Source organism: Engystomops pustulosus, chromosome 5 (assembly GCF_040894005.1).
Source record: "Engystomops pustulosus chromosome 5, aEngPut4.maternal, whole genome shotgun sequence".
NCBI lineage: Eukaryota > Metazoa > Chordata > Amphibia > Anura > Leptodactylidae > Engystomops > Engystomops pustulosus.
Window position 1 is genome coordinate 25,531,689 of NC_092415.1, and position 121,896 is coordinate 25,653,584.

The 121,896-nt window shown below is 44.0% G+C and overlaps 4 protein-coding genes and 1 long non-coding RNA gene across 6 annotated transcripts; 2 read left to right on the top strand and 3 right to left on the bottom strand.

Moving 5' to 3' along the window:
• Positions 1–6,472: 6,472 nt before the first annotated feature.
• DCAF13 (DDB1 and CUL4 associated factor 13) lies at positions 6,473–18,177 on the bottom strand. The gene is made up of 11 exons (XM_072151400.1): positions 18,003–18,177; positions 17,379–17,578; positions 16,382–16,489; positions 15,786–15,875; positions 14,930–15,085; positions 14,739–14,816; positions 13,925–14,007; positions 12,855–13,019; positions 12,400–12,535; positions 8,016–8,179; positions 6,473–6,886 (listed from the first exon to the last, which is right to left on the bottom strand). The coding sequence occupies exons 1-11, from the start codon at positions 18,070–18,072 to the stop codon at positions 6,799–6,801; spliced, it is 1,338 nt and encodes a 445-aa protein (XP_072007501.1). The 5' UTR covers positions 18,073–18,177; the 3' UTR covers positions 6,473–6,798.
• Positions 18,178–18,224: 47 nt separating this feature from the next.
• SLC25A32 (solute carrier family 25 member 32) lies at positions 18,225–26,564 on the top strand. Its single transcript, XM_072151401.1, has 7 exons — positions 18,225–18,529; positions 19,661–19,811; positions 20,434–20,519; positions 22,983–23,143; positions 23,227–23,340; positions 23,941–24,086; positions 26,130–26,564. The coding sequence occupies exons 1-7, from the start codon at positions 18,352–18,354 to the stop codon at positions 26,263–26,265; spliced, it is 972 nt and encodes a 323-aa protein (XP_072007502.1). The 5' UTR covers positions 18,225–18,351; the 3' UTR covers positions 26,266–26,564.
• Positions 26,565–31,394: 4,830 nt separating this feature from the next.
• CTHRC1 (collagen triple helix repeat containing 1) lies at positions 31,395–58,557 on the bottom strand. The gene is made up of 4 exons (XM_072154629.1): positions 58,323–58,557; positions 39,461–39,682; positions 32,635–32,851; positions 31,395–31,795 (listed from the first exon to the last, which is right to left on the bottom strand). Exons 1-4 carry the CDS (start codon positions 58,449–58,451, stop codon positions 31,653–31,655), a joined length of 711 nt encoding a protein of 236 aa, XP_072010730.1. The 5' UTR covers positions 58,452–58,557; the 3' UTR covers positions 31,395–31,652.
• Positions 58,558–77,793: 19,236 nt separating this feature from the next.
• Positions 77,794–99,699, top strand: LOC140132513 (uncharacterized). Its single transcript, XR_011855667.1, has 4 exons — positions 77,794–77,880; positions 78,611–78,727; positions 80,697–80,814; positions 99,556–99,699. It is a non-coding gene; the product is annotated as an uncharacterized lncRNA (long non-coding RNA).
• On the bottom strand, positions 86,046–118,887 carry FZD6 (frizzled class receptor 6). Of its 2 annotated transcripts, none has more exons than XM_072151402.1 (7): positions 118,723–118,887; positions 112,763–113,129; positions 95,497–95,693; positions 93,826–94,828; positions 92,515–92,663; positions 87,166–87,591; positions 86,046–86,715 (listed from the first exon to the last, which is right to left on the bottom strand). In XM_072151402.1, the coding sequence occupies exons 2-7, from the start codon at positions 112,976–112,978 to the stop codon at positions 86,577–86,579; spliced, it is 2,130 nt and encodes a 709-aa protein (XP_072007503.1). In that variant the 5' UTR covers positions 112,979–113,129; positions 118,723–118,887; the 3' UTR covers positions 86,046–86,576. The 2 variants fall into 2 exon arrangements, with proteins under 2 accessions (XP_072007503.1, XP_072007504.1); XM_072151403.1 differs by lacking the exon at positions 118,723–118,887 and adding an exon at positions 115,936–116,058.
• Between the last annotated feature and the right edge of the window lie 3,009 nt (positions 118,888–121,896).

Sequence of the window (121,896 nt, forward strand, 5' to 3'; positions counted from 1 at the left end):
CTATATCTATGGGGGGGGAAAGTATAAATATAAATATATCTCCCCAGGAGTGCCACAGTGCCGCCCCAGAGACAGCTAAAAAAATCTAGAGTGCAGCACAAAATACCTCTATTAAAGCAGCACCTGTGCAGCACAAAATAACACAAGACAGCAGCTTAATATATACCGTATTAATAGTGCAGCATATAATACTGCCCCAGCAGAAGCTAAAATAAATCTAAACTGCAGCACAAAATACCTCCATTAGAACCCCAAATAGGTCTGTGCAGCACAAAATAACACCAGACAGCAGCTTAATATATATTAATAGTGCAGCACATAATACCGCCCCAGCAGAAGCTAAGATAAATCTAAAGTGCACAAAATACCTGCATTAGAGCCCCAAATAGGTCTGTGCAGCACAAAATTTCTCCCCCAAAAGTGCCCCATACTAGGGCTTAATATATCTCCCCAGGAGTGCCATAGTGCTGCAGCTAAAATAAAATCTACAGTGCAGGATAAAATACCCCACATATCACATAGCAGCGGCAAATATTAATCAGCCTAACTCCAAAACTTCCCAGACTGGGAAGCAATTTCAAAAAATATTGGGAACAAATACGTAATATGATCACATTAAAGAAACATTCATCTTCCACATTGGGCCTAGGCCCGTAACTCGAGATAGGTACATGCTATTGATACGAACTGGCTCCCTAGTGCAGTCTAGTGCTAAGGCCCCATTCAGACTGCAGTATTTATGTCAGTGTTTTCTATCAGTAATAATGAGCGAAAATCAGGAGTGGAGCATAAACATTGAAAGGCTGAAAATATTTGTGTACATTTTTTTCTTCGTTTGGGGTCCACTCAAGGATTTGGCTTACAAATAATAAAGGGGAATACTGAATGATGCCGGTCCTTATTTTCTTCAGGACCACCCATAGAGGGCCCTACCTGTACTCAGTGACCCCAATCTGTTATCAGGACATAGGCGCAGACATTTACCACACAATTTTACACAGAAATTTGTGGTCTGAGTCAATCCAGGAATTTCGATCATATGAATCGGTAAGATTTTTTTCAGTTTTTCATGATCAAGAAAACTTCCAAAATAATCTAAAGCTGATATTGTCATTTCTGACAGGAATTCAGAGTTGAGTTTTATTCATCAGTCCTGGGTTGGTCCCTACAATCATTTCTAGTCATTAATTTTTCATAGCTCAGCCACTGCCCACTAATTATTTTTATTCCAAAAAATTGATAACCCTTAAAAATACAGGGTTTTTTCGCTCATTTCTTGCTCTCCACCTTCAAAAATCCAGACCTTTTTTTATATTTCCGTGTACAGAGCTGTGTGGGGGCTTGTTTTTTGTGGTACAAATTTTACTTCTCGGTGACGTTATTTATTATTCTATGGCGTGAAGCTGAAAATAAATTCCAAAGGGGAAGCCTTTTTTTTTAACTATTTTTCCAGACCCTCTAGATACTTTTACCCTAGGTGGTCTGATCTTTCCTACCTTATACTCCAGTACTACTGTATCGTAGTATATGTATGGCCTTTTTTACACAGACCCAAGGCAGTCATGGCAACCGATTGTCTTTTAAATGCCACTGGTGACATCATAAAGGTTAATACTCACGATTGGTGCCAGGACCAATAGCAGGTATTAGCGGTGGGTGTTTGCTGCAATATGCAGCAAACCCCACCTCTGTATGAAGAGGGCTCAGCACGTGAGTCCACTTCATCTAGGCTCCAAGTCTCTGCGCTGTACATGTACGGCACAGAGCGTGAAGGAGTTAAAGAACCTTCTCAGAAGTTTTTTTTTTTTTTTAAATGTTAAAATAAATTAATAAATAAAATTAATAAAAGCTAAATATGGGTCGCCATCAGAGATGAGCAGAACCAAGTTCGGGTATGGGGTGCGTCCCGCTGGCAGCAATGCTAGCAGGTGGCACATTGACGCCCCTACCTACTAGTCAAGGCTGTGATAGGCCAAAGGGGACCAGTGGTTGGATGGAGATCTAGGGTGCTGATAAATATGAATTATGTCCCTCAATTTTGGTTGTGTGGCATTGTCCAACTGGAAGAAGTCTCCTCTTTTAGGGAAGGTTTCCTAGGAGAACACCATCCTATCATATAACTATTGCCATGCTTGGTGCTACAGTGGCCCGATGGCCTTAGACACCAGTCCTTGGTCACTAGGTGTCTCTTCCTTGGACCACTTTTGGGTGGGACTTACTACTACACACTAGGAACACCCTACAAAACTTGGTATTTTGGAGGGTTTCGTAACAGGAGATCAAACCACCACAGTCTGCCGGTCACACAGATCTCCCTTTCCCCTTGGACAGGGGTCACATGTCTGTTTTTGGCTCATGAGGTCTGGAGGGAGAGGATGACTGTGCAGTTACTGAACACCAGGAACCAGCAGACAGTGTGACATGGATACTCACAGGTTAGGATTGCTGTGTCATTAACCCTCTACGTAGATGTTTAGGTTAGAGGATGTACATCAGATCATGGGTGTCATTACCAGAGGGGTGGGTGCTGTCAGGCCCAAAAGCAACAGGTACTGATGGCAGTGGAAGGTGCAAAATGAAACTTCACTCATTAATATTCCTGTACTGTGACATCACTGTATATTATTCCTGTACTGTGACATCACTGTGTGTATTATCCCTGTACTGTGACATCACTGTAAATTATCCCTGTACTGTGACATCACTGTGTGTATTATCTCTGTACTGTGACATCACTGTGTGTATTATCCCTGTACTGTGACATCACTGTGTGTATTATCCCTTTACTGTGATATCACTGTGTGTATTATCCCTGTACTGTGACATCACTGTCTGCATTATCTCTGTACTGTGACAACACTGTGTGTATTATCTCTGTCCAGTGATATAACATTGTGTATTATCCCTGTACTGTGACATCACTGTGTGTATTACCACTGTACTGTGACATCACTGTGTGTATTATCACTGTACTGTGACATCACTGTGTGTATTATCTCTGTACTGTGACATCACTGTGTGTATTATCCCTGTACTGTGACATCACTGTGTGTATTATCCCTGTACTGTGACATCACTGTGTGTATTATCACTGTACTGTGACATTACTGTGTGTATTATCTCTGTACTGTGACATCACTGTGTGTATTATCTCTGTCCGGTGATATAACATTGTGTATTATCCCTGTACTGTGACATCACTGTGTGTATTATCACTGTACTGTGACATCACTGTGTGTATTATCCCTGTACTGTGACATCACTGTGTGTATTATCACTGTACTGTGACATCACTGTGTGTATTATCTCTGTACTGTGACATCACTGTGTGTATTATCCCTGTACTGTGGCATCACTGTGTGTATTATCACTGTACTGTGGCATCACTGTGTGTATTATCACTGTACTGTGGCATCACTGTGTGTATTATCCTGTACTGTGACATCACTGTGTGTATTATCACTGTACTGTGACATCACTGTGTGTATTATCACTGTACTGTGACATCACTGTGTGTATTATCCCTGTACTGTGACATCACTGTGTGTATTATCTCTGTACTGTGACATCACTGTGTGTATTATCCCTGTACTGTGACATCACTGTGTGTATTATCTCTGTCCGGTGATATAACATTGTGTATTACCCTTGTACTGTTATATAACGGTGTGAAAGTTTCATAATTTTTGTGTTAATTTTCAGGTTCAGTGACAATTTTATTTTATTGTACAGGTTGTTACCCACTGGGGGTCATTTACTAAGGGCCCATTTGCGTTTTTGCGAGGTGTTACCCGAATATTTCCGATTTGCGCCGATTTTCCCTGTATTGCCCCGGGATTTTGGCGCACGCGATCGGATTTTGGCGCATCGGCTCCGGCATGCACGCGACGGAAATCGAGGGGGGGGGGGCGTGGCCGTAAAAAAAAAACCTGACGGATTCGGAAAAACTAGCACATTAAAAAAAAAAAAAATGTCGCTGGACTCTCGCTTACCTTCACCCACGATAGGATGGTGAACTCCAGTGCGTTCCTACTGTGGGGTCCCTATCAGACCTCAGGGTTGGCATAGCACCGATCGGCACTTCCACAGGGTGTTGATCGTCGTGGCGTCTATAGGGTTAAACAGGCATGATCCCACCAGTGTCTCTTCATGTTGTAATAACTTTTCAACACACAGTATCATTTGCTGATTTGTTGTTTGGGTTTTTTGGGGGGGGTAAAAATTCAACAATTTACAAAAAATTTTTAAAAATTTCAATTTTCAAATATTCTATTTTTCTAGACAAAAAGTCATACAATTTTTTTTTTTTTTTTTGTAGGAAACCTTTTGCCATTAGTCTTTTCCAGAATTTGTTTTGAGTTTTTTTTAAATGAAGTTAGAAGGTTTATATTTTAACCCCTTCCCGCTGATGCCCTTTTTCGTTTTTTGCGTTTTCATTTTTCACTTTTTTATTTTTCCATGTACAGAGCTGTGTTATGGCTTATTTTCCGCTTAACAAATTACACTTCAAAATGGTGGTATTTAATATTCCATGCCGTGTACTGGGAAGCGGGAAAAAAATTCCAAATGCAGTGAAATTGGTAAGAAAAAACACATTTGTGCCATTTTCTTGTGGGCTTGGATTTTACGGAATTCACTGTACGCCCCAAATGACCTGTCTACTCTATTCTTTGGGTCATTGTGATTATGGGGATACCAAATTTGCATAGGTTTTATAATGTTTTTATACATTTACAAAAATTAAAACCTCCTGTACAAAATTTTTTGGGGGGATTTTGCCATCTTCTGGCGCTAATAATTATTTTTTTTACTTTGGTGTACGGAGCTTTGGGAGGTGTTGTTTTTTGCGGCTTTTGATGCCTTTTACAATGTTATCATTTTTAGAACTGTACGGTCTTTTGATCACTTTTTATAGAATTATTTTTATTTATTTATTTTTAAATATGACTTTGGGTGCTATTTTCCGTTACGGGGTTAAACGCAGTGAAAAAACGTTATTATATTTTGATAGATCGGGCATTTTCGGAATGCGGTGATACCTAATGGGGGTCATTTACTTATCCGGTCCTGTCGCAATCCAGCGGCGCGTTCTCCGATGAGGATTCGTGTCTTCCAGTGATTCACTAAGGTCGTGCGCACGATGTCCACCAGGTGTCGCTGCTGCGCCGAGGTCCGCCGGAATTCACCAACCTTTTCCCGGTGCATGTGAGCGATTGATTTTGCGACACAATTCGTTTTTTAAATTCTGCATTTTTTCAGAATCTGTTGGGTTTTCCGACGGCCACGCCCCCGATTTCTGTCACATGACAGCCGGCACAATTGCACCAAAACCCGGGCGGAATTCGTCGCAAAACGGAAAAACGCGATTCGGACCCTTAATAAATGTGTCCCAATGTGTTTATGATTTTTACGGTTCATTTATATTTATATCAATTCTAGGGAAAGGGAGGGTGATTATAGTGTTTTTGGGCACAGTATCGACACAACTGCTCACAAGTATTCCGCTCTCCAACACCACCAAATGCGGAATGGGTTTGAGAGCTGTGGGGGATACTTAGATCAGTCATGACTAGATCACGGTCACTGGTCATTCAAATCGGACCTTTGATGTCATTGGGGTGGGGGGTGGGGGAGAACTACATTCATAGCTTGTTTCTGGATAATATCAGTGTATAGCTTCCAACATACACACTGCGCATATTCATAGACATGTACTGGAAGACAGAGGCATCCTGTATACACCAAATACAACCTGCTAAGCGACATATATAGATGCTCAGCGAAGGTCATAATAGCCTGTGGGGGACAGATCTTTTGATATATTGGCAGACAGAAGCATCCTGTATATGCCAGATCCTGCTTCTTCCTACTGGGTGACATATACACTCAGTGGAGGCCATAATAGCCTATAGGGACGGATGCAACTGTATGGCATCCATCACCAGCCTCTGCTAAGTCTATCCATAAACATAATGGCAGACATAGGCATCCTGTATACACAAAAACCTGCAAACACATTCTGCTTCTTCCTGCTGAGTGGCATATACACTCAGTGGAGGTTATAATAGCTTATGGGGGACAGATCGACCCCCATCCTCTGCTGAGCGTATCCATAGACATATACGGGAAGACAGAGGCATCCTGTATGCGTCAGATCCTGCAGTAAACACATCCTGCTTCTTCTTGCTGAGCGACTCATACACTCAGTAGAGGTCATAATAGCCTAAGGAGGACGGATGCAACTGTGGCATCCTTCCCCATCCTCTGCTGAGCGTAGGCTCAGGGAGGGCCCCAGTGATGTCACTTTCTAAATAAACACAGTGACATCACAGGGGGCTACACCCTGAACATTGGAAGCCCTTGCTGATGTGGGGGTGCAGGTTAAGGGATTGTTTTGCATTTTTTCTAAAATGCTTGTGTTCAAAATTATCAAAAAAAAAAACAAAAACAAAACCCTTTTAGGGACAGGATATAAAGACTGTATATGCTTTTATTTTAAGATGTTGCTACTAAAAAAAGCTTAAACAGGTTGAAAGCTTAAATAAAAAAAGGTTATTAGCCATTAAAAGACCTTGACTTCTCCCGACCCCCTATGTTGGCGTTTGCTTTGCTCTGTGCAGCTCGCTACCTGCTGACGGTTTCCCGGTCCACGCTTTACAGACATTTAGTTTTGCTCTTTTGTTTAACAAATCTTTATTAGATATGAGATATTGCAGACCTTCCCTAATCCCAATGATATTCCAGGTAATACACAGTATGATGTAAGAGGAGTCCTGTATGACATCACCAGGGCACAGGTTATTCCACCACAGCCACCACTGCCGCCTTCTTCTTGGAGATTTTTGGCACGGTGCCCGGCTTGCTGTGTTTGCGCCGATTCTCCTCCCTGGAAGCAAAAAAAAAAAAAAAGAAAAAGAATAATATGCAAATATGGTTTTGTATAATATAATCTAAATGTGGAAATGTATGAACGGTGGAGACTACGGTCCCACGCTAAAATAATGATTATAGCACAGGACAGTGGACAGAGGCAGTTACTGATCGACAAATGGAGCCATTAGTACAGGTTTGCTGTAATTGACTGAGCTGTCTGCTGAGAGATAGGATTGGAGCAGCAGGACTGAGCTACGCCACACTGAGCTGTCTATTGTGAGATAGGAGTGGAGCAGCAGGACTGAGTTGTCTGCTGAGAGATGGATAGGAGCAGCAGGACGGAGTTATCTCGCAGCAGACAGCTCAGTCCTGCTGCTCCACTCCTATCTCACAATAGACAGCTCAGTGTGACGTAGCTCAGTGCTGCTGCTCCTATCCTATCTCGCAGCAGACAGCTCAGTCCTGCTGCTCGATGGGCAGCAGGACTCAGCTCAGTCTTGCTGCTCCGCTACTATCTCGCAACAGACAGCTCATTCTGATGTAGCTGAGTCCTGCTGCCCATCGAGCAGCAGGACTGAGCTGTCTGCTGCGAGATAGGATAGGAGCAGCAGCACTGAGCTACGTCACACTGAGCTGTCTATTGTGAGATAGGAGTGGAGCAGCAGGACTGAGCTATCTGCTGTGAGATAGGAGGAAAGCAGAAGAAATTAGCTAGCATCAGATTGAGCCATTTGCTGAGAGATCCGTGGGTGAGATGGGAGAGGAGCAGCAGGACTGAGCCGTCTGCTGTGAGATGGGATTAGAGCAGCACGGACCTGCTTGAGCTTATAAATGAGGCTTGTGCATGAACGTAGTTGACCATCTGAAATGTGCTCTGATGAATTTAGCAAACAATAAGCAGTAGAGCTCTTCTCCATATATCCATACATATGCGCAGGAGATTACTAATACATTTGATACAACTATCTATCTCTCTTAAATGAAATGCTATTTGGTCAGAAAAACTATCCATGTATCAGCTAAATGTTCTGGCCTAATCCCAGTACAGTTTAATAATAACTGCTACAAAAGGAGGGGTCCCCACATATCCGGCCCCCACAGATCTCACACAGTATGCGGCGCTATATATGTGCAGTACTTACTTCTTCAAACGTGCGGCGAGCATGGTGCGATGCTCCTTCATCTGCATGTATGTGGACCTGGGGAGGTGTCTGTTTCGGGCGATTCTCTTGACCTGTGCATGATGCTGGAATTTCTCCATTAGCTTCTTGTTGTAGTCCTTGGCGTTTCTCTCTCGAGGGGATAACTAAAAGAGAAGAACACGTGTTACACTAAAAGTCCACCAAACCTACTAATGATATCAGGGGATCCATCCTCTAAAGGAATAGAATAGGTCTCTACCCGTCCCTCATTTAGGAGTCACGCATGTTTGGCAAAAAAATTGAGGATTTTCACAATTAAAAAAAAAAAAAAAAACCTGTGCCATAAAAAAAAAAAAATAATCACCCCTCTGCATAATCAACTTTCATGATTATGCTAATGAACTAAGGGGACTCTGGGATGTGCTACCAGTGTCCCACCCCCTTCCCCATGCTGTAGCTTCACAGGCTATTACACTGTGCAGAAGCACAGTGTGCTGAAACCTCCCCTGCTGTCTTGAGACGGTCACGGTGGATCTAGGAGTAAAGCTCATCCCTGGTTTATCATGATGATAGATTTCTTTTAAGTTGTATCTTCCATAGGTATCTGCTTCCCCCTATTTCTTTGGCTATGGAATGGTCCATCCAGCTAAGAACCCTATGACCAGGTTATTACGGATGGAGGGAGGGGGGGGGTGCTATCAATTCCCTGGCTAATACCGTGCCGGTTATTTTTTCCACCCATAGTGCAGCAAGTTGTCAGCAGTCTCTAAGCGAGGCTTTTATTCTAATTCTAAGCGAGGCTTTTATTCTAATTAAAAGCAATGATTTTCTTTAATTTAATTGAGGAACAGTAAAGCGATGTTGCTGATTTGGTACAAACTAAACCGTTTAGTAGTCCAAAAACCTACGAGCTCGCACTACATTACCGCGAGGCGCAGGAAGGCTGCAGATTTAACCGTTTCAGCACAGCAGACAAGGAGGCTCATGCTCCAGCCAGATATTTCCCCTGCAATGTATTCATGTAACACATAGTCCCAGGACCCCTGGCCCTCCGCTGTAGGAGGTCTATCCTTCCAGAGAATGACTGAAGGGGTCCCGGTCCTCATCTCACAGAAAAAGGAGCTTTCCTCCCTCGTCCCGCTAGATTTCCTTTAAATCTCCCCCGTTGACTTAAGGAGATTTTTTTTTAAAATAGTAATATGAAATTTTTTTTTTGTTCTGCTGGCTTAGTTTTAAAATTTATTAAACCACAATAAAACCGATAACCCCCGACATTGTACAAAGCCAAAGAATAAAGGAGACGTCTCATTTGGAAGGTGCAAGACGTGAAAACCAAGTCCGTGAGAAAATGGAAACGCAAAAATGGAAAAGAGCATCGTTGGAAAGGCGTTTAACCTCCCGTGTTTACCGATAAAAAAAAAAATTCAAAAATGAAAAAAAAATACATCAAATTCATATGAAAATGAGCAAAAGAGTCTTATTTGGCCTGAAAGGAGTCAAGTTTAGTGTCACTTCACGCACCCCTATGCTATGCTCTATAGCACCTAGGTCCTATGCTCATCCTTCGACTCAATCAGGCTTGTGGTTCTGTGATCTGGATCTTTACTTACAGCTCACAATTCCAGCTATGCATTTGCCTGTCTGTATCTCTGGTTCTGTAGAACCACAAGTCTGGTGTCATCTAAAAGATGAGATTCTTATCTTTAATATGACAGCAGCATATGTCCTACAGAACCTAAGATAGAGGACTCTCAAGTAACGCTCCCTCTACAGCTTCTAAATATGACTCTTCTCAGCTCATCACATGACTTTGGAGAAGATTTTTTAAAACTGGCGAGGAAGAACATTTCATCCCTGAACTGAGGGTGACTGGTTGTCTACTTCATATGTTAAATGTAACCAGATTCCTTCAAGTAGAAGTTTCCCTTTAAGACCGGTTTTTAATAGAGTTCAACACCCCGAGCAACGCGACGTTCTGAAAATGTAAAGAGGTCACCGTTGCCGTTACAGCGAAGTTCTCATCTGATTCGTAAGTGCAGAGAATAAGCCTCCGCCTGGACCCCTGCCGATGCCCTCACTCACTAAATGGCTACAGCGTAAGACTCTCCGGGCGATTTGCATTGGACGCATGCCAGGAGGGAAACAAATTAGGATTCAATTAATTGTGTCTTATTGTTAAAAGTGTTGAGCAATGACCCGAACCGTGAAAAATAAACAAGAAATGGAGTCCTAAAGTCACCTGCAGCGCAGCAGGGTTGGACGGCGCCACCGAGTGGCCCAACGCTGGCAATGCTGCTGGTGGGAGGAATGTGCATTACACAAAAACATCTCCTAAATTATTCATCCCTGTGATTATTACTCGCTTTTGCGGTTTATTGAACCAGGAACAGACGTTTGTAAAGTGATTTGCAGCACAATTTCTGGCGCTGTAATGGAGGAGGTAAAAGCAGATATTCAGAATAGCTCCTAAATACTGGTGGGGTATGCAGATAACCAGAAAATGTAACAGGAACTAGACAGCGCCGTTCTCTGTGTAGTGGCTCAGTCTAGTCACTGCAACGAAACTCCCTTCCAAATGAATTAGAACTTAGCTGTAGTAACTAGGTCTAACCACTACATGGAGAACGGCGCTGTCCGCTTCCTATTCCATTCTCCATTTATCGACCGGTTGTCCCTGGATACGACGTAATTCTTCTGAATATGGTTGGGTTCTTCTCATGAATAGCTTCTCCTGTCTGCACACTACAGTGCTCTCTGCCTCCTGCCCATTCCTGCATTACAAGACGAGCTCAGACACAGGCACTTCCTGCTGGCAAGCAGCAGTGTGTTTACTCTATAAGCTACAGACAGATAAAGGCTTTATAGCAGAGCTAACTCTCAGAGCTGAGAGTGTCATTGTGTGTTATATGCTTCTCATTATCTCTTACCTCTGATCAGTCTCATCTCTCTTTCTACGTGTCAGATATTTGTGAATGTTCAGAAGCAAAATAAAAGTGTATATAACCCTGTACCCTGATAATCTAAGCACATTGTCAGCACACAGCATCTCATAGCACAGAGGGATCATGAAGTGTCTGCTTAGAGAGGCCTCGCTCACACTCCAGAATCTTACAATGACCATCACTGAGTGACAGCAATACACTGAGTAAAACTGTAAAGAAAGGGGTTAAAATTATCTTTATTGTGTAAACATCACTAAGGGATTAAAATTTGAGAACTTTCGTTCATGGGCAAACCCCTTTAAGATAAATGTTCTGTTCAGGTCCTTACTCTGCAACTACATCTTTTGACATCTCTCCAGTTTCTGCAATGATTGCAAGAAGCCGGATCGGTCAAAGACAGAGACCCCAGAGAGAAGGTAGGAGTTTATTACCCCTTGCATATTCACCTTTCCTCACTTCATAGCACTAAAGGAGCACCATGTGGTGAAGTGAGGATACAGCATTGACCATAGACCTGGCAGTCATGTGATCAACAGGTCTGAAAGGTTTAAAGGGTTACGCTCTTTAAGCTTTTTTATGCTTTTATTTTTTACGGAATAAAAGGCTTAAAAAAATATGCAAATGAGCCTGAGCTGGTGTGTGCCCCCTTAAGCAGGATCTGCTCTTCTCATAACTTCTTATGCCCAAAATTTTTAAGAAAATATGCTTAAAAATTATGCAAATGAGCCTGAGGGGCTGCAGAATATATTAATTCTATAAAGAGTGGAGCCCCTCAGGCTCATTTGCATAGTTTTAAAGCATATTTTCTTATAAATTTTTGGGCATAAGAAGTTAAAAGAAAAGCAGATCCTGCTAAAGGGGGCACACACCAGCATGTAATTGCACTTATTGTAATTGTATATATTCCATGATCCCGATGGTAGATTTCCTTTAGGCAGAGTTGCTGGGTACAGCTCTGATACATTGATCCGCCCTACAAGTGCATGTTTCCCCCGTGTAACTAGAGCTCGTATAGGTGCCCCAATTGCAATGGAAAAAATCAAAGTTTTAAAAAATTGTAACAAAAAAAAAAAAAAATTGCCCTCTCAGGAGCGACATAAAAGTATAAACCACAAAAATAATAAATATATAGAAATACATATTGAAATTTCCCAATAAAATAGTAAAAAATGGCCAGTTACGCTATACACATGATATATTAAAACCAACATCACCCGCTGGGGAATTCATTTATAAACGTTCATTTTGAGTTTCTGCATCTACTCGAGTACCAGACGACTTTTTCAGTGCATTTTGATTCTGAAAAAGTTCCCCCTCTGCTTAAACCTGGATTACACGGCTCGGTGCGTGATACGAGTCACCTTCCGAACGCTGCGGCATCACCTGCTTAACATTTGCCTATAGGTGCCCCCCCAGATCATGGGCAGCGCCGGCACACTTACCAGGCCAAGTTTCTCTGAGGCGTTTGCTTTCCAAACTCGGATGTTCATCTCGTCAGAGCCGGACAGAATGTACCTGTTGTCAGAAGACCACCGGACGCAGGTGACGTGCTGCATCCTCTTGGTGTGATACACTTCCCTGTGATCAGAGCGCAGGGTTAGGTTACTGAAGGTCATTGACATGTTTCCCAGCTCTAGGATTAAAAACCTAAACTATATCAGATCATTGGGGGTCCAAAACTTGTACTTGCACTTACTTGGACCTGACCACTTTACAGAGCGATTCTAATTTATTTTTAGTCTGGTAACCTGCACCCTATGGAGACATGCGAGGTTATAAGCCAAATCAGGGGCTCAGACAGAGAACAGCTCCGAAATACAAGTCTACAGCTCCCCCAAGACTGAAGTGGGGGACCAGCTATATCCGTCACTAGTGTCTGTTCTCGGAAGTAACTCACCTGCTTTGTCCACTATCGGCAGGGAAGATGCGGATTGTTTTATCGAAGCTGGCCGAGACAAATTCCTTCCCGGTTGGGGAGTAGTCGACATCCAGGACAGCGGAGAGATGACCCGTGTGCAGGCGGAGAGGTTCATTCAACCTTCGCATGTCGTACGTGTACAGCCTGCAGGATGACAACGCAGAGTAAGAAACAGTCCACAAAATCTGATTCGTTTTTTTTTTTTAAAGTTATCCTTTACTGACAACATTGGATTGAGTGGGGTCTCAACAGAATGGGGGATTTTAACTCCGATCTCATAGACAGTGAATGGAGCCAGGTGCACGTGCTTGACCTGCTGCCCCTTTATGCTGGGACGGTAGAGGATCCCTGTAGCTCCCACATTATTATTAGGCAGCCATGTTCTACCCAAACTATACACATAGCCTGAGGGTGGCTGGGTCACACAATGATCTGTAAAGGAACCGAAAACACAGCCAAAGAAAAAGCATCAAAACAACGCAACGTGTGAATGCAGCCTGAGGACCCAGGGGGTTTGTCCTGCACCCCGCAGCAATTACCATCCCATATCCAATACAGACCTGCTCCTCCTCCCTCCTATAACCCGTTCCCAAAGCTCTCCTATTACTCAAATTCCCTGGATATTTAGCATCCTTTTCTGTGGACGTTCACAGCACTTGCTTCCTCAACCTCCCTTCTACTAATGGACCTTAGCAATTGCGCCGAACGCTAATACTTCAGTGCATGCGCAGTCAGTCACAGCTACGAGTTGGCTGTGTTTATTGAATATGCTTGCGCCAAATTATGAGCATTCACGAGCTGGGGTCTGTTTGGGGCATGGGAGCCAGAGGGACCGCTTAGGTCAGTAGCATAGAGCCTTCAAAGTTCTTTACTTGTTTAAGGCTGCATTCAGACGGCCATTGGGGTACGTATATACTTCTGATGCTAAATGCCGTTCATACGGCTGCCATACATGCGTGTGTGTGTGACAGCGGCATATGGGGTAGGAAAAAAAAAAAAAAAGGGTTCTCAAAACATGACACAAGCAAAACAAGATGAAGTCTACTTACTCATAGTTCTCATTGGCTGCAGTAAATATAAAGGCCTCCATAGGGTTCCAGCAGATGACATTTGTCCGCATACTTAGAATAAACTACACCAGAAAGAAAAAATTATGAAATGCTTTCCATGTAATAAAGCATCTATTCCAATACCTCTACAGTTCTACCTCTAATACATGGATCATACAAGTGTTTCAGTTCCCTTCTGCAGACAGAAGGGCTCTGGGGGTGTTATCAGAGCCCCTCTGTGCTGTAGCTTCACAGGATATTAACCTGTGCAGGAGCACTTCCCCCTCTCATTGTGTGCTGAAACTTTCTGTGCTGCAGGGAGATTATATCAGCAGAGGTAGGTAGAAAGTTCTGATGGAGCCAATAACTGCCTGCCACCATTTTATTTGACTTTGATAGAAATTATGGCATTTCTTAGTAAATCTATTTGGTGAACTTAACAGGAAGCTTCAGTCATGTATAGTCACACAGGTGCCAGGGACGTAACGAGCTGTGCACCCGTGTGACATCACATGACCAGGGGCGTAACAAGCCGTGCACCAGCGTGACATCACATGACCAGGGACCAGTGTTTATCCACAAGAAATAAACATGAAAGCTTCCTATAGAATGACAGCAAGCAGAGATCTAGAAAACCGAGGAACTAATAGAGAAAGTATATTGGTAAATTACATAACTGTGCATTACACAAATATTATCAATTATTTGCTGAAAGGGGCCAATCCCTGTAAAGTATAGTAGGTGGGACCATCTGGATGGAAGGGCTGCGGCCAAACACCAGAATCTGGCCTCACACGAGTATCGAGGTACCTACCTTTTTCAGTGGTGTGGGCATCCGCACGTCATACAGAACAATACTTCTGTCAGAAGCGCAACTTGCCAAAATGTTTACCTGGAAAACAAGAGGCACATAATACTTCTAGACAAGGCAACGCTTCCCCTAAGACAATAATGGAATTTCCATATTTATTGGTAGGTTATATAAATGGAGCAGAACTCAGTTACCTCTACGGGGTTAAATCTGACACTAGAGACGCTGTCCACCCCCCAGGAGTAGGATTGCATTGGGCTGTTTCTTTGTTCATCCCAGATATCCACTTGCTGTCCACATGTGGCAAATAATGCATCCGTCCAGTGGTGATCCACACCTGTATATACCGACTGCAGAGAGGGAGACAACATCAGGATGTGAGCAAAGTCAATGGGTGGGTTTCTTTTTTTTTGAAAATATTTAAAAATTCCACAAGGGGAAGTCTTATAAACCAGAGCTATAGCTCATCCTGCATAATTCAGAGCTGAAATCCCCCAGCATGCCTTGCCAGCTTAAATAAGTGACACTCTGTCTTCAGAGCACAGCGCTGTACACTGTATAGTGGTTGTGCTCGGCATTGCACCACGGCCCTACTCACTACAAACATGTCAAATGTCACATCTGGTGATCGGAAGCTTTTCTCAATCGAGTGATCCGGCTGCTTCACACTGCCTGATCCGTGAGGGTTCCAGACCCTAAACTTTCCAATGTTATCACAAGTCCAGAAATTCTCAGCTAAAGAAACAGTCCAGACAAAGCTAATTCATTGAATAATCCATAGTGCGGGGCCGGAAGGGAGAAGCAGGACTCATTGTCATTGTATTCCTAGAGCCTGGAGTCCTGCACAAGGTGTAATTCATCGGCTGTGACTGGAGGGTTCCTTTAAACCTTAATATTCACACTGTCCGAATTCTTTATATGTAATAATAATCTTTATATAAAGATATTATGTATCACTTTACAAATCATAGACTGTGACTCAGGGACCCTGGCAGACCTACTCCATACTGTGCTTGAGGAGCTGATCCCATCAACTACTGAATCCATTACCTTTCCCAGGACTGTATGTAAGGGCTCCTCCTGCTCACCATACGCCGGACCTTCCATCTTCCACTGCTTCACCGTCTTATCATCGCTGACCTAACACACAAAGAAAAATGCACAATTTGTTTAAAAATATATATATATATCTTCACGACTGCTCCACGTAAATACAAGTCTAAGTTTACGGTGACAGATTGCAGAAAGGACGTTTATAAATGTCATGACAGTAGCCAGCTTCAAACGGCTAAATCTCCTGAACCCTGGCACCTAGAAACACAATTCTGGTGTCACATTAATCAGGAGAACCCCAGATGAAGAGTGAGCAAAACACACGTTGGGGTGTCCATTTGCCGCATCGTCTAGCACCATGGGTAAGACACTGGTCTATTTTTGTAGGACCTGAACATTGGATTTATTCAGTAAAATTTGTTATGATATATAAAGCTTTTCCAGAAATTTAAAGAAGCGCATAGCAGGATGTCAAAAATTAACCTCGACATCCAGGCAGCAATGACCATCGGCCATGAAGGGGTTAAACCTATAAATGAACAGCAGAATGTATATTTCACATCAGATTCACTGGATTCCATTGCATTCCTTACTGTAAAGAAAGAATTCCCGCAGAATCGGACGCACATTCCTCGGACAAAGCCTTCGTGCGCTTGTACTGTTCGGGTGCATTTCCGGGTGCTCAGATTCCAAATCTTCACCTTCACAAAGAAATAACGTTATTGTAATTGTAAAAACTGGGGCGATACGAACAACGTCCCCTCGATTAGGAGCCCCCTATGTAACAGACTAAAGAGTCTCATGCCAGAAACTAGGAAATCTACACAAAAACAGGTGACCACAGCTTTTCCACACAACCAATTTTTTTGGGTTGCCCTAATGCACTGTGATCTAATTTGCAGGCAGCATATTACAGTGCAGGAGGGAGCTGATTGTACATAGTGTCCTATCTGCAGGAAGCACGTTAAAGAGCAAGAGGAGCTGAGCAGATTGTACATATCGGTAGTGTCCTTTCTGCAGGCAGCATGTTATAGAGCATGAGGAGCTGAGCAGATTGTACATAGTGTCCTATCTGCAGGTAGCACGTTATAGAGCAGGAGGAGCTGAGCAGATTGTACATAGTGTCCTATCTGCAGGCAGCACGTTGTAGAGCAGGAGATGAGATGATTTTACATAGTGTCCTATCTGCAGGCAGCACGTTGCAGAGCAGGAGGAGATGAGATGATTTTACATGGTGTCCTATCTGCAGGGTGTATGTTTTAAAGCAGAAGGAGATGAGCAGATTGTACATTTTGTTATATTTGTCATATATTATACTTGTAGAGTAAAACCTAAGAATTTTCTGTGAGTGTGGACCGCCCACTTGACTCTTACAGTCTCATTCAGATTGTTGGAAAGCATAATTTAAGCTACTGGATTGGCTCAGCTGTACACATGTAATCACTTTCCATCTGATGGGATCCGAAGCAACAGAGACCAATCCACTTCACTTCCAGGTGGTGAATGTTATTATTTTTGGTAAAACTTTGTTTCCCCTTTAAACCAATCCTCCAAAAGTATTTCCACCCAAGAAGTCTATGAGACACTTACCTCTCCATCACAAGCCCCGGACAGCACTGTGGACAAGCTCTTGGGATGTTTGGAAATGCAGTTGATTCCGTCTCTGTGACCCTCCAGCGCCGCCACGAAAGGCTTAGCGAATACTCGGTCCAGCTTCGTGGCATTTAAGGCTCGTGTATATTCACGTGGTATCTCAAACGGGTGGAGAGAGGGGTCGTAGTTACGTGGGACTGTAAGAGAAGTCAATTAAAACGGCATCAGTACCTTCCCCGACTCTGGTCTATTGGACAGTGCCGTCTTGCCATATGCAGAGACCCAGTCTTATTTGGGTTATTCCATAAACGGTGCCAGTCCTGACCCCGTTTGATTTATTCCCCCTTGGCGCCAGTTTTTGACTTTGCCGTCTGTCCATATCATGTTTTGCACGATGACCCCTCAGCGCCTGTCCTGGCCCCGTTTTGCACATTGCCGCCTGTCCTGACCCTGTTCTGGACTATGCCCCCTCGGCGCCTGTCCTGACCCTGTTTTGGACTATGCCCCCTCAGCGCCTGTGCTGACCCTGTTTTGGACTATGCCCCCTTGCTGCCTGTTCTGAACCCATTTTGGACCCTGCCTGGACTGTGTTTGGACTCTCCCCTCGCTCCCTCTCCTTACCTTTGGGCAGATCCTTCTTGGTCTCCCGCACATAGTTATCGGGGTTCCTGCACAGAACCTTCACTTTCATGGTGAGATCTCCTGAGGCCTGTGATCTGCCTGACGCCACATGGGCCGGAAGTGAAAGAACCTCCGATCAACACGCTACGTCACACATCCTCCGCCGCCATCTTTACTCTGGTCTTCCAGTACTGTGCTTACGTTAGGTTCAGGTGGATATCCGCGCCGCCATCTTTGTTTTGGGCACGTGGCAGCAGACACCGCTGAGGGGGAGGAGGAGTGGGGCGGAGCCAGGACTAGAGGTCACCGGTGATCCTGAGCCTGATGTAACCAGTGTCAGTGACTGCACATGGCAGCTCCGCCAGGACCGGCTGCTGACCCGGCACTGCCCGCTCCCTCCCCGGTCACCATAGTCCGGCAGCTCCTGGGACACGTCCAGTATGAGAACCTGGTGGCCGGGCTGAGCGGCGGCGTCATCTCCACCCTGGTGCTGCATCCCCTGGACCTGGTCAAGATCCGCTTTGCAGGTAGAGACATGTAATAAGCCATGGAGTGCATGCTGGGGGTTGTGGTCATCACTCATTAGTTATGCCATGTACTGTAGTAGATCCCTGCTTGCTGTCAGTGAATAGAAAGATGTATTTTATGTGTTACTTATGCAGAAGTAGCGTCATAATCATGCGATCAGTAAGAACAGCACCAGATGCGGGGGTCCATGGTAGTGAGGAAGACAGATAAGTATATTGCATCATCAATCAGGCCCCCCAGGGTTCTATCAATATACAGGTTTGATTATTACCTGCGGCAAATGTCCTAACGGAAAAAACGACCAGATGTCTACATTGTAGCTTTCTCCTCACCCATAAGAATTGAAAGAAAAAAAAATGATGTAAAGATTGTACAGTCCCCAAAATAATTGTCCCTCAAGAAAATGACACCTTACACTGGTCTGTACAACGAAGTGAGAAAAAGTTATTGGCATCAGAATATGGCAAAATTAAATAATAATTTTTTGCATTTTTTTCTTACCATGTTGCAGATTCACAGGCTGTTACAATGGGCAGCACACATCTCACCCTCCCTCTGCCTTTGTTCTCTAGCAGCAGGAGGAAGTGTTGTGGGAGGGGGAGATCTGCTCTGCTCATTGTAACAGCCTGTGAAGCTACAGGACTGATGGGCTCTGGTAACGACTCACAGAGCCCTTCAAACTCATTAGCATGATTAGCAAAAGTTGATTTTAGAAGGAATGAGGCCATAGATGGAAACCACCTATAAGAAGATTACAGCAGTCTCAATACCTGGATCTATGAGTAAGTGCCCCTGGTTTATCCATACTTGATTTTGTTGGTAGATTTTCTTAGGGGGTTAAAACTATTTTTGCTTCCTCTTTAAGACAGCTGTACAATAGGTCATCCTGTGAATGCAAATAGGAAGGTTTTTAATCATTGACAGCAAGTAGAGATCTTGAAATGGAGAATGGAAACATTAAATATGTTAAAAAGTTGTAGAACGTGTCTCTTTAAAAGGATTATACGGATTAGGATGCATCAGGTCAGTGTGGCGTCTGACATTTCGGGGCCCCCAACCTTGATCTTCAGAGAATGTCCCTCCCCCTATTACTGAGCTTTTATATTATTTCTGTATCATTGTTTTTACAGTGAGTGACGGCCTGGACCTCCGACCCAAGTACAATGGCATCTTACATTGTATGTCAACTGTGTGGAGGCGTGAAGGACTACGTGGCCTCTATCAGGGGGTTACCCCAAATATGTGGGGCGCAGGCGCCTCCTGGGGTCTTTACTTCTTCTTGTGAGTTACATTTTAAGTTTTTATATCATTTGCATTTAATACGTTATATATCATATTATAAACATTTGTACTGGGGTAAGGTGTGTGCCCCTGACCACTATGCTGCCCCTAACATCTAGAGCCCACATTCACATGGGAGCCTCGCCTGAATGTAACACTGCGGCGCCTATACTGATGTGTATGTACCTTGTATGGCACCTTACCCCAAGATGGCCCCAATATCATTAAAGACCAACTACAATCTCCCTTTAAAGGAAACCTACCATAAGGAATCAGAAATAGATGTGATGGTGGATTCCTCCTGCTGCCTCTGCCCTAATCTGTAATTTAATAATCCTGGAACATAATTAGTTACAAACTTTATTTTAGTTATATGTAAATTAACTGCAGTAGCCTCTGCAGCCTCTGTAATATAATTTACATATTACTGAAATTAAGTTTTTAACAAATTAGCTTCCAGGATTATTAAATTACAGATTAGGGCAGAGGCAGCAGGAGGAATCTACCATCACATCTACTTCTCATGGTAGTTTTCCTTTAAGTAGTTTTTGATTCCAGGTATTGGGAGACATTGGGGTCTTTGTACCTACTGACTGTACCTACCCCTTCTTCTGCCCTCCAGTTATAACGCAATAAAGGCCTATAAAAAGGAAGGGAGAGCAGAAAACCTGACCGCAACAGAGCACCTCCTGTCCGCTGCCGGAGCTGGTGAGTGATGTCCTAATGTGGGAGGAAAGATGCATCAGTCTATAGAAATCAAAAGGATTGCGTGGACCTCACATTTCATGCCATCCCCACCACTACAAACATAGAATATGTCAGTGGATGTATCTAAGCTGCTGTTATACTGGCATCCACCTTACATAGAGCTTAGATCTAAGCTCTCATTATGTAGGCATGTGTACATAGAGCTGAGTGGCAGTTTCTAGGCTTGCATTGTGTAGGCAACCACCTTACATAGAGCTCAGCGGCTGTATCTAAGCTGACATGTTATAGGGAACTGCCATCTATGGAGCTGAGCTGCTGTATCTAAGCTGCCATTATATAGGGATCTGCCATCGATGGAGCTCAGCGGCTGTATCTAAGCTGCCATTATATAGGGATCTGCCACCAATGGATCCGAGCTGCTGCACCTAAGCTGCCATTATATAAGGAACTGCCATCAATGGAGCTGAGCTGCTGTATCTAAGCTGCCATTATGTAGGCATGTGTACTTAGAGCTCAGCGGCTGTATCTAAGATGACATTATATAGGGAACTACTATTTATGGAGCTGAGCTGCTGTATCTAAGCTGATATATAGGGATCTGCCATTGATGGAGCTCAGCAGCGGTATCTAAGCTGCCATTATGTAGGGATCCCCCACCGATGGGGCTTAGCGGCTGTATCTGAGCTGCCATTATATAGGGATCTGCAATTGATGGAGCTGAGCTGCTGTATCTAAGCTCCCATTGATGGAGCTGAGCTGCTGTATCTAAGCTGCCGTTCTATTGGGATCTGCCATCAATGGAGCTGAGCTGCTGTATCTAAGCTGCCGTCGATGGAGCTCAGCAGCTGTATCTAAGCTGCCATTGTATAGGGATCTGCCCTCGATGGAGCTGAGCAGCTGTATCTAAGCTGCCATTCTATATGGGTTTGCCATCGATGGAGCTGAGCTGCTGTATCTAAGCTGATATTATATAAGGTTCTGCCATCGATATATCAGGACTTTAACCCCTTAAGGACGCAGGGTTTTTCGGCTGATTTCTCGCTCTCCAACTTCAAAAATCCATAACTTTTTCATTTTTACGTGTACAGACCTGTGTGAGGGCTTATTTTGTGCGTAACAAATTTTACTTTCCCGTAATGTTATTTATTTTAACATGCCGTGTACTGCGAAGCTGAAAAAAATTCCAAATGTGGAAAAATTGAAAAAAAACTGCACGTGCGTCACGTTCTTGTGGGCTCAGTTTTTACGACTTTCACTCTTCGCACCAAATAACACGCCTACTTTATTCTTTGGTTCGGTGCGATCGCGGTGATACCATATATAGGTTTTATTGTGTTTTAATACATTTTCAAAAATTAAACGAATGTGTACAAAAAAGAAAAAAAATTTTTTGCCATCTTCTGACGCTAATAACTTTTTCATACTTTGGCGCACGGAGATGTGTGAGGTGTCATTTTTTGCGAAATGAGGCGATGTTTTCATTGCTACCATTTTGAGGTCTGTGCGACATTTTGATCATTTTTTATTTCATTTTTTATGTTATGTAAAAAGGTGTAAAAGTCGCATTTCGGACATTTGGGCGCCATTTCCCGCCTCGGAGGTCACCGCTGGCCGTAACCGTTTTTATATTTTGATAGATCGGGCATTTTGGGATGCGGCGATACCTAATATGTCTGTGATTTTTACTGTTTGTTATGTTTTATATCCGTTCTAGGGAAAGAGGGGTGATTTGAACTTTTAATATTTTATTAATTTTTTTTTTATTTTTTAAACTTTTTTTTTTCTTTTTTTTTTCACTATTTTTTAGACCATCTAGGGTACATTAACCCTAGATGGTCAGATCGCTCCTGCCATATACTGCAATACTACAGTATTGCAATATATGGCATTTTTGCAGGTCATACATTACAATGAGCCACTGGCTCATTGTAACGAACCTGCATAAACCATGTAGCCTCGTGTCAAAAGAAGACCCGAGGCTACCATGGTAACTGATCGCTGCCCCCCGATGACGTTCGGGGGCGTGACGATCGAAAAAAAGATGGCGGCGCCCGCGCGCCGCCGTCTTTTAAACGCCGCCGGCGACTTTGCCGGCGGCGTTTAGAGCACCGACCGCTAAGCACCGACCGCGGTTATTAGCGGTGGGGGTTTTGTGCAAAATGCAAAAACCCCCACCTCTGTATGAAGAGGACTCAGCCCGTGAGCCCTCTTCATACATCCCTTATACCTCTGCGCCGTAGAGCTACGGCGCAGAGCGTTAAGGGGTTAAAACACAAGACAACAACAACATGGAGCCAATAGCAACCAATCAGCTTAAAGCTTTCATTTCTCAGGGGCCTTTTTTCAAATGAAAGCAGCAACCTGATTCGTTACTTGGAGTAGCAGCTCCAGTAAGTCAAAAGGGTGAATTCATGAGGCGCCATATTTAGACTCCTAATTTCTGCTCCATTCTCTTCATTGTAGGTGCCTTAACCCTGTGTTTCACCAACCCAATATGGGTTACCAAGACTCGTCTTGTTCTTCAGTACGACGCTGGGGTTGACCCTTCGAGGCGGCAGTATAAAGGCATGTTCCACGCTCTGGCTAAGATATATAGACAGGAAGGAATTCCCGGGCTGTACAAGGTAACCCAGATCTGTATGATCCCCTTTAGTCACTATAGACGCCGGGCCTGTCCATCAGTCACCATCTTGTCTGCTCTCTGCAGGGCTTTGTACCCGGCCTCCTGGGAACGTCACACGGTGCCCTCCAGTTTATGGCGTACGAGGAACTGAAGATGGAATATAATAAGCATCTAAATCGACCGATCGACACAAAACTGGTAATAACCTGCAACTTTGTACTTAAAGATCTTAAAGGGGTTGGACCAAGATTAATTGTTCTATCAAGATCCACCAGATTCCTCGCAATCGAACCCCTACGAAAAATGGGGGATCCTCTTCTCACTATTTGATGGTGCAGCAGGTGGATACTATGGCATCATCAGAAGTTGCTGATCAAAGCGTTCAGATATCTCCAGCACTTCCATTCACTATCTATGAGGGTGCTTGGGGAAACCTGAGCGCTATGCTTGTCATTTTCTGACATCCCCATAGAATTGAATGGAGCGGCAGTATGTATGCTCAACCTGCTGCTCCATCAGTTAGTGAGAACTGGACTCCCGTTCCTGTGATTGGGGATCTAAAATCTACAATCTAACTTTGTACAACTCTTCATGGACATGAAAGATCAGTGTCCCATAATATACTGGGTGTTGGATGTGGTTCTATAGACCATCAGGCAGAGTGCACAGATACATTAATATTCCCTTGTATGACTCTAGGGGGGGTTGTTTTAAAGGGATACTCCAGGATTGATGAGACCCCTATCTAGACACACTGTGCTTTATTGTCATCCAATATTGGTTCTCATGTCTTACCAGAACACCTTGGAATATATCATAATGGCTGCTTTATCAAAGATCTTTGCTGTGATGGCTACTTACCCCTATCAAGTGGTGCGCGCTCGATTACAGGATCAACATAATCAGTACTCGGGGGTCATAGATGTGATCAGGAGGACGTGGAGGTATGTCTATTTGTGTTGTATTGTATGGGTTGGTACCACACTGAAGAGCCGATCGTCCCAAGTTTCGATCATTAAAATAGGGCTTACGTTGTGGAGCTGCGGAGCACGCCTGCAACCTGGTGGAGGGCCTGTGGAGCTTCTCGTGAGAAGAGCAGAAAGCTCTTCAGGGTGAATGACCCTCCCAGAGTATTTAAAGCGATATTGTTGTCTGGGCATCACATTCAATTTAATTAATCTGCTATATGTAAACATTTCTTCAATTAGATGTTATAAAAAAATGTACCTGTGTGAAGATAATTTCTCATAAATGTAGTGATGTGGTGCCTTAGAAACAAGACTGTGTGTTCTTGGATACGACCACCTCTGCTGGAGTGATGGCACAATGAAACAAAAGGTTTTCTTATATAAAATGTCCGGGAGTTACTGCATGTCCCACAGCCGTCCTGTGGTAATGATCGCTGAATCCAGATGTCAGATATGGGTCAATAGCGCATGTCTGGCCACCGCTGCCAAAATGTGAGGTGGTCGTATCTGAGGAAGCTATCTCGTTTCAACATGGCTACATTTATAAGAAATTATCTTCACACAGGAATATCCAATTGAAGACATGTTTACATATGGCAAATGAATTAAATGTGAATACCCCTTTAAGGAGCTGTAGACCTGGAACATACTTCTCACAGTCCTGCTGCTACACACAAAAGATATGGTTGCACAGAACTCAAGGTTGCAGCTTTGCATGGTAGAAAATGCCCTTTAAATCTACGGCAAGTCAATTATTGCTGAGGAATATGGAAGAATTTATTGCAAAAAATTTGATATGGTTATTTATATCTTGGTGCTACCCCTTAAAGGAAATCTACCATCACAATCCATAATGATAAACCAGGGACATTACTCATAGATCCATTCTCCGAGACTGTGGTATCTTCTTATATTTGTTATCCATGGCCTCCTTCCTTCTAAAGTCAACTTTTATAATTATGCCATAAGTTTGGGGGGCTTAACGCGCACCTCAATGCTGTAGCCTCGCAGGCTGTTACACTGAGCAGAGAATGTCTCCCCCTGCACTTTCTAGATTACACAGGCAGAGGGAGAGAGCAGGGGGTTGGGCAAGACATGTTCTGCTCATTGTAACAGCCTGTGAATCTGCAGCACTGAGGGGCTCTGCTAGCCCCCCCCATGGAATAAGGCCATTGATAACAAAAAAAAGAAGGTTACCACAGTCACCGTGGAAATTGTCCCTGGCTTGATTGTCTACAGTAAGTGTCCCTAGCTTGATTTTGATGGTATACAGGCGGTCCCCTACTTAAGAACACTCGACTTACAGACGACCCCTAGTTACAAACGGACCTCTGGATGTTTGTAATTTATTGTCCTTTAGTCCTAGGCTACAATAATCAGATGTAACAGTTATCACAGGCGTCTGTAATGAAGATTTATTGTTACTCCTGGTTCTTATGACAACCCAACATTTTTTAAATCCAATTGTCACAGAGACCAAAAAAGTTCTGGCTGGGATTACAATGATAAAATATACAGTTCCGACTTGCATACAAATTCAACTTAAGAACAAACCTACAGACCCTATCTTGTATGTAACCCAGGGACTGCCTGTATTTTCTTTATAGTAATATAATGGTGATCTATTTTGCTTGCATTGCCTACATAAAAATAATTCTGCTACATTCCTCTGTTAGTTTTAAATGTAGTCATGCAAGGAAGAATGTGTCTTACAATTCCTCTTGAGGCATACACAGAAGTAGTAGGGTGTAGTAGATTTCTATAGGTTCCGCATTATGTAAAGAGTTACATAATGTACACACAATAACTCTGGGACACTGTTGATTTAGCAGAAGATTTAACACAATGTAAGGACTCCATTTACAACATTGTACTTTGCTGTGTAGTCTGGGGCATCCTCTATCACTTTGCTATTAAAGATGGGGGGGGGGGGGGCGGGCCAGACTACGCAGTCAGACGCAGGTGAAGCAACCAACAAAAAGTCTATATTGAATTTTTTCAATCTCTTCTGTCTTAAAGGAAAGAAGGAGTCCATGGCTTCTACAAGGGAATTATCCCCAACGTAATCAGAGTGACCCCCGCCTGCTGCATCACCTTTGTAGTTTTTGAGAATGTCTCACACTTTTTACTAGGATTCCGGAAACCCAAGGCTTAAATGGATGAATTCCTAATGGCTAAATAGGGTGTCCCCGGGCAATGGACACTGGACTAACAGAACATATGCTGCCTGTACCCTCCGGGGCTTTGTATCAGTATATGTACAAGAGCGGGTTTATATTTTATTTATTTTATTTTATATGAAATTTTGCTTTATCTCCTCCATAAGGGAGGTTTTTCATCTGTTACAACCTGGGACATGACTGTTGTATTTTTATATGATCCAATTCTATTCTTTCATTTCCTTGGGAATGAATACCGTCCACAGGTAATAAAATGAATGTTCATCTTATTTTATATGGTTTATTATTCTATTGTTTTACATATGACAGTAATAATCCTGTAATCTGGCATCTGTTAATCTGGAAGTGCCTGACTGAAATTTCAGTAGATAAAAGCATCAATTGAGCTGAACTATAATGATAGGGAGTCTTATCAGCTCTTGTGCTGGGCTTTTTATAAGTTTTCCAGATATAAATCTCCTGTTTCTCAGCCATCTGCCGTTTCAGTGAAAATTCAGTCTTTACGCAAAGTGCATTGGGGGAGGGGCCATGTTTCCTGGTGCACTGGGGGTGGGGCATATCATTTGTTCTCTTCATTATAGGCTGCCTGTTACTATTCAGCATCACCACTTTACACAATTATTGACGTCTCCCTGCAGGTGTTCACATCAATTGGAAATGACTCCCCCACTATAGGTGCCTAGATATGAAAAGGCAATATTTTCAAATAAATAAAAACAATTTATGGCAATAATAATTCTTTATATAGCGCACACAGATTCCACAGCGCTGCACAGAGCATGTCACATCGGTCTCTGTCCCCATGGGGCTCACAATCTAATCAACCTACCAGTATATTATTGGAGTGTGGGAGGAAACCGGAGGAAACCCACACAAACATGGAGAGAACATACTAACTCTTTGTAAATGTTGACCCAGGACCCCAAGGCTGTAATGCCATAGTGTATTAAGACTGGCGCATTGTGGGTTTCAAAATTATCCTCCAGGCGTAGATTTCAGCAATAACCTGCAGAAGTTTGTTAGCACTGGTTATAGTAAACCTGACTGACCAGGGCGCCTTGTGCCCTTCTATGCCCACTTTTTATTTAAAAAAAAAAAAAAAAAAGTGGCCCAAATGGGGCTAAAAGTTGCAAATTCTGTGGCTTGTCTTCAGAATTGCTGCTTTTTCATTCCTTGTACATCATAAAACTGGTGCACAGGGCCTGATATATTGGGGCCACAATCTTAATTATATATATGTATATGTGTACACACACACACAGACTTTTTTGGAGTGCGATGACTTCATGTGGACACAGTTTGATGTATATAGACATAGACCTCTGGAGTATATTTGCTACGGTTCCTGAGATTTTCTACGGGGAATTGGTGTATTCGGGGTATACGTTATTCTGTTATATGTATACAATCCCGGAAACACTCGTAAAAAAGCGTTACCAGTGTTAGGATAACGAATATATAGGGGGGGATTTATCACAAAATGGGCGTAAAAGTCATGATTAAGTCGCAATTCCTGGCGCAGGGTGAGAAGGGGGCGTTGATGGGCCGTGTAGTGAGTCAGCGCGACATAGCTTGTGCTGTTCAGGCATAGGGCGCAATTCTACAGGTCAGACTTGACCCGGATTTCCTCTGTGCACTTATGATAAATGTGCCCAAACTGTAATCTCTTTTTGGTAGGCGACTCCCTTTTACTAGCATGCATGTGCTATCTTTTCCACATGTGGCACCGTACCAGTGCCATAGCCCTCTATGGGGACGCACACCTGCGGCCGGATATACGTCCACACAACGGTAGCCTGAAGGGGGCCTAACTGACCCCAGTAAGGCCTCATGTACATGAATGTGTAATGGGGCCTGGTGCTAGCCTTTTTTTTTTTTTTTTTTTTAATTACAGGTGGTCCCCTTCTTAAGGAAACCCGACTTTCAGACGACCCCAAGTTACAGACGGACTTCTCTGCCCACTGTGACCTCTGGTGAAGCTCTCTGGATGTTACTATAGTCCCAGGCTGCAATGTCCAGCCATAAGGTGTCTAATGAAGCTTTATTGATAATCCTTGGTCCCATTACAGAAAACAATGGGGCTCATTTACTTACCCGGTCCTGTCATTCTCCGATGAGGATTCGAGTCTTCCGGTGATTCAGCAAGCTCGTGCGTCCGACTTCCAGCAGGTGTCACTGCAGCGCCGAGGTCCACCGGAGTTCACCATCTTCTCCCCGGTGAATGTAAGTGCTTGTTTTTGCATTACACTTGGTTTTTTAAATTCTGTGGTTTTTCCGAATCCGTCGGGTTTTCCGAAGGCCACGCCCCCCAATTTCTGTCGTGTGAAAACCGATCGTTTGCCAAAATCCGGCGCAAAACGGAAAAAGTCGGACCGCGGAGCCCTTTATAAATGAGCCCCAATGTTGAAATTCTAATGGTCACTGGGGTAAAAAAAAAAAAAAAAAATTTCTGGATCGACTTGCAAATTCAACTAAAGAACAAACCTATGGAAACTATCTTGCATGTAACCCGGGGACTGCCTGTACTTTCTATGTGCTCTTGCCCGCACTGCAAATTATGGGACAGGTCTTTGCGGCCTATATTGATTGTGCGCCCTCACGGACAGGCTCTGTGCGTTTGTCCTTGTTGTAATCTAATATCTGTGAATCCCTTACTGATTGTAGAGCACCATAGGATTCATGGTTCTCTATAAATACATAATAATTGTCTGATGTGAAACATTCCCCTGTTTGTGCCCCGCACGTATTCGTGTGGCTGTAGAAAAGTAAAATGTAACTAAAAACAATCATTAATAAGATAAAGTTCCGAGAGGTCTCTTTTGAGGGACAGAAAATAAAAAAAAAAAAAAAAAACAGAAAAAAACCACCAAATAAATATAAAGTTAAAAAAATCTAAAATAATGGTTAAAATCCTAAAGAGGACCCTGTTAACCCTTCACCTCTAGCGTCTCCAAAGTGTCTATCTTGTCCGCTCCCTGTGTCTTTGACCTCTGCCTGTGCTCCCTGACTCTGGACCTGTTCTTCCTGTACTATTCTTTGACTAATTCACAGTTTGACCCGTTGACGTTTGCTTTCACCTATGGTTTACTGTGAAGCATGAACTTTGACCTGGCCAAAGATAAAGTGTTACATACATAATTCACCCATAAGGGGTCACAAGGAAAAAGACCGCTGGTCACCGCATTGTCCTGTATGTATATGGCCCTGAGTCATGTATAAGTCTTAAGGAACATATAGGGGCTCATTTACTAAGGGTCCGAATCGCGCATTTTCGTCGGGTTTCCTGAATATTTCCAACTTGCGCCGAATTGACCCGGGATTTTGGCGCACGCGATCGTATTGTGGTGCATCGGCGGCGGCTTTCACGCGACAGAAATCGGGGGGCGTGGCCGTCGGAAAACCCGACGCATTCGGAAAAATTTGTGTCGCAAGAAAAGCACTCACACAGGGGCGAAGAAGGTTAACTCCGGCGGACTTCAGCGCAGCAGCGACACCTAGTGGATATCCGGCGCACGACCTTAGTGAATCCCGGCAGAACCCAAATCAATGTCGGACAATGCGCCACGGGATCACGAATGGACCGGGTAAGTAAATGTGCCACATGGTCATTGATCATTATGTATGTGATCATACAACGCATTTCACGTTTGCTGATCTGTGACTTTCCTCTAGGTGGCAGTGTCACTCCTCCAACTACTGTCAAATATTTTGCTGCTTTGTTTCACAAGACAAGATGTAACCTGAAAAATGAAACTAAAAGATTTGTCATTTTCTTACAGATTTCGTTATTATTCAGTTTGTGGTTAAAATGTTAATTTGCTCTGTGGGTCGGCGTGATCTTGAGGTTACAAAATCCACGTAGTTTTGTTAAAAATTTCAATACCGCTAGAAGAAAATAATTCTTTGCAGCAAACACCATGAATTGTTGGTAACGTAGATGTGGTTTACAGTAAGAGATATTCACTTTGAAGGTCTCCCAAAATTATAGATTATCTATAACTTGGAGGGAATTTTGGCCTATAAGCATGGCGGCTTAGTGGTTAGCATTACAGCCTTGCAGCGCTGGGGTCCTGGGTTCAAGTCCCAGGGTCAGCATCTGCAAAGAGTTTGTATGTTCCCTCCGTGTTTGCGTGGGTTTCCTCCAGGTCCTCCAGTTTCCTCCTACACTCCAAAACATACTGGTAGGTTGATTGTGAGCCTCATTGGGGACAGGGACCGATTTGGACTGCAGAATCTGTGTGTGCTATAAAAAAAAAATAAAGGAAAGGAATTGTGTAACACATTTTCCTGCAGCGCCAACTTATGTATTACATTATGGAGCAGATGGACTGTTTGTGTGATCTGTCAAAGAACTAGGTCCTTAACCCCTTAACGACTTGGTCATTTTTTGTTTTTATGCATTTACATTATTTACTTTTTTATTTTTCAGTGTATGGACGCTTGTTTTCTGCATAACAAATTGTACTTTCTAGTGACTGTATTTATTATTCCAAATCATGTACAGGCTTTCCCTGTGAGCTCCACATCTCCTTTATTCCATGGGTCGGTACAATCAAGGGGATAACAAGAGGCAGCCCCCTTTCGGCCACCATTCAGTTTTTTTATGCTCTCGGACAACCCATTTGTCTGATTGCTGCTACTATATACTGCAATGCTACTGTATTGCAGTATAAGAAGATTTTGCTTTAGATCTATAACAGTGTGCCATTGGCACGCTGTTACAGATCTTCTGCAATGAGTCTCATAAAGACTCCATGCGATCATGGAAAATGATCATCGCTCCACGATAACATCAGGAGGAGCGATGATCACGCTGGAGAAGGCGCAGCCCATTAGTCCTCTCTATACTCTCTTAACAAGGGAACCTGTCAGGAGGACATAGCAGCACAACTTGCTATGGAGGACAATGTCAGAATCCCATTTATGTCTTCTATACTCATGTTCATGTGTTGTCCAATGAGGCTCTCAATCAGCCTAGTCTTTACCTCTGTAAGGGTCTCGGACCTGATCCTGCTGAAGAGTTACTGCTTACATGATCCCCCCAGTATGTGTGCCAAGCAGCTCCTTATACCATCCACTTTTCTTTACATTTCTATTTTTATTTAAAAAAGAAAAACTCGGATGAGAAAACACGGAGTATAACAGATACAGATGCAAGGAGATGAATAGGAGCTGATGATGTGAAATTGTCCTGCAATTTACTAGAAGGCAGCTCAGACGTCGGCTTTATTACACTATATAAGGGAGAAGTATTTATACAGTACATGCACACTCAGCCAGACCCCTCCCCAACAGAGGGACTTACAGCAGATTATGTGCAATTTCAATATTCTAACAGGAAAGAGGATTTTTTTAATCATTTTTATTTAGGCAGCTCCTCGATGATGATTCGTGACACTGAGTTCCATCCTGTTGAGGCGTCTCCTTTGGGGTACTCCGAACAGGTGCCCACCCAAACGGCCACATCCACCAGTCCTGAGCTGATCCCTTCACACAGTCCTTCCACTGCAAAGGAGGTAAAATACAAAAAAAATTCACACGTCTGATTGAGATTTTACTCTAGCTCTCCAGAATACCTACATACATATATTTAACTGGGGTCCCTAACCCTTATGTCTGAGGGTATGCTGCCAAAATTCCAGGGGGTAAACATTGAAGCTAAACCCCAGCTACATGAAGGGGTTACCAGAGCTCCTCCGTGCTGTAGCTTCACAGCCTGTTACACGGTCTACTCCTTGCTCACTTCCCCCTCCCTTTGCCTGCTGTAATCCCACACAGTAAGACGGTAAAGTGCCTCTCCACTTTCTTGATATGTAAAGTGCAGCCTCCTGATGTTACCTCATCGGACAGAGATTACTGTCCATAAACTGTCCGCAGATGGAGGGTCATGTGATCTTTAATGGTCCATGAACCATCCATGAATATGCATGAATATAAGATCAAGGTCCTGGCAGGGTGATTGCTCATGGACAGTTAGCGATCACATGACCCTCCATCTGCGGCCATTTTATGGTCAGGAATGTCTGGCTGATGAGGTAAAAGACAGGAGGCTTCACTTTACATATCAGGAAACAGGTGCAGAACTATTACTAGATGTATATTGGTAAATTACCTCATATCCTGCCCCCCACACTTACACACAAAACACATGAGGTAAAGTGGCCAACCCCTTTAAGGTCCTTGTGCACCAAAAAGTGTCAGTAATAAATTCTCAAATATTAATCAGTGACTGAATCCAGAAATATCCACTCCCTTTAACTCTCTAGCTCGGCGGCTCTGTGTAAAATAGACCTCATTTGTTTTCCTCCCAGAGAAATACTGTAATATTTTACACGTCATTATACCTGTGGAGGTGCGGTGGATATTTATTGTAGAGTTGAACTCAGCGCTGCCTTGATCCAGATAGATGATGGCCTCGATGGGCAGGGGACCGGCACACTCAGCTCCATTAAAGGTGAAGTACCAGCGCTGACAGCAGGCGGTCTTACACTTCAGACGTAAAGATCCGCTGAACACGACCCTCAAAGCGCTGTAAGAGCGCATCTTAGTGAACGTACATTCCTAGGAGACAAGGCACAGAATATAGAAAAATTCCTTTAGTTTGGCATCTTACAGTCCAAAAGTTCTGATGGTGGAATTGAGGGAGCAGCAGGTTGATCATGCATCTGAGGGTGATGGGACACGTGGCGTTTTGAACGCATTTTTGGCCCATTTTTAAGCAGTCCGTCAAAAACGCATCCGTTTTTGACCCATTTTAATTAAGATAATTGGTCAAACCTGTCAAAAACGGATGTGTTTTTTGACGGACTGCTTAAAAACGGGCCAAAAACGCCTTCAAAACGCCACGTGACATCACCCTGATACAGAAATTGTTGTGAATAGAGGATAACAATCAAATTTGGTACAACCCTTAAAATACTCCCTTTTTATTGATTTTATAACTGAAATAAATTACATACAAAAACGTAGCATTGTAGTCGGTCATATGTACAATATAAGGAGACATGTACAAAATCAGCCAGGCATAGTCTGCAGTATCCCCCAATCTTGAAGTCTCATCCAAATCATGGATCATTAAGGAAAACCAAATACAGTAACATAGACAAAACAAAAAGAATACCCCCCCCCCAGAGTATAACATTATTTTTACATAAGATGAGTCAAGTTTAGTGGTCGCGGGGCTAGTGTCAGTTGAGAAGCGTCTATCTTTGGTTCTATAGCACCTCAAAACAGGATTTGTGTGTCATATTAAAGATAAGAATCTTCTGTGAGCTACAGAACTGGACATAAGAGAGTTAAAAAATAGGCAGGTACTGAACCTCGGCTCAAAACGTTATCTGCAACTTGCATTTCCAACTATGTTTTAGCTGACTGCGCAACTTGTTCTGTAGCTCACAAAGCCGTAGGCCTGATGGGATCTGAAAGATGAGATGCTTATCTTTAATATGACCCCAGCAGTATGTTTCGAGGTTCAATAGGACAGAAGATAGGGGCTTCAAAAGTGAAACTACCCCGGCAATCACTAAACTTGACTTATCTTGGGAAAATGGCGTGAGAAGAGTCATATTTGCCTGACGTTGGGGGATATTTTTTTAATAGGTAAATGGTTGAGGTTTCACATAAAAGAGGCAATTCTACAAAAGGACATGTAATACTCTACCGAAAGGGGCTGCTAGTAATGGGGTAAAAACTGGGGACAGGTTCTCTTTAAGTTTATTGTTATCCTCCTCAACACTTGTTGACCTTACCAGTAGGGGGCAGCATAATGTCCTCTATAAGACTCTCAACACTAAGGCCTCTTGCACACTAGCGTTGCGTTTCACGTGCGGGTGCAATGCGTGAAAAACTGACGTTTTTGCTGCGTTTTTGTTTCATTTTTGTTCGCGTTTTTTTGCGTTTTCGTTGCGTTTTTCACGCGCGTTTTTTTAAGTCAATGGGACTTTTTCAAAGGGACCAAGGTTCGGGAATAAAATGTTTTATTTAATTGAAAAATAATGTCTTCTGATAAGTTGCAAACATCTGCGATCTATTCTTCACTGTTCCGCGCGTATATTATCTCCCGACAAGTTAGCAGATGTGAAGAACAGTGAAGAATAGAATAAAAACAGTGAACACAGTGAACACAGGATCATTTAAGATAAAAACACAGTGCAGAACACAGTGCAGAATAGATTACAGATGTTCGGCACATCTGCTTACTTGTCGGGAGATACGCGCGGAGCGGTGCGAACAAAATAGCATGTGAAGAACAATATATATGTGTGTAAAGAACACATTGCAGATGTTTCCATACATCTGCAATGTCTTCTTCACACATATATATTGTTCTTCACATGCTATTTTGTTCGCACCGCTCCGCGCGTATCTCCCGACAAGTAAGCAGATGTGCCGAACATCTGTAATCTATTCTGCACTGTGTTCTGCACTGTGTTTTTATCTTAAATGATCCTGTGTTCACTGTGTTCACTGTTTTTATTCTATTCTTCACTGTTCTTCATTGTGTTTTTTTAATTAAATGATCGTTCGCGAGCAGGGGAAATACTGTTATACTGGTCACCTAGCAACCCTTACGTTTAAAACGCATTGCACTCGCATTGCACTTGCAATGTTTGCGAGTGCAATGCGTTTTTGATACGTCCCCATAGACTTGAATGGGGCGTGAAAAATGCGCGTGAATCGCAAAAATAGAGCATGCTGCGATTTTGACGCGCGTGCAAACGAACGCAAGCACGCGCGTTGAAAACCACGCAAATGGAGAAAGACCCATTGAATACAATGGGACAGAGTGCAATGCGAGTTCTGAGCGTCAAATGCACGCGCAGAACTCGCGCGTGAAAAACGCCAGTGGAGAAGGGGCCTAACTGTAGTAATTATGGTGCGTGTTAGGAACACATCTCAGGTTCTCTTGTAAAATTCTAGGAATTAGGCCCCTTCTACACTAGCGAGTGTGATGCGATGAACTCGCATCACACTCGCAACGCAAGCTGCCGGGAACGCACGGCCCGAACGCTGCACCGCGGGAGTGAACTCAGCATGTCAGTTCACTCCCGCGGTGCAGCGTTCGGGCCGTGCGTTCCCGGCAGCTTGCGTTGCGAGTGTGATGCGAGTTCATCGCATCACACTCGCTAGTGTAGAAGGGGCCTAAGGATGTAAAACATTGTTCCCAGATCCGTTTATAGTACCTCCCAGCTAAACTATGTGATTTATAAGCAAACATAACTTTTACAGTTTTTAGGACAATACTATGATGCAGGTTGGGGACCACAAGTCTGTCTAGGACTGGGACCTAGAATATACAATTTCAACCCTAGCTGGCGGCCATATGACGGGTGATCAATTATGTGACACTGGTGTAACATGATATTAAAGCCGATGTCTTAGCCTGTGGCAGCAAGAGATCCGCAATTATGAGTCACGGACAGTAATTACTACGTAGAGGATCCACAGGGCCAGAAAGGAGATTTTACATCTAAAATATTTTATATATGTATTACTGGAGTTACCAACTCAAATTGCGTAAACTAAAAATAAATACCAGAACCAGCAGCTACCTCCACCTAATACATTACTCCACCAGAACTATCCATCACAATTCATGGCTCCAAACTCTCCTCAGTCCCTAAAGTTCGCTGCCTTGGAGTCGTCTTTGACTCGCCTTATACTTTAAGCCTCACATCTGGGCCCTTACTACAACCTGCCGCCTCCATCTCAAGAACATCTCTCGCTTCCCACCCTTCCTCAATCCAGAGTCTACAAAATTACTAGTTCCTGCCCTCATCATCTCCCACTTGGACTACTGCAACATTCTTCTCTATGGTCTCTCAACTAACTCTCTGACACCCTCTCCACTGGTTTCCCATTACACACCGAATTCAATTTAACATACCGTATATACTCAAGTATAAGCCGACCTGAATATAAGCCGAGGCCCCTAATTTTACCACCAAAGACTGGGAAAACCTATTGACTCAAGTTTAAGTTGAAGGTGGGAAAATCATTGGTCACAGTCCCCCGGTATATAACTAGCCAGCTCCCAGTAGTATATAGACAGCCCCCTGTAGTATATAGCCAGCCCCTGTAGTAGCCAGCCTGCCAGCCCCCTGTAGTGTATAGCCAGCCCCCTGTAGTATATAGCCTACCGGCCCCTGTAGTATATAGCCTGCCAGCTCCCAGTAGTATATACCCTGCTAGCTTCCTGTAATATATAGCAAACCCCCTTTAGTACATAGCCAGTCCAGTGTAGTATATAGCCAGCCCTCTGTAGTATATAGCCAGCCCCCTTTAGTACATAGCCAGCCCAGTGTAGTATACAGCCAGCCTCTTTAGTAGCATCGGGGACAGGAGCATCGTGGAGCCACGCTGAGCATCAGGGACTGCCAGAAGGTGAGTATGTAAGTTTTTTTTTTATTGACTCGTGTGTAAACCGCTGTGGGGTTTTTCAGCACTTATTTTGTGCCGAAAAAACTGGTCTTATACGCAGGTATATACAGTACTAACCATGACTTACAAAGTCATTCACACTCTGTCCCCTCCATAATCTCCACTCCCTACACGACCTCCAGCTTCACTCTATTACCATCCTCCCTTATCACACCCACATCCAGCACTTCTCCTGTGCATCTCCCATACTCTGGAACTCTCTACCAAAATGTGTCACACTGTCCCCCACCTTCCAAACCTCCAAATGTAAACTGAAAACCCTCCTGTGTAGGATCACCTACAATACACAATAACTGCACTGCTCTGCTCCCGCACCTCGTGTCTCCGTCTTCCATCCCATAGAGATTGTGAGCCCTCAAGGGCGGGGTCCTCCTTCCACTTGTCTCCTGATGAGTTTTGTATTTGTTCTTGTCTTGATATAAAGTATGTGAACCCCTTACTGATTGTACAGAACCATGGAAGTAATAGTGCTCTATACATAAATACTAATAATAAAGCGTATAGAGGCGCCATGGTTTTGGCACTTCCATAGACATGTCATACTCTCCATACTATCTGTCATAGCCCCATTGTGGATATGTCATAAATACACAAAATAAGAAAATCCCTTTAATTACACAGGTCCTGGGTGTACTCATCAGTCCCGCTCCTGCTCGGGCAGTGATGTTACCTACAGTTGTAGTACTTGTCATCACCAGTCCTAGTATCCAATGACCAGTCATTACTAGAGAATGCGATACACCTGTGTTTCTATGATCTGTTGCTTCCTCATTATCTTTTGTCTCTATATTAGACTCTTTGTTACCCAAAATCTAAATTTGTTTTATATGTTTGTTGTCGATACTGAGTCACTTGTGATTGGGCAGAACTAGTTTGTATCAATCAGCTCATTGGCAAAAACAGAAAATGATTCAGAATGTTCTTTACGCAATTTCTAACACTATATTACTGACAATGTCACACAAATATTTAGTGACCTTAAAAGAAACCTTCACCATGTAACTGCAGTGTAATGTTATAGAGCAGGAGTTGAGATGAGCAGACTGTACATGTTGTTCTCTATATGTGGGCAGCATGCTATAGAGCAGGAGGATCTTAGCAGATTGTACATAGTGTCATGTGTGCAGGTAGCATGTTATAGAGCAGGAGGAGTAGATGAAGTGACTATAGATAGTGTCCCATCTGAAGGCGGCATGTTATACAACAGGATTATCTGAGTATTTTGTACAAAGTGTCCTATCTGCAGGCATCATGTTATAGAGCAGAAGGAGCTGAGCAGATTGTACATAGTGTCATGTGTGCAGGCAGCATGTTATAGAGCATGAGGAGCTGAGATGATTATACACAGTATCCTATCAGCAGGTAGTTTGCTAAAGACCAGGAGGATCTGAGCAGATTGTACATTGTGTCCTAATTGCAGGTAGTATGTTATAGAGCAGTAGGATTTGAGCAGATTGTACATAGTGTCCTATTTGCAGGCAGCATGTTATAGAGCAGGAGGAGCTGAGATGATTATACACAGTGTCCTATAAGTAGCTAGTTTGTTAAAGACCAGGAGGAGCTGAGCAGATTGTACATAGTGTCCGAATTGCATGTAGTGTGTTATAGAGCAGGAGGAGCTGAGCAGATTGTACATAGTGGGTCAGATTTACTTACCCGGTCCATTCGCAATCCAGCGGTGCGTTCTCTGCGGTGGATTCGGGTCTACCGGCGATTCACTAAGGCAGTTCCTCCGACGTCCACCAGGTGTCGTTGCTGCGCTGAAGTCCGCCGAGGCCCGCCTGAGTTCACGTTCCTATACTTGGTGAAGGTAAGAGTGTGTTTTTTTTTTTTTAAATGCGGCGGTTTTTCCGAATCCATCGGGTTTTCGTTCGGCCACGCCCCCCGATTTCCGTCGTGTGCATGCCAGCGCCGATGCACCACAATCCGATCGCTTGCGCCAAAATCCCGGGGCAATACAGGGAAAATCGCCGCAAAATGGAAAAATTTGCGTAACCTGCCGGTAAAACACGATTCGGGCCCTTAGTAAATGACCCCCAGTGTTCTAATTGCATGTAGGATGTTATAGAGCAGGAGGAGTTGAACATATTGTACATAGTGTCATGTGTGCAGGCAGCATGTTATATATATATTGGTTTGGCATGTTATAGAGCAGAAAGAGCTTAGAACTTTTGGAGACTTTTTCTGGCGTTTGTTTTAAAAAAACTGACTAATTCACTAAAGCCACAAACGCCTCATGTAACAATAAGTAAATACCGCTAAGATATATCTGACCAGCAGAAAAGCCAAGAAAAGTCCCAAAAAAACCAGATGGACAAAGCTGGACTTATGATACATGTGTCCTATCAGAAAGCAGGATGTTATAGAGCAGGGGGAGCTCTGCAGATCAAACAAGGGGTCTTATACTGTGCACAATGGAGGGCATGAAAACTTCTGAGCTTTCTGATAAAGAAGATCTTGGTTGAGTGAATTTTCATACTATGGGGAATATGGATACATATTACATTCTTCCCTAGAAGAAATACATAATAGCGTAGCAATGTAGTCCGAAGGAAAATGGCACAATTTTTTTAATCCGCTGGAATCCTGTGAGCCTGACCTTTATGCAAGTGGGAGCTGATGTGTAAGCCTCCAGTGCTGTCCATTGTAGTGTACATTATTATACAATGTGCTTTATAGACCTGGAACATAATAGTAACCAGTCGTGTTACATTGTTACTTATCACATACTGCAATTTTGCCCAGATCGATGCCATAGTTGAGCGCACTCCAGGCGCACTGCTTGAAGTTTGGCGTCCAGGCCTCTTCTACACTCTCTCTCATACATTCTCCCTTTTCTCCTTTGGCTCCATCACGTCCTGGAATTCCTGGTGTTCCTGGGATGCCATTCACTCCTGGAGTTCCGTCTCGGCCCGGAGGACCCATGCTGCCCTGCATACATAACCCATTGTACTGCAAGAGAAGGAGAAGATCAGACAGACAAAATAAGAATAATACTGTTCAGGAAGCAACAAGATGACTGTAGGAGTATGGTCCTTACATCTGGGCAAGCGAAGGATCAAACGCTAGAGATTACGCTGCATTGCTGACTATGTATATTATATCTCATAGACACTGACTGAAGCCATTGAATGTCTTATGTGTATAATTTACTACAGGTTTTTAAACCAGTGGTTGAATGCACCCAGGTCATGCCCTTAATCACTTCCATCCTCTTCCATTTTGGACCAAGACAGAGGTTAGTGGTCCAGGCAGGAACAGCAGTCCTCCGGGTGCTGAGGACACACCTGGGTACACCAACTGCCTAATTAGCATAGGGATTAAAATATGTTTAGTGTTTTTGTGTTTTTGGGTTTAGTGTACTTTTCTACAACATGCTGCCAATAGATTATAAATGCATTTATTCTGAGCTGAAATTTTTTTCTTAAAGAGAAACTGTCTTCAGGAAGATCATTTTTACATGACGGGTTCCAATGGCCGCTGCCATGTTGATCTCAAAAATGCCTTTGTTGTGCATCTGAATAATTTGATGCTTTATGGTGAGTCCCAGGGGGTGGGGGGTGGTTTGTATGTTTCATCTTTGCCTCAATTTTTTTCCTCCCTCTTTTTCCTCAGCCTCTCCCCTGCTCCCTCCCCATCTTCACTGCCACATGCGATTCTCATTTGAACTGCCCCTCCCCCATGACTCACCATGATACTACATGCTAATTAACCCCATTGATTGGGAATAATCTATGTATTAGTCCATAGCATATTACACTGCAAACCATCAGCTTTACATTTCTGCCACATATTCCACATCTTATCTTTACACAACCACACACAAAAAACTCCCCCTATGACTGAGCAGGTTTTGTTCGTAGTCTGTTACTATGGAAATACATAGACCTCTGCCTGGGAGCTGCATACACAACAATGTACAAGGTTTTTAATCTTTCTAGCTGCATTGGAGAATGAAATATTATTACAAATGTAACTTAGTACAGGCAGTCCCCGGATTACGTACATGATAGGGTCCATAGGTTTGTTCTTAAGTTGAATTTGTATGTAAGTCGAAACTGTATATTTTATAATTGTAGTTCTAGACAATTTTTTTTTTTGCCACTTTTTTGCCAATTTGAGTTTCAAATTTTTTTGCTGTAATGGGACCAAGGATTATCAATAAATCTTCATTACAGACACCTTACAGCTGATCATTGCAGCCTGGGACTATAGTAACATCCAGAGAGCTTCACCAGAGGTCACAGGGGTCTGTCTGTAACTAGGGGTTGTCTGTAAGTCGAGTGTCCTTAAGTAGGGGACCGCCTGTATTTATGTTTTGTCCATAGCTAATGTTGATATGACTTGATGTGAAGCTTTTAAAAGCTGAAATCTTATCCCCAATTCATAGATTCGCCTACAGGACGCTTTGGTCTCTTTAGATGGATTTCCAACATAAACTTAAGCCCTGAACAGTGGAATCCTTATGGCCGTCTCACCCCGGCAGAAGGAAATACCACGGGTTGTGGATTTTCAGTCCCCGAGCTGAAAAATGTGAGTCAATTAAATGAGAAATAATGAAGAACACAGTAAATCTGCCAGAAGACAGAACGAGAAGTGAAGACTCTCTCTGGCCAAAAATCACTTCTGATGCAGCGAGCCAAGATATGTGAGCACTTGTAAAGAGTCCCAGGTGGCAGACGTCTCATTGACTGTGAGCATTGTGTAGTCCTACAAGTATGTCTACCCCCAGCGCCTGCAGACGTCCTGCGCTGCCAAAACCTCGCTCTGCCGACAATCAATTAAGAAATTTGAGGTAATCTGAGGTGAAACTATACAGAAGTATAAAGTATTAAATGTGTAGGTGTTCCTTCTAGCATCGTAACTGTATCTTATTGCTTGCCCCATTCACACTGGCAGGGCCGGCGCTATGGGTAGGCAAAGGGGGCAAATTCCCAGGGCCCCCTGAAAGGAGGGGAATCTCTTCTTTCAAATGAATCTTGAATTTTGTTTCTAGGTGCTATGGATCCAGAGATATTCAGGTTTAAAGTGAGAATATCAGGTGCCATTTTATATATAAAAATCACTCCCGACGGCAGTTTAACAGTTAATATCTGCGTTTTTCTAACGCTTAGAAACACAGAATTCTTAGCCATCAGGCTGCGGGAGCATTTGCTGCACACAGGAGCTGCTGCACCTCACAGATAATGGAAATATTCACTTTATATGTTACTACATTCTGATAAGGAATAATATCAACTAATATTCATGTTTTTAACCCTTCTCTATGCAGAACTATCTAAGAACACACTTTCTCTCTTATTGCCTTTTAGTTTGTGATTAGTTTTTTTTTGTTGGGAAAATTGACTGATACGATGAACATTCGATCCTCTACGCCTAATGTCGCTATTATATATGAACATCGCAACCCAGAACATGTCCATAAAGTTAAATGTAACACCAAAAACACACAGATGTCCTGGAATAAAGTTTTTATTTCACACCATCCTCCATTATTTACACCTATGTTATGCCGTTCTCACTCTCATTCTTATGAAGCGCGGAGGGTTCTGTTATTGTGCGGATAATACAATGGCGACATCTAACAGTGACTTTTACTATCTCATTAGAGAGGTTTATGGATATAGTTATTCATTTGGGTTACCATTGTCTAAGCGAACAATGATACATCTGTGTGACGCTCAGTGCAATTTTCTGCAGCTCCCTTGGCTGCATATTTTGGTGAATATACACATGTGGGGTCTGTATGATCTCCTCACATCTTACTGTTTTAGGAAAGTAGATTTTCTTTATATAAGTATCTGGATTTGTACATATTTTAGAGGAAATTTTAAAGGAAATTTTGAATGTTAATTGCCAAATGCATCGCCTGGTTGTCTGCTTTCAAAATTATAAAGGTTTTATGGCGCCTTTACTGTTTTATTGCTATATTTTGCAGGTTGTGACTGTCTTAAATTTTGTAGCTGAAAAGCAGATATCTAGTTATTACAGTGTTAGTGATATTATGTGGATTTATTTATGTGAACATATCAATATGGGACATTTGTGAACTCTACACATGTCCATCTATTACATTTAGGAGATGTGAAGGTAAACATTTTCTGTTTGGAACAAATTTTTTGCCATCAAAGTCAAATTTTAAGTATGTTTAATAAAATGTTTCAGTTTGAAGGAAAAATTGCATGAATGCTCCAATGTCTTTAAACTCTTTAATGCAATTTTGAAAATGGGGCAAGTGTCTGCTTTCAGAAAATATCGGTCCCTGTCCCCAATGGGCCTCACAGTCTAATCAACCTACCAGTATTTTTTTGGAGTGTGGGAGGAAACCGGAGGACCCAGGGGAAACCCACGCAGACACAGAGAACATACAAACTCTTTGCAGATGTTGACCAGTGCTGCAAGGCTGTAGTACTAACAACTGAGCCACCATGCTGCCCATAAATCTCCCTATGATCTATCTCCTATAAAATTCTCCAAAATTTGTTTGTTTTACTATACTAAAGGGAGCCTCTTCCTTACTGTGCTCATAAAATAGTTTTATTTTGGGGCCCCACTTTTAGTTTTGCCCAGGGCCCCACTTTGTCTAGAACCGGCCCTGCACACTGGCGCAATTGTGGCCATGACCTGGCCGGACAAATTGGGTCCAGGTCATGGCCAAGGTTATGACGCCCAGTGTGATGAACACCCACTGTCTCACTGCACCAGACGGCCAAGTCCAAGCCCCTCATGTTTCTGGCGGTTGACTACGTTGGCCTCCTTCCTTCTGAAAATCAACTTTTAAAATCATGCTAATAAATCCAAAGGGCTCCTGCGGGCGTTTCCAGGGCCCCTATGTGCTTTAGCTTCACAGGCTGTTACACTGTCTCACCCTCGCCTCTGCTCCATCAACACTTCTTCCTCCCTCGGCCTGCTATAATCTCACACAGTGGGAGAGGGGAAGTGTTTCCATACAGACCCCTTGACGAAGGCAGCGTGCCGAAAAGCGCGTTGGGGTGTCAGTCCTCTGGGAGGACGTGGGAAACTCTGACTCTGAATAAGAAACATTGCTGAGCTTTATAATAATTTAACAATGGTGTAAATCTCCTCATAGACTGTAAGCTCTTGTGTCACACCTCATCCTCATAGACTGTAAGCTCTTGTTTCACCCCTCATCCTCATAGACTGTAAGCTCTTGTGTCACACCTCATCCTCATAGACTGTAAGCTCTTGTTTCACCCCTCATCCTCATAGACTGTAAGCTCTTGTGTCACCCCCTCATCCTCATAGACTGTATGCTCTTGTGTCACCCCCTCATCCTCATAGACTGTAAGCTCTTGTGTCACCCCCTCATCCTCATAGACTGTAAGCTCTTGTGTCACCCCCTCATCCTCATAGACTGTAAGCTCTTGTGTCACCCCTCATCCTCATAGACTGTAAGCTCTTATGTCACTCCCTCATCCTCATAAACTGTAAGCTCTTGTGTCACCCCCTCATCCTCATAGACTGTAAGCTCTTGTGTCACCCCTCATCCTCATAGACTGTAAGCTCTTGTGTCACCCCCTCATCCTCATAGACTGTAAGCTCTTGTGTCACCCCCTCATCCTCATAGACTGTAAGCTCTTGTGTCACCCCCTCATCCTCATAGACTGTAAGCTCTTGTGTCACCCCCTCATCCTCATAGACTGTAAGCTCTTGTGTCACCCCTCATCCTCATAGACTGTAAGCTCTTGTGTCACCCCCTCATCCTCATAGACTGTAAGCTCTTGTGTCACCCCCTCATCCTCATAGACTGTAAGCTCTTGTGTCACCCCCTCATCCTCATAGACTGTAAGCTCTTGTGTCACCCCCTCATCCTCATAGACTGTAAGCTCTTGTGTCACCCCCTCATCCTCATAGACTGTAAGCTCTTGTGTCATCTCCTCATCCTCATAGACTCTAAGCTCTTGTGTCACCCCCTCATCCTCATAGACTGTAAGCTCTTGTGTCACCCCCTCATCCTCATAGACTGTAAGCTCTTGTGTCATCTCCTCATCCTCATAGACTGTAAGCTCTTGTGTCACCCCCTCATCCTCATAGACTGTAAGCTCTTGTGTCACCCCCTCATCCTCATAGACTGTAAGCTCTTGTGTCACCCCCTCATCCTCATAGACTGTAAGCTCTTGTGTCACCCCCTCATCCTCATAGACTGTAAGCTCTTGTGTCATCTCCTCATCCTCATAGACTGTAAGCTCTTGTGTCACCCCCTCATCCTCATAGACTGTAAGCTCTTGTGTCACCCCTTATCCCCATAGACTGTAAGCTCTTGTGTCACCCCCTCATTCTCATAGACTGTAAGCTCTTGTGTCACCCCCTCATCCTCATAGACTGTAAGCTCTTGTGTCACCCCCTCATCCTCATAGACTGTAAGCTCTTGTGTCACCCCCTCATCCTCATAGACTGTAAGCTCTTGTGCACCCCCTCATCCTCATAGACTCTAAGCTCTTGTGTCACCCCCTCTTCCTCATAGACTGTAAGCTCTTGTGTCACCCCCTCATCCTCATAGACTGTAAGCTCTTGTGTCATCTCCTCATCCTCATAGACTCTAAGCTCTTGTGTCACCCCCTCATCCTCATAGACTGTAAGCTCTTGTGTCACCCCCTCATCCTCATAGACTGTAAGCTCTTGTGTCATCTCCTCATCCTCATAGACTGTAAGCTCTTGTGTCACCCCCTCATCCTCATAGACTGTAAGCTCTTGTGTCACCCCCTCATCCTCATAGACTGTAAGCTCTTGTGTCACCCCCTCATCCTCATAGACTGTAAGCTCTTGTGTCACCCCCTCATCCTCATAGACTGTAAGCTCTTGTGTCATCTCCTCATCCTCATAGACTGTAAGCTCTTGTGTCACCCCCTCATCCTCATAGACTGTAAGCTCTTGTGTCACCCCTTATCCCCATAGACTGTAAGCTCTTGTGTCACCCCCTCATTCTCATAGACTGTAAGCTCTTGTGTCACCCCCTCATCCTCATAGACTGTAAGCTCTTGTGTCACCCCCTCATCCTCATAGACTGTAAGCTCTTGTGTCACCCCCTCATCCTCATAGACTGTAAGCTCTTGTGCACCCCCTCATCCTCATAGACTCTAAGCTCTTGTGTCACCCCCTCTTCCTCATAGACTGTAAGCTCTTGTGTCACCCCCTCTTCCTCATAGACTGTAAGCTCTTGTGTCATCTCCTCATCCTCATAGACTGTACGCTCTTGTGTCACCCCCTCATTCTCATAGACTGTAAGCTCTTGTGTCACCCCCTCATAGACTGTAAGCTCTTGTATCACCCCCTCATCCACATAGACTGTAAGCTCTTGTGTCACCCCTCATCCTCATAGACTGTAAGCTCTTGTGTCACCCCTCATCCTCATAGACTGTAAGCTCTTGTGTCACCCCTCATCCTCATAGACTGTAAGCTCCTGTGTCACCCCTCATCCTCATAGACTGTAAGCTCTTGTGTCAACCCTCATCCTCATAAGCTGTAAGCTCTTGTGTCACCCCCTCATCCTCATAGACTGTAAGCTCTTGTGTCACCCCTCATCCTCATAGACTGTATGCTCTTGTGTCATCTCCTCATCCTCATAGACTGTAGGCTCTTGTGTCACCCCTTATCCCCATAGACTGTAAGCTCTTGTGTCACCCCCTCATTCTCATAGACTGTAAGCTCTTGTGTCACCCCCTCATCCTCATAGACTGTAAGCTCTTGTGTCACCCCCTCATCCTCATAGACTGTAAGCTCTTGTGTCACCCCCTCATCCTCATAGACTGTAAGCTCTTGTGTCACCCCTTATCCCCATAGACTGTAAGCTCTTGTGTCACCCCCTCATTCTCATAGACTGTAAGCTCTTGTGTCACCCCCTCATCCTCATAGACTGTAAGCTCTTGTGTCACCCCCTCATCCTCATAGACTGTAAGCTCTTGTGTCACCCCCTCATCCTCATAGACTGTAAGCTCTTGTGTCACCCCCTCATTCTCATAGACTGTAAGCTCTTGTGTCACCCCCTCATCCTCATAGACTGTAAGCTCTTGTGTCACCCCCTCATCCTCATAGACTGTAAGCTCTTGTGTCACCCCCTCATCCTCATAGACTGTAAGCTCTTGTGTCACCCCTCATCCTCATAGACTGTAAGCTCTTGTGTCATCTCCTCATCCTCATAGACTGTAAGCTCTTGTGTCACCCCCTCATCCTCATAGACTGTAAGCTCTTGTGTCACCCCTTATCCCCATAGACTGTAAGCTCTTGTGTCACCCCCTCATTCTCATAGACTGTAAGCTCTTGTGTCACCCCCTCATCCTCATAGACTGTAAGCTCTTGTGCACCCCCTCATCCTCATAGACTCTAAGCTCTTGTGTCACCCCCTCTTCCTCATAGACTGTAAGCTCTTGTGTCACCCCCTCATCCTCATAGACTGTAAGCTCTTGTGTCATCTCCTCATCCTCATAGACTGTACGCTCTTGTGTCACCCCCTCATCCTCATAGTCTGTAAGCTCTTGTGTCACCCCCTCATAGACTGTAAGCTCTTGTATCACCCCCTCATCCTCATAGACTGTAAGCTCTTGTGTCACCCCGCATCCTCATAGACTGTAAGCTCTTGTGTCACCCCTCATCCTCATAGACTGTAAGCTCCTGTGTCACCCCTCATCCTCATAGACTGTAAGCTTTTGTGTCACCCCTCATCCTCATAGACTGTAAGCTCTTGTGTCACTCCCTCATCCTCATAGACTGTAAGCTCTTGTGTCAACCCTCATCCTCATAAGCTGTAAGCTCTTGTGTCACCCCCTCATCCTCATAGACTGTAAGCTCTTGTGTCACCCCTCATCCTCATAGACTGTAAGCTCTTGTGTCATCTCCTCATCCTCATAGTCTGTAAGCTCTTGTGATCAGGGCCCTCACTCCTATTGTTCCATATGACTGTTTGCTCTTTGTAATGCAATATTATATGTGTATTTGTCCCCTATGATGTGTAAAGCGCTACAGAATATGAAGGCGATATATAACTAAAGATTATTATTATTATAACAGTTGAGCTGAGTGGCCCCGTGTCTTCTCCCAACCTATGGATGTAACATGTCCCCTGGTCTCAGGTCTGTGCAATGTACCATGGAGTGAGAGGTAAGTTATATGTACATTATGGGGCAGATTTACTTACCCTGTCCATTCATGATCCAGCAGCGCGTTCTCTGAGGTGGATTCGGGTCTTCCGGCGATTCACTAAGGCATTTCCTCCGCCGTCCACCAGATGTCGCTGCTGCGCTGAAGTCAGCCGAGGCCCTCTGGAATGCCCTGAAATTCACCGGCCTATACCTGGTGAAGGTAAGTGCAAGTTTCGCAACACATTTTTTTTTTTAAATGCGGCAGTTTTTCCGAATCCGTCGGGTTTTCGTTCGTCCACGCCCCCCGATTTCCGTCGCGTGCATGCCAGCGCCGATGCGCCAAAATCCGATCGCATGCCCCAAAATCCCGGGGCAATACACGGAAAATCGGCGCAAATCAGAAATATTCGGGTATTGTGACGGGAAAACGCAAATCGGGCCCTTAGTAAATGACCCCCTATGTGTATATGTCAGAATAGCTTTGGTTTAAGGATTAGTCTCAGCACCACAAGTTACAGTGAGTGACAGCGGCACATAATACATAGAGAGACATTATGTGGTGTCATTTAATTAAAGGAATTATCTGGCATGTCATCACTGGCTGAATCACTGGAATGTGCGGAGGGGGGAGGACGAGGAACAGGCACTCCAAATGTGTTTTCCCAACTAAGAAGGCGAATATTTGGTGCTGAGTGAGACCCTCACATTGTACTTATGGAGCCACTTCACATTCCTTTAATGCAGACACAGACAAGTGGCTCCCGTTACTTTTTCTGCTGACCATAGATGTAAAATCCTGATGTCTGGAAGGTGTTATCAGATTTTGGATATGGGCCCCTTGGATTTCTCTTTGTTTATAGGAAATCTCCAATGAAAACCCATCATGACAAACCAGGGACTTACTCATACATTCAGACATGCGGTACGTTTTGCAAAACGCAGACATTTGGCTGGTTATAATCCGTTTTTCTTCATTTGTGCAAGTGTAAGCAGCTGTGATAACATTTTCCCAGCTGCTTACACTCCAGAAATGAAGAAAATCAGATTCAAACCAGCCAAACGCATGGTGACATGCAAAAAACTTTTTTTTTAAACATTGGGGCACATTTACTTACCCGGTCCTGACGCGATCCCCGATCCGGACTGTCCGATGAGGATGAAGTCCGGCACGATTCACCAAGATCGTGCGCCCGATATCCTGCATGTGTCTCTTCCCCGCTCAGTTCCCCGGAGTTCACCTTCTTCTTCCTGGTGCATGTAAGTGCATGTCTTGCAACACAATTTAAATTTTAAATCCCGCGCTCAGTCGGGTTGTCGCATGAAAGTCGCCGCGATTGCGCCAAAATCCGATCGCGTGCACCAAAAACCCCAGTTAAATGCGGCGCATACCAGAAATGCGGTCCGCGGACCCTTAGTAAATGTGCCCCATAGATTTTAATGACATATTTATTTTGTGTGGGTTAATTTGCATGGTAGGTTCTCTTTATGGGTTTACAACATTGATGGGATATCCTTAGGTTGGAGGAATCCCAATTCTTGGCATATCCACAGATCATCTGTGTTCTAAGCTTTTGATAATATTCATACAGCTCTTTACAACTGTAATAGCACAAAGCTACAATACCAGGCACAGACAATTTTATTTAGATTTATTAAAGCTGCAAAGCCCTTTAAAGAGGTGATTTCTTTAGAAAAGTCTTTGGACCACAACCTATTATATAAAGCTATTCAGTGTTCGCCATAATGGAGAGCATTATATAGTGCAACTTTGGCTCTGGAGGACTCTAAGGTGTAATGCTGTATTTCACCAGTGGAGGTGCTGTAGAAAAATGTATACGATTGCTAACGAGATGTCCCACAGATTATAGCTGATCAGTGGGATCATGGACTATTATAAGCTTTCTTTTGGGAAATACAGAAGTCATTTTTTTCTTAAAAACACAGATATTTACTTTGAAGTGAAGATGTTACCAGATTTTACCTCATTAAACTACTAGTACCATCAGGTAGGGGGTAGAGATTTTGTTGGGTCCAGGGTTCAGATGTGTTCCGTGCGGGCTGGAAATAATGTCGCATTAGAGACCAGAAAGCCAATCGGGCAAATTGACTCCTCTACCTAATAGCCATGGCTGTAAATGACCAGGCTACACACAGGGGACACACACACGGACCTAAAGTTTTGGGTCCACTCATCTCTAGTAGGGATGATGGTCACTTTAGACTCTCCTTCTATAACACCTAGAAACATGGTGTCATATTAAAGATGAGAATCCCATCTTTTAGATTGCATATGGATTGTGGTTCTGTGATCTACAGAAACAGACAAAGGCAGTGAAAGACTGGTGTCAGAGAAAAATCCTATTCTCACCCTTTTTGACTGTATTTGGGTGCTTATCTTTAAGATGACATCAAAAGCATTTTTATAGGTGCTACATGACTGAAGATAGCCTCTAAACTTGACTCATCTCAGGGCAAATATGATGCATCTCTGCTCATTTTCATATGACTTTGGAGAGCACTTTTTTTTGTAGGTAAAGGGGTGAGATTTCACATAAAAGAGAGAATTCTAGAAAGAGGATTTTATTCGCTACCTGAGGGGATTCTAGTTTAATCTGGCGGTTCCCTTTAAGGATCTTAGTACTCATTATAGTACAACTATAATTTACTTTGCCCTCTTGTAACAAAGAGGACTGGTTATAGACACCACCGCTGCAGCTTTCTATGTTTTCCCTGTAAAAGATTCCAGCAAAGATATAATTTAAGGATATTATTCTCTAGCATGGTGCCAGAAGTTAGTAAAAATAGGATCGGACGCTGCAGGATGTTGCCTTGGCATCTCCTTCACATCCCTGAGCCAAAATCTTATTACTTCCACACAAAGAAAATAAAAAATATTTTAAAGAAATTGAATGATATTGTTACACTACTGACCGCGGCATCTTAGGGGTTGAGAGTTGAGGTAAGGACACTGCATGTGCCATGTTTAGATGAGGAGATGCCCATCACGGTGCAAGTCGTTACAATCATCCATCTTCTTCATTGCTTGTCTTCTTCACACATGACTGCACTGCACCTCCTCTCCGCCTCTACTAAGGTCATAGAAGCCTTCAGGTAATAGGTGAGACCCCACTTGGTCACACTGTGAGATCACAAGCTACTACTTGACCACCACTGCTCTTAAAGGAAAACTCCAGTCACAGCCGATTCAGTGAATTGTACCTTGTGCAGGGCCCGGAGCGAGGAGCAGGACTCCAGGTTCTAGGAATACAATGAAAATGAGTCCTGCTCCTCCCTCCAGGCCCCTGCACCATGGATTATTCAATGAATTAGCTTTGACTAGAGTATTCCTTTAAAGGAAATCTTCCACCAGGATGAAGAATTGTAAACCAAGCACACTGACCTACTGGTGTGTGCCCCCTCTGGCAGAAGCTGCTCTTCTTGTAGCTTCGTATACCTATGTTTTTAAGAAAAAGAGGTTTTAAAAATCATGCAGATGAGCCTTCGGGGCTCCAAGCTCCATTGACATCTATAGGGTCTGGAGCCCCTGAGGTTTATTTGCATAATTTGTGAAACCATTTTATTGTAAAAACAAGGTCCTAAGAAGCTAAAAGAAAAGCAGAACCTGCCAGAGGGGGCACACACCAGTATGTCAGTGTGCTTGGTTTACAATTCTTCATCCTGGTGGTAGATTTCCTTTAATGAAAGGGAATCATCCTGACCAGTCTAACATCTGGGGTTTGTATGTTCTTACTCTGTTTGTTCAGATTTTCTGTGGCCGTTCCGCTATCCTCCTACTATGCAAAAACATACAGATCGGTTAAAGGGAGTCTGTCAGCAGTTTTGGCCATGCAGAAGTGCTGACAGTGCTAGGCTGGAACCATAGGAAGTGGTTGAAACATTCTTTTGTATATGTAGTTACTTGTAGCAGGACTGTAAAAACTAAATTATATTCCAGAATTGTAGCTTTGCCAATTGCACTGGGGTTATATCTTCACACATCTGTGTTCTTAGCCCTCAGTGTTGAGTTGTCACATCTTCCTCCTCTATATAGATAACACACCACTAACCCATCATTACATCACTGCTGACAATAGATGATGTCACAGCTTATCTCCTCCCCCTCCCTGTACAATGTCCTCTATATAGATAACACTGACCCATCATTACATCACTACTGACAATAGATGATGTCACAGCTTATCTCCTCCCCTCCCTGTACAATGATCTCTATATAGATAACATTGACCCATCATTACATCACTACTGACAATAGATGATGTCACAGCTTATCTCCTCCCCCTCCCTATACAATGACCTCTATATAGATAACACTGACCCATCATTACATCACTACTGACAATAGATGATGTCACAGCTTATCTCCTCCCCCTCCCTGTACAATGTCCTCTATAAAGATAGCACTGACCCATCATTACATCACTACTGACAATAGATGATGTCACAGCTTATCTCCTCCTCCTCCCGGTACAATGACCTCTATATAGATAACACTGACCCATCATTACATCACTACTGACAATAGATGATGTCACAGCTTATCTCCTCCCCCTCCCTGTACAATGTCCTCTACATAGATAACACTGACCCATCATTACATAACTACTGACAATAGATGATGTCACAGATTATCTCCTCCTCATCCCTGTACAATGTCCTCTACATAGATAACACTGACCCATTACTGCATCACTACTGACAATAGATGATGTCACAGCTTATCCCCCCCCCCTCTCCTGTACAATGACCTCTATATAGATAACACTGACCCATCATTACATCACTACTGACAATAGATGATGTCACAGCTTATCTCCTCCCCCTCCCTGTACAATGACCTCTATATAGATAACACTGACACATCATTACCTCACTACTGACAATAGATGATGTCACAGCTTATCTCCTCCCCCTCCCTGTACAATGACCTCTATATATATAACACTGACCCATCATTACATCACTACTGACAATAGATGATGTCACAGCTTATCTCCTCCCCCTCCCTGTACAATGTCCTCTACATAGATAACACTGACCCATCATTACATAACTACTGACAATAGATGATGTCACAGCTTATCTCCTCCCCCTCCTGTACAATTACCTCTATATATATAACACTGACCCATCATTACATCACTACTGACAATAGATGATGTCACAGCTTATCTCCTTCTCCTCCCTGTACAATGTCCTCTACATAGATAACACTGACCCATTACTACATCACTACTGACAATAGATGATGTCACAGCTTATCCCCTCCCCCTCCTGTACAATTACCTCTATATAGATAACACTGACCCATCATTACATCACTACTGACAATAGATGATGTCACAGCTTATCTCCTCCCCCGTCTGTACAATGACCTCTATATAGATAACACTGACCCATCATTACATCACTACTGACAATAGATGATGTCACAGCTTATCCCCTCCCCCTCCTGTACAATGACCTCTATATAGATAACACTGACCCATCATTACATCACTACTGACAATAGATGATGTCACAGCTTATCTCCTCCCCCTCCCTGTACAATGACCTCTATATAGATAACACTGACCCATCATTACATCACTACTGCCAATAGATGATATCACAGCTTATCTCCTCCCCCTCCCTGTACAATGACCTCTAAATAGGTAACACTGACCCATCATTACATCACTACTGACAATAGATGATGTCACAGCTTATCTCCTCCTCCTCCTGTAGAGTGACCTCTATATAGATAACACTGACCCATCATTACATCACTACTAACAATAGATGATGTCACAGCTTATCTCCTCCCCCTCCCTGTACAATGACCACTATATAGATAACACTGACCCATCATTACATCACTACTGACAATAGATGATGTCACAGCTTATCTCCTCCCCCTCCCTGTACAATGACCTCTATATAGATAACACTGACCCATCATTACATCACTACTGACAATAGATGATGTCACAGCTTATCTCCTCCCCCTCCCTATACAATGACCTCTATATAGATAACACTGACCCATCATTACATCACTACTGACAATAGATGATGTCACAGCTTATCTCCTCCTCCCTGTACAATGGCCTCTATATAGATAACACTGATCCATCATTACATCACTACTGACAATAGATGATGTCACTGCATATCTCCTCCCCCTCCCTGTACAATGACCACTATATAGATAACACTGACCCATCATTACATCACTACTGCCAATAGATGATATCACAGCTTATCTCCTCCCCCTCCTGTACAATGACCTCTATATAGATAACACTGACCCATCAATACATCACTCCTGACAATAAATGATGTCACAGCTTATCCCCTCCCCCACCCTGTACAATGACTTCTATATAGATAACACTGACCCATCATTACATCACTACTGACAATAGATGATGTCACAGCTTATCTCCTCCCCCCTCCCTGTACAATGACCTCTATATAGATAACACTGACCCATCATTACATCACTACTGACAATAGATGATGTCACAGCTTATCTCCTCCCCCTCCCTGTACAATGACCTCTATATAGATAACACTGACCCATCATTACATCACTACAGACAATAGATGATGCCACAGCTTATCTCCTCCTCCCTGTACAATGACCTCTATATAGATAACACTGACCCATCATTACATCACTACTGACAATAGATGATGTCACAGCTTATCTCCTCCCCCTCCCTGTACAATGACCTCTATATAGATAACACTGACCCATCATTACATCACTACTGACAATAGATGATGTCACAGCTTATCTCTTCCCCCACCCTGTACAATGACTTCTATATAGATAACACTGACCCATCATTACATCACTACTGACAATAGATGATGTCACAGCTTATCTCCTCCCCCCTCCCTGTACAATGACCTCTATATAGATAACACTGACCCATCATTACATCACTACTGACAATAGATGATGTCACAGCTTATCTCCTCCCCCTCCCTGTACAATGACCTCTACATAGATAACACTAACCCATCATTACATCACTACAGACAATAGATGATGCCACAGCTTATCTCCTCCTCCCTGTACAATGACCTCTATATAGATAACACTGACCCATCATTACATCACTACTGACAATAGATGATGTCACAGCTTATCTCCTCCCCCTCCCTGTACAATGTCCTCTATATAGATAACACTGACCCATCATTACATCACTACTGACAATAGATGATGTCACAGCTTATCTCCTCCTCCCTGTACAATGGCCTCTATATAGATAACACTGATCCATCATTACATCACTACTGACAATAGATGATGTCACAGCTTATCTCCTCCCCCTCCCTGTACAATGACCTCTTTATAGATAACACTGACCCATCATACAATCACTACTGACAATAGATGATGTCACAGCTTATCTCCTCCCCCTCCCTGTACAATGACCTCTATATAGATAACACTGACCCATCATACAATCACTACTGACAATAGATGATGTCACAGCTTATCTCCTCTCCCTCCCTGTACAATGACCTCTATATAGATAACACTGACCCATCATTACATCACTACTGACAATAGATGATGTCACAGCTTATCTCCTCCCCCTCCCTGTACAATGACCTCTATATAGATAACACTGGCCCATCATTACATCACTACTGACAATAGATGATGTCACAGCTTATCTCCTCCCCCTCCTGTACAATGACCTCTATATAGATAACACTGACCCATCATTACATCACTACTGCCAATAGATGATATCACAGCTTATCTCCTCCCCCTCCTGTACAATGACCTCTATATAGATAACTGACCCATCATTACATCACTCCTGCCAATAGATGATGTCACAGCTTATCTCCTCCCCCTCCTGTACAATGACCTCTATATAGATAACACTGACCCATCATTACATCACTACTGACAGTAGATGATGTCACAGCTTATCTCCTCCCCCTCCCTATACAATGACCTCTATATAGATAACACTGACCCATCATTACATCACTTTTGACAATAGATGATGTCACAGCTTATCTCCTCCCCCTCCCTGTACAATGACCTCTATATAGATAACACTGACCCATCATTACATCACTACTGACAATAGATGATGTCACAGCTTATCTCCTCCCCCTCCCTGTACAATGACCTCTACATAGATAACACTGACCCATCATTACATCACTACTGACAATAGATGATATCACAGCTTATCTCCCCCCCCCCCTCCCTGTACAATGACCTCTACATAGATAACACTGACCTATCATTACATCACTACTGACAATAGATGATGTCACAGCTTATCTCCTCCCCCTCCCTATACAATGACCTCTATATAGATAACACTGACCCATCATTACATCACTACTGACAATAGATGATGTCACAGCTTATCTCCTCCCCCTCCCTATACAATGACCTCTATATAGATAACACTGACCTATCATTACATCACTACTGAAAAAGGGTCTGAGAGCAAAACTGTTCTAGTTGCCCATAGCAACCAATCAGAGCTCAGCTTTTATTTTCCCACAGCTGTTTATAAAATGAAAGCTGAGCTCTGATTGGTTTCCATGGGCAACTAGAACAGTTTTACCTCAGAAACTTCTTATAAATCTCCCCCAGTGATTTTTTAGCCACAGTAATTTTGTATGACTTTTATTAGTATGTGACAAAGTAAAAGAAAACTAGTATAAGTTGTAGATATGTATGAGATAAAAGATATATACAGGCAGTCCCCTACTTAAGGATACCCAACTTACAGACAACCGCTAGTTACAGACGAACCCCTCTGCCCCCTGTGACCTCTGGGGAAGCTCTCTGGATGTTACTTTAGTCCCCGACCGCAATGATCAGCTGTAAGGTGTCTGTAATGAAGCTTTATTGATAATCCTTGGTCCCATGACAGCAAAAAATGTTGAAACTCAAAAGAATATGTAAAAAAAAATGTTGTCTTGAACTACAATTATAAATATACAGTTTTAAGTTACATACAAATTCAACTTAAGAATAAAAACCTATGGATCCTATCTTGCATGTAACCCGGTGACTGCCTGTATACAATCCCTATACATTCAGTATATAGTGCTGCCTAAATAATAACTCTATACAGAATGCAACTATAAATACCATATTTCAGGGTTAGCACTGTCATAGATTTTCCATGCAAAATTGGTCTACAAAGCTTAAATTGTACAGAAGTAAATGACACAAGATCTGGTGGTCCCGGGCTGAGGGGAAACTTAAAACTTCTTTGGCAGCAATACAAAATCTAAGAGTCCTGGCCAATCAGGTGGCATTAACATATGCTTAACCTCTTCATCTACTTGGTCTAAGGCGGTCGTTCCAGAAGGTCCAGTCCTCGGACCTTGAACTTCGGTCCCTAAAAAATGATCCAGTCTATGAATTACAAAAACTGTCTGAATCTTGTACTCACTGGGGCACATTTACTAAGGGCGCATTTTCGCCGGGTTTCGTGATTTTTTTCCGTTTTGCCCTGAAATGCCCCGGGTTTTTGGCGTACACGATTGGATTGTGACGCATCGGTGCCGGCTTGCATGCGACACAAATCAGGGGGCGTGGACGTCGGACAACCCGATGGATTCAGACAAACTGGGGAATTTAAAAAGCAAATTGTGTCGCAAGATCAGCACTCACATGCATCGGGAAGAAGAAGGTGAACTCCGGCGGACCTCAGCGGGTGAAGCGACACATGCAGGAAATTGGACGCACGATCTTAGTGAATCGCGGCAGACCTGAATCCTCGTCGGACAACGCACGGCAGGGATCACGACGGGACGGGTAAGTAAATGTGCCCCACTATGTCAGTTCCTGTCCTCAAACAGTATTGCACTCTCCATCTCAAATACAGAAGGGTCAGAATTACAGGAAACCCCTGAAAACTCTTTGAGATGTCCACCAAAAGTTGTATAATCTGACCTTTGGTGGAATAGTCTTCTCAAAACACATGTCCAGTGTGGCATGATCAATGGAGGAACTGAAAATCTATCGCAGGAAACCTGACCTGGATAAGAAGGTGGTCTCCACAAAGAGGTGATCTCTTGGAGAGGTTTTTGTAGATGTACTACGGCTACTTTGCATCCATAAATATATAAAATTAGATATTTTAGACTAAGTATGCATCATCCCAGTTGTAGACCCAATCCAAGATGAGGTGGTCAATGAAGGAGATGAAGCAATGAGTAGAATCTTACTAAGCAGGCTCAAACATGTGATAGAAAACATCTGCATCTAGTTAAGACACATCCTCCATCCACGTATCACACACCATACATATACAATGTGTCTCCACCATGCAAGGACACAATTATACTGGAGTTTTTACAATGAAGATGCAATATATTATCTACCTGGTGTTTGGTCAGCAAAGTCCATCAAAAAGTAAGCTTCTCTATGGAACTGACCCAACAAGTAAAAGCCTGTAATATATTCTGAGGATATGGAAAAGTGAACTCACTCTGTCAATGATGTCCAGGTCCTTCTGTCGCAATGCTCTCTGCTTGACCTTTTGGTTGTCAGGCTCCGATTGAGTAGATAGAAGGAGACTTGATGTGATCAGGAGAAGAGCAACCCAAAGTGATAGCATCTTAGAAGGAGTTGGAGAGAAGTAGAACTTGTGTGCTGCAGTGGATGGAGGTAGCGAGGTCTGGAGCTGAATCAGACTGTGTCTGTTTCTACTGAAGGACTGTGTTATTACATCTATGACTGGCCAACCCCAGGGGGATAGAGGAATTCTCAACTCCTGAATCTTAACTCCTCACCACAGAGAACACGTGCAAACGCTGAGGACCAACAAACCTTGCATTGTCACCTAAAAAGCATTGCGTCCTGCCCCAAATCCAAAAGTTTGTTTTCTTTTTTACTGAAGGTTCCATTCAAAGTGAACTCATTCGCAAAGAGGTGATTGAAGTATCATCTACATTATACTAATATAATAGTTAAGATGCTGTCTGAACCCACCATCAGTTACTGGAGCATTGGTGTTTAGAAATTGGTAATCAATTTGTATCATATTTGGAAAAAGTTGAATCTACCCATAAACAGATACATCTGCTACAAAGAACAATATACATGACCATACCCTAATCACATGTTAGATCAGAAATTATGTTGTGCAACACGTCTGATGTACAGGCAGTCCCCGGGTTACGTACAGGAAAGGTTCTGTAGGTTTGGTCTTAAGTTGTATTTGTATGTAAGTCGGAACTTTATATTTTATAATTGTAGCTCCAGACTAAATTTTTTTGGTCTCTGTGACAATTGGATTTTAAAAATGTTGGATTGTTATAAGAACCTGGAGTAACAATAAATCTTCATTACTTCATTACGCCTGTGATAACTGTTACAGCTGATCATTGTAGCCTAAGGATAAAGTACAGTAAATTACCAAAATCCAGATGTCCGTTTGTTATCTGTAAGTCGAGGACCGCCTGTATTCTTGTTAGAGTTGATACATTTCCTTTTTCTAGTCTATCTGGCCCAGACCGCCATGACAGCTTCTGATCATGACTTGTCTCGGTAGATGAGTTTGTAGCTTCCATTGGATAACAGTGGCTCCTTAGTGCTTTACGTAATAGTAGCACCAGGGTCGGCGCTAGCACCAGGCATAACCGGGCAACTGCTGGGGCCCAAGGCTGCTTCGGGGGGGACTCACACGGCTTAATCTCAGTATATAATATAACCATGTGGGGCTGTATATAATTAAACTATGAGGGGGTTGTATATAAAATTACCATGATGGGGCTTTTGGGATGATAAACTTGGGAATATTTAAGGGAACAGGGGACTGTTTCAGTTTCTGTATTCTTAGTGCAGCCACATGAGTTCACTGCGAAGGGGCCCACTGAGGTGCCTACTAATACCTGGAACCAGCCCTGAGTATCACCCACCTTTGTGCCCCATGCCTTAAAGAAAATGTACAATCAAAATCAAGCATGATGTGGCATGGTATTTGATGTGTCTTTATTGACTTGAATGGGGCATGAAAAACATGTGTTAAACCGCATTAAAGCCCATTAAAAAAAAACCAATAGGACGGAGTGCAACTCAGGTTGCACGACAAAAACACATGCAGAACTCACACGTAAAAAAGTGGCCTTAGATCCAGACACTGTGACTGTGGTAATCTTTTTATATTTGTTATCCATGGCCTCCTTCCTTATAAAGTTAACTTTTAAAATGATGCTTATGAGCCAGAAGGGCTCCGGGGTTCTTACCAGAGTCCCACCATGCTCTGGCTTCACTGGCTATTACACAGGTCTCACTCTGCTCTCTTGCACTTCACCTTTACTTTGCTTGATTTAATTTCACAGCAGCAGCATACAGTGAGAGAGGAGAAGTGCTCCTGCACATTGTAGCAGCCTGTGAAGCTACAGCATGGAGGAGCTTTGGTTATGCCCCCCATAGCACTTCTTCAGCATAATTTGGAAAGTTTATTATTATTATTTTAGATGGAAGGAGGCCATGGATAAGGAACATAAGAAGATTATCACAGTCATGGTGCTTGGATCTATGAGTAAGTGCCCCTGGTTTATCATGATGGGTTTGGCTGGTAGATTTTCCTGTTAGTTGAAACCACCCTACAGTTGAAATAATTCCCAAATTATTGGGAAGCCAGTGATTGGTTCAGATGTCACATGCACAGTTCAGTATACGTGACTTCATCACTTGTAACCCCCGCAGTAGGATACAATGTAAAACTGTTGTTAATTAGGGATCTGTTGTAGAACATACAAAATGATTTGATGCCGTTTTTAAATTTATTTTTTTTTTAAATCTATACATTTTTTTGTTGTCTCTTTGAATAACATAAGTTTCTCAGTATCAGTTTTTAGTATCCTGCCTCTGCCGTGTGACAGCTGTTGTCAGTGTGTGCTGTGCGGAGATGTCTAATGATCATCTGCCTTTCATCAGCATCTCCCATCTGTACTATTATCCATAAATCTTCTGTTCCTAAACCCAAGAATACATGTATGGAACATGTCCTAGAACTGTTATCTAGTCTTTAAAGGGGAGGTGGAGATCTGGTTTATATTCGCATTTCCACCTCTTGGATCTGCACCTATTTTGAGGATATATTCTGTAACATATCGAGGGGGAGGGAGAGGGGGGGGTCCCTAAATGAAAACAAAAATTCACAATTGAAGAACAGTAACTGCAATTGTCAACATAGATAACATAAAGGGAATTGAGAAGATTTAAGATGTGTGGAACAACCTCCCTGCCGAATCCTAAATCTGAATGTAAATGTCTCTAGAAGAACTGATGCTGTGGTCACACCAAATATTGATTTCCTTTACATTTTTCGTTGGATCGTTCATTTTGTATTGTGTTATTTGATAAAAATAAACTTCTGTTTTTGAAAGTTTTTTGCAGCAAATCATAGCAACATGAGACAATGGGGGTCATTTACTAAGGGCCTGATTCGCGTTTTCCTGACGTGTTACCCGAATATTTCCGATTTCCGCCGATTTCCCTGTATTGCCCCGGGATTTTGGTGCACGCGATCGAATTGTGGCGCATCGGCGCCGACATGCACATGACGGAAATCGGGGGGCGTGGCCGAGCGAAAACCCGACGGATTCGAAAAACCGCCGCATTTTAAAAAAGAAATGTGTCGCTTGGGACGCGCTTACCTTCACTCAGTCCGGCCCAGTGAACTCGAGTGCGTTCAGATGCTTTTCAGCGCAGCAGCGTCACCTGGTGGACGGCGGAGGAACTACCTTGATGAATCCCGGCCGGACCCGAATCCAGCGCAGAGAACGCGCCGCTGGATCGCGAACGGACCGGGTAAGTAAATCTGCCCCAATGTTTTGTGACTTTATCCCATTGAAGCCCATGAGAAGACGGCTTGTAAACTGAGCGTCTTGTGGCAGGCACATGTGGCTACTATTACAAGACACAGATATTTGTTTGTTACACACAAACCAATGAGAAATATACTGTAAGCCCAGCACCAAGGCAGAAATAGAAAGTTCCATACAACAGTACAAAATATTGTGGAAAATTGTAATTCACCCGAATGCAGATGAGATGAACAGTGTTATGTATTTATTACCCTTATATAGCATCATCATAAATATCTATCTATCTATCTCTCTATCTCTCTATCTCATATCTATCTCATATCTATCTATCTATCTATCTATCTATCTATCTATCTCATATCTATCTATCTATCTATCTATCTATCTATCTATCTATCTATCTATCTCATATCTATCTATCATCTATCTATCATCTATCTATCTATCTCCTATCTACCTATCTATCTCATATCTATCTATCTATCTATCTATCTATCTATCTATCTATCTATCTCATATCTATCTATTAGAGATGAGCGAGCACTAAAATGCTCGGGTACTCGTTATTCGAGACGAACTTTTCCCGATGTTCGAGTGCTCGTCTCGAATAACGAGCCCCATTGAAGTCAATGGGAGACTCGAGCATTTTTCAAGGGGACCAAGGCTCTGCACAGGGAAGCTTGGCCAAACATCTGGGAACCTCAGAAAAGGATGGAAACACCACGGAAATGGACAGGAAACAGCAGGGGCAGCATGCATGGATGCCTCTGAGGCTGCTTAAATGCACCATTATGCCAAAATTATGGGCAACAGCATGGCCATGACAGAGTGACAGAATGAAGCTAGATAGCATCTAAAACATCCAATAATTGACCCTGACACTATAGGGGACGGCATGCAGAGGCAGCGGCAGCAGCGGCAGGCTAGAGAGTGGCATGGCGACATACCCTAAATGGACTCAGGCTTCAAACCAATGGGTGGCAGAGAGGAACCAAAGGAGGTGAGCAAGAAGCGCTCAAATAATATCGGTACATGATAAAAGTTTGCCAGTATATTTTGTGGATTACACAGCAGGGTGGCGACAAAGTTAACATGGAAGCCATGAAAACAACCCAAAATTCTGCCTGACACAGCTCGTTTGATAAGGGGACCATGTATGGAGGCAGTGAACTAGTAGTAGATTAAAGGTGCTGCAGTTAAAACTATGTTAGTTGGATCTTGGCATGGAGCTGGCGCTCCGCTGCCAGGCGAGCTTTCGCCAATCCAAGCCCCTGTCTCTAGGCTACTCCCCAAACAGCACTTCTAAGAACCTTTTGTATAAGATCAAGTGTAGTAGCGTTCTTATAAGTTTGGGATATGGCGGGTGAGGGGAATGTAAACAGATGCGCAAGAAGCGCTGAAATAATATCGGTAAATGATAAAAGTTTGCCAGTATATTTTGTGGATTACACAGCAGGGTGGCGACAAAGTTAACAAGTTTGATGTGGAATGCCCTGTAATAGCTCTTGGGCGGTGTGCCTTTTATCGCCTAGGCTCAGCAGTTTGAGCACCGCCTGCTGTCGCTTAGCGACGGCACTGCTGCTGTGCCTAGAGCTACCGACTGATGGCGCCATGGCCACGGATGGTAATTCGGAGGAGGAGGAGGTGGAGGAGGGGTGGGAGGAGGAGGAGGTATACTAGGCCTTTGAGACCTGGACCGAGGTAGGCCCCGCAATCCTCTGCGTCGGCAGTATATGACCAGCCCCAGGGTCAGACTCGGTCCCAGCCTGCACCAAGTTAAGTGTAGTAGCGTTCTTATAAGTTTGGGATATGGCGGGTGAGGGGAATGTAAACAGATGCGCAAGAAGCGCATGATGCGCATGGAGCTGGCGCTCCGCTGCCAGGCGAGCTTTCGCCAATCCAAGCCCCTGTCTCTAGGCTACTCCCCAAACAGCACTTCTAAGAACCTTTTGTATAAGATCAAGTGTAGTAGCGTTCTTATAAGTTTAGGATATGGCGGGTGAGGGGAATGTAAACAGATGCGCAAGAAGCGCTGAAATAATATTGGTAAATGATAAAAGTTTGCCAGTATATTTTGTGGATAACACAGCAGGGTGGCGACAAAGTTAACAACTTTGATGTGGAATCCATGAAAACAACCCAAATTTCTGCCTGACACACCTCGTTTGATAAAGGGACGATGTATGGAGGCAGCTATATGGACGACTTTTGGAGGTAGCAATGGAGACAACGTGTGGAGGCTGCTATGGAGACAATTTAATTTGGATAGTGCCTGTATGTGGCAGTCCAAAAAAGTTTTCAAACCAGAGGAGCAGGTAGGTGGCCCTCCAGAAAAATGAAATAGATTGAGTGCCTGTATGTGGCAGTCCAAAAAAGTTTTCAAACCAGAGGAGCAGGTAGGTGGCCCTCCAGAAAAATGAAATAGATTGAGTGCCTGTATGTGGCAGTCCAAAAAAGTTTTCAAACCAGAGGAGCAGGTAGGTGGCCCTCCAGAAAAATTAAATAGATTGAGTGCCTGTATGTGGCAGTCCAAAAAAGTTTTCAAACCAGAGGAGCAGGTAGGTGGCCCTCCAGAAAAATGAAATAGATTGAGTGCCTGTATGTGGCAGTCCAAAAAAGTTTTCAAACCAGAGGAGCAGGTAGGTGGCCCTCCAGAAAAATGAAATAGATTGAGTGCCTGTATGTGGCACTCCCAAAAATTGTTTAAAACAGAGGACCGGGTAGGTGGCCCTCCAGAAAAATTAAATGCATAAAGTACTATAGCTAGAGCCAGTGGGCCCTGTCAAAAAATAGCCAGTTTCCTCTGCTTTAGTGTACAAAGAGGAGGAGAAGGAGGAAAATGAGGAGGAGGAGGAGTGCATAAATTATTCAGGTTGAGCTTCCTTCACCTGGTGGAGATTGGAAATTATGAGAAATCCAGGCTTTATTCATCTTAATAAGCGTCAGCCTGTCAGCGCTGTCAGTCGACAGGCGTGTACGCTTATCGGTGATGATGCCACCAGCTGCACTGAAAACCCGCTCGGACAAGACGCTAGCGGCAGGGCAGGCAAGAACCTCCAAGGCGTACAGCGCCAGTTCGTGCCACATGTCCAGCTTTGAAACCCAGTAGTTGTAAGGAGCTGTGTGATCATTTAGGACGATGGTATGGTCAGCTACGTACTCCCTCACCATCTTTCTGTAAAGATCAGCCCTACTCTGCCGAGACTGGGGACAGGTGACAGTGTCTTGCTGGGGTGACATAAAGCTGGCAAAAGCCTTGTAAAGCGTACCCTTGCCAGTGCTGGACAAGCTGCCTGCTCGCCTACTCTCCCTTGCTACTTGTCCCGCAGAACTACGCACTCTGCCGCTAGCGCTGTCAGAAGGGAAATACTGTTTCAGCTTGTGCACCAGGGCCTGCTGGTATTCATGCATTCTCACACTCCTTTCCTCTCCAGGGATGAGAGTGGAAAGATTTTGCTTGTACCGTGGGTCCAGGAGAGTGAATACCCAGTAATCGGTGCTGGAATAAATTCTTTGAACGCGAGGGTCACGGGATAGGCAGCCTAGCATGAAATCTGCCATATGCGCCAGAGTACCAACACGTAAGAATTCACTCCCCTCACTGGCCTGACTGTCCATTTCCTCCTCCTCCAACTCCTCCAACTCCTCTTCTTCTGCCCATACACGCTGAACAGTGAAGGACTCAACAATGGTCCCCTCTTGTGTCTCACCAACATTCTCCTCCTCTTCCTCCTCATCCTCCTCCACCTTCACCTCCTCCGATATGCGCTGAGAAACAGACCTAAGGGTGCTTTGGCTATCAACAAGGGAATCTTCTTCCCCCGTCTCTTGTGACGAGCGCAAAGCTTCCGACTTCATGCTGATCAGAGAGTTTTTCAACAGGCCAAGCAGCGGGATGGTGAGGCTGATGATGGCGGCATCGCCACTGACCATCTGTGTTGACTCCTCAAAGTTACTCAGCACCTGACAGATATCAGACATCCACGTCCACTCCTCATTGTAGACTTGAGGAAGCTGACTGACCTGACTACCAGTTCTGGTGGAAGTTGACATCTGGCAGTCTACAATCGCTCTGCGCTGCTGGTAAACTCTGGATAACATGGTTAATGTTGAATTCCACCTCGTGGGCACGTCGCACAACAGTCGGTGAGCGGGCAGTTGGAGGCGGCGCTGCGCTGCCCTGAGAGTGGCAGCATCTGTGCTGGACTTCCTGAAATGCGCACAGATGCGGCGCACCTTCGTGAGCAAATCAGACAGATTGGGGTATGTCTTGAGGAAACGCTGAACTATCAGATTTAACACATGGGCTTCAGGCTTCAGGTTCAGCGGTGCCAGCCACAGATCAGTCTGCGCCGTGATGCCCTGTAATAGCTCTTGGGTGGTGTGCCTTTTATCGCCTAGGCTCAGCAGTTTGAGCACCGCCTGCTGTCGCTTAGCGACGGCACTGCTGCTGTGCCTAGAGCTACCGACTGATGGCGGCATGCCCACGGATGGTAGTTCGGAGGAGGAGGTGGAGGAGGGTTGGGAGGAGGAGGAGGCATAGTAGGCCTGAAAGACCTGGACCGAGGTAGGCCCCGCAATCCTCGGCGTCGGCAGTATATGACCAGCCGCAGGGTCAGACTCGGTCCCAGCCTCCACCAAGTTAACACAATGTGCGATATATAGTGGCCCTGCCCGGCAGCACTCGTCCACGTGTCTGTGGTCAGGTGGACCCTGTCAGAAACGGCGTTGGTCAGGGCACGGATGATGTTGTCTGACACGTGCTGGTGCAGGGCTGGGACGGCACATCGGGAAAAGTAGTGGCGGCTGGGGACCGAATACCGAGGGGCGGCCATGAGGTTGCGAAAGGCCTCGGTCTCTACTAGCCTATAGGGCAGCATCTCCAGGCTAAGCAATCTGGAGATGTGGTCATTAAGGGCTTGGGCGTGCGGGTGGGTTGCACTATATTTCCGTTTCCGCTCCAGCGTCTGGGGTATGGAGAGCTGAACGCTGGTGGATGCTGTGGAGGATCGTGGAGGCGACGATGGGGTTTTTGTGCCAGGGTCCTGGGCAGGGGGCTGACTATCAGCTGAAACAGGGGAAGGAGCAGTGGTGGGCAGGAGGTGAACGGGCTTGGTGCCACTGAGTGGGGTGTTTAGCATTCATATGCCTGCGCATACTGGTGGTAGTTAAGCTAGTAGTGGTGGAACCCCTGCTGATCCTGGTTTGGCAAAGGTTGCACACCACAGTCCGTCGGTCATCCGGTGTTTCCTTAAAGAACCTCCAGACTTCTGAAAATCTAGCCCTCGCCGCGGGAGCCCTCGCCACGGGAGCTTCACTACGTGACACATTTGGCGCTGATGCACCTGCTCTGGCCCTGCCTCTCCGTCTGGCCCCACCACTGCCTCTTCCAACCTGTTCTGGTCGAGGACTCTCCTCCGTCTCAGAAGCACTGTGTTCACCCGGCCTCTCAACCCAGCTTGGGTCTGTCACCTCATCATCCTCCGATCCCTCAGTCTGCTCCCCCCTCGGACTTCCTGCCCTGACAACAACTTCACCACTGTCTGACAACCGTGTCTCCTCATCGTCGGACACCTCTTTACACACTTCTTCCACTACGTCAAGAAGGTCATCATCACCCACAGACTGCGACTGGTGGAAAACCTGGGCATCGGAAAATTGCTCAGCAGCAACCGGACAAGTGGTTTGTGACTGTGGGAAGGGTCCAGAAAACAGTTCCTCAGAGTATGCCAGTTCAAATGCCAAATTTTCCTGGGAGGGGGCAGACTGGGGGGGAGGAGGCTGAGGTGCAGGAGCTGGAGGAGTGCCGATTTCGGTGACATGGGTGGACTGCGTGGAAGACTGACTGGTGGACAAATTGCTCGAAGCATTGTCGGCAATCCACGACATCACCTGTTCGCACTGTTCTGGCCTCAACAGTGCTCTACCACGAGTCCCAGTAACTTGAGACATGAACCTAGGGAGTGTAGCTCTGCGGCGTTCCCCTGCTCCCTCATCAGCAGGTGGTGTCTCACCCCGCCCAGGACCATGGCCTCTGACCCCTGCAGTAGTTGGACGCCCACGTCCCCGCCCTCGTCCTCTACCCCTAGCCCTCGGGTTAAACATTTTGAAAATGAAAGTTATAACTTTAATTTTTTTTTAACTTTTTTTTGTGTTTTTTAGTTTTTTTTTGTGTTTTTTAGTTTTTAAAGCCAAACAATGCTATCCTATTGCTATGGCTATTTTCTAGCCAAGTATGAAAGCACACTGCTATGCCAGATGAGATGACGCTGAGTTATGAAAAAATAAACGTAAAATAAAAAGGAAATGGCAGACTGTGCCTAATTGAAATCAAACCCCTAATAAATTTTCCCACTTTGGTCTTTGCGATGGATATGTGCGTCACTAAGCGCTAAACACAGCGGTCGCAAGTCTCACTACAAATTCCTGACAATTGGCTAGTATATGCACTGCAGCAAGTACAGCCACCAGCAGATCAACCAGAAATCAAATATATATAACGCTACTGTAGGCGTAAGTAAGCCGTTTGGATTCTCCTTTGGCTATTTTCTAGCCAAGTATGAAAGCACACTACTATGCCAGATGAGATGACGCTGAGTTATGAAAAAATAAACGTAAAATAAAAAGAAACTGCCAGACTGTGCCTAATTGAAATCAAACCCCTAATAAATTTTCCCACTTTGGTGTTTGAGGTGGATATGTGTGTCACTAAGAGCTAAACACAACGGTAGCAAGTCCCCCTGCAAATTCCTCACAATATGGTACTAGCTGCAAATAAAAAAAAAAAAGTATAACGTTATTGTAGCCCTAAGAAGGGCTGTTGGGTTGTTGTAGAATCACTCCTGCCTAACACTATTCTAATAGAACACCCTAACGCTTTCCCTGACCAGCAGCAGCTCTCTCCCAAGCGGCATCCAGACAGAGAATGATCCGAGCAGCGCGGGCAGCGGCTAGTCTATCCCAGGGTCACCTGATCTGGCCAGCCAACCACTGCTATCGACGTGTAAGGGTACCACGTCATGCTGGGTGGAGTGCAGAGTCTCCTGGCTTGTGATTGGCTCTGTTTCTGGCCGCCAAAAAGCAAAACGGCGGGAGCTGCCATTTTCTCGAGCGGGCGAAGTATTCGTCCGAGCAATGAGCAGTTTCGAGTACGCTAATGCTCGAACGAGCATCAAGCTCGGACGAGTATGTTCGCTCATCTCTACTATCTATCTATCTATCTATCTATCTTTCTATCTATCTATCTATCTATCTATCTATCTATCTATCTATCTACTATCTATCTCATATCTATCTATATCTATCTATCTCATATCTATTGTTCTATATACATCTACATACAGCAAGTTGCCCAACCGACTGCAAACCTTGTGTAGGACAGAAATGTATTATATTGTATTATATCAAAATATGATGCAAGGACTTCTCGTCTGCAGCTCTGGCACTGTAATAGTTAATACTGTACCAGCGGCGCATGAGCATGTGCTCCCACTTAAAATTGTTAATATTTTTAAATATATCAATATAATTTCTGGAGCAGTTGATTGACACACACATATCCCGCGCTGTCGTTCTATACATCCATCTATTTATATATCTGTCCATTGTTCTATCCATCTATGTGCCCTTTCTATTTATCTCTATATAGGCCCTATTGCCTGAGCCCTGGGTGCTTGCACACACCCATTCATTTCAGGAAGCCCTGAAATAGTCACAATTCCTGGCGCATGGCCAGGAATTGCCACTATTTACTTGCTTTACCCAGCTCTATACCAATTGTGAGTGGAGGGGCATGAAGAACTGCACACACACCGACCGCGGGATACATCAGGAGGCCGGAGCCTCTAGATCTAGGACGGAGTTTACATCAGGCCCTTGGACTTATTTACACAGTGCTGCTATGGACATTTCTAATTATCTCAGATTATCTATCTATCCATCTATCTATCGATCTATCTATCTATCTATCTATCTATCTATCTATCTATCTATCTATCCAATGTAATTGTCTTTTTCATTAAATATCCATTGTTCTACCTATCTCTATACTGCTATATCTATCCCTGTCATTCTATCCATTGTTCTATCTTTCTATCCATTGTTCTATCTTTCTATCCATCTATCTATCTATCTATCTATCTCATATCTATCTATCTATCTATCTATCTATCTATCTATCTATCTATCCCATTTCTATCTATCTATCTATCTATCCACCTCATTTCCATCATTCTGTCTCGCTGTCTTTCTATCTGTCTTATATCTACTAAGTAGTAAATTGTATAAGAGTTATGAGCGCAGACAGACTTGTTATTATCATGCAGCAGTAAGTGCCGGGTTACGGTGGAATCCTGTCTGATGATTTCCGTAGCGATGCTGTAAAAGAAGAGACACGTCAGGCAATTCTTCAGGGATTGAATAGATGGGTGGGGATCTGGAGACAGTAATGACAGGTCTTACATCCACGCTGTCTGTAATCCACAGTCATTCTTTAGAACAGTAGTATTATAAAAACTAAAGCATAAACCACATCACTATCACATAACATACAATAACATTACACATTTGGTCACCTACTAGAGAACAGGCCTGAAAGTGTATGACGGGGATGGAACAGAGCAATGATGGGGATGCTGAGCTAATCTTGCTGTCAAATATAACAGAACTGTCAACAGTGCCCCAATCCAATGGCGTTACTATAGGGAGCGCAGTATTGTCTGGGCCCTGTAAGTCCATGCAGTCTCACATCCATGCTGACATCGGGTGCAAAGAGACACTATTTTTAGGTGATAGTTCCTGCTTTTTAGCAGGTGACTGTATCCTTGATGCTGCCCCCCAGTTGGTGTCTGAGGCAAGATGCTCAACTCGCCTCATGGATGGTGCAACCAACAGCCACGTGCAGGATGGAAGGACTTGTCTCCAGCAGTCCTATAGAAATCAATTGGTTTCTACAGGACCTTCTGGAAGGCTTAGGCTACATCATGGACATGTCCATTTTGGTCATGTGGAGATGGGAAGGGTGGTTACTGCTCTACCCCTCCCCTCTCCATAGAAAAGAAATGCCGTGACACAAATTGGAGCAGGAATAGGAGGTATAATGTGCATTTCAGCTGCCCGGCTTAGTAAGGGTTCGATGAGATAAGGGTCCGCGGCCGCACTTTCGTTGGATTTCTTAACGTTTTTGGGATTTGCGCCACTTTGACAGGTATTTAACTGGGGATTGTGTCACATGCATTTGGATTGTGGCACGACTGCGCTGGCATTCATGCGACAGAAATGGGGGGGGGGAGGGCCATTGGACGATCTGAGTGATTTGGACTGAGCGCGCCATTTAACTTTCAAATTGTGTGCGTGTAGCCTTACAGGATGAGCTGATCCCAGAAGTTCCAGGATGTATATGCGGGACTTGCAGAAGATAGGTCATCTAATATATAAAGCTGAGTGTATGTGTGTGTGTGTTTATTTATCCGCTAAAGGAACCTACAACATCACATTTACATTGTGCAACACCCCTGCCAATGTGCAAGGCAGAGGAGTGTTTGCGAATAAGCCCCTTGTACCATACAGTGCATACAGAGGTAATAGGCAGCGCTAAATTCTGCCTGGATAGGCAAGGGTTAATACTGTTTGATGTTTTTCATCCAATAATGTTCCATCTTTGTAACTGGAGTGTGATTGGAGAGTGAGACCACCTGACCAGAGGATTACAAAACCCTTGGACAGGAAGTGCCAGTCTTTTTAGGCCCAGCTCCTGACAGAGGAGCATCACCTCTTAGAGCACAAGCTCTTGCTACAGGCCTCCTAGGCTTCAGCTCACCTGATACAACACCGAGTGACCAGAGACAGCGTGTACCTCACACATCTAGTGAGCTCACACAGAACAACCACGATAAAGCCGCAGCTTCCAGCATTGGACACAGCTACATCCCAGCCTGCATCTGCAACCAGACTGGTGACCAAACTCCTGAGGTTCCCTCTCCAAGATCACTCCCAGTAATCTGCCTTTGTACAGAATGGTTTGGCCCGTTGCTGCTGTTGGTTTGAATAAAGAACTGCAAGTTATTTTTTGCACAACGTTGCCTCCGTCTGGACCCTGCTATGGCTGTATCACCATCAAGGGCTACAGACACTAAGGGTTGCCCCAGGGAGGACCAGTACATCAGCCTCTCCCTCCATTATTTCTTGCACACACCACCCTGCTGGAGACCTGCCAGGCTGTAGGACAGCCCTCCGGTCCCCATACCAAGCACCGTGACACTAGCGTGCCTAGGCCACAACCGCCAGCCACTCCGGTATGCTGGGCCCCGGGCTTCCTCCAGGCCACAAGAAAAAGGCTAGGCCCCAGTGGGAGATGTTGCAATTGCTTATCACCAAATCTTGCACAGCCGCTACCTGTGACTAGGTTTTGAGTCGAAATTTTCACCATGCACTTTCAAGAATACACTTTTAACCACAGAAGCCATTGTCTGCTGCTGCTGTGGCAGTTAGAAGTTGAGCCGTGATTGGTTGCTATTTTGCCACATGTCATTAATATGTGCTCTGAGCTATAAATGGTTACCATAGGCAATAGAGGAGATTTATCAGAAGTGTCTGAGGTAAAACTGTTACAGTTGCCAGTGGTAACCAATCAAAGCTCAGCTTTCATTTTCCCACAGCTGATTATAAAATGAAAGCTGAGCTCTGGTTGGATTCCATGGGCAAAACTTTTACCTCTGATATTTATTATAAATCTCCCCCATAAGGAGTATAAGGCAGCTTATGTGTGAGGCAATGTGGATAGAGAGAGACAGATATACAGAGACAGAGAGAGACGGAGACAGACAGACAAAGACAGAGAGAGACATGGACGTGTTGGGTCCTCCAGAGCTAGAGACCCTCTTTGTAGCCGATCTTCGTGTTTTCAGGTCTTATCTATGACCACCTGTGCAGGTAGGTTATTGGATGTATATTACATGTGCAACATCCCCCACCGGGGCCTAGCCCTTGAGGTGAGGCCTGGAGACAGCCGGGGCCCGCGGTACCGGAGTGGCTGGCGGTTGCGGCCTAAACACGCTATTGTCACGGTGCTTGGTACGGGGGAACCGGAGGGCTGTCCTACAGCCTGGCAGGTCTCCGGCAGGGTGGTGTTGGCAAGAAAAGATGAGGGAGAGGCTGCTATAGCGGATCTCCCTGGGGCAACCCTTAATGTCCCGAGTGTGAGTCTCTGGGTGATGGACACGGTGCCGGTGATGAAGGCAGCCGTATTAGCAGGGACCAGACGGAGACAGAAGTTGAAGAAAACAACTTACAGTTCTTTATTTGAACCGGCAGGAACCGCAGCAACGTGCCTTTAACAGGTAGATGGAGTGCTGAGATGTAAGTTGGAGGGAGCCTCAGGAGATGGTTCACCAGCCTGGATGTAGAGGGCAGGCTGGGAAGGCAGCTGTGTCCTGGTAGGAAGCTTCAGCTTGTCCTGTAGGGCTTCAGGTATCACCTTCAAAGGTAAGATGATACCCCTTTTCCTCACTATACTAACTCTAGTCTTAGACTCCACTCTTCAGAGGCAGGGGCTAGGCTCTTCCTGCTCCGGTATGGGCTAGACAGAGATTTCTCACTCACTCACTGATCTCTAGGATTCTCCTACACTGGAATCTCTCTGAAAGAACTCTAGAACATTCCTGGCCAGGGGTTTTGTAACTTCCCTTTGGTCAGGTGGTGGCTGCTCCTCCAATCACATCTCAGCTTACAAAGGACAGGATGTAACACAGATCATTGGATGACAGAATCTTACATCATACAAAATACTTAACTTCTGCCTTGCCAGGCAGGATTCACCACTGCAATACCCCTATGTCCTATCAGGACCATGTAGTGTAATGTGATTACATGCAGTTGGGACGTATTCGCAAACCCTCCCTCGCCATTGCATCGGTGAGGGTGTTGCATACCCCGGGGGCAATTGAAAGAGCCGCCCTCGGCTCGACTACAGATGGTTTGGGGCACAGAGGGGGCTAAGGGCACTTCTAGGAAGTGCAGGCTATGTGAGGTGTAGGGACAAACCGCCCATGGTCCTGGAGACAGGCACCTGGGTTGGTGTCGGACTAAGACAAAACATGTAGCTGTATGACAGTTGGTCGCTGACGCCATTAAACCGAACTGTACAGTAGGAAAGGTGTGGTGTCATGTACTGTAATCCACTCCTTGCACCAATGCCTGTATATTTGTTATATCAACGCTTCTTCCCTGGCGGCAATTATATAGTGTGTATATCTGCATTGCGTTAGCATATGCGACACGAGTACCTCCTGACTGGCATCCTTACCCATGTATGAGTGGCATCCAGGTGCTAACTGTGTAACACCCCCGGTCCCCGTAGGACCCGCAGTTTACGGACTACCCCCATGTGCAAACCTCAGTTTGAGGGATCAGGTAGTGGTCAGTGTTTTACAAAAAGACGGTCCGACACAGCCACACTACAACCTGAAAAGCCTATGAAAGGGTTAGTGCAGACTACTGGCAGATATGACAGTGTGCAAACATTTGGTAAGTTCACATTGGCTTAGGAGCCCAATGGGTACACATCTTGAACGTTACAAACGTTACAGAGGTAGATAGGCTACTCAGGGTAGCAAGATAGTAAATGTCTCTTTTCCTGCAAAGGAAAAGGCATAAAAAAGTGCATGCAGAATGTCCATACCTAAAAGGAAGGCATTAAGTGCAAGACAATAGCAATGGCATAGCAACTTTTCCCTGGTATTGGCCAAAAGTCTCACAGAAGGTCTTTAATGACAAAGTCCATCTTCTGGGTACAGCCCTTGAGGTGGGAAAAAGTGCACTGAGAAGCAAAGGGTCTCCTCTATGTGTAGAGGGACAGAGTCCTTTGAAGAAATTCTCTGCTGTGGCAGAGGAAGGGGTGCTATCATAGCACAGGACAGTAGAAAATCTCTTGACTGAGATAAATAAGGGTAAGAGTCTCAGGACAGTTTCTGGCTCTTTGGGGATAGGCAGAAATATACAATATCTACAATGGACATAGTACCTGAAGTGGGCTACAGCCCTTCAGGGGTTACTCTGCATCTTCGCTGGGTTCAGCAGGGACAGGATCCGCACTCTGCAGGGAATCCTGTGCATCCTCAGCGGGAGTAGGTGCCGGCTGGGGACACCCGGTGGCAGTAGCGGGTACTGCAGGTGCAGCAACATCCTCCGGACCTTCAGGGGGAGGAGCGCTGTCGCCCGGGGTGTCGGCTGTTCCAGCCGGGGGCTCAACTGAGCCAGGGACCACGGAGGGGTCCAGAAGGAAATAAACAGGGACCTGCGGCAGCGCCGCAGCTCCTTCCAGCTCCGGTTCTTCTGGGGCCGGGTCATCACCCCATTGGCAACCGGCAAGCGGAGAAGTGGGCCTCGTTGGAACCTCCGGACAAGGTTCACTAGCCGGGATGTCATCTCCCACAGAAGAGCCGAGGGACCTGGCAATGCTCCCGGCAGGGGAGACGGTGGGGGTGGCGCCCTGAATCATGCCCGGCCCATGGATAGCAATGGGACCCGTACTCACGATTACCGTGGATGGGGCATTCACGTGGGTCACCGCCCGGGGACTCGCAGCCGAGGAAGAAGAAGTGTTCGGGGATTCCGGCCACTCGTCGTCCTCATACAGCTCGTCGTACGATGGCTAGCGGTCCTCATCGGAGTCCGGGATCCGGATCACACCAGCCGCCCATGGTCCTCGGGGCCCCTCCTGCAGGGAGAACTCGATGCACTCTCCTGGCTTCAGATTGTGCAGTCTCTCCGGCAAGTCAGGCCTCTTGACAGACCGGCGGGGAATAAATACCTCCCGTCCGGTGTAGTCCTGGGTGGCGAAGCCGTAGCCACGTTGCTTATCGAAGAACCGGACCATGCCGGTGGTGCGGTTCTTTTCCACCCAAGCTCCAGCTGTAGACTGGCCGGCCATATACCGTTGGGCCTCCTTCTCTCGGCGTCGCTGTTCCGAGACAGCGTCTCGGAGTCGCCGGCGGACGGCCTCACCTCGGCCTTGAGGCTGCGGAGGTGCCGGTGCTGGGGCTCGTGGCTCCGGTGCAGGCTCGGATCTCCTTGGGCGACAGGTAGGTGCCGGAGGATCAGGAACCGCCGGAGGATCAGGAACCATTACAGCGGGGCTGGCAGGCCGCCCAGCGGGAATGGTAGGCCTCGGGGCAGGTGGAGCGGCAGCAATAGGCCCAGACGTTGGCTCGACAGGAGTCGGGGCCTCCCCACGTGGCGCCTCCACGCGGGTCCGCGGTACCAGCATGGTAGCCGGGAGAGGCACGAGGAACCGCCCGGGTGGTACCTGGTGCTGCGTCACCGTTTGGAAACACGTCCTGGTGACGAAGGCCCGGGTCAGTCCTCGGTGCAGCCGATGTCCAGCGGAGGGTCTCCGGACCGGCTGGGCAGAGACCACGACCATAGTCTCCAGTATTTCGTAGAACTCCGGCTGCTCCACAGGGGGGAATGGCGGAGGACCCCACATGGTGCTGACCTCGCTCTCCAAGATCAGCACGAGATGTGGCGTTTCTCTGAGGCGGGGCAGGAAGTCCGCTTCGAGCCAGTGGGAGGAGTCCAAATCCTTCCCGCCAAGAGCTGTGGCGGGCTCTAATTTTTCCTGCGCCACAGGAGGCGGGGTTCGCGCCATTCGCGCGTGGGCGGAGTTTGGTGAGTCATCTGGGTTTCCCGCCAGTGAAGGCTTTGGCGGGCTTGAATTATTTGCTGCGCCACAGTTTCTGAGTTAAAATCTTCAGGCGCGGCAGCGCCGGATGTAGCAGAGCTGGTACAGTTCTTGCAGGGATTAACCTCTTGAGTGCTGGAGCGGTGCTCGACAGCACGTGGCAGCATTAACACAGTTCAATCCAGAAACACACAATCACTTGAGCCTAAACCCGAATGGCAGCAGGGTTAGGCAGCACAGTCTTTTTAATAAAGGAAAGTCTTTAATGCCGGAATAAGGCACAGAAGTATCAATCCTGTTCGTGACGCCACTTGCAACATCCCCCACCGGGGCCTAGCCTTTTCTCGGGGCCTGGAGTCAGCCAGGGCCCGCAGTACCTGAGTGGCTGGCGGTTGCGGCCTAGGCACGCTATTGTCACGGTGCTTGGTATGGGGAACCGGAGGGCTGTCCTACAGCCTGGCAGGTCTCCAGCAGGGTGGTGTTGGCAAGAAATGATGAGGGAGAGGCTGCTATAGCGGATCTCCCTGGGGCAACCCCTTAATGTCCCGAGTGTGAGTCTCTGGGTGATGGACAGGGTGCCGGTGATGAAGGCAGCCGTATTAGCAGGGACCAGACGGAGACAGAAGTTGAAGAAAACAACTTACAGTTCTTTATTTGAACCGGCAGGAACTGCAGCAACGTGCCTTTAACAGGTAGATGGAGCGCTGAGATGTAAGTTGGAGGGAGCCTCAGGAGATGGTTCACCAGCCTGGATGTAGAGGGCAGGCTGGGAAGGCAGCTGTGTCCTGGTAGGAAGCTTCAGCTTGTCCTGTAGGGCTTCAGGTATCACCTTTAAAGGTAAGATGATACCCCTTTTCCTCACTATACTAACTCTAGTCTTAGACTCCACTCTTCAGAGGCAGGGGCTAGGCTCTTCCTGCTCTGGTATGGGCGAGACAGAGATTTCTCACTCACTCACTGATCTCTAGGATTCTCCTACACTGGAATCTCTCTGAAAGAGCTCTAGAACATTCCTGGCCAGGGGTTTTGTAACTTCCCTTTGGTCAGGTGGTGGCTGCTCCTCCAATCACATCTCAGCTTACAAAGGACAGGATGTAACACAGATCATTGGATGACAGAATCTTACATCATACAAAATACTTAACTTCTGCCTTGCCAGGCAGGATTCACCACTGCAATACCCCTATGTCCTATCAGGACCATGTAGTGTAATGTGATTACATGCAGTTGGGACGTATTCGCAAACCCTCCCTCGCCATTGCATCGGCGAGGGTGTTGCACATGGTTTACAGCAGCTTCACTAATGATTTATAAATTCTTCTCCTCTTACTCCATGCGTGAAGTTGTTTCTGAAAATCCCCCACCCTCCCCTTGTGCCAGTGTTTACCTTCTTAGCGGCCATTATGATGTCATTGTGTGGCTTTGCTCCCACATTCATTGGTGAACAATGGAGGAACAGGTTTGTGTGCTCTCTGCAAGGAGCAGGATGAAAGAAGCCAAGTGGTGTCCTGACAATACAGCCGCCGTATCACGTAACTATGTGTACAGGAAAACAACGCTCCCCGTGGCACATTCATAGCTGTCACTGTTACCCAGGGCTTGCTATTCTCCTTTCATGCCCTGCGACAATAAATCACTCCATGATTGACGCCCCATGTGTAATGGCCTCCTCCTGCATACCGGCTGGGGCAGGTCACTTACAAACATTTCATCATGGGGTTTTACCATAATACAGCGACCGTCCTAACCCTATACATTTCTGCTATGCATCAAGGTCTATAAGTATTGCTAAGTCCCAATGGATACTGATCAGTTGGGGTTGGACTCCCGTTCCCTGCCCTAGCCACTCATTTTTGGCTCCCCCCACCACCAGAATTAATATTGAGGATAAAGCAGGGAGAAGACCTGGTTCCACAAAAACCGGCAGAGCCAAACTACACAATTTATTAATTAAATGGGTTGCATAAAATTAGAAAAAAAAATATCCCTATCTTATGCATAAGGCTTTGGGCTACGATCATTTAAGGTGCAGTTTGCTGGGCAAGACTTAGCTTAGGCTGTCTTAAAGGGGTTTTCCATTCTATCATTTATACCCTATCCCTAGATTCAGGGTCGGCTGGGAGGCAGAGCCTCAATGGGCCCGTTTGTAGTAAACTCACGTGGTGGCATTAACAATTCAGAAACTAAAACAGTCTCCCGTTTCCTAAAATATTCCCATTTTCATTGTTTTTTTTTTTTACATTTTTTTTTTACTATTTTTAGACCCCCAAGAGTACTTTAAACCTCAGAAGTCTGATCCCTTCTACCAGTACATGGCATGGCTAGTGATCTGTAAGCATCTGACTCTGGCAACTGATCAACGCCCTCAATGACCTTGTGGTGAGTGATGATGGAATCCAAGATGGCGGTGCACTTTGCCACTTAAAGGCATTCAAATGGTTAAGACACGTGATTGGTACCAAATTGTTGCAATATACATACACTGTATGGAGGGGGCCGGCCCGTGAGCCCTCTCCATAAACGCTTCCCAACACTGTGCCAAAAGGGGTTGATATCTAATAAGTTGGGGTCTGACAGCCAACACTGCAGCTAACTGTTGGGTGGGAGAGTTAAGTAGGTGGATTTTTCCACTGTGAAGTGCCCGATTTGAGGAATTGCAGGTTAGATCCCCTTCACACCACTAGGTTGGATAACCCCTTTGAAGCGTAACTGTAAAGTTACTGACAAAAAATAGTTTTAGCACAGCTAGAGAGACTCTTTGACAACAATTCCAACGATACCTACATCATGCACCTGGCTTCTGCCTATCCTGAGATATAGGGCTAAAAGGTATATGAGGCCATCTGTAAAATCCTCTAAGATTTTCCTTAAGTGGGCGGGACTTCCTGGTTCTGATATCGGCTAAGGGCAGTGAGGCCAGAGTACAGAAGGCATTCACATGAACCAGCACAATTGGGCCAGCCAATCAGGTCACAGAAATGATCATACAGTAATCTACTACACCACTAAGGAAAAGAAATATTAAACCATGTCCAACTATAGTATAAAACAGTGATTTTCAACCTTTTTTGAGCCGCGGCACACTTTTTATACTTAGAAAATCCTGGGGCACACCACCAACCAAAATAGCACAAAATGACACTAAAACAGTCATAAAAGGCCTCCCTTTACTAATAAAAAACCCCTAGCGCCCTCCCTTTACTAATAAAAACCTCTAGCGGCCCCCCTTTACTAATTAAGAGCCCCTAGCGGCCTCCCTTTACTAATTAAAAGGCCCTAGAGGCCTCTCTTTACTAATTAAAAGGCCCTAGAGGCCCCCCTTTACTAATTAAAAGGCCCTAGAGGCCCCCCTTTACTAATTAAAAGGCCCTAGAGACCCCCCCCTTTACTAATTAAAAGGCCCTAGAAGCCCCCCGTTACTAATTAAAAGGCCCTAGAGGCCCCCCCTTTACTAGTTAAAAGGCCCTAGAGGCCCCCCCTTTACTAGTTAAAAGGCCCTAGAGGCCCCCCTTTACTAATTAAAAGGCCATAGAGGCCCCCCTTTACTAATTAAAAGGCCATAGAGGCCCCCCTTTACTAATTAAAAGGCCCTAGAGGCCCCCCTTTACTAATTAAAAGGCCCTAGAGGCCCCCCTTTACTAATAAAAAGCCCCAGCCTCCCTTTACTAATAAAAAAAGACCCTAGCTGCCTTCCCTATACAACTAGTAACCTTATATACTTACCCTTGATGTCTTCTTCCGCGTACCTTCACTCCTAATGGCGATCCGCCCACCTTCTGTAGCTCCTGCACCGCGCGCCTCTGGTCACGTGACTTGGGCTGCGCGGTGCAGGAGCTACACAAGATGGGCGGATCACCGACGCGGGGCTTGTAGGTAAGTATGGGGGCCGAAAAACGGGGGCGCTACACAGGGGCACCATAGTTCGGGGAACTTTTCCCGCGGCACACTCAACCATGTGTCGCGGCACACTAGTGTGCCCTGGCACACAGGTTGAAAATCACTGGTATAAAACACCTACATAGGAATAAAAAGATGAACACATGGCAATTTATATACACAGTTAAACCATTCCAGAAGACCACCTCTCTAAGAGGACCCCCTCCCTAAAAGAATTTTTCAATTACAGATTTATCTTTTTTTTAATCAGGCCAGCCAATCAGGTCAAAGAATCAGTTACTGCTTGTATACAGAGATCTACAGATTTTTTTTCATTATATTATCCATGATAGCTGCCCCCTATGTGTAGATCAACCCTTTCTTGTGCAGAGGTCTTCTCTAAGAGGCTGTGTAATATATATCTATATATTTATTTTAATAACACTTTTTCCAATTATGTCTCTTTAATTAGTGCATGCCGTGGATTGCAATACTCACCCCTTACTAAGATCCCTTAGCCTGTGCCACATGTTGCAAGCCACGGATTCCCAATGACAAAGAGCGGACAAAGACAGAGGCTGGCGGGTGGGGTGAGTGAGTAAAGGCCCAAACGATGACAAATAGAAAATCAAAACCAATTAGAAAAGCCGCCTGTGTAGTGTGCAAGGGGTGCCAAATTCAGGTATTGTGATGCCCTTTATTCATGAATCTGGCGCCCCCAGCACTGCCCTGACTTTTTTTTGCACTTTTAACATTGGCCATGATCAGGGGCGTAACTACAGGGGTAGCAGCCATAGCAGCTGCTATGGGGCCTACAGTGTCAGGGGGCCCCGACATCTGGGGTATTTGGTGTGAATATGCTATATGTATGTATGTGTATATGCTGTATGTCTATGTATATGATGCATGGGTATGTATGTGTGTATATACTGTATGTATATTTTTTAAGGGGTGAGCGGGGCCCCATTCGGAAATCCTCTATGAGGCCCTACCTTTGATAGTTACACCACTGGCCAAACACGGAGAGCACTCTTTGCAGATGTTGACCCTGGGACTTGAACACAGGTCCCCAGCGCTGCAAGGCTGTAAAGACTGAGCCACCATATTGCCCAATGCTTCCATTAAAACCTGATGGACTAATTCTCTGCCAGGCTTCTTTAACCTTGATGACGTTTTACAAGCAATACGTAATAATTTGTAGGTGTGTATCTCTTTAAACACGAGTTCTTACTATGGGTAAGGAAACGTTTGCCTGAATAGTGGACTCCTACTATGCCACAGTATCATCTAGTGCAGGGGTAGGGAACCTATGGCTCGGGAGCCAGATATGGCTCTTTTGTTGGCTGCACCTGGCTCTCAATAAATAAATGAATTTATCTTTAATCAATAGTGATGGCTGCTGTGTGTCTTAGACTGATCACTGGACACATCCAGCGATGTTACCGCTGCCTACGTCCTTTGTACGACTCAGAAGCCATTGCTGCCAACGTCTAACCCTGGGTCACAGAGAAGAGCATGGGAGCGATGAGGAGCTGGCTGCATGGAACCCTGGTAACTGAATATTCTTTTATTTTTTTGCTGTAACTACCTATCTACTGGGAGGCACGTGCTGTGTCTAGCTATCTACTGGGGGGCATGTGCTGTGGCTACCTATCTACTGGGGGTATGTGCTGTGGCTACCTATCTACTGGGGGGCATGTGCTGTGGCTACCTATCTACTGGGAGTATGTGCTGTGGCTACCTATCTACTGGGAGGCATGTGCTGTAGCTACCTATCTACTGAGGGACATGTGCTGTGGCTACCTATATACTGGGAGTATGTGCTGTGGCTACCTATCTACTGGGGGGCATGTGCTGTGGCTACCTATATACTGGGAGTATGTGCTGTAGCTACCTATCTACTGGGGGGCATGTGCTGTAGCTACCTATCTACTGGGAGGAATGTGCTGTGGCTACCTATCTACTGGGGGGCATGTGCTGTAGCTACCTATTTACTGGGAGGAATGTGCTGTGGCTACCTATCTACTGGGAGTATGTGCTGTGGCTACCTATCTACTGGGAGGCATGTGCTGTAGCTACCTATCTACTGGGGTGCATGTGCTGTAGCTACCTATATACTGGGAGTATGTGCTGTAGCTACCTATCTACTGGGGTGCATGTGCTGTAGCTACCTATATACTGGGAGTATGTGCTGTAGCTACCTATCTACTGGGAGGCATGTGCTGTGGCTACCTATCTACTGGGAGTATGTGCTGTGGCTACCTATCTACTGGGAGGCATGTGCTGTAGCTACCTATCTACTGGGAGGCACGTGCTGTGTCTAGCTATCTACTGGGGGGCATGTGCTGTGGCTACCTATCTACTGGGGGTATGTGCTGTGGCTACCTATCTACTGGGGGGCATGTGCTGTGGCTACCTATCTACTGGGAGTATGTGCTGTGGCTACCTATCTACTGGGAGGCATGTGCTGTAGCTACCTATCTACTGGGGGACATGTGCTGTGGCTACCTATATACTGGGAGTATGTGCTGTGGCTACCTATCTACTGGGGGGCATGTGCTGTGGCTACCTATATACTGGGAGTATGTGCTGTAGCTACCTATCTACTGGGGGGCATGTGCTGTAGCTACCTATCTACTGGGAGGAATGTGCTGTGGCTACCTATCTACTGGGGGGCATGTGCTGTAGCTACCTATTTACTGGGAGGAATGTGCTGTAGCTACCTATCTACTGGGGGGCATGTGCTGTGGCTACCTATCTACTGGGAGTATGTGCTGTGGCTACCTATCTACTGGGAGGCATGTGCTGTAGCTACCTATCTACTGGGGTGCATGTGCTGTAGCTACCTATATACTGGGAGTATGTGCTGTAGCTACCTATCTACTGGGGTGCATGTGCTGTAGCTACCTATATACTGGGAGTATGTGCTGTAGCTACCTATCTACTGGGGGGCATGTGCTGTGGCTACCTATTTACTGGGAGTATGTGCTGTAGCTACCTATCTACTGGGGGGCATGTGCTGTGGCTACCTATCTACTGGGGGGCATGTGCTGTGGCTACCTATCTACTGGGGGGCATGTGCTGTGGCTACCTATCTACTGGGGGCATGTGCTGTGGCTACCTATCTACTTGGAGTCATGTGCTGGCACTACCTCTACTGGGAGGAATGTGGTGGATGTCAGGATTTGGAGTAGTGAATCCCCTGGACCACCGTGGATGATGATGTAAGCAGACACCTGAGACAGGAATTTAAGTGGCCCCCGGTCTTCACCAGAGCCCGCCGCAAAGCATGATGGTCTTGTCCACGTTGGCAGCCAAAGTCAAGGTACAGTTTCACTAGGCAATCTCGTGGTCAGGAACAGGCAGACGGTCAAGGCAGGCAGCAATGATGCGAGGTCGGGGACGTAGCAAGAGGTCAGGGCTGGCAGTGAAGGAGCAGAATCAGGAACAGGACCGGGGTCACAATGGGAGGTCAACACTTGGGAAGGAAACACTGTGGAAAGTTTCCTCATAGGCATGAAGCACTATGACCTGATGGGGAATGCTGGGAGCCGCCGGTCTTTATAGGAACCCGGGAAGTGGGTAGCACCAATGGCACCAGCAGCGCCCTGGCCCTTAAAATCTGTGAGTGCCAAACACACGCGCTGGCCAGTGCGGACGGGAGCAGTAACGTGGAGAGGTGAGTGAGCTCAGAAAGGGGCAACACCAAGGATAGGAGCACATAGATCGCAGGAGCACCCGTGACACTGGACTACCTATCTACTTGGGGGCATGTGCATATTGTACGGCTCTTACAGAATAACATTTTAAAATATGTGGCGTTCATGGCTCTCTCAGCCAAAAAGGTTCCTGACCCCTGATCTAGTGCCTCCCTATGAACTAACTGTATAAAAGAGGGGTGGCCGCACCCAATACTAAAAGGTTATCAGACATTACAGGAACAAAAGCCGCGTTATCAGCAGCGCTCCCAGCAATCATCCCGGATAAATACTTGTGCTCTCAATGTTTGGGTTGTGCCGTTTCCATCAAGTCTGGCTTCTAGTCTTATCCGTATCTGCAGCGTTATTTGGAAAAAGCTAACGCAGAAGCCACTTCGTAAAAGCAAATATACTTTGAGGAGCCATAAAAGGAATCCATCAGGGTGATGTGGGACACTAAACCACCCACAGATCTTTGTACTTGCCTATAGAGGAGTTAAAAGCCGTCTTGACATTGCTTTAATGAAGCCGGTATTACCCAACCCGGTTTATTGCGCATGCGCTGGACCTAACAGGGACACTTACTCATAGATCCAGGCACCACGACTGTGGTAATCTTATATTTGGGAGATGTGGGTGGTGTAGTTTCCCAAACCGCCCTGACATTCTAGTAAGACCACTGGGCTGGTATAGTTATTTTTTTGAAAACGCATGCGTTTTTGACAGTTTTTTCCAATTATCTTAATGAGGATAATCATAAAACGGACTAAAACGGTCACAAAACAAATGCGTTTTCAAAAAACGGACTGCTTAAAAACTGCCCCAAAATGGGTTCCAAACGCCACGTGTGCTGCCGCCTAAGACTGAGAACAAAAACTCCAAATGTGAAAGAGCCCTTATGCTGTGGTCCATTGACATTATAGCTACCACCATTATTGAGCCAAAGGAAACCCGCCATTCAAATGAACCCATCCGAAATAAATACTTCATAAAAAAGTAAATTTAAAAGCAATGGACTTCTCCTTTCCATGGCTGCAATGTTACAAAAAAATCAGTTTGTAAACTAATGCAACTCACCTGATGAGAGTTCAATGATTTTAATGGAGTCCTGCATACGCAGTGTTCCCTGCACCGCCCTGCCTTGTTCCTTGTTGACAGACCTCACTGCTACACACATGCTGCCATGTGGAACTAGTACTTAGGGGCCATCTGCATATATTCAACTACAGACATACAGTATACAGCTCTGTTTAGGAAATTCTGTGTCAAGTGTTTTACATAATGCCTTGCTGGAATATTGAGAGCAATCTCGGTTACATCATTCTGTACTTAATGTCATATGGCTAGCGTGATGTCATCTAAGGTCCTTTAATCAGTAACATTTGCCAAATCTACCCCATGTATGTATCTGATCGCATGAAATTGTGTAACATGAATTTTGATTTGATTTCATGTGATCAGATAAATACATGGGGTAGATTTTGCAAAAGTTAGGGGCTAAAGGACCTTAGAAGGCATCACCATCTTCACATGACATGAAGTGCTGAACAGTGACATGGGGAGAAGTTGCTGGACTCAGCCGAGCAGGACACTCCCCCTCCAACTCATTGCTGATGCCAGGTAAGATAACAAAGTAGATTTTTTGGTGATGTGAGGGAAACAAACAACCTTTAGCTAAAAGAAGGCTGTCATTTAGTTAATAGGGCTCTATGGGAAACTGTCACTGGCTGTATTTGTGAAAAATGTGGTGACAAAGTCCCTTTAACAATTGTGGTGGCTCTTAGGTGTTCTGGGTGGTGAAACTAAACAAGAAAGGATGCACCAGTCCTTGGGTGCCCCAATCTGCTGATTTTGTAGTCTTTCAACCCCCCCCCCCTCCAACTCAATTGATGCCATTGTTAGGGATGAAGAACAGGTGAGTTGTGATCTGACAGCCCAATCTATTTCTTCTCAGGAAATGTCAAGTCTGTCCGCAGCTCTCCCCATGTACTACAAATGTGGTTTCCACCAAGTTGATGGTGCATGGGGTTCAGGAGATATCTCTCATGTGGGAGCCAACATACGATGACCAACCACTGGCCGCACATTCCATACCCATTTAAAAAAGATAACGTATATAAAAATTTAAGAAAATTAGCCATTTATTTTTCTGTTCTTAAATAATTTCCAGTGTAAAACTTACCAAAATGACCAGTAGGATGCAACAAAACCAGTAGACAGTGGCAGGAAGCCTGGGTCCAGTAATGATCATGATCAGTGTTGTGACTAATACAGAAGCATCTCCGAGCTAACCAGCAACCTACCTACAGTATATACACTTTATTGCCCTGTATAATGAGTTAGCCGAATTTGATATTTGTCAGATGTATATTGGAATCTATATATACACAAATATATTCAAAAGTGTAACAGAATACAAAAAACGACAAGGCGCGATCATCTTGTAGGACAAATCGGCAGTCACCTGTGTCATGGCTGCGTTCCTTTACAGCCGGTGTTTACATTGGCGTTCTCCCTTGTTACGAGACGTCCCGTATACATTAAATGCTTTACAATGTATAATAAGTGCAAAAATTATCTTCATGAAATGTCTCCGTTGAGCGTCCATTCAACATTTCATACAACCCGACCATAGTCCATTTAAGTCAGATTTCTCATGCCGTCTCTGTGCTGTTCCCAAATTCTTTGTGGGTCGCTAAGGCTGCGGGTACACTGGTTGGACTTGAGGCAGAAGGCGGAGGTCCACCGTCTGGATACAGAGCCGGGTCACTCAAGTGGTTTTCAATAAGCAAACTAGGAGGAAAGACATAGTAAAGATATTAATTGTTGCCAATCTACGTCTTTAACTAAGGGCTCATTCACACTGCCGTCTGTGGGGCCCTACATGCGACCGTCCCCATAGACGGCAATAGCGGCATGCCGGGGATACATGTGTGGCACCGATCCGGGCCGCACACCGCAAAAAGACAGAGCATGCTCTATCTTTCGGCGAGTGTGCGGCCGTGTGCCGGTGTTTTCTATGGAGGGAGGAGGGGCCACCCCTAACTGCATCTCCGATTCCGTAGCTCCGAGATTCAGAGGCCTGATGCAGTTTGAATAATGAAATTCTCTTCTTTATGATGACACTGGAATGATGGGACTAAAGTACCCAAGATAGGAGGCATCCGAAGTCACACTCCACCTCCAGCCTCTACATCGTAACCACGATACCAGTCAGTACACAAGACGTGTTACATTTCTTACCTGCCCTCAATCTTTTTTGGCATGTTCCCCGCTGTGCCGTTTCCCTTGCCTATGCTGGGGTAATTATTCTGCTCCACCGGTGGGGTGGTAACCTCCGAATTATCTAGAAGCGTCTGCATAGTAACTTCTCCCGGAACGTCTGTTCTGGCTTTTGAGATGCGACTTCCTGACTCTTGGTCTCCATTCGGGGACTGTCCCCTTGTACTCTGAAGGTCCACTGGCGTCTCTTTGTCCAGGAAATCATGGCTGGTGATGGCGGACGTCCCATGGTTTGCCTTAGCTGTGGTACTTGTACCCATAGACTTGGATAAAACCTTCAGTTTGTGAGAACTTGATCTATGATGTTTCTTTTGCTTTGGTTGAGAGTTGTGTTTGATGAAGTATTCACAGGACTCCTGCAGGACTCTTCTGCTCTCAGCCACCGGGCTAAAACAGAGAAAAAGTCACATTACAACTTGCTTAAAAGGGTTAACCACTCTTTCACATACATTGCCCATGTGCCTTAATAATAATCCCTGAATGTTCATCAATTCATTCATCATCCCTGATGCTTCCTTTAGTGCTGTCTGTAAGCTCTCTGTGGATCTTTGTTACATGTGAACTGATAAATAGTAGGGACTGCAGCAGGTGATTATGACTTATCCTGCTCCCCCCTCTCCCTGTGTCTGTCAGTGAGATGGACTGTGAGAGAGAGAGAGACACAGTGGGTGACGCCATTAGGACAGACTGGAGCAGTGAGAAACAGGAAGTTGTGTATATGCAGAGGGCAGCATGGGGAGATCAGGGAATCGCTGAAGCTCTTAAAGGAGGCAAAGACACAGGTAAAAATATTAAATATTAAAATATTTAGGACAAAAGAAATTGCTCAGACGTGAGATTGTACCAATTGAAAAAAAAAAAAAATTCTAAGACATTGTGGTTTTAAATTTAAAAAAGGGAACCCCCTGTGGCTTGGGGACAAAGGGTTCATTTACCACGTGGAAATTATTACTTCAAAGATGTTACATTGTTAAAAGAGATTGTCCCAAGCATTTAGGTTATCACCTACAGGATAGCTAGCTGATCACTGAGGGTCCAACTGTTGGGACCCCCACCGGTCACAAAAACACGGGGGTCAAATTCTCACTGTAGGGTGAAGCGGCAGGACGAGCATGCCTACTACTGCTCCATTCACTGTCTATGAGAGCAGATGGAGATACATGACCAGAAATGGAACCAGCTAGATTAAATACTGATCCCGGATATCCTGTGGGCACAAGTAGATTTGGTAATAAAGTTGTAAGTCATGGGGGTTTAAGTTTCAGGACTTTAAAGAGTTTAACCGGGATGGGAAATATTTCACTAGTGGCCCCAGGTGGCCTAAATATAATTATATTTGCCTCAGTCCTTACCTCCAGTGACAGGCGCCCCTCCGGTCATGGACTGCCTCGGTTAGTAAAAACAGGATCGGTAGTGACGCCAGGCCGACAGTCTGTTCCTGCTACAACCTAATACAGGCCGCAGCCATGGGCTGTAGTGGAAGTTCACAGTTAACATGGCGTCACCACTGAGCCTCTGTTAACAAACAGAGGACAGCAGCGATGGAAGGCACTAAGGTGGACTGGAAGCAAGGACTCAAACCAAAAAAATGTATTAACCCAAACCATCCCTTTAAATTAGGAAAAGTCAGTGCCTTAGTTAAGGGGCCCCATGGATATTTGATCTAAGGACATCTCCCACCAGGATGAAGGATTGCAAACCAGAAACACTGACATACTGGCGTGTGCCCCCTCTGCCAGGACCCGCTCTTACTTTCCTTCTTATGCCCTTGTTTTTACAGAAAAAGATTTTAAAAATCATGAAAATGACCCGGAGCCCCTCAAGCTTATTTGCAAAAATTTTAAAGCCTCTTTTTTTGTAAAAACAAGGGCATAATAAGCTAAAAGAAAAGTGGACCCTACCAGTATGTCAGTGTGCTTGGTTTACAATCCTTCATCTTGGTGGGAGATGTCCATTAAAGTCAGCCAGACCAAGATCAGGCAAGTTTTATTACAACATGCCCAATCCTTTGTTCCCTTTAACCTCCTGCTTAAGATTTTATATTGACTATAAAAATACAAATTTAGAAAATATTTGCCAAAATTTTAGGACTATATAAAAAAAACCCTGACGAAAGTCCCGTCATAATAAACCTTGAAGTTTCTCTGACTATTATGCGAGCTTTAGTATCTACGAGACTTAAAAACTTCTCAGGACTTTATAAACATAAGAGTCTGAAAACAAAAAGCGAGGACATGTCATGTAAGAATCCTACCACAACCTCCAGGTAAACGGATTAAGTTTCAGCCGAACATGGAGAAATGTCAGAGAAAAGCCAAATATGTGCTGATTAGACAGAGCGGGTGCACATTACTACATGAGGTTGGTAATTCCTGCTCTAGGCGGACATGTCCCCTGCTGACATTCACTGGAATATACATACCACAGAGGAAAGGAAACACTAGCTGTCCTTTATAGTAAACCTCATTCAAGACTGACAGACAGGGATTAACCACAGAGGTACAAGTCTGCAGAGCAATCCTGGAGGTCCAGGAGATGACCAGCCAAGAAGGTTCTGAAGAACAAGGTGGCCTTGTGTCGTGTAGACCACAACATCAGGAATTAGGTCATTTCCTGAGCCGTGGTCAAATATCAGGAAATAGAAGTCACAAGGATTCAAGACGGGTACTTTATATGCCTCCATGTAAAGAAGGGATCCTCTAATGTGTCCATACATATAGGATAAATGATGGTCATCCTTAGGATTTGGGCAAGATGGGAGACTCCTATCGAGAATTACTAGAGATGAGCGAGTATACTCGTCTGAGCTTGATGCTCGTTCGCGTATTAAGAGTACTTGAAACGGCTCGTTGCTCGGACCTGCTCGAGCATTTACTTAAGAAAACACAGTGAAGAACAGTGAAGAATACAATGAAAACAGTGAACACAGGATCATTTAAAGGGTTTATCCGGGTTTAAATTTTTTTTTATGGCCGGGCTGGGGAGGGATAGTTAAACATAGACTTACCTCCTCCGGCGCTGCCGATGTCCCGCGCCGCGGTCACTTCGATCCGTGCCCCTGTAAACAAACAGGGGCACGGAAGCCGCGCACAGGGAGCTTCCGGTCCGCGTTGTGGACGGCTCCTCCCATCCGTCCCTATCTCTCAGCATTGTAAGCGCTGGGAGATGGTGCGCATGGGAGCATCCGGCTGGCCGGAAGCTCCCTGTGCGCCGGTGTAATGAAACCGGCGCACGGAGAAGACGGGCCGCGGCGTGGGAAATCGGCAGCACCGGAGGAGGTAAGTACATGTTTATTATGTTTAAATAGCCCTCCCCAGCCCGGCCATAAAAAAAAGAATTAAACCCGGATAACCCCTTTAAGTGAAGAACACAGTGAACAACAGAACTGTTCCGTACATCTGCTAACTTATCGGAAGACACGTGTGCAGAATGGTGTTCTTCACAATAGTATGTGAAGAACAATATGTGTGAAGAACACAATGCAGATGTATGGAAACATCTGCAATGTGTTCTTTACACATATTGTTCGTATAAAAAGGGGGCACTGTATATGGGGACACTATGGAAGGGGCATAAGTAGAGGTGGCACTATATACTGGGGCATAATGGGAGGGGCATAAGGAGAGGGTACATTATAAAAGGGGGCACTATAAAAAAGGGCTATAATGGAGGTGGAATTAGGTATTGAGTATAACTCAGTATATTAGTCTGGCCCTCTAAAAACCAACCCACTTTCTCATGTGGTCCCATGGAAAACGTATTTGCCCCGCCCCCTACTATAGTGATTGGGTCTTGGAGAGGCGAACAGACCTTTGATATACCAATCACAAGTCTATTTGGAATTGTGCCTAATAGTACAACCAAAAGAGGTGAGCAGTTTTTCTTACTACCTATCTGGACTTGGATAAAAAAAAAAAACGCACATAGAAATTTCTCATTTCCTCTTAAAGCCAGAAATACAGGCTGTTAAAGACAAAGTTGGGAATCCAATTCCTGACTAAGTATTTAATTGTTTGTACCTCTGGTTTCATAGCCCAAAAGAACCAACATCTTCAGCTAAGATTCTCCTCTTTAAAATGACCCCAGAAGTGCTGTTCCTGGTGCTATAGAGCCCAATGGAGGAGTGTCTGAAGTGATGCTAAACCTCCAAACTCTCAGTCCGACTCATTTGAGACAGAAAACAATCATCTGACTTTTGAGGAGATTTCTTATGTAGATAAATGGGCAAACAGACTAGTGACAATCATGGCTGACCACGATGGCAGCTGCATTTAGTTTTATGGGACAACGCCCTTCAGGCGGCGACACTAACGACCATTATATTCGGATCACCATGTCCTTATCTTGATTTGAAATTCTACTTAAGACTTTTATCAACAAGAATGTTCTCGGCAGACGCCTAAATAATATTTGTCTTATCTGCCTGTAAATACGTCTCCAGCTTTGATGTGGCCGAGATGAAACCGACCAACATCCACTATAAAAAAGTGTTAACAAAATAGCAGCGGCTTAATATTATTCAACCCACTCAGTCCTTCCAAAAAAAAGACAGTGTAGCCCGATTGTGGTGTATTCACATTTCGGGGGGTTATGCCAAAATTTTTACAGCAGTTTTGGATTTCTCAATTTTTCAAAAATTCAGGCAAAAAACAAGATTTGTTGGTGGCAGATCAATCAACAAAACTAAATTTCCAAAAAAGTTAAAGGGTTGAACCCTTGTCCTTATCGACACCCCTTCTTTGTAAATCAATTGTTAGGGTAAAATTTTGGTAAAATGCAACAAACAATCCATTGGCTGCATTAGAAGCGGCCAGGAATAGGGTGACTATATGAGATTGAGTACAGGCGGTTCCCTGCTTAAGAAGACCCGACTTAGAGACGACCCCTAGTTACAAACGGCTCTCTGGATGTTGGTAAGTTACTGTACTTTAGCCCTAGACTATAATAATCAGCTGTAACAGTTATCACAGGTGTCTGTAATGAAACTTTATTGTTAATCCTGGTTCTTATGACAACCCAACATTTTTAAAATCCAATTGTCACAGAGACCAAAAAAAATTTGGCTGGATTTACAATTATAAAATATATAGTTCCGACTTACATACAAATTCAACTTAAGAACAAACCTATCTTGTACGTAACCCAGGGACTGCCTGTATTGTATCAGTACATGAAGCTAATATCCTGATATGTCTGGTGTCTTTATTCCATATATTTCTGCTATTAAGTGAAAATAAAACGTAATAATAATAATAATAATAATAATAATAATAATAATAATTTACAACAAATTAGAAAATCAGATCTTACTCCTGTTTTTTGTTCCGGTGAAAAAAGTTGGCCCACTCCGAGCAGGTTTTCTTGCTTCCGACCCAGAAAATAGCCGAGATCCCCACAATAAGAGTCATGACGTATTTGGTTAGAAATAAGCCCAGGTCTGGTCTGGACAAATTCTTTGGCTACAGGAAGAAGAGACAAATAGTTACACATGGATAACAAATCATAGTCTTAATCTAGGTCTTGAACGTCTTATCGATATCTTATTAATTTTTTTTCGAAAGAGGGTTTAGTTATCTCTCACAGGCATAGTTGTAAGTTAACAAGTGGGCGTTAACAGTTGTGGGTGTGTCCCTTTACACAGCAGCAGAACCGATTGGTCACACTATGCAAGGGCCCGCCTCCGAATAGTAACACACAGTTGTCAGTATGCTTCAATTTACCTACTAGAAGGACACAGCCATGTTTTTCCTGTTCTGGACAACCCCTTTAAGTTTCACACTATGGCTAACCAGATGTTGTAGGCAAGTGCTCCATATCATGAAAGGATATGCTATAACTTTAGATTGGTGGTGGTGGGTCGGATATTGGGAAATAAAAGCTCTGCAGTTGATGGTCATCAATGTTGTTTTGAAGCGAGATCTTTGAAGAGGGCACATTGTAAAATCATTGCTGAGGTCTCTTCATTTTCAGGACTGGTGAAGATCTCAATGGTCAGACCAGCACTGATCTTCTAGAGGACCTTTCACCACCTCCACTAACCCCCACATCTTTATATTCTCATGCAGTTGCAAGTTTCTTTCTGGCTCCCACCATTCCCGAATTATCAGTGTCATTAATGTGAGCTCTCTACTGTCAGATGGGTGGATCCTTCTGCGGTGCTGGACCAACCATTTGACAATGAAGAGCATAATTTGTATATTGGGTACGGAGACTATTCTGAAATTATACTTATTGGGTATCTACTGCCAGATTAGTTGATCCAGAAGGTCTTCTCCAAGTCGGGAACACCAATCAAAGACAAAAGAGAGACAAAACTAATGACATTTATAACCCTGGAATGCTGGAGAGAATATTCCGAAATTACCAGAATCAATGGAATGACGGAGGTAAAGAGTTGGGGTTGGTAAAGGCGACGAGAGAGTCTACATCGTTGGAGAACCTGGCCCAAGGCAGAACATTGACAAGATGAGCTATGGTCAATCAGGAAGGCTCCAACCAAAGTTAAACCTTACCAGACCTCTAGTGATGCCACCACTTTAATGCCATCTAAAATATTTCACTGTTGGGGAAAAAATAAAAATCTCAAAAAGATTCAGGATAAAAAAAACAAAAAAAACCTACCTGGTACGGGCAAGGAATATGATATTCCTGGCAATGATCGGCTACCCAAGTCATTTCCCAAGAAGATCTCGATAAGAGTTCATAGACATAACAGCACAGTAATATTCCCAGGGGAACGAGGTAGGTGCCACTGAAGACGCCAATACGGATCATAAACTTTTTCAGCTTCTCCTGGTTCCTCTCGTCGTGTTGAATCACTTGCCGTACATTGTTTAAAGATATAATTCCAGCGAGAAGTAGAGAAAGTCCAATGAAGACGCTAAAACAGAGAGGTAAGAGCACAAAGTACGTGGACACGTTTTGGTCGTAGAGTCCCACAAAACAGACGCCACTTATATTGTCTCCTTCCACCTTGTTCAAGGCCAGAAGTACAACCGTGAGGATCCCAGGAATACCCCAAGCCACTGTGTGAAACCACATGGACTTCTGCTCGATGGCTTCACAGCTCCATTTCTGTCCTGCTGCCAAATACCACGTTATGGTGAGCATGACCCACCATATGGTGCCGGCCATAGTGCAGAAATACAGGAGCATGAAGATCACTGTGCAGGCTTTATTCTGGGACCCAAGGACGACGGTGTCTTCGTCTGCATAGTCTTTGTGTGCTTCATTGCATGCAACAGAGTTTCCTATAGCAAACCCTATGAAGTATATGACCGATACAATGCTGTAACAGACGGAGTAGAAGATGATCGGCCTCTCGGGGTACCGGAACCTCTTCACATCGATCAGAAACGTAAGGAACGTGAAGAGCGTGGCACAAAGACATATGATGGATATAATGCCAATGAAGTTTTTGGCAAAGTCCAAGTCTTCTTTTTTAAAGTACATGTTAGGGCAAGGCGGTGCACAGTGGTTGACACCCAGAAACTTGTAGCCCGTTACTTGGAAGGTTTTTAGGTGTCGCGGGCACCAGAAGCCATAGTCTTTTTGGATTTTGTCTGATGGCATATTTGTGCTCTGTTCCTTCTCTGGCGTCTTTGGTGCACTACAGTCTTCCAGCCTGAGGAAGAGAGAAGATGCAAGTAATAAGTAGTAAAATTGAAGAAACCTTTACCAAAATATGTTAAAAATATGTACAGCATCTGTCATCCTTTCCCAAGCTCAGCTACAGATGCTGAGGGTGCATGTATTTTTGCAAACTGTCAGCTACATTCTGTCTTCACCCGACAGTGAAGGGTGGGGGGCCAAACTTTAAATGCCGAACCGTGACACCAAGACATTTAAAAGATACTATGACACCAGAACTGCGTTTCTAGGTGCCACCGTTCAGAACATATAAACTTTTGAAGTGTGTCACTTTCATGAAGTCTATACATACGCTATCTACAGGGGGTATGTGCAACTAGGACATATATAGCCGAACTAGCTATAGCTTTGTGCTCTATGTTGTTAAGGGGTCGAACAGCTGATCGAGGTAGGGGTCAGGTGTAGGCACACAACTGATCTGACTTTGATGGCCTATTCTGAGGAGGACAACCTCGAACATGCTGCGGCTGACATGAAGAATAGTCCCCATTCATGTGCCTATAGCTTCTAAATGGTCCCATTTACTGAAATACCAGCCGCAGCCCATGGATAGGTACAGTTTCAAGAAGAAAACAAAATATCTTCTTAGTTCTATACAATCCCCTATGAAAACCCATCTCATTTTTGTAGACCACCACTCACCTGTCACATTCGAGCTCCGGAGGCCAAGCAATGTCAAACGTTTCGATTAGATTCTTACAGTCGGAGTATACAGTCTCACACATCTCTCTGCAGGGCAGGAAAATGTGTTTGGGCTCGGAGCATTCTGGAACGAATGCCATGCACAAAAACTTGCTTACTTCCGGAGAACACTGGAGATTCATGAGCGGGAAAAAGGGCTGTAGAGATAGAAGAGTAGAGGTGTTATTAGAGAAGGTCTACAGGTCATTTCTGTAATTACATAGTGTGGGATGGGGTTAACTGTTTAGTGCACCAGGGGCGTAACCATAGAGGTAGCAGTCATAGCAGCTGCTTTGAGGCCCGCAGTGTCAAGGGGGCCCGGCCACCCAAAATGAATGGAGGATATTATAATATTATTCTTTTCAATGTGCTGCATAATAAATATATGTATATAACACTGCACATCATGGACAGTACACAAGTCATCTGGCAGCTCAGATAAGAAATGGCAGTGGATGGGACAGCAGGATGGAAGGAATAAGAATCTCTCATCTCTACTTCCTGCATGTGGTCAGCAGCTACAGGGCCCCGTGGTAAGAAGACCACCTGACACCGAGTATATACATATGGGTGTATGAGTGTATAAATGTATGTATGTGTAAAATGTGATATGTATATGTTGTATGTGTGATGTGATGTCTGAATGCTGTATATGTATGTATGTATGTATGTATGTATGTATGTATGTATGTATGTGTGGGTGTATGTGATTCTGCTGTTTGTAAATGCTATATGTGTGATGTCTATATGCTATACGTGTGTGCATATATGGTGCATGTCTGTATATGGTACTGTTTGTACGGGTGTATATGTGTATTTGCTGTATGTGTGTATATGGTATGTATGTGTATATGCTGTAAATATGTATATAGATTTTTTTAAGGGGATCCTATGCAGAAGTCTGCTATGGGGCCCAGCCTCCCCTACTTACACCCCTGAAGTGCACTGAAACGTTTAAAAAGCAAAAAAAACGTTGATGAGAGCAATATTCCACTGTGTATATTAAGAGGAACACTGCAATTTTTATTTTGTGGCAGTTTTTTTTCTTTTCAGCCTGTATCTGTACCTTCCATTCCTCGCCATGCTTTTGGATGGAGACCTAACTGCTGTAAATCACTCCAGCCCCCTCCCTTCTCAATAGACTTCTATGTGACCCTACACCTCAGTAAGCTACTGCTAGCAAAACGGAATTTAGCAGCATTCTAAGGCTAGACTCACATCACGTAAGGATACATCGGAAGGATTCCCAACATGTACTGAGTGTTCGGATGTATCCCGCTTTATGCTCTTACAGTAAGGATATCTAGTTGCATCTTTCTATGTTGCATTGTTCACAGTATACTATACTATAATGGTCAGACAGACTTTCGCATGTCTGTGTCTGCCAGTATTTGTCTATGGATTAAACGTATAAATCAGGAGCATTCCAGGCCTCTAGACTGAGTATATAAAAAAATTAGATGTGAATTGTAACCCAAAGTTTACAATTCAATGTAAACATATTCAAAAGGAAGCAAGGGAATATAATAGTTATCATGTTAAAGGACATCTACCACCAGGATGAAGGATTGTAAACCAAGCACACTGACATACTGATGTGGCAGTCCTCTGGCAGGATCCACTCTACTTTTAGCTCCTTATGTCCTTGTTTTAACAAAAAATTTTGCAAATGAGTCTGGTTCAATTAACAGCTATGAAGCCTGGAGCCCCTCAAGCTCATTTTTTGCAAAAACCAGGGCATTAGAAGCTGAAAGAAGAGGAGATCCTGCCAGAGGGGTCACACACACCAGTATGTCAGTGTGCTTGGTTTACTATCCTTCATCCTGGAGGTAAATTTCCTTTACAGCATAACTGTTCAGTAACTTTAGCACAGCTGGAGAGTGAGTGACAACAATTCCAACGATAGCCATTTCATGCTTCTGGCTTCTTCCTATTTTTAGATATATGAGGCTCTCTGTAAAATCCTCTCAGCTTTTCCTAAAGAGGGCGGGACTTCCTGGTTGTGAAATCAGCTAAAGGCAGTGAGGCCAGAGCAGTGAGGGCATTCACGTGAACATGCACATGTTGCTCATCCAATCAGGACACAGAATCAGTGTTACTGTTTGTACAGAGATCTAGTGCAGAGCGAGGCAGGAAAGACACAGAACTGACAGCATAGAGCACTGGAGCTCTGCTTCATACAGTAATCTACTACACCACAAAGAAAAAAGATATATTAAAACATGGCCACCTACTCCATAAAACCCAAACAAGAATAAAAAGATGAACATGTGGTTTTGTGGCGTAGAAGCAGTGAAAGAATCGCAAATTCTTACAGCATCTACTCCACCTCAACGACATGTGGGAGTTGATGGGTGTGGCCGGCAGAGTGGGTGGGCATGGGGCGTTCACACCCGTGCCTGTGTAATTTCAAAAAACCTGTTTTTACGCAAAACTACACTAGGAGTATGATAAATCTACACCATATATAGTGAAACCTCTCCTCTCTGAGAGGAACCTTTCCTAAAAGACGGTTTTATATTCAATCACTTTCAATTTTTTTACCTTTACACTCTATGGAAGGTGCCCCCCATATGCTGACCCCCCCTTTCCTCTGCAAAGAGGTTTCACTGTATATATACACTGTGCTGTGTGTGCAGAATCTGACACCTCTCTGGCTGTATTTGTGCATTCAAACTTTTATGCATACACATTTCTAAAACATTCAAACTTTCAAACACAAGCAGCTCTGCTACATACTATTCATAGAGAAACGTACATAGACTTCCTCCTTGTAATTGGATGACCTGAAGCATGTGATCAGTCACATGCTTGTGACATCACTTAAGGTCCAGGAGTTTTTTTTTTTTTTACATGTCGCCAGCAATTACCAGGACTGATATTCTCCAGCCTCCTCTTTTCTCCTGCATCTAGTTACGGATTCCCATGGCAACAAAACAAAGGTAGGCAGAGGGACTAGGTAAAACCCCTGCTAGCAGACAGACTGGCAGGTAGCTAATGGGTGTAAATTGCTTATTTTATCTTAGTGCAGAGGTAGGTAAAAATTCTTATACTTTACAGTTGTTCTTTAATGCTTTATTCAATAACAATTTTGAATCCTTTTTTTCTTAGGACTCTATGGGGGGTGGGGGATTTATCATACTCATACAAGCTATAATTTTGTCACAATTTCAGGCACAGAGATGGGAATTGCACTTACCTTATATACTCGAGTATAAGCCTAGTTTTTCAGCACAAAATTTGTGCTCAAAAACCCTAACTCGGCTTATACTCGAGTCAACTAAAAGCAAAGACAAAACTCACCTTTCTGACATCACCCATAGGTCCTCTTCTGTCTGAGACAGAAGAGGACCTATGGGGGACGTCGGAAAGATGAGTACAGTGTTATTTTTTTTCCTACTACAGGGGCTGGGCAGGCTGCATGCTACAGGGGTTGGGCAGGCTGTATGCTACAGGGGCTGGCAGACTATATACTGGGAGGCTGTAACCAATGCATTTCCCACCCTCGGCTTATACTCGAGTCAATAGGTTTTCCCAGTTTTTTGTGTTGAAATTAGGGGTCTCGGCTTATACTCGGGTCGGCTTATACTAGAGTATATGCGGTACTTCGCCCTCTTCACCCTTTGGGCGGGAAGGGGCAGCGCAGGCCATGCAGTGGCTGAAGCCTGCACCAGGTAAAGGCACAGGCTGTACTGCAGTTCTGTGCCAGGTTGAAGCTGGTGTAGAACTGAGCCAGGTGCATCCTCCGCATTGATCCAGTGGGTGCTGGTGGGGCGGGTTGTGGGTCATACGCATGATGTGCCAGTGTATGATACATTCTGCTCATTCTTTTTGGGAATGCACAAATAAATTGACAAAAGGGCGTTACCAATGTGTCCTCTTTGTTCTCAGGGAAGTCGCCAATTTTTGTAAATTTTTGCAAGAGAACAAATAGAAACAAATAGATGAAAAACACTGATAATTAAAAATCCTACTACTAGATGTAGTAGCGAACTACGTGATATTTCTATTTCATCACAGACTCCTATGACAAGTTTCAAACTCGTGAGCCGTCACTGCAACAGGTTAGCACACGTCTAATGGAGAGACCGTGGATGGAGAGCTACAGTAATTGCCATGGAAGTCATAACACAGTCAAGATAACAGGAACTATATAGAAGAAAAGTGAGCGGACAAAAAAAAAAAAAAAAAAAAAAAAATTACTACCGACGTAAATCTACTGGGTAAATGAGTCGTAATAAAAAGGCGCCTGGAGATGTACATTAATATGTATTATCATAAAGGCAGTAGGTGGGTGTTCCCGAATTTTTTCCTCCTATAGAAGAGGATGACATCTGCTGCACACCTGGCGCCAAACGTGTTCCCGGGGCATATCACCATTTTATTTTTTCCTGTGTTCTCAGAGAAGTAAACGGAGACATGACAGGAAATATAATTTATTAGTTTCCACTCAGTATGAATAATGATTACCAGGTCACATCAGCATCAGAACTCGTGTGTGTAAAGAACAGCGCAGGAGGAAGCCAAAATATTAAAAATAAAAACGCAAAAACACCCCCCAGACATAGAAAAACCATAAAAAAAAAAAAGAAAACTGATGTCGGATATGGTCTGTAAATCCTTCAAATATTACGATACAGGTAAAGCAGATTATGTTCATGCTCATCTTAGGTATATGGAGGTAACTCAAGATGTATCTATGCCCCCCCCCCCCAAAAAAAATATTTATGTAAAAAAAACGGGATAAAGTAGATCCCTTCCTTGCGACCCCCCCCTTGTTCATGGTCTACTTCCAGGTCCCTTCTAAAACTTCCAGGAAATACCATATATACTCGAGTATAAGCCGACCCAAGTATAATCCGAGACCCCTAATTTTACTACAAAAACCCAGTAAAACCTAATTTTTTTTACTCGAGTATAAGCCGAGCTTGGGTTAACAGCAAACACTTTTTGTGCTGAAAAACTAGGCTTATACTCAAGTATATATGGTAACTACTAAGAACATGGCGGCTGAGCATGCGTAAGAAGACTCTTCCAGAAACCTGAGTCTACAACGGATTCCAGCCAAAAACAACTAGATTGGGTAGTTGGGGGTAGTTCAACATGCCCAATATTTTGTTTCTGCAAGATCTGTCATGTGGGACAACACTATATACCAAATACATGCAGTCCCAGGGTTACATACAAGATAGGGCCCGGAGGTTTGTTCTTAAGTTGAATTTGTATGTAAGTCGAAACTGTATATTTTATAATTGTAGATCCAGACAAAAAAAAATAAAAAATTTGACCCAGTGACAATTGGAGTTTAAACATTTTTTGCTGTAATGGGACCAAGGATTATCAATAAAGCTTCATTACAGACACCTTACAGCTGATTATTGCAGTCTGGGACTATAGTAACATCCAGAGAGCTTCACCAGAGGTCAGAGGGGTCTGTCTGTAACTATGGGTTGTCTGTAAGTCGGGTGTCCTTAAGTTGGGGACCGCCTGTATTTGACTCTACTTGGCTGTAGCGGACAGGAAGTAGTCGCTAGTAACAGCCAGTAGTAGTAGTAGAGATGACCGGACCTGACCTTTAGTTTTGGCGTCCTGCATTTGACGGTTCTGTGTAACTCGGACATGTTGCTTGATGAACTACTAATCAGGCAGACTCCCGCCCCTAGCAACTAGGCATGGCTGTGATTGGCCAGGTATGTCCGGGTTACGCAGAACCTAAAAGGTCGGGCATGCTCATTTCTAGAGATGAGCGAATCATCCAAGATTCCATTTATAGAATCTTCACATTTTTCAAATTATTCGGTTTGAATCTAAATTGAAGCCATGTTGCTCCAATTGTTCTTTAAATTTGGATATAACCCCCTCTAAAAAAAACACAATTTTTCATAGAGAGAATGTTTAAAAAAAATTTTTTTTAACACTTTCCGTCACCAAGCTAAACTCTGGGATAGTAGCAAGTTGCCATTTGGAAAGATTTGTATGCAGCAAATTCAAAATTGACTTCAGTGCCAGAAAATGCAAAACCCAATCCGAATCAACAAAAAGATTCCCTTATTTCTTCCCAATAAGCAACAATTATATAATTATATAAAAATAATATACATAATATATACACAGATTCCTAACTTGGCACAAGGAACCCATTGCCTCCAGTGACTTTAATATTTCTTCAAACGCTTGAGGAACAGAAATGGGGAATTGATTTGACAAAAAATCTCTTTATTTCAGCTGGAAACGGATCCCCGGGCACAGAACAGACAAGTCTTTCATAGTTAGGAATCCTCCACGGTCCCCAGGACTCCACAATCGAGACAGATTCATCACTCTATAACATGTATATGGAAGTTTGTAAAGTAGGTAAATAAAGTTTTTGGCATCATAGTCATAAGATTTGGGGTCTGGCCACATGGTCGCTTTACAAACGTTGCATAAATTAAAAGGAAATCTACCATTTGTTTTTATGCAATATGAACCAAACATACCTTAAGAATGCTGTAGCTACACTGATGCAGGAACAAATCTTGTTTAATCCCTGAACTGAGTGGTTTTGCTGAAAAAAACAAATACAATTCAGGACCCTGGGGAAGCTGGATGCCCTGGCTGCCGGACATAAACACATAAAACTTACACATAAACAGGAGCTGCCTGAACTGTCCAGACAGGACTAATCAAGCTGAGCTGGATGACTCATACACAGCAGCTGGGGGATGGTTCACTGATTGATTACTTCTGGCTGTCTGGGATAACACAATGATTACCTATTCTCGGCTTATGCTGGGCAGGACAAGGCTGGAGCGGTGCATAATTAGGGTGAGGAAAGCATCGGGGCAGCCACAGGATGGACTGAGCCTCATTATCATAATTTTATAATTGTTTTTTCAGCAAAACCACTCGGATCAGGGATTAAACAAGATATGTTTCTGCATCAGTGTAGCTACAGCATTCTCAAGGTATGTAAGGTTCATAATGCATAAAAACAAACGGTAGATTTCCTTTAATGGTGCAAAAAAAAAAAAAAAAATTGTAATAGATCTTATAAAGGTTAAATAAATTCCTTCAGCACATATCAGGAGGCGTTTATCACGCCCATAAACACCTCCCACCTTTAAATGACATTTATTCAAAAACAGTAGGGCTAACAGAGGAATTTAATTACAAAGAAGTCTATGGAGAAGGTAGGGGGATAAGTGGCAAGGAGAGAGATCTGACACTGCAGCTAAATAGGAGGTTTCTATATCACCCCAAGTGCTTTATTAACAAACTTCTAGTCAATACTTTTCTATACGATTCTGATGAGGTTTCTAAGTTAGAGAGAGGATTCTGCAGTGTGTGGGAGACGTCATAGCAGCCAGTCTTTGTGCACCAGCTGCCCCAATATGTTACAGAAATCCTTTAGTCTGGGTGTTTTAGAATACAGGGGTAAGAAGTTGCAGTTGGTCATTTTTGTGCATTGCCCACTGTGCTATGTAATACACCAAATCAGCAACTTTCTGCAAGTCAGATTAAACCACGAAACACTGCTGTGAGGTCAGCTATGGCAGTCATAGCGTTAACTCCCGGAAATGTCCGAGTATGAGAGCCTGGCATTCTGCGCTCACTCATTCACAACTTGTTTGACATTCGGGGAGTGTAAGTCAATTGGATTAGCAGTATGGAGGGCAAACAGGAATCACAGTTACATGCAGGCACACGTCAGCCTCCCCATTGTGATTATTACATTGTAGCTTCTATGTTACTATTACAAAACAGATTGTTTAATCAGAATATCAGTGGATTCTTACCAGGACAATTACTTCAGGTCAGAGGGTGATAAGGGAGAACCGAGGACCCACAGATAAGAGTTCATTATTGGAACACACCTGGTCCCACGAGGCAGCATGCTATAGAGCAGGAGGAGCTGAGCAGATTGCTCATAGTGTCCCATCTGCAGGCAGCATGTTATAGAGCAGGAAGAACTTAGTGGATTTCACATAGTGTCCTATCAGCAGGCAGCATGTTATAGAGCAGGAGGAGCTGAGCACACTGTGCATAGTATCCGATCTGATGGCAGAATGTTACAAAGCAGGAAGAGCTGAGCAGATTGTAAGTAGCGTTATGTCTGCAGGCAGCACGTTATAGAGCAGGAAGAACTAAAGCGTATTCAACATAGGGTCCTATCAGCAGGCGGCATATTATATAGCAGGAGGAGCTGTTCTTTTAATAGTAATATAAATAGAATATGCATACTTCCCAACAATCCCACATATTTTATAGGACTCTTAAATAATTTCACAGAACTTTTCTTGAAACCAGAGGTGAAGAATTTATGCAAAGAACAACTTCTAATGGGCAGATTTAGAAGTTTTCAGGCTGTCCCATTTTTAACTAATAACAATAAAAAAAAAATAATAATTCCTTTATTTATTTAGCGCACACAGATTACACAGCGCTGCACAGAGCTTGTCACATCAGTCCCTTCCCTACCAGTATGTTTTGGATTGTGGGAGGAAACCAGAGGACCCAGAAGAAACCCACGCAAGCACAGAGAGAGAAGATACAAAAACTCTTTGCAGATGTTGACCCTGGGACTTGACCCCACGTCCCCAGCGCTGCAAGGCTGTAATGCTAACCCCTAAGCCACCGTGCTGCCCACTAAGATAACTACATACATGTATGAAGAGTCTTTATAATGCAAGGAAAATTTGAACAAAGTTTGTATCCCCTTGTTTCCACTTCCTAGTGTAAAAGTATTAAAATTTTGATTTTAAAGAAATAATAATAATACAAGTAAACAGTCATATATATAAAGGAACATTTTAAACCATAAAAGAATAAAAAGTGGCATAGAGACCCTGTCCAGCGAGCAATCTTTAGAGGTCATCACCATTTCTGTGACGACCCATCTGACAAGTTATTTCGTTACGTTATCGCCCTCATCAGACAACAGTTTCCTTTTGATCTCCATATAATCGCCCAGACTCGGATGGTAAAGTCTCCTCTCAGTTGAAGAAGAGGATTCCTGTCCATGCGGCGGCGGAATAATCAGTGCTATCAGTATCTGTAATTACCAGGTGGGGCAAACTCATTTCATACCTGTTGAGTGAGTATTAAACCCTTTCCCCTCCAAAAAAAAAAAAAAAAAAAAAAACACAAAAAAATACACCTCAAAAATGTCACATTCGACCCGAGCCATAAACTTTTTTTTTGTACGCTAGCAAGTTGTAACAGCGCCCACCTACGAAAACCATATCAAACGCTCCCTGACTCATAAAACCTGCCCGTACATCTTAGCCCCGTATCATATGATGTGGCCGGGAGCGAGGACGCAGAATTTTCTTGGGAACGTAACTTAATAGAAAGAAGAGATTGATTTCAAAAAGATGGAGCAGCGCAAGTGTAACTCACACCACAACTCTACCTGCAGCAAGAGCGGTCATGATCCAACATATAATCACTGTGCTATTCAGTTACTGGCAGAACCTGTCCGACGTGTACCTGCCGCTGCTTACCTGTCCCTATAAAACACCAACACTTTGCACGGAGGACAAGGGGAGACTTGTCACCTGTCAGCAAACACATAACAACACCAGAATCAAAACCCGAGTCTGAATAGCTGGTGATTAGTATCTAGTTGGCGCTTTCCCATGTTACAGTATTGATATAGCGGCAACATGGTCCACAGCGCGGTACAGATATCATCATCACTTACCCAAGGAGCTTACAATCTAATTTCACATGTACACATTATTACCAATTTCACAAATATACAAGGTCGGGACTGTACAGCTGGATGGGAGTAGTATAAATAATACTAGAGGCTAGCCACTGCTAAATGTTTGTGATTCCAACCTGCCTAGCCCCGGGTTGGAGTATATTTTTGGAGTGCAGGAGGAAGCTATATTCAGGCAGGTGTATCTGTTATTTGGTATCTTATGAAATATACACACACACACACAAATATATCCAGACTATTTTCCCCCGCCCTCTTAATTTAGGGGCCGCCCAAAATTTTGTAAGCGGGCCAGCACAGTGGTTTAGTGGTTAGCACTACTGCCTTGCAGTGCCGGGGTCCTGGGTTCAATTCCCTGGGTCAACATCTACAAAGAGAGTTTGTATGTTCTCTCCATGTTTGCGTGGGTTTCCCCCGGGTCCTCCAGTTTCCAAAACATACTGGTAGGTTGATTAGATTGTGAGCCCCATTGGGGACAGGGACAGATTTGGCAAACTCTTTTTAACTATATTATAAGCTCTTGTAAGCAGGGCCCTCACTCCTATTGTTCCATATGACTGTACTCTGTAATGTAGCATTTTATTTGTACATGTCCCCTATGATTTGTAAAGTGCTACGAAGTTTGATGGCGCTATAAAAAAAATAAAAGATTATTATTATTATTAAGTTCTGCACCTCTTAAAGAAAGTCTACCACCTCCCCCAATCATTATAGTCTGGGTTGTAACATGTTGTAGAGTAATGCACTGCCATTTCAAAACAGCTTTTATTATTTTAGTACTTTATGCGGCGTCTGAGAAATTCTCATCTCAATCTATATGCTAATTAGGCAGTTGGTGTAGCCATGGTGTGTCCTTATCACCCAGAGCACTGCCATTGTTGCTTGGAACATCACCCTCTGTCATGTAAGCAGGCAATACGTCTTGGAGGAAGCATGTGATAGAAGGGAACAGCAGAAATCCAGATGATGAGGACACAATCTGGGTGCACCAACTCATTAGCATAAGGATTAAACTGGGAATATCTTGGAAACGGCAGAGCAGACTGAAATAATAAGTATGCTGAATGCATTTCTCTACAACAGGTTGCTGGTGGAGGTGGTGGACTCCCTTTTAAGGCCAGGAAAAGCATGGGCTCTGAAAATGAAGACACGTCTGGCAAATTTAGGACAGTTGATAAATACAAACACACACACACAACCTAGTTATGTAGAGAAAGATAAAATATGAAAATCTACTGCAATATTCCGCTAGCGACTATGAGCACATGTGCAGCCATAGGGGTGTCAGGGGTAGTAGTTGCACAAAGCTAATGGTGAATTGGGGGACCAAAGGCACAAAATAAAATATAGCACATGGGAAGCGGATGCCCTGTTACAGGTTAGGTATTTGAGTCGAGAAGCTTCAAATTCCGCCTGTCTTTCTAATGCGAAACATCACTGGATGATGCAGGAAACTGATCATTGTTATTACCTTCTTTATTACAAAGACATTGTACATACCTATAGTTTTAGATTTTATACACAGTAAATTCCCCAGTAAGTACTACTTGGGAGCAGGCACAAGTCACACGTCTCTTCCCGAGCCTTCACTTTTATTTCAGCCTTGGGCCATGCATGCTATGCCAGCCAGCGGCCGCGCCTATACACAGCGTAGATATGTTTGGCTCTACACACAGAGATGGGAATGGATTATTTTGAAGGGAGTGACACAGTGCGTTTAGATTAAGTAGGGTCCGTGACTATGGAGTGGCAACATCTCCTGGTTTTAAATGAACCTTACTTGGCGTGGAGGGGAGTGACAGGAGCACGGCCGGCGGTGGAGTGGGCCGTCAGGAGAGTGGGCCAGGGTGGGGTGCATATCTTATAACCTATGACCGGCGGTGGAGTGGGCTGTCAGGAGAGTGGGCCGGAGTGGGGTGCGTCTGTTATAACCTATGACCGGCGGTGGAGTGGGCCGTCAGGAGAGTGGGCCGGAGTGGGGTGCGTTTGTTATAACCTATGACCATTCAAGCCTGAACAGTCACTGGTTATTATGCAATCCAACGCTAGGCAGGGCCTGGCTTAGAACTGTAGGCCAGGGGAGATGGCTGCCGGATGAGCGTGACTTTCATCATACGCACCCCCCAATTAGGGGCGAATTGCCTTCTTGAGAAATGAGGGCAGCTGGCAGATATCTTGGCCTCACCTGGAAAACCCTTACAGAGGAATAATCTAGGTTAAAATGTGCCGATCTATGCTCGGTATCAGAACAAACACTGGCACATTCCTTAACAGTTGGCTGGAAACACACAGTGGGCCGTGAATACTTCCCCCGCTGACCCTGATGAATGCCATTAGTTGATTGTTAACTTCCCAGTGTAGAATTTAACAAGACGTATGCCGGGATCAGCAGAGGAATGTGGAGGCGGCTCACAATCCAACATGGAAGCAATAGGGGATCTCATATCCTAGATATCTGTGCAACCAGAGCAAGATTACGGTACTCTGCAACCTCAGGAGCTCTAGGGCCATGTAGTGACTCCATTATGCATGTAACTGTTTATCGGGCCTGTTCTAGAACTCAGATTTTATTAGGACATTATCATATCAGATTTGTTAATCTTCTAGAGAAGAGCTCAGTCTTGGCCACTGTCGAAGAGCTACATTCTTGGGAACTATAGGAACTTCCGCCACATGGCTCGGAGCCTTTAGGCTCTATTCAGATGTTGCAGTTGAGTTGCGTTCTACCGACACCGCAGCCCCTTTAATTTCTCTCCCAGCAATAACAGCGGACAATGGAAGACAGAAGAATTCCGACAACTTATTTGTAGTTCCTATAAGCCGTTGCTGTCACGCCAGGGCTGATGAGCAATGGAAATGCTCCGGGCGACTAGCAAATAGAACAATAAGCAAAAACTATTAGCACTTCTAGCAGAAAGGCTTTCATAACTTGGTGATGGGAAGTAGTAGAGCTGATGGTGGGGAGTCACAAAACACGGGCTTATAACTAATAGATGACCCAAGTGACGTTGGCCAGATCTCTTCCCCAGGCCGTGTACACTACCTAGTGATACAGTATCTCAGAGAGTTCCTGACGAATGATGAAACCTGGGAGCTTTGCCGTGGAGATGCCATTGTTATGTATGGCTCCGTGCCAGACCAAAGAGCGCTGTTTCATCTTGCAAGCCGTAGAACAAAGCTGCAGTCTCCGAGGCCAAACATTCCAAACAAGACGAGCATTATAAAAAGCGGGAGACGAGAAGAAGCCTTCACTGAGAGATGGCTGGAAAATGACTTCTAACGACGCTGTGACAAGCAGGTCAAAATATTGACTCCGAGGAAAGGGAAAGAGCAAATTTCCTGTTATTTATCACTCAGTGGGATGATAAAAGGGGCTTTTTATAGGACTTTACGTTGCTAAAAGTTTTCACGATAAAGTGTCTTTCTGAGCGTAATAATATAGTGAAGACTTGAAGAAGTTTAAAGGGAAATTAGGAAATTTGGAGTCAAATGCGAGGAGTCAATAATTAACTAAAGAGGGAAACTTTTTATAACCTGGAATATCTAGAAATTAGTTAGATAGATTCCATCAAAATCCCTGAATAATGGAGCAAAATAAAGGTAGGAATTTAGCTTTTTATGTGAATTAGTTTTGCAAGAACCAGCTCAATGCCAAGTATGTGAAGGCCGTCCTTCCTGCCCGATAAGAAAGCAGATAAACCGTACAGTGTAATCTGGGAAACAGACCAAAATATGTAACAATAATAAAAAAAAAAATTAACAAAAAATAAATAAAAAAATGATGTTTTATCATTAAAGGGGTTTGTGCATGAAAGAAAGTTGTCAAAATGTAATCCCCTACATATCTTTACATAATAAATATAATTTTTAACTTACAATGTTACTCAGTTTTATTGCTGTTTTAGCTCCTATCACTCAGTGATGTCGGTGTAAGATTCCAGAGTGTGAGCGGGGACTCTATAAGCAGATACTTCATGATTCCTCGGTGCTATGAGATGCCGTGTGCTGACAATGTGCTTAGATTTTTTGGGTTCAGGTTTATCTACACTTTTATTTACCTTCTGAACATGCTACTAGTATCTGACACATAGAAAAAGAGAGATCAGAGGTAAGAGAAGATGTGGCCGATGAGACAACTTAACTACAATGACACTCTCAGCTCTGCTTACTCAACTAATCAATAACATACAGAGACTGTATGTAGCTTGTAGAGTACGTCTCTGCACAATGCTGCTTGCCGCTAGGAAGTGACTGTATCTGAGCTGGTCTTGTAACGCAGGGGGAGGGGCAGAAGGCAGAGAGCACTGCAGTGTGCAGACAGGAGAAGCTATTTATGAGAAGAACCTGACCATAGAAGATTTACAGTCGTATCCAGGGACAACCAAATAGTGTACACCAGGACTGATAGAGACAGGTTGGAATTATATCTGTGACATGCTGTATTATTGTTAATAACAGTGTATTAGAGAATGTGTTATTTTGTTATCCTGAGTTTATATAAGAAACTTGTCTTTGTGGGAATACCCCTTTGAGCAGTCTTCTTGAGCCTGTTTTTTTAATTTTTTTTAAAAGACTGGCTTAGAAGCTTTTGTAGGTTAGGTTGTAGATTTATCATAGCGGCCTAGACAACTTAATGTGAGGTGTCCACGTCTGCATTTAATTTTAGAATTTAGAGGTTATTGATCAGAGCACCTACCCCCCTCCCTCTTTATACCTTTTATTTTCAGGCAAGGGTGTGTGAAGGGGGGCGTGCCGGTGGTGAAGTGGGCCGGCGTGGGGCGTTTCTGTCTGCACACTACTTCTGGCCTACTACACGCCAGATCAGGAGGCCAAGTCTTCTGCTAGATCTGGCACATGTAAGGGGCGGGGAGACATCATACACTGGCACAGCATGCCAATTTCGGTGTAGGTTGTACACTTAATAAATCTGGTGTAAGTAGGTTAGCAAATCAAAAGTAGACTAGGTTGGCAAGAGTGGCAAAAAAAAAATTACATTTTTGCCCAAATTGGCGGAGATGATTGGGAGACATTAATATAACCGAAAACTATAAGAGTAAATTCCCCTTCCCCCTGCACGTTTACTTTAATATAAACCTGAAATAAGTGGAAATCTGTTTCAGCTCAAGAAAAAAAAAATGTCCCCAAGATTGAGGACTCACACAATACACGTCTATAACCATACATCAGATCATCACCTTACATCAGATGAAACAACCTATGGTAAAACTGATGCAGACATAATGATTTTCAGGAACTAGTTTCTTTGTGCAATAAGTCCGGCAGCAGTGGTGGTATCCAAGGTCAACAATCTCGTTTATAGAAACAACATGGCTACAGTCTCCGGGTTAAGTACAAGATAGGTTCCACAGGTTTGTTCTTAACTTGAATTTGTATGCCAGTCAAAACTGTATATTTAATAATTGTTGCTCTAGACAAAAAATTTTTTGTCCCAGTGACAATTGGAGTTTTAACATTTTTTGCTGTAATGGGACCAAAGATTATCAATAAAGCTTGATTACAGACACCTTACAGCTGATCATTGCAGTCTGGGATTATAGTAACATCCATAGACTTCACCAGAGGGGTCAGAGGGTCCATCTGTAACTAGGGGTCGCCTGTAAGTCGTAGTAAGTAGAGGACCGCCTGTTTATATATTGTATCTAAATTAAATGTCCAGATGGAAATACCCCTTTGAGGCCCCCCATGTGTCTTCTTACCCAAAGATGTTTTTTTACGTGATTTTGATGTCAAAACCAAGTGTGATCACCAAGATAACTTAAAATAGCCTCCCCTAGAGACACAACAAGGTCATTTGTTGTGAAGTACAATATATTTTTTTTCAAGATTCTGTTCCCTCTTTTCATATTTGCACAAAAAGTCAACATTACTAATAAAATACCGTTCTCAAAATAAGCACAGTTCTAGTTGTATTGGCTACCAAGCCTTGTATTGGCTACTGAGACTTGTATAGTTCAGATCTATGCAACACATGTTGTAGAAACACTGGAAAACTCCTTAAAACCACCCAGGGTCCCAAATGCTATAAAAGGAATCAGCAGTAGAGCAGGTGGCGGCACTATTTTAGTGACAGCGATGGTGGATGTCACCTCTGTGACCTAACATGACAATTAAGGGAAAAGGGGCTGTAAAAAAAAAAAAAAAAAGAATCGGAAAGCGAGGAAATATTTGAAGACAATGCTTTTGTAGTAAATTTACACATTAGATCCCTGTTGGATGAACAATGAGGAAAATGAGTCTGACCTATTCCCCCTCCAAAAAACAAAAAAAAAAAAAACTGTAGATAAGGAACATCATTGCTCCTGTACTACGTCTTGAGAAATAAAATACGGTGTGTGTAAATGAATCTGCAAACCATGTATGTTACATATGCTGTGGGAAGGGGTGGAACAAGAATTCACAATCACTTTCTTTGGGGAACAGCCGACTCCCCACTAGTAGTAAAGTAGTAAATGTGTTCCGAGTACAAGGCTATTTTCAGGACACTTGTCTTTCTACTGCTCCAGAAAGATTACAGATGGTCCCCTACTAAAGAACACCAGACTTACAGACGACCCCTAGTTACATACGGACCTCTGGACATTGGTAAGTTACTGTAATTTAACCCTAGGCTACAATAATCAGCTGTAACAGTTATCACAGGTGTCTGTAATGAAGCTTTATTGTTAATCCTGTTTCTTATAACAATCCAACATTTTTAAAATCCAATTGTCACAGAGACCAAAAAAAAATTTGTCTGGACTTACAATTATAAAATATACAGTTCTGACTTACCTGGTACATAACCTGGGGACTGCCTGTACTCAGGTTTAGGATATTTAAACCCACAACCCCCCCAACCTCATAAGGCTATAGCGACATGGAAACAATTGTTTTGAAGAAGACAAATCTCAAAAATCCAACCACTTTCACGGGGCACATTGCAAAATCGTATGTACGCCTTCGCCAAAAAAGTTATAACTTTCAAGTTAGTAAATGGAACAAAGGAAGAAAAGCGACCATTCATCTATCACGTTTCTTATCTCCAGATGGATCTGGCAGGTAAATTCCTCCAGACCTACCCTGCTACGGCTCCCACGTCACCTTGGTTCTTCCACCCAACAACACAGGATGTGAAATCCCCTGGAAAAAGGTGACTTCCTGTGACTGAGGAGGCCACTCAATGGATGAAGCAGGTCCTGGAAATCCACAGAACTTCCATTAAGGGACAGGCCAAAAATGATATGTGCCATGGAAACCAGGAACCAAAGTGGGGTAAGTATGGGACCTTTTTTTCCCTTACCCCTGGAGGTTTTACTTTTTTTATGGAATATCCTTCTAAAGAGGTGTCCAAGCAGTAGCCGTTTCACCTATCCACCAGTTTAATGTTAAAAAGGTAAAGGTGGATCTTCAATGGTCACTAGTACAAGGAGGGAAAGTCTTCTTTATCAGCAGTGAGGAGACTTGGTTGGGATCTCTAAAGGCAAAGAAAGGCAATTTTATTGTATACAAGAGGACACTTACCTCCATCCTAGCCGCTGCGATAGCTTGGTCATAGTGCTCCAAAAGATTTGGAAAGAACGTCATATTATAGGACACCCCCATACACCTCGGCACCATGATAGGTTCACAAGTGAACAAACTGTGACTTTCCATGACAGGCAGCAGTAAACCACACAGGATGGTAACCCCAAAACCCCACATCTTGGTGGACGTCTTGAAGATGATATCACAGTACATCAAACCCAGACTAAATGTAGGCTCATCCAGTATATCAAAGTTGTGGTGTTAGGAGACTAGGAATGGTGACGTATCCTTGCAGGAACCATTTCCTGGAGCTAGTAAGATGTCAGGTCGGAGAATTATGCAGCATTTACTTCTGGTGGGCATCCTGTTTAGAGGGGTAAAACAAACATAATGATGGTTACCAAAAACTTATAACATCCTGGTCAAAATATCACATAAGTAAATACAAAATTGCATGTTTGCTTATTCTTGTTAAAGTCAAGAAGATCTTCAAAATTTATTTTACCAGAGATCACGGCACCACCTATCTCACCTTTCTAAAGGAATTGAGACACCAAGACAAGCGTAAAAAAGGGTTTCCTTCCATATACATTCACCCCCAATCCATAGACCCATCACCACAGAACCCCCAGACATTGAAACTGGTCTTTAATATCCGATCAGAGGCTGTGACATCCATTCACATTTATTGGGCTGCAATATTAGGCAAGGCCACTATACAATGTACAGTATACAGAGAGGAGTCCACAACTAAAAATGTTGCAGGCATCTAAATGGGGTTTTGAGAGCTGTACCCCACCGACCTAATAATTATAAACAAAACCACCACCACTTTAGCTCTGAAACCCCAAAATCACATTTGATAGCCAATGCCTTTTGACATAATAAGGAGTCCACTTCTAAAGCTACGTCCCTGGTCGTACCTGTCCTACCAGCGTAGCTCATATGTATAGGAAGCTCAGCAAAATAATCACTTGTGTCCTAGCCCTAGGACCAAATGATAACAATCTGTTTACCCAAAATCCCAAAATCAGATATGACCTTCCCTTCAGACCGGCTGCGGAGACGCCACAGATTAGTAGTATTTAGACAGGGACCTTCTGCAGACACTGGTCTGATCTATAGCAAAGAAAATTAAAAAATAAAAAGGAAAAACTTCACTTTAGTCGTTAACAAGTAAATATGATGACTCGCAACCTGATGCCCAAAGATGGCCCAGAGCAACGGTCTGCAGCTGTGTCACACAATATTCTCAGGTCTGGTAACATCTATAATGTATATAGGGTTTCACGTCGCATACACACGGACAAATCCACTCCCATGTACAGTATTAGGACAGTGGATGAGATATTACAAAAATCTGTGACGAAATGCCTGTGAATTTATGCTGCACCTTTAACCTGTGGCTTTTTAACCTCTGCATTGCAAAGGTTAAAAGGAGAGAATGACCCCCTGCAATCCTAACAGGAATGCCGCTGTAATACCCCCTTTGGGTGTTTATGCAACTTTGGGATTATCAATGAGCGAATGAAATATCCCAAAACCCTTTTTTTATTGAACTTTTTGCTTGCACAACGGGGTGTTGTGTGAAATTTATGGAACATGGCGCAATGTTTTTATTTTGTTTTTACTTTTCGCTAGTGGAGGGCTTGCTTTTTGGTGGTGTTTAATTTGTGCCATTTAGGGCTGTTTCACATTAGTCCTTGATCAGTCCGTAATCACAGACGTGCATCATACATCAATATAATGCTCGTAACAATTCATAGTACATAATTACTCTACAAGTTTTTTTTTTTTTATACGGTACATGAATGTTGCAATACCAGATACTGTATAGGATTTATTTAATTACATTGTTATCATGGGATAAGGGAGACTTGGATTTTATTTCATATTTTTAAACAATTTTTTTTTATATACAGGCAGTCCCTGGGTTAAGTACAAGACAGGTTCCACAGGTTTGTCCTTAAGTTGAATTTGTATGCAAGTCGAAACTTTATATTTTATAATTGTAGATCCAGACAAAAAAAAAAAAAAATTCCCTAGTGAAAATTGTGGTTTCCAAATTTTTTGCTGTAATTGGACTAAGGATTATCAATAAAGCTTCATTACAGACACCTTACAGATGATCATTGCAGCCTGGGACTAAAGTAACATCCAGAGAGCTTCACCAGAGGTCACAGTGGGAAGAGGGGTCCGTCTTTAACTAGGGGTCGTCTGTTAGTGGGGTGTTCTTAAGTAGGGGACTGCCTGTACATATATTTTGTCCCTGGAGAGAACTATACGTTCCATTAGTGTGATCACAGTTATAAAACACTGCTCTGTCAGCATAGAGCTGCCCGTATATTAGGTTCTGTCTCCAGGTTACCTCTGGCAGGCTTTAGGGCCTTCACTAGGCCTCTCGCTGTCATAGCAACACTTCAACTAGTAGTATGTGAACTGATAAAAAATGAACTATTAAAAGGTATTTTCTGTAAAAATGAAAACTATTAATAACCAATTTATAGGATAGGATTTGTCATACACTCATGTACTATTTGACTGACCTGACCATGCATAGGTATACAGGAATTGGAGAAGATTAAAATTCTGACTGACATTTGAAACCGCAAAATACCAGCCTCAATAGCCTATGAGGCCACTTAATATGGTAGTTGCATACACATGAAAATACAGACGGTCCCCTGCTTAAGGACACCCGACTTACAGACGACCCCTAGTTAAAAACGTATCCCACTACCCACTGTAACCTCTGGTGAAGTCTCTGGATGCTTTACTATAGTCCCAGACTGCATTCACCAGATGTAAAGTGTCTGTAATGAAGTTTTATTGATAAATCTTGGTCCCATTACAGAAAAAAAAAATTTTAAACTCCCATTGTCACCAGGGCAAAGAAAATTTTTGTCTGGATCTACAATGATAAAATATACAGTTTCGACTTACATACACATTCAACTTAAGAACAAACCTATGGACTCTATCTTGTACGTTAGCCGGGGACTGCCTGTACTGCCCTTCTATGATCATAGTAACTAAAAATTTTGACTGGATTGGTACGATATCACCCACAGGTACACAACTGGCTTTAGGCCTCAATACTGACGATGACCATTTTGACTTCACAGCCTCTCATATTGGACATGTAGTTGTGGTTACACATAGGAACTTACTTTTGCATTTGGGCTTGGCAGGATTAGTCGTGAAATTTGCGTAAGTTACTTCCCCCAAGGCAAGGAACGCGGAGGCGATTGTCAACGCTGTCAGTTTTGACAACTTGATACCTTGCATCTGAAAAAGGGCCCAATTTCACACTGTTTTATTAGGACTCGCCACTAAAAGGTTAAATATGTACAGCTTGTGTGAGGTATTATAGCTCATAATCTGCAGACTATCATTTATCTCAGATCTATTCTTCTGCACATGGTCACATCATACATGGTGATGTAATAATGTAGGAAAGGATTATACACTGGCAACATATAACTGGAATGTAATAAGAACAGCTATAAACAACAGAACAATATAACAGCTCAGCCTTCTACTGCCCAAAAATATCCTAAATCATAGACACCATTACACATGCCTTCCTCCTACCACCTGGACGTGACAAGTAGAAGTCACCAATGAAAATAAACACACATATCCACACCTGAGAAAACACTGGATAGAAACCTGCCTGACCTCAGCGCAAATGTTTACATAATGCTATAAACACACCAAAGAAAAACCGCAAAAATCCAATATTAACATCTCTCAGGAGGATATCACATTGCACTGTAAGATATGAGATAAGATAGTTCTATAAATATGGATATATAGAACTCCAAATATGAGAAGTTCTATATATGGAAAGAATATATGAAATAAATAGAACAATACATTGATATTGGGGAGCATTTATTATTAACTTTCCGCCAGAAAAAAACTGTCAGGTTTTTTTTTTCCCCCTTGCTGCACCAATTGTACCTTATTTATGAAATATTTGTGTTTTTCTGATGCTACATAAATGGGAAATTAACAGAAAGGTTGACATGGAAAATGAATAAATATAAGATAGATAGATATGAGAGTAATAGGCATAAAACGTTCCAGAGAGAGAAGGTACATACCAAATAGTGGATAAAAATGAAAGTTAGATGAAGATATTGAAAGGAACAAAGATGAGAGGAATAAAGATTTTATTATTATGATAGAGACGTTTGTTGCAGACATTTCTAAAAAAAAAACCACATGAATTTGTCCTAAAATAAAAACTGATAAATGGGAAAAAATTCCTAAATCATACCTGGCGTATGTGTATACTCCAGATCCTACTATGCTCCCATAATCCAGATGTTCTACCTTAGGCCATTACTTGGACAACTCAGTCTGTAATTAAACAATTGACTAAACAAAGTGTCCTGCACCTCCCAGCTTTGTGCAGAGCGAAGCCCCAACACGTCTTTATACAGAGATATTATGTGAAGGCAGAGAAATACAAGATGGCAGAGGAGGGAGAGGATTAATCCGGGGCCATGTCACGTCTCTGCAAAGGGAAATTTCTGTCTAGATTTTTGGTCACATTTTGCCAAAGTTATATCAAAAGTTTTTCAGCCTCCTGTTACTACTGAAAAAGCGGCACAAAAATCAATAATTAAGTTCATACTAAAGCACTTAAGAATTTTGGATTTAAATCCATAGAAGACAGTTCCACATTTTTCCATCAGAAGATTCCACTCAGAAGCTATCAATGAACGAAAATTCTAAAATATCCTGAACAGAACTTATTACTCTCCAAAACCCTCTGTAGAAACATACCCATAGACTACATGAGGAAAAATTTAACCTACGGTTTTTATTTTCAGAGCAAAACTTTGTGTGAGATTTTTATCTCCACTTCAAGCTACACATCCTAATCCGCCGTCAAGCATTCCAATGTGGATTTGATGGATGCCCTATTTTTTTAGCAGAATTCCTGCTCAGAATAGAGAGCAGGTTGATACATTTTTTTTAACCAAGTGGACAAATCTGGAAAGTCTATGGCAAAATTCACCATGTGAACTAGTCCAAAGATTCCCTTACACATCAAATTGTGTTGATGGATTCTGTGATCTCTAATTTTCCAGAGCCTCCTGGATTTGGTCTGACAGACATTGGACGCTGCCTATCTCTAACCCTATACCATAATAGAACATCAGATAAACCTAGCAGCTCCTCCAACCAATAATTGACTATATATATGGGGTGGTCTGACCGACCCCAAGTGCTGTGGCATATCAGCTCCTTGTCCTCTCTTTATTGCAAATAACATGCATGCTCGGCTGACCTGTTAGAGAATAGGCATAGCAGAGGCAGGAGGGCTAGCCGTTCAGCCAAATCCTTATCCAAGGCCTTATTCACACACGCTGCAGATTTATGGTCGTGCAACTGATGTAGTTATGATCACATATATAATAAACTTGCCATACACTATGGTCCGCATATTGCGCCAAAAAAATAAAGGCAAATCCTAAATCTTTTGGATGGATTTACACTTCATCTCACCTCACTGCTGCGTCAAATTACGGATCACAGAAATGTGAACAAGCCCTAAAGTGAATTCTTCGCACTATCACATACGCCTCGATAGGAGACCCCCTTCTCTGATGGGAAGCTATAACCGTATTTAAGTGGCAATGCAATAAAGTGACCTGTACATGTAGAAACACGTCAACCTGCCCCCTATGACCCCAATGCACCTGTTACTGGGAATATACAACTTTCTCCCCACTTCCCCCCATCCCCCATAACTCTTTTTATATCCTGTTGATCCTTTCACTGCTGTTCTCTGGGCTCTCTGCATTGTCCCCATGGCTGCTCCTTTGCCTCCCATTGTCCCCTGCAGAGGAGCCTCCTCCTCTCCCTGCCTGTCATCCCCCTCCCTGCCCCCAGTGCTGTACAGAAAGATCCCCAGACTATGGATCAGGGCCGGGTCTTACCTGACTCCAGGGTCACCAGAGAGCTAGTATATCCACCTTGTATGAAGATCGGGTGATCACCCGGATCCCTTCTAGACTGCGCCCGCAGCACGAGCGATCCTGAGCCACAGATCCCACGATGTGAAGTTCCTGAAGTTCACTTTGAAGCCCGCCCTCTGATTGGCTGCGTCGGCTCCCCCTTCTACTAGGCACGCCTTGTCATTGGCTGCGCCAGCCCCCCTTCTACTAGGCACGCCTTCTGATTGGCTGCGCCAGCCCCTTTCTCCTGTAAACTTTCACTACTGATTATCTCCTGGACAATCCTGACTATCGATTTATTGATCGCTCCGTGTCAGTGAAAGCTGTGCCCTTGTCAGTGCCAAACTAAGTGTAAAACTTTACATAGTTTATTAGTGGATAAGATAGAAGCAGGGGAAGACTGACCATAGCTAGACACAAAGTTATATATGGAATTAGAAATGCTGCTAAATATAATATTCTCCACTGGAAATCACACATCAAACTCGTAGAAATACAAACCTAGTATCTCCCTGCAATAAAAGATACAATATTTGCAGAAGAGTTTTGCTATTTATGTAAGGAAAAAAAAACGTAATTAATTATTGAACATCTGTTTTGTCTTGTCTGGTCACTGGAACCATTCCCAATTTTTCCATGAATATTTATTTATTTATTTATTTTCTCCATATGCTTATTCCCAATTTTAGTTATTGGGGATGGTCCAGGTTACCAGACATGACATATAACAACACCTCTCATGCGAGTAAAAGGCTGTAGGTAGAAAAGGTTTACAGTCAGTAGAGGTCAAGCAAGCATCATGTCGCTCTATTCGGTTTCCACAGGGTAGAGAAGGATCCTGAATACTTCAATATTTTCTCCCCCCCCAAAAAATTATATATAAGTATGTATAGGGGTGTAACTTTAATAGATGTAGAGAGTTTGGTCACACCTGGACCCAGGATCCTCAGGGCAGAGGTAGCAAAAGTTTTAGAGACCAAGTACAAAATTGCAACTCCCAAAATGCACTTAGCAGCGTCGAGACCTTTGAAAGACGGAGGCGAAACTAGGATCATTATTGTAGCTTCTTCCAAAGGCTGGTGCCACACGTAACGCTTTGTCTGCGTTTGAAAACGCAAACGCAGACAAAGCCTCACCCAGCGGGGCGGGACGCGGCCCGATCGCACAGGCGTTTCCATAGCCGATGCGATTTTGAAACGCAGACAAAGCGTTACGTGTGGCACCAGCCAAAGGGGTCCCAACCAGGAAGAATCCTGAGGCACAGTGAAGAAGCTCCAATATGACCCTGCCCTACCTGTGCTGAAACGGCGTAGCACATGGCCGGGTTAAGAAGGGGGGGGGGTCCTAATTCATCCACTTTGAATAGAAAGCTGAGTGGACACAGTGGTGTAGATTTATTATGTCTTCTCCACCAGTTTTCTGAGTCCCCATGAATCTCCCTCTCCCTACCAGGTTTGGAGTTTCTCTGACAGAGACTAGTAGGGAAACAGAGATTGCGGACTGGGGAGGGGACAGCTAGCCCGTCACATTAACTACACTGGAGCTTCTTAGTGAATATCGATGCAAGACCGCTGGCTGGGCGGGGGGATGAAAAGGTCATACAGTCCTCAAAATGGTAGCAATGTAAAGTACATCATGGACCGCAAAAAAATGACATCTTATAAAGGTCTGTATGACGAAATATGAAAACGATATAAGCGTCAGAATAGGGCAAAATGAAGAAATATTGTTTTGCACAACAGGGTTTAAATTTTTAAAAAATCTATTAAAACTTTTTAAAACCTGTATAAATTTGGTACCCTAGTGATCGTACTGACCCATGGAATAAAGGAAAGGTCTTATTTTGAGTGCACTGTGCAAGACGTTAAAACTGTGTCCACTAGAAAATGGCACAAATGAGTTTTTCTTTTACAATTTCATCTCATTTGGAATTTTTTTCCAGCTTCTCAGTGCATGGCGTGGATTTTAAAATGCTGTCACTAGGATGTACAGAAAAATAAAAAAATTATGGATTTTTAAAGGAAACCTACCATGAGGAATCTACTAGTAGAAGTAGATTCCTCCCGCTGCCTCTGCCCTTATCTGATATTTATTAATCCTGGAACCTAACTTGCTACAAACTTTATTAAGTAATACTGTATGTGAATTCACTGCAGAGGCTATTGGATGTGGAGTAGCCTTAGCTCCCGGTGCCTGGCCAGGCTAGCACACGCCCCAGTAGTTTCTGCAGTTAATTTACATTTTCCAGTGCTCAATCAGACCGTGCACCAGATTTAACATGCAAAGTCCAACAGAAATATGTTGCACGCCCTATGTTAAAGTTGTACCAAAAAAGAAAGTTGGTGCCCTCTGTGAGGACAGGAGGCGCCAGATTCATTCAGAATGTGCACCAGTAATTTTGAATCTGGCGCCCCCTGCACACTACACAGGACACTGCACATAGTACACACAGCACTGTTCTTAGTAAATGTGCCCCAGTAAGTGAAAAAGGAAATGCGAAAAAGGAAAATGGTGAGGTCCTTAAGGGGTTAAAAGAACTCTGTGTTTGGGCAACAGCCTGCAAGACCACAGAGATGGCTCTTGAGCTGCCTCAACCTCCTAACCTCCTCTGTCTTATGGGGTCAGTAAGGTGTCTCTAGCTATGAGAAGGGGCCAGCACAAAATAGTCAGATTATAGTTGGTGGCAGGGGACAGATTTTGCATTGAAGGGAAATAAAGGGCACTATGTATGTTGGGATCCGGATCTACTTAACATAGTAAATATAAACTTTTTGTACTTTTAAAGTAGAAATTCCCTCCAGTGAGTATGTGTGGCAGCTCACCCACAATCGGTACTAGCATCGGTTTGCAGGTATTTCTGGTGAGAATTCAAGGTCCAGATTTTTTAAAAATTTTTAACAATTAACATTGTTCACTAAACAAACCTTCATCACTATTGACTCTCTACAATGCAAATAACTCTGATATCATCCACTGATTTCCAATCTCTAATAGATCCGCTTTCCATACCAGGGATTACGTGCTATGATTCTGTAAATTATAGAACGGATTATCATCATTATATACAGTAATCTAGTTATGTAGCAATTAGAATTACATATAATCTCCATAGTTCCAGTGGCACAACACAGTTCTGCCAACTCCTAGTATATCTCA

What these genes read in the sequence shown, in the direction of transcription:
- DCAF13 (XM_072151400.1), bottom strand. Translation starts at nt 18,072, where the DNA reads ATGAAAGTGAAGGTTCTGTGCAGGAACCCCGATAACTATGTGCGGGAG. An exon ending in CCGGGGCTTGTGATGGAGAG is followed by an intron (nt 16,490 to 17,378) that starts GTAAGTGTCTCA and finishes TTCTTTGTGAAG; the next exon opens with GTGAAGATTTGGAATCTGAG. An exon ending in TACATACAGTCCTGGGAAAG is followed by an intron (nt 15,086 to 15,785) that starts GTAATGGATTCA and finishes CCCTCTCTGCAG; the next exon opens with TCGGTATATACAGGTGTGGA.
- CTHRC1 (XM_072154629.1), bottom strand. Translation starts at nt 58,451, where the DNA reads ATGCTATCACTTTGGGTTGCTCTTCTCCTGATCACATCAAGTCTCCTT. An exon ending in ACCTGGACATCATTGACAGA is followed by an intron (nt 39,683 to 58,322) that starts GTGAGTTCACTT and finishes CTTCTCTTGCAG; the next exon opens with TACAATGGGTTATGTATGCA. An exon ending in TATCCACCGCACCTCCACAG is followed by an intron (nt 31,796 to 32,634) that starts GTATAATGACGT and finishes CCTCCTTTGCAG; the next exon opens with TGGAAGGACTGTGTGAAGGG.
- FZD6 (XM_072151402.1), bottom strand. Translation starts at nt 112,978, where the DNA reads ATGTACTGTGATATCATCTTCAAGACGTCCACCAAGATGTGGGGTTTT. An exon ending in TCGCAGCGGCTAGGATGGAG is followed by an intron (nt 95,694 to 112,762) that starts GTAAGTGTCCTC and finishes CTATCTCTACAG; the next exon opens with CCCTTTTTCCCGCTCATGAA. An exon ending in CACCGGAACAAAAAACAGGA is followed by an intron (nt 87,592 to 92,514) that starts GTAAGATCTGAT and finishes TCTCTGTTTTAG; the next exon opens with CCCGGTGGCTGAGAGCAGAA.
- SLC25A32 (XM_072151401.1), top strand. Translation starts at nt 18,352, where the DNA reads ATGGCAGCTCCGCCAGGACCGGCTGCTGACCCGGCACTGCCCGCTCCC. An exon ending in GGTCAAGATCCGCTTTGCAG is followed by an intron (nt 18,530 to 19,660) that starts GTAGAGACATGT and finishes TTGTTTTTACAG; the next exon opens with TGAGTGACGGCCTGGACCTC. An exon ending in GTGATCAGGAGGACGTGGAG is followed by an intron (nt 24,087 to 26,129) that starts GTATGTCTATTT and finishes TCTGTCTTAAAG; the next exon opens with GAAAGAAGGAGTCCATGGCT.